The sequence below is a fragment of the Pelodiscus sinensis genome, chromosome 19 (genome assembly GCF_049634645.1).
Source record: "Pelodiscus sinensis isolate JC-2024 chromosome 19, ASM4963464v1, whole genome shotgun sequence".
Lineage (NCBI taxonomy): Eukaryota > Metazoa > Chordata > Testudines > Trionychidae > Pelodiscus > Pelodiscus sinensis.
The window spans coordinates 25,839,285-25,978,157 of record NC_134729.1 but is presented as its reverse complement, the minus strand read 5'-3'; the positions used below and the strand labels follow the sequence as shown (position 1 = coordinate 25,978,157).

Sequence of the window (138,873 nt, the reverse complement as noted above, 5' to 3'; positions counted from 1 at the left end):
GTCTGAGACAGAATCACCAGGCAGGTGAAAGGGGCCCAGCCCTGAGCCTCTCACCCACACAGGTGCCCTTTGGTAATGGTGGGGGGGCTGAAGCTCCCCCCTCCCCCGATTCATATGGGGACATTGCTGTCCGTTCCCTTTTGTCAGGGAGCCAGGGGAAAGTGCCCAGATTGCTGCATTCCCCACTCTGGCTGGGGAGCACAGGGAGCAGATGATCCTGGATCTGCCCCAGCCGGGGTGAGTGGCACATGCACCCCTCCCCCGCTGTGCCCACAGCTGCAGCGGCCATGCACAGGCACTTCTCACCTGGCCCTGAGCTGCTGCAGTGAGACAGGGCTGGGGGTGTGAGACGGCGCGTTGGGGTTTCCCCATCTCCTGCACCCCCATAGTGGCACGAACAGACTCCACCAGCCAGTAGAATAGAGGGAGTTGATTGCTTCTCCAGGATACAGCACAGCACAGATGTAATCTGATTACAGGAACTGGGGCTAGGAGGCCTCAGTGCCCCCCCTTGAGATGAGGGGTGGCTGGGCCCTACAATCCCAGCCCCCCTCCCTAGCTCCTTCTCCCCTGCTTCCCAGACTGAAACTACCACTCTCTTCCAGCGCTGCCTCCCAGCCAGCACTCCACTCCGGCATCTTCCCATTGTTCTGCTCCCTGGGAGATCACTGGTCAGACAGGTTGGAAGCCCCCTTGCATAATGACTCATCCCTTGCCCTGCTGGGCCGAGCTGCAGACAGCGGAGGTCACCCACAGCCCAATGCCCAGCATAGCAAACAGCAAGGTACCCCCCACTACGTCACAGGGTATCCTCTCTCCCCAGGGCAGCCTGAGCACTGACCCCCCCCCCCCCCCCCAATGATTTACATGAAGCTTGGACATTTTCATTTTATTTTTCTGAAAAACGAAAACTAATTGAGTTACGGCCCCGAGCAACGCTGGGTAACTCTTCCAGTCGGTTATATCATAGCCTACAAGGGAGGTGCTCATATGGATCCCCATCATAAAGGATTCATTCTGAAACACTCTTACAACAAGATCTTCCATAAGACTGCGAAGTTCCCACTTCTTTTAATACGTGGATGGCCTAAGGTGGAATTTCCCTGTTAGCTTGTCTGCTCTTCTGGAAATCATAGACTCATAGAACTGTAGAGCTGGAAGAGACCTCAGAAGGTCATCAAGTCCAGCCCCCTGCTCTAGGCAGGACCAATCCCAACTAAATCAACCCGTCCAGGGCTTTGTCAAGCCGAGACTTAAACACCTCTAGGGATGGAGACTCCACTACTTCCCTAGGTAACCCATTCCAGTGCTTCCCCACTCTCCTAGTGAAATAGTTTTTCCTAATATCCAACCTGGACCTCTCCCACCACAACTTGAGACCATTGCTCCTTGTTCTGCCATCTGTCACCACTGTGAACAGCCTCTCTCCATCCGCTTTGGAACCTCCCTTCAGGAAGTTGAAGGCTGCTATCAAATCCCCCCTCACTCTTCCTGAGCAGTTGTGTGGCAATTTAAAAATGACGTGCTCCTTGGGTCTTAGTGGACTGGAAAAAGCTCCACCACCCTCGGATAACACAATCACCCCTTCTCCTCTGTCCACATGCCGAACAGAAACACGTATTGCACCTGTTTGCCTTGTGCACACCCTTGCTAGCCAGGTGGGGTGGGCGCTGATGCCATACTCACATCGTGCAGGACCATGAGTCCAGTGCAGAAGGAAACGAGGTAACACAACAAACTCCAGCTAAACGCAAACACAGAACAAAGGAAATTAGAAGGCCGGCAGGCTCAGCTCCTCTGGCCACCCCCCGTGTCAGGCGTTCATGCAACCCTGGATCTGTGCTACCAAGTACCCACAAAGCAGGTAGCCCTCCGACGGTCTCCCTCTGAGAGTGCGGCTGTAAATGCACTTTAATCTCTCAGCCACGAAAAAGGGACGACACGTGCGACTGTCTAGGGGTGTTTCTGTGCACGGTAGCGTGTCGCGGCTCGGTTCCGCCCGCCTCGCAGCCACTGCTCCCAACAAGCCCACCCACCAGTTTCTTGGCCCTACCAGATCCCGTCAAACAGAGGCCCTGCAGATAGGGGACGCCAGGAATGGCTGAGCTCCCCATGGTTTAAATCGGTGGCTCTCCAAGTGCAGCCTGTGGACCACTAGTGGTCCTCAAATGTCTTGCAGGTGGCCGTGGGCTCGCCCCCCTGCCCACGGTGGGGAGCACCCCTGCAAGTATGGAGTGCCAGCACTGGCTTCCCACTGCAGAAGGGGAAGCCCCAAGCCTCGCGGGCCAGATCTGGCTTGGAAGGGGAGGAAACGCCTCTGAGCGCTGCCCTCTCCCCTCCCCCCGGCTGGGGCAATGGCAGTGCAGGGAACCTCTCACCTGATGGCTTCCCAGCTGTTCCCATTGGCCAGAATCTGGGGACTGGTGCCTGGAAGTAGCGGAGGGTGCAGAGCCAGGTAAGCGTCCCCCTGCCTGCTCCTACCCCTCCCTCCCACCCAACCCCCCCAGCCCGCTCCTACCCCCTCCCTCCTGCCCAGACCCCCCACCCCCAGCCCGCTCCTACACCCTCCCTCCTGCCCAGACCCCCCACCCCCAGCCTGCTCCTACACCCTCCCTCCCGCCCAGACCCCCCACCCCCAGCCTGCTCCTACACCCTCCCTCCCGCCCAGACCCCCCACCCCCAGCCTGCTCCTACACCCTCCCTCCCGCCCAGACCCCCCACCCCCAGCCTGCTCCTACACCCTGGGTGGGGTGGGCTGTGGGCCAAAGGGTTTGCAAGCCCCTGGTGCGAATAGAATTGCAGACTGGGACACACCATACTCTGCATTATTCGGCTGCAACTCTCCTGGCAACTCAAGTCATCAATGCGGACGAGGCCTTTGGGGGCAGGGAGGGGCAGGCTGGCAATTGTTTGGTGTCAGAAGCAGCAGGAAGCCGTCTGCTCCCTGGAGGTTGAGGAGGGAGGGACCATCCACTCCCCACACCAGCAGGCAGAGGAAGGAGATCGGACACAGCGGCTCTTGTGGGCGTTTCAAGGAGGTAGCTGGAGGTTCTGTGCCTGACAGCTGCTGCCTCCTGTCAGAGGAGATGGAGCCCAGCAGGGGGAAGGGGGGAGGGTGGGTGCAGCTGGCACAGGCCGGGGTGTCACCAGTGTGCTGCCATTCCAGCGGGCCCCTCTGAGGCACACGCCGTTCGGTGGGGGGGGGGGGGGGGGGCGAGTGCCGTGTGTGCAGCATCCTGGGCTCCTAGTTGTGTGTCAGGCTCAGCATCATGAAAGGGCGGCGGGAAACGGCGGGTTCTTGGGACGACAGGTGGGGGCCCTGCGGAGAGACTCCAGGTGACGGTCAGAGCAGGGCTCCTGGATGAATTAGGGGCGAGGAAGGACAAAGCAGGAGACAGGGCAGTGGTGGGAGGAGACAGGGCCAAGGAGCCAGTCCGGGGCTGACGGGGGAGGGAACAGCGAGACCTGGGGCTGAGGGGAGGGAGGCAGCTCAGAAAGCGGAGACTGGAGGTGTCCAGGAGGCCGTGCACACGCTGCAGAGCCCAGCCCGCGGGCAGGCCATTTCAGCTGGAATGCCCAGGCGAAAAGGGACCGAGAGGCTGCAGCACTGCTGTCGGGCCGTTAAAAGTCCAGTCAGTGGTGCAGGGGGCCCCGGGGCAAGGCAGGCTCTTTACCCACCCGGTTCCACGCGGCTCCCACATCCCAGCGGCCGGTAGGCTCAGGGAGGCTCTGCATGCTGCTCCCCCCCGGAGTGCCAGCTCTGCAGCCCCCATTGGCTGTGAACCATGACCAATGGGAGCCGCACCTGTGCATGAGGGCAGTGCTTGGATCCTCCCTGGCCAGCCATTCTTCCGGGCCCTTGGCAGACACTTCCTGGCAGCGAGGTGCGTGCCACTGAGACCCTTCACCCCAACCCCTGTCCCTCCTGCACCCAAATTCCCTCCTGCAGCCTGCACTCCTGACCCCCAAATGCCCAGTGCCCTGCCCCAGCCTGGATTCTCCTCCTGCACCCAAATTCTCTTCTGGAACCTGCAGCCAGACCCCTCCACCCCAACCTCCCGTCCCCGCCCTGAGTCTCCACCTGCCCCCCAAACTCTCATCCTGGACCCCTCCTACAGCCCATACCCCCAGCCTGAGCCCTCAGCCCCTCCTGCACCCAACCCCCGCCTCTGCCCTGTGCAAGTGAGTGAGGGTGGAGGACAGCAAGTGGCAGAGGGAGGCAGGACGGGGCACACGGGGCGGCCTCAGGGCAGAGGCGTCCGGTTTTGTGGGGTAGAAAGCTGGCAGCCCTCGATGGAAGAGTGAAGTGAGACAAGGCCTCTGGCCAATCACTCACCTCACCAAACAGAATTTCGTAGTCAGGTCGGGCTGGTCCAGGTTCCGCCGGCGTCGGAGCCACCTGGCCAGCGCTGTGCCGGGCAGGTCACACTGCTGGGCCAGCCGAGCAGCTGCCCCTGGAGAGCAGCCACGCAAACAGCATCACACAAGCAGCTTCCTGTTCCGCTGCCCCCAGGGCCTGGGCGCACCAGCAGCCCAGCCCCCTCACTTGCCCCCCTCCCATCTGGGGCAGGGGCAGGAAGCTACAAGCTCAGCTCCCAGGAGGAACCCACGACGAGCCCCATTCTCAGGGCTGCTGACCCTCCTGGACCGCCCGGGGATCTCTGGGAATCACAGACCCTGTCGTGTGAGGAAGCCTCCAGGAACACGTCCAACCCATTGGCCACCCTACCCAGTCTGCCCAGGCCTCCCGCTGGCTCCGGCCGGCGTTCCCCCCCACCCCCGCCCATCGGGGCCGTTCACTCCTCCTCAGGGCCGACCCCAGGAGAGTGGGGGGCTTGGGTCAACCTCCTCCCACACCAGGCTCTGCCTCGCCCCTTCCAGTTAGTGCTCCGCCCCCACTCCACCTCTGGAGCCCCCCCACCTACACAAACCTGCATGCTCCCCCTCCCCCGCCATGCCACATGGAGATTCCCCCCACACCTCCGCTGTGAGGCTCCTAGGGGACTTAGTGGTTTTCCCCTTGCCTCCCCCCACTTCATCCGGAGCGTGGGGATTCCCTCCATCCCCTCCCCCAGCACCTCCTCACGAGGCTTGGGGATTCCCCCCCAACTTCCTTCCCTCCCACAGCTCCTTTCTAGGCCTGGGGGTGCCCTCCGTCCGTCCCGCTCCCCGTTCCTCTCTGGGCCTGGGGGTGCCCTCCGTCCGTCCCGCTCCCCGTTCCTCTCTGGGCCTGGGGGTGCCCTCCGTCCGTCCCGCTCCCCGTTCCTCTCTGGGCCTGGGGGTTTCCTCCATCCGTCCCCCCGCCCCATTCCTCTCTGGTCCTGGGGGTGCCCTCTGTCCGTCCCCCCGCCCCGTTCCTCTCTGGGCCTGAGGGTGCCCTCCGTCCATCCCACTCCCCGTTCCTCTCTGGGCCTGGGGGTACCCTCCGTCCGTCCCACTCCCCGTTCCTCTCTGGTCCTGGGGGTGCCCTCTGTCCGTCCCCCCGCCCCGTTCCTCTCTGGGCCTGGGGGTGCCCTCCGTCCGTCCCGCTCCCCGTTCCTCTCTGGGCCTGGGGGTGCCCTCCTTCCCTCCCCGTTCCTCTCTGGGCCTGGGGGTGCCCTCCGTCCATCCCGCTCCCCGTTCCTCTCTGGGCCTGGGGGTGCCCTCCGTCCGTCCCGCTCCCCGTTCCTCTCTGGGCCTGGGGGTTTCCTCCATCCGTTCCCCCGCCCCATTCCTCTCTGGTCCTGGGGGTGCCCTCTGTCCGTCCCCCCGCCCCGTTCCTCTCTGGGCCTGGGGGTGCCCTCTGTCCGTCCCACTCCCCGTTCCTCTCTGGGCCTGGGGGTGCCCTCCGTCCGTCCCACTCCCCGTTCCTCTCTGGTCCTGGGGGTGCCCTCTGTCCGTCCCCCCCGCCCCGTTCCTCTCTGGGCCTGGGGGTGCCCTCCGTCCGTCCCGCTCCCCGTTCCTCTCTGGGCCTGGGGGTGCCCTCCTTCCCTCCCCGTTCCTCTCTGGGCCTGGGGGTGCCCTCTGTCCGTCCCACTCCCCGTTCCTCTCTGGGCCTGGGGGTGCCCTCCGTCCATCCCGCTCCCCGTTCCTCTCTGGGCCTGGGGGTTTCCTCCATCCGTTCCCCCGCCCCATTCCTCTCTGGTCCTGGGGGTGCCCTCTGTCCGTCCCCCCGCCCCGTTCCTCTCTAGGCCTGAGGGTGCCCTCCGTCCGTCCCACTCCCCGTTCCTCTCTGGGTCTGGGGGTGCCCTCCGTCCGTCCCACTCCCCGTTCTTCTCTGGTCCTGGGGGTGCCCTCTGTCCGTCCCCCCGCCCCGTTCCTCTCTGGGCCTGGGGGTGCCCTCCGTCCGTCCCGCTCCCCGTTCCTCTCTGGGCCTGGGGGTGCCCTCCTTCCCTCCCCGTTCCTCTCTGGGCCTGGGGGTGCCCTCTGTCCGTCCCGCTCCCCGTTCCTCTCTGGGCCTGGGGGTGCCCTCCGTCCGTCCCGCTCCCCGTTCCTCTCTGGGCCTGGGGGGTGCCCTCCTTCCCTCCCCGTTCCTCTCTGGGCCTGGGGGTGCCCTCCTTCCCTCCCCGTTCCTCTCTGGGCCTGGGGGGTGCCCTCCTTCCCTCCCCGTTCCTCTCTGGGCCTGGGGGTGCCCTCCTTCCCTCCCCGTTCCTCTCTGGGCCTGGGGGTGCCCTCCTTCCCTCCCCGTTCCTCTCTGGGCCTGGGGGTGCCCTCCGTCCGTCCCACCACCCTGCTCCGCCCTGCTCCTCCTTTTAGCTCCCAACAAAACCCAACCAGCCATTTCCTGAGTTGCACACCCGAGCCACACCGGGTCCATCTGCTAGTTGTAAATCAGTGGCCGGGGTGCGCTACCGGCATCCCAGCCTGCCGGCTGGCTGTGGCGTGAGAAGGGGCAGGAGCAGGCAGGCCCTGCCACGCTCCCCACCACTTGACAAACAGCACAGCAAGCGCAACATCTAAACGCCCTGGCTACAGCATCAGCCTTGCTGCAGAACGAGCCGAGTCAGCTGGCTGCAATGGTTCTGACAAACATTTTCCTGCTGAAAATGGGATTTCATCAAAAGCCAAACACTGTGCAGAAGAGTCGTTTTACGACCAGTCCCAATTTGAAAATTTCATTTCTTTCAGGTTTGAAAAAAATCAAGAAGCTTCAGACATTTGTTTTTCTTTGACCCTGGTTTTATCATGCCCGCTCCGCTCCTCACTGAATTCAGTAACATGATGTTCTGGGCTGCGTCTAGACTGGCAAGTTTTTGCGGAAAAACGTGCCAGCTGTCTACACGGGCCGCTTTGAATTTGCGCAAGAACACTGACGATCTCATGTAAGATTGTCAGTGTTCTTCCGCAAATACTATGATGCTCCTGTTTGGAAAAAGCCCTCTTGTGCAGATGTATTTGTGCAAGAGGGCCAGTGTAGACAGCTCAGGACTGTTTTGTGCAAAAAAAGCCCCGATGGCTAAAATGGCGATCGGGGCTTTCTTGCGCAAAAGCGCATCTAGATTGGCACGGACGCTTTTCCACAAAAAGTGTTTTTGTGCAATAGTGTCCGTGCCGATCTAGACGCTCTTTTCCACAAATGCTTTTAACGGAAAAACTTTTCTGTTAAAAGAATTTGCGGAAAATCATACCAGTCCAGACGTAGCCCCTGGAGTTTTTCTTTTTTTTAATTCTCTCTCCCCCCTTTTTTCTCATTCTTTAACTATTCAAAGCGTTTCCAACTCTGCGAAAATCACAGTGAGAGCATTTAGGCTGTTTTTTTCCTTTTGTCACTTTGTAAGTTTTCATAAAGTTGGAGAATTTTTGCAGTGAAAGACTAGAAAAAGGAAACACAAAATAAAAAAGGACAAAGTGGAAACACAAAAGAACTTCTGCATCATTGATTTGTTGCAGAAATAGGGCGAACACACACGGGGTAGAAAAAGGAGGGAAAAGCCGAAATTTCTCAATATTTTCATTTGACAAATGTTACAGGTTTTTTTTTTTTTTTTTTTACCAGTTCTGCATGCAGGTGCCACCTGCCGTGAACAATATGCCAATGTGGATTGAGAGCTAGCAGATGGGAGCTCAGTTTAATTAACCTGTAGCTTGAGAGGGATGAGAAGGTGCCCGGGTCCGAGGCCTGGCCCTAGGAGATGGTAGAAGGAACTCGCCTCTTGTGGCTTCTTACTGTGCGTGACGTAGAATCGTTGCAGCACCGGGTTGGGTGGAACAGTCGCTCTCACCGTGTTCCTCACACCCAGCTTTCTGCCTAGGGGCAGGGCCAGGAACCTGCAAGAGATCCCTTCAAAACCAGATTTCCAGTGGTAGCGATTGGAAGTTTCTTGATTCCCTTCTGCGATTTGCAGTTTTCCCAGCATTTCTCTGAGCGCACAGGCTCTAAGCGCTGCCGGAAACGTGGCTGCGGGCGGAGGAGCTGAGGTGTCAGTGAACCCTGGCTCTGCGGTTTTCAGAAAAAGGAGTAAATATCCTGAAACATTTGCTGGCATTGTGCCACTGGGCACGGCTGGTTGTGTCTGGCCTGTGTGGCACCCCTGTCGTCCTATCACACGTCTCCCTTGGATAGGAGCAGCACGGTTGGGTCTGGCAGGCGGGAAAGTAGGCCCAATAGATGGACAAAATCCTTACAGAAAACAACTGAGGGAGAAAACCTGTGCACAAGGACAAGGGCAGAGTCCTGCCCTTGGGACAGAAGAATCCCAGGCACTGTTACAGGCTGGGGACCGACTGGCTGGGTAGCAGTTCTGCAGAAAAGGACCTGGGGGTTACAGAGGATGAGAAGCTGGATCTGAGTCAACAGGGCCCTTGTAGCCAAGAAGGCTAATGGCAGATTAGGCTGCATTAGGAGGAGCATTGCCAGCAGATCCAGAGAAGTGATTATTCCTCTTTATTTGGCTCTAGTGAGGCCGCATCTGGAGTATTGTGTCCAGTTCTGGGGCCCCCACGACAGAAAGGACGTGGATGCACTGGAGAGGGTCCAGCGGAGGGTGATAAAAATGATTAGCACGTCTATGCCCCGGCTCCGGCCCCGGCCCCGGCCCCAGCCCCGGCCCCGGCCCCGGCCTGCCTGACTTTGGCTCTCGTGTCTTGGGGCTCCCCCGCACAGTGGAACACCAGCACATGCTCCTTGATGCTGGGGTGGGGGGGATGTGAGTCTCAGGAGCCAGATCCAGGGAAGCCCTTGGCTGTAGGTGCCCCACTCCTCTGGAAGTGCAGCTCCCAAATATTGGCAGCTGGCACTCCAATTAACCTGTGTCTGTGAGCCCCCTTCACCCCCCCCAGAGCTCCGTGTGTGTGGCTCCCCCCCAATTAATCTGTGTCTGAGCCCCCTTCACACCCCCCAGAGCTCCGTGTGTGCAGCTCCCCTTTCCCTGGCCTCAGTTTCCCTTTTCTGTTTTTATATTTAACCCAAAGCAAACAATGTTATTGGCCAACAGTTCAGCCTGCCCCCCATCACCAGACCTCGCCGCCCTCAGATGCTGGTAAATCGACACCTCACGTAACAGGGGCAGAGTTTTCAAAGGTGCCCAGGGCGATGAGGTGCTGAAAGTCACCTTGCAAATCTGGCCTCATTCCTTTCCTGTGGTCGGGCTCAGCATTGCATAAGAGAGGGGGGAACAGGCATTTCACAACTCCTCCGTGTGTAGGAGTTTAATGAAGAACTAAACTGGGGAACGAGGCAGGATACCAGGAGAGTCCCCCTGCGGGGTGGGGAGCCAGGGCCCGTGCCCTGCAAAGTCACCCGATAGCTTCATCTCCGCACAGTATAATTTCTGCACATTTCTACACCTACCCCCCCAGGGGATCCAGCACTTCCCTGGTACAGTCCACACTTTCACAATCATCCCGCAGCAGAAACACTGCCCAGAAAGGTTGACTTCGGAGGATGGTTATTTTATTAATTCCTTCTCACTTCTAACTACAACTACAGGCACCAGCCCGGGCTCTGGGTGCTACCTGAGGAATTAAACTCTCCCAATAAGGGTATGTCTACGCTACAGAGTTTTGTCGGAAAAACAGCCGTTTTCCCCACAAAACTTGAGGAACGTCCACACTGCACTCGTGTCTTCCGCAAGGAAATTGAAAGAACAGAGGGGTTTTCCGGCATTAGTAATCCTCATCCTACGAGGAAGGAGCCTTTTTCCGAAATAGCTCTTTTGGCAAAAAGCGTGTGTGGATGGGGAAGAGGAGTTCTTTCGGAAGAAGAGGGAAGAGGACAAAGCACAGGTGCCCTGGTTGGCCCCTCACCCATAGCAGTCACAGCGCCCATGCGAGAGCCTCCATTCAGTCTGGATGCTCTCTGCCGAAAAGGCAGCTCGCTCTTTCAATGCACTTTTGCAGTGTGGACGCTCTCTGTCGGAAGACGTTTTCTCGGACTTGTGAGGGTTTGAAATTTGTGTCCATTTCAGATGGGGTGGAAACAGAAACCTTTCCGAGGGGCGTTATTTTGTGCCAAGCACAAGAGCCGGAGGAGTCCAGGGCACTGGGGGGGGGGGAGTGGGAGACCCAGAACCAACTCCTGGGGCGGCAGGACTTTGAGGTGTCGACCTCCCTCCTGCGGCATGTCCAGTGTGTAGAGTCTCTCTGGCTCACTCCTGCTGCCGCAGGTTCATTCCAGGTAAGTTGAAGACTCGCTGGGCCAGAGAGAGACGCAGCTGGCAAGCTAGGGCCCTCCCTGGGGCAGAGACAGCCCCTGCTCCCGAACAGTGGGGCACTGAAGCTCACAGGCGAGTCCTGAGCCCCCTGGCTGCACCCTGCCCCCCGCACTTGGAATAGAAATTCCCCCTTGGCCCTTCCCAGCTGAACGTTCTTCCAGACCAGTAACGCACCCACCCAAAGCTCCGGGTCGACAAGGCGGCGTTTTCTGGCCAAAGGTTCCCAACTCTCTCTGCTCGCTCCGCAGCCCCGCAGAAGGAGCAGCGACGCGTCTACGTTACAGTCACATGCGTCACACTCGTGTCGTTTGTGTGTGGGAGCGTGAGCAGCGTGTGCGTGGAAGTCACGTGGTGCACCCCGAGCTGTGCTGTCTCTGGGTCTGGGTCCACGCAGAAGCCTGAGCCTGCGGCCCGGCACACACGGCTCCCTTGGCCAGCACCATCAAGCTGTCCTGGGAGCAGGGAGGGAAAAAGGCGTCTGAGTCATCCCCAGCTGCTGGAGACACAAGACCATGTTTGCAGACACAAGCCGAGATGCGGACGTGACCAAGTGGGGTTGGATTCTGCTGCGTGTGATTTCGACCATCCTGTAGTAACCCCCCGTGTGTGCCTCAGTGTCCCTGGGCACTGCGCCAATAGCAAGATGGGGTGGGAATTTGGGTGTGACAGCCTCCTGCACGTTGCTCTCTGTGACCTGAGCCTGGGGGGGGGGGGTGACCAGGTGACACCCTTTGTCCTGGAAGCTGGACAGAGGCCGGAGGCGGAGCTGGCTGCAGGGGGAGATGGGCTGCTGGGTGTGTGAGTCTGGTTGGCTTGGAGGTGCTGGGAGAGGGGTTGGCGCCCTCCCCTCCCCAAGCTGGGCTGCACTGGCTGCTCCTGGTCTACGCTGAGTCCCAGGGGTCCATCTGTTCTCCCTGCCAGCTGAGGGCCCCGCCAGGCTGCAGGCGGAGAGCCAGGCCTGGGGGCGCCTCGCACCTCGTGGCAGCAGCCCTGAGCTAGCGGAGCAGCCTGCGCCCACCACACACATTAGACGATGAGACGAGCCAACCTTTCCGCCTCTGCCTGCCCGGCGCTGCCGCCATGACAGCGAGAGCTTGAGTTATATGTCGGCTGCCGTCCTCTCGGCCGTCTTCTCCCAAGCAGCGCCAGGCCGGCGTGGGGGGGAATCTGGTACCTGCGCTGGGATCCTGAGGACCAAGGCGCGTTCAGGCGCTGCTGGAAAGTGTCAGCTGCCTGGTGAAACCCGTCAGCTCGCTCTAGTGACGGGAATGTGGCTGGCCGGGGTGGCTCAGCAGAAGGGCCAGACACCCTCAGAACCAAAGAAGAAGGGACGTCTGACCAAGGACCCATCCGCCTCCTCCTGGGGCCCCTGGGCCACCCCTTGTCCTTAGTCCCATATGGGTCAGCCCGCTCCAGCAGGTGCCCCAGCTGGAGTTCCCGCGCTGCTCTTGCCAAAAGCCAGCGCTCCATGCAGGCTCCAACCCATTAGCCAAGCGGGCCAATGCCAGCGACTCCCCCTCTGACTCTTGCCCTTGTGTGCACCTGGGGCGTGGCACCATGTGGCTAGTGGAGCAGCCACCCCCCCTCACAAATGCTAGTGCAGGTGAGGGGCCCCGTGAAGACCTTCTCCTCCGCCATCTCCCAGGAGAGTTCACACGCTAGGGCTTGATCCCAGAGTTTGGCTGCTCACCTTGGGGCCCTTAACTAGGCCCGAATGTCAGAATGGTCCAAGAACCCGCCCTGGCGACAGGCTGCGCCCCTGCGCCCGCCCCTCGCGTCGCTCACCCTGGCATAGCAGCCTTGGCACAGCAAATGCCTCGGTCAGTAGCATCTGAAAACTCACCCCTTGTTGGCCAATAGTGTCCTCATCAAACATGTGTGGGAACATCGTCTGTAACACCCCAAGATCCCCCCCACACATTCCAAAGCGCAGCCCTGCCCAGAGAGCAGCTGGCCAACAGGTCTGCTGCAAACAAGAATGTGTGTGCTGCTTCCTTGGCAGGGACGCGAAACAGAGACGCTTCCCGCAGGAAGGAGTTCCAGCCGGTGGGAAAGCCAGCGGGAGACAGCCTCAGCTGCCATTTCAGCGGGAAATGTTTTCTAAGTGGGAGACCGACACTCGGAAAAGGAGGGACCAACGTTCCCAACGAGCCCCGCCCCTCGGCTTCCTCCCTCACGCTCCATCGACTCACCGCACCAGATGGAACAAAGGAAGAGCCGGGGTCCTGACCTGGGTTCCCTATAAGGACTTGGGCCGCCACCCAGGAGAGATTCAAATGCCACCCAGCTGATTAGCTGGCGGCATGTGTTTCTCCTGGGGGTGCACATCCACACATGCCTTAGTGCCCAGAACAAAACTTATTCTACACCTGGATGGACAAAATTAGAGGGAACACTGGTCTGACCTAGACGTTTGGCCAGTAGGGCTATCGAGAGCATTTGGCGAGAGAGACTTTGCCTGGAATTTGACCTTGTTTCAGGGAGGCACTGGTCACGTCTGGTAGGTGCTCCTGAGACGCATGCCTCGTTACTTCTAGTCACTTCAAATCTCCGGCTTCGTAGTTAAGGAGCCGGTTTTGTTTGAGCTGGTCCAGGATGTTTGAACTGACGTGTTTGGGAAACTCCACCTGGGGGATCCGGGTTCGTGCCGATTGTTTCTGTTAATCCTGGGCTTGTGAGAGGAGCGGCCCGTCCGAGAGGCGTCCCTGGTAGCCAGGTCCCTCCCACTCCCCAGCCAGAGCATGAGTGGGTCTATCTCCAGCCCGCCAGGAGCCTTTATTCATACAGCCCTCATTGGCTCATGCCGGCCACAGCTGCTGGCTCCACAGCTCCACTGCGCCAGCTCTCCCCCAGGGCTGGGCCTCAACCCTTAAATGGCCAGATGCCCAGTCGGGGGTGGGTGGGAAGCAAGTACAGGGTGTCCCTGCTATAAGTCACCCTGGGGTACATCCGTCCCACACGACAGTCGTTGATGCTCGGAGGAACTGATGCGTTATAAGTCCCCCCAGTTCCCCGCTCTTAAGTCATGCAAGAAAAATGGTGCAAATAGAAGTCAGCCGCAGGAAAAAAAATTCCCGCTGTAAGTTGTTTCACTGTAAGTCCACGTTTTTTGGAACGTCTCTTGGACTTAGAGCGAGGACGGCCTGTCGCCGAGTACTCCCCTAAACCGTGCGCAAACATCCCTACTGGGGCAGCGTGGGCAGAGATCTCGCTGTGGTCTTGCAAACCCAGGACTCCCTGCATTTTAGTGTCTTGGCTGCAGAGCGTAGTGATGATGCAATCCACTGGTGGCAGCTCAGCTTCAGGTACGAATTTCAACACCCGCGTGTTTTACGACTCCTGGCGTCTGACTGACAGGGAGTTGGGAAATTCAGGGCTGGTCTTCACAACAAAATTAGATCCCAGGAGGACACTCGGCATTGGGGAACTTGTGCAATTTTGCTCCTCACTTGGCGTCTCACCGAGATCAGCTTCCTGCTCCTATGGAGCTGTAAAACCAGTGTGGAGCCAGAGCTGCCTCGCTGACGCCAACGCAGTGAGTGACACCGCGTACCCGAACAGTCCTCCAGCTCCTGGCCCATGGTGCAACATGCCACGCAGCAGTGGCCGCCCGGGTCACTTTAAGACTCCAGTGCCCAGGGATCACAGACAGGAAGCCACCCCCACGTGGTTTTGAAATGCCGTGGCCTGACTGCCCACCATGGCGCAGACCGAGCAGCTCCATCATGCTAGTTCCATGCACAGACTCTCCTGCCAGGGGGAGACAGGAGCTTTTGGGGCCCAAGGGCTGGAGGGGTGAAGAGTCTGGGCAAGCCTGGCTACCCCCCACTGCAGAAAGGAGACCAGCTCTCGGCAGGGGGCAGAGAAACAGGCACAGCAGGGACCAGCAGGCGCAAGGACGTCGCCAGGGCCACAGCGCTGGAGCTGGTGCCATGTCTTCCGCTGTGCCCGGCGGAGATCCCCCCTGAATTCTGCGGGAGCCTTGGAGAAGGGAGAGGAGGGAAGAGGAAAGGGCGGGAGGAGGAGGGAAGAGGGCACATATATTGGCCCTTGCAGCGTTTACATGTCACGATGGTGCCTGGCCCGCGCCTCCGTTAACAAGACAGCAGCCCATTGCGTCCCGGTACTGCCCCTCCTCTCCGCCGAGCTAGGCTACGTGACGCTGCCCGGCCCTATGTCTGCCCGTGAAGAGCGACCGACTTTCCGTCCAGTTTTACCGTTTCGCCCATGCCCTTAAGACTCTACGTGACGCTGTCATGGGCTTGTTGCACCGTGAAGTTCTGGAAAGACAGTTGTCGCTTGTGGTTCCTAGCACACACTGCAGACTGCGCGCCAACGGTGCTTCTGAATGCCGCCAGGTCCCGCAGCCGTCAGGCCGCCAGGGAAAACGCCCAGTCGGACTGATAGCTGGGAAGCAAGCACAGAACCGACAGGCACAGCCTCAAAGTGGCACACCCCGGGAACGCACCAGCAGCGAGTCCTGCCGTGCGCTTTCAAAGCCTCCGTCCGCACACAGCCCCCCGGTGGGGCTGGGCCTAGTCCTTGCATCTGGTCCGTGCTCTACCTCCCCCTGGTGGGGCTGGGCCTAGCCCTTGCATCTGGTCCGTGCTCTACCTCCCCCTGGTGGGGCTGGGCCTAGCCCTTGCGTCTGGTCGGTGCTCTACCTTCCCCTGGTGGGGCTGGGCCTAGCCCTTGCGTCTGGTCCGTGCTCTACCTCCCCCCTGGTGGGGCTGGGCCTAGCCCTTGTGTCTGCTCCGTGTTCTACCCCGCGCCGCCCAGACACACAGGTGCGTGTTGCCGGAAAAGGGTCCAACATTACGGGCCGTTGGGTGACACTAAGGGTACGTTTCTGCCAACAGAGCCACGTAGATTAGTTACTCGACAAAGGGAATTGAAGCGGTAATTTAAATAATCGCTGCTTCATTTAAATAAAAATGGCCGCCGCGCTGTGCTGATCAGCTGTTTGTCGGCACAGCACAGCAGTCTAGATGGGGATCTGCTGACAAAGGGTTCTGGGGTCGGCAGATCCCCGTCTAGACTGCCGTGCTGTGCTGACAATCAGCTGATCGGCACAGCGCGGCGGCCATTTTGATGTAAATGAAGCGGCGATTATTTAAATCGCTGCTTCATTTCCCTTTGTCGTCCTGCCTCATCGACATGGCTCCGTGATGGAGCCGTGTAGTCTAGACACACCCTAAGGGCGGAGAAAGGGGCAAGCGGGGATGCTGACCCCTCGCTCCCAGGGCTCTCTGGGCAAGCCGCGGTGTGGGGCAGGCAGACATGCTGGCCTCTGGGTGAGCAGCTTTCTCCTCCCCACAGAACCAGGGCAGGGGCAGCTGCACCTTCAGGAAGAGCCGGGCCAGTGAGGAGCTTGCCAGAAGCAGCAGGCTAATGAGAGCACCCTGCTGGGGGAGGCGGCAGGCCGAGGACTGGGAGGGAAGAGGTGCTGGGAAGAGCGGAAGGAGGCACCAGGAGGAAGGGGCTGGGAGGGGAAGTGAACCCCGGGAAAAGCTGCAGCTCTGGTGGTGGAGGAAGCACAGCCGTTGCCTGCTGCCATCAGGGCCCCCAGGCTGGGACCTGGAGCAGAGAGCGGGCCGGGTCCCCCCAGGCCTCCCTGCGCCGCTACAGAGCCCAGCCTGGAAGGGGAGCTGGGGTGGAAGAGGGGCTCACCCCAATCTGTGCGACTGGCCTGTGGGGAGGGCGGCTCAGCGGGCTGACAGGCTACGCGAGGGTCACAGCGAGCCTGTGAGGCAAACACCATCCTGGAAGCGCAGGGCCCCGGAGCAAGGCAGGGGCTCTGCCCCACGTCCCAGAGGACACTGCAGCCGTATCCCCCACAGCGTGGGGCTGGGCCGTGGCGCCCTGCGATTCCCACAGCACAAGCGCTGCTTGTTCCCCGGCCTGGGCGGATCCACAGGGCACCGACCCAAGCAGCCAGAGGCACAAGCGACAGGCGCGCGTTCGTGCCTTGTGCTGACCACGCCATGCTGGAGACACGGCCTGAGACCTGCCTCTGGGTGAGCAATCCACTTCTGCCCCCAGGAACAGGTGCGGGCCTCTCCCCACCCTCGCCAGTCACCCCTGCTAGCCCAGCGAGGGCGAGGAAACAGGACCCTGAGCCAGGTTCCCATCCTGGCCCAGCCCCGCGGGAGGTGGGGAACGGGCACCCTGGGGGGGAGCGGAAGCCTGAATCCCATGGCCAGGAGAGGGCTTGCGTCTCAACGGCTCGGCCTCGATCTTCCCGAAGGCCCTTTGTCAGGGTCTCCACCATCTCCCACCGGCCTGGTCAACCTGGTGAGGCTCTAGGAGGAAGGCAGCGGGTTTCAGAGCGGGGAGTTAATGGGGTGAACCTGGCGCCTCCCCATTCCGTGTGGGGCATTCCAGGGGCAGGTCAACGCAAGAGGGAAGGGAGGGGTCACTCTCCAGGCCTCGGGTCCCCTTCTGCAGAGTCAGGTTGGGGGAGGCTCCGTCTCCCGTGATCACATGGGAACCAGCCAGGCCGAACGGAGAACCGGGAGGCCGAGAAAGTGAGCTGAGCGAGTGTTTCAAAGCCAGCGCTGGCAAGCCAGACGGTGGCCCAGGCCTGCTGCAGTCGCGGGGTCCAGAGGGCTGGCGATGGAAGGAAAGCGTCAGGCTGCCGGGCCATCGCCCGCAGAAGGGAAGCAGCGCAGTGGTCCCGATAAGTCACGTTGTTTATCGCGCCAGGAGCGCTGGAACGAGCCACTCATTCGGACAGGAGCACCCAGCCACAGGCAGAGCACCCAGAGCCGCGGTGCGGAGCTAACCGCACCCCCAACATCAGCCAGTGCAAAATCGTTCTCTTTCGGAATTCGGTCGGGGCGGTGGGGAGACGGGCGGTTCTGCCCAGAGGAGCCTTTGGCGCCCACCCGCACCAAGGCCTGGCCAAGGCAAAGCTGCACGCGGTAAGGGGTGACCCTGAAACCTGGATGGGGCCAGGTTGCAGAGGAAGGTTGAAAAATCCTGGGAGCTTTGCTAATGCTCAGGGCTTCCTACGCCAGAATCCCGACACGAGGCCTGAGGCAGAGCCCGAGAGGGTCTGGCTGAGGTACCAGCCCGACACGAGGCCTGAGGCAGAGCCCGAGAGGGTCTGGCCTAGGTACCAGCCCGACACGAGGCCTGAGGCAGAGCCCGAGAGGGTCTGGCTGAGGTACCAGCCCATCGCAAACCAGAAGCCGCTAACGCCGGCTGAGATTTGGCTGAGCACCACAGGGAAGACACCGGGTCTGAGGCGACACCCGCCTCTTCTCGGCCACGCAGAGGAGCCCATTAAACATATTAACAAAAAAGAAGAGAGTCTGTGGTCACGGGAGACATATGGGGAGGGGCATGTGGCAATACCTCGATTTGCTGCTTGTTTGCACTGAGCATGCTCAGATGGACGGGGCATAAACACCGCTAAAGCCAGCTGCCCTCGTTCTGCCCCCCCCCCCCCCCCACTATCTGCAGGCACCGGTTGTCTTGGGTTTTGCACCTGTGTCGTGGACTCCACGCACCCCCCGCCGCCGTCTCAGCCCCGCGCAATAGACGCGCGAGCGGCACGCCCTGCAGGAAAACGCCTTCAGCATGTGAAGAAATGCTCGAGGAATCCACTGGCACGTGGCCTAATCCAGCTGCTGCCTCGCCCTGGCCTGTGGCCGCCTGCCGCTCCGACCTGGACGCTATTTTGTTTGTCTGTGAGCCGCAGAAAAAGGTTCTTCAAAGCCCGGGATTTGGGGCACAAGACACAGATGTTCTAGAGCTCTCTGGGAGCTGGTACCTAAGGCTGCTTGGGATCAGAATGTCTGGCGTGGCTGTCACACCTAGGGGGTGGAGCAGGAATTGGGGCAAATCAGGAACTGGGATGTCAGCGGCCGAGAGGGGCCCATGTGAAGACGCTGGCAGGACCAGGTCACCAGGAGACTGGGGTCAGGGGATAAACCAGTTTCAGAAGCTGGAGTCTGTGGCAAGCAGGGGCTGGTCTGTGCCATCACGGCTTCCTGGGTCGTAGGCTGGCGTCTGCCCCTCGGGGCTGGGACGGACCGTCACACCGGTCCTGCCGAGCCGAGCGTGACAGGTGCTTCCAGGGCCGCCCATGGTCCCATCCCTGAAGGGTCTAACCACAGCCCCCAGCACGTGTCCCGCCGCGAGGATCACTCCGCGCCGCTGTGCTGCCAAGTCCCACGCCCCGGCCGAGACGCTCTCGGAAAAGCCGGTTGCAAGAACGTAAGGAGGGGCCTGGCTCTGCTGAGCCAGAGCAGGGGTCTCTGCAGCCCAGAGCCCGGCCGTGCCTGGCGCCTCGGAGGAATGACCGGACGTGGGTAATTACCAAGTGATGCAGTCCGGGGTGTCTGTGTGCTCGTTCCTGACCCTTTGGGCTCTCAGCCATTGCTGGACCTAGCCACCATGAACTCATCCCGTCCTTTTTAACGCAGTTTGGCTTTCACAGCCTCCGAAGCCCAACGCCTGTGGGCCGAGTGCGCTGTGTGAAGAACTGCTGCCTTGTGTTTAAGCCCCCTGGTTCCCGTGTTATGCGAAGGGGCCCACAGCACTTCCCTCTGCCCTCCCTTCCCCCAGCGAAACAGCTCTGGGCGCTACCCTCGCCTCAGAGGGAAGCTCTTCCGGCCCCTAATCCAGGGCTGGGCAAACTTTTTGGCCTGAGGGCCACATCTTGGTATGGAAATTGTGGGGTGGGCCCTGAATGCTCCCAACATGGGGGGATGTGGGGCTGGAGAGGGGAGGGCTCTGGCTGGGGGTGTGGGGCTCCAGGGTAGGGCCAGAAATGAGGCATTCAGAGTGCGGGGGGGGGGGGGGGGCATGTCAGGGACAGGGGAAGGGGGCACAGGGAGAGTGAAGGCTTGGGCTGGCCGAGGAGGCTGTGGGGTTGGATGGGTGATGAGTTTGGGGGCAGAGCGAGGGCTCCACAGAACGCACTAGCTCAAAATGGCCCATGCAGTCTGTCCAATGGCACTTGTAGGCAGAGCACTTCCCGGGGGGCAGGGCCTATGTCCCCTAGTGCTAGTGGGGGAGCGGGACCCCAGGAGCCTCATGCCAGAGACTCAACTCTGCGCTTGGTTTTTCAAACGCACGCTGGCCTGCTGGAGAATCAGTCTGCACGGGGTTAGCTCTTTGTCAATGACTTTATTGTATCCAGCCTCTGGGAACACACAGCACATGCAAAGAGGCTCACGTGAAGTATAAAAACAAACAGAAACTAGAGCTGCACCATCACGGCCCAGCCTGGTGCTCCGGGCTCGCAGATCATCGAGGAGCCTAGCAGAGTCCTCAGCTACTATTCTGGGTTAAAACACCTGGCCATGGGGTTGAGCAGCTTCCCTCTGGGTCCCTTTCCCTAGAGGGAGAAAGCAGGAGGGAAATTCCCTTTGTACCAAACCCCGAGCCTGCAGCGATCGCCCTGCACCCCTCACCGGGAGCTGGAATTACAGAGATGTTCCGTGTGGCTCGTCTCTGGCCCTTTAAACGGCCAGCTCCCGAGAGAAACTGGCATCAGGGATAAACATGGACAGCCAGTGAACAGCTGCATGGATCGTCCGACTCTTCCAACCTGAGAGCTAGGCAGGAACGATCCAAAACCCAATCCAAACCCTGAACCCCCCTCTCCGCCCCAGTCTTCCAGCAACCGAGCACGGCCGAGAACCTCAGGCAGAGCAGGAGGACTGAGCTCTGTCCCCGCCGCAACAAACTGTGTTGGATACACCCCCGTTTCTTCATCGGCGCGGAGGAAATCTCCCTGACTTTCATTGATTCTCGGCTGGGGAGGGGGGAAAAACCCTTACACTGTCATGTAAACTAGAGCCAGGAGCTTGACTAGCCTTAATCCCAGTCCAACGCCGCGAGGCGGGTGAGTGGGAGTTACAGTCGCTACATTTCTCAGCTGCTTAGCGCTCAAGCGCGTTGCCAAGGCCGACAGCATCGTTAAACCCACGCCGGCTGGGTCCTTCTCTCTTTGGTCCCCTCCAGGCTACACCCTGCGCGAAGCTTTTATTGCACAAAAAAGCAGAACCCTCTCTCCCCTCCCCCCACACACGGCTCTTGTCAGAAGCAGGAATTCAGCTATGAAAATAAAAGTGCTTCCCCCCAAGTCTCCGCAGGCAGCAGGACCGGTGCTACGGCTGCTGGGCCATGCTCAGCACGGACGGGTCCGTCAGCCGGCCTGGCCCGGGCTAGCTGCCCTTGGCGTGGCCGTTGGCGAGATGGGCCGTGCTGCCCGGCGGCTGCCCCCCGCGAGTCTGGAGGCAACCGTTGTTGGTGATGTTGCGGCGATGCAGGGCCCCGTTTCTCTCCTTCGCCCTGGCGGGTTCTCCCCCCTCCTCAGCTGTGTCGCTTTCCTCGGTGTCGCTTCTCAAGTCCCGTTCCATCTGCAGGAGAGAGACGTTAAACGTAGCGCGCAGGATGCAGCAGGGAGGGGCGCGTCTGCGTCCTGCAGTGGGAGGGGGAGGAGAGGGAGCTCGGGCAGGCAGCCCCAGCTGGGAAGAAGGGTTCTGGGCATTTCTACCTGCTGCTGGGCCCCTCCCAGCCCCTTGGATCTCCCTGCCTGCTCTGTTCCAAGACCCTGTGGCAGCTGCTCCAACTCTCCTGGGTCCCGCTCACGCCCTGGGGGTGCAGCCAAGCCACCGTTCCCACTGTGGGCGTGCTGGCCCCCTGCCCCCCTATTCCAGCAGCCGGGTCTGTGCTTGGGCTTGAGCAAAGACTTTCCCGTGTGCTCCCCGGCTGCCCTCTGGAGCACCGCGCCCTGGAACGGGCTCCAGCCCTGTCCAACTCGAGGGCCGGCCCAGGGACCGCCCCCGTGGATGCTGACGTCGCCTGTCTGAGGCTCCGCCCTGGCAGCTCCCAGTGGCCACGGTTCTCTGCTCCCGGCCAATGGGAGCGGCGGGAAGCAGCCACCAACGTGGCCCTGCTGATCAGGAACAGGCAGCGTGGATCCACCTGACCCACCCGGCTGCCTTCTGTGCTGAGATAACTGGCCTGGTCCCTGGGCCGGCAGAGTGAGAGACAGAGGCCGAGACGATGGACCGGAGAACAGCGAGCAGCTCGGAGAGCAGTTAGCGATGCTCAGACACTACACTGGCCTCCCTGCCATTGCTAATGGGCCTGCCCCGATGCTCCTCGCTCCAGTCCTGGCGATCGAGCCTTGCTAAGGCTGTGCCTTTGGGAGAACGTTTCCTTCCCCCACAGTGGCCAGGCTGCGTCAGACCCAAGGTCCGTCCAGGCCAGGGTCCTGTCTGCCCACAGCGGCCAATGCCAAGGGCCCAGAGGGAGGGAACAGAACAGGGAACCATGAAGTGATCCCTCCCCTCTCACCCATTCCCAGCCTAGGCACATCCTAGCTAACAGCCATCGATGGACCTAATCTCCATGGATTTATCTAGCTCTCTTTTGAACCATGTTATAGTCTTTGCCTTCACCCCTTCCTCCGGCAAGGAGTTCCACAGGTTGATGCTGCGTTTTGTGAAGAAATACTGCCTTTGGTTTGTTCTAAACCTGCTCCCTATTAGTTTCAGTTGGTGACCCCTAGTTCTTAGGTGATGGGAACAAGTAAATAACTTTTCCTCATTCACTTTCTGCACACCGGCCATGACCGTACAGACAGCTCTCATATCCCCTCAGTCTCCTCTTTCCGAAGCTGAAAAGTCCAGGCTTTTCATCTCTCCCTGCGGCAGCCCCCTGGGCCAGGCCTGGTGAGGAGTTGCAGGGTAGCAGTAGCACGTGGGAAGAGGCAGGGTGGGGGACGATGCTGCAAAGGGCTGTCCGTGATGGGACAGGCTTCCCCTTCTCCCATTCCTGGGAGACCCGTGCGGATCTCCGGGGCCCGGTCTCCACCTGGGTGCCAGTTTTGCTCAGGGACAGCTCCCTGGGGCTCTGCAGCTGGCCCCTGGACTGGACGTGGACGGGGAGCGGAGCCCTACCGTGCCAGACAGGATGAACCGATAGATCATGTGACCAATCAGGCAGGACCAGAAGACGTGCAGCAGCTGCAGCACCAGCAGGAGGCCGTTCATGAAGTAGTAGCCGAAGAAGGGCTGGTAGAGCTCCATGGAGTAGTAGTAGGTGTTGTAGAGCACCCTGCAGGCGAGAGCCCCCATCAGCCTCCGCGGGAAGGGCAGGCTGCCCCGCCCTGCCCCCAGGCCTTCGTGCTGCACCTCTCGCTGCTGGGCCTGCTGCTCACGCCCGGGCTGTCCTCATGGGCTTGTCCGCGAAGCCCTGGGCACGGGGCAGCTGCTCTGGGTGCGGATCCTCGGCTTTGCACCCAGCGGGTGGCCCGGCGCAGCCACAGGCCCGCTGGAGCCAGGGAGCCGGGTGGGAACCAGCGGGGCTGGCTCTGGTGCCACTGCTCCCTTGCAGCGCTCGGCACCGGGCTCCCCCGGGGCGAGCCGAGCACGGCCAGCGAGGGGAGCCCTGCCTCTCTGAAAAACAGGCCGCTCACGTGGGCATCCCAAGCAAGAGGCCCGGTTTGAAAATGCGCAGAGTCCCCGGAGGTGGGAATGGCTGGTGCGCCCGGGACAGTCACAGCCTGCCGGACCCTCAGCAGGGAGACCCAGCCACTGCAGCGCGGACAGCCTGGTGAGCAGTAACAGGCAGGCCTCAGGGCTGCTCCGAAGGAACATGGGCCTTGAAATCTACCCTGTGCTCTCTCCCCACATTGGCCAGACACCCCCCCCCCCCCCCCCGTGGGGCTTTGGGCTTTCCCCTCAGGTCTCTCCGGGCTAGACACAGGACCTGCTGCTCCCTCACTCACATGCCCCCCGCCTGCTAAAATCCAGGCCCCACGCCAACGTTCCCGCTCATCTTTTCCATGCACATGCAGAATACGTTTGCTATGTGCACCGAGGCACGTGCACCACCAGGAGAAACACAAAACCAAGCTTGGGCTCTGCTAATCAACCGGGCGGCACGGGGGACTTCTCCTGAGCGGCCACACAGGCACGTGGCTCCCAGGGGACGCTGAGCCACACCCTTCCCCTCACGCCTGGTTCTCTCCCCGCCCATCCTCCCCTTCTTTCCTCCAAGACCAAACTACAGGGGCCGGCCAGCTGGGTCCCTCTGATCTACAGACAACTGCTCCCCCATCCCGACTCCTGCTGTGCGGCCCAGCCGGGCTGGAGGGGCTGGGAGCTACGTGTGGCTTCACTGAGGGGTCAGGACCGACCGGTCTACATGGGAAAGTAGCCAGCTGCTCTCTGAGCCCCCTGCCTTGCCTGGACCTTCCCTCCTCTCCTCCGCCCTCCTGCTGGGCCGGCGCCTCTCCGCACTCGCCACTCCTTTCTAGGGCGCCTCGCGCGGTCTGGCCCTGCTGAAAGCGAACCGGGGAGACTGGCCGTTCTGCAGCAACTCCGGGTCCTACTGTCACGTTCGTCTCTCCTGGGGGAAGCGCCCCCACATCCCCTCCCGCCTTTTCCCAGGCTCGCCCCGCCGCCCTGTCTGCATGGCCCCCTCCCACCCCCAGCCCTGCAGGCGTCTCTCCCGCCCGCTTCCCTCCGCCGGGATGGTGAGCGAGGTGGCAGCGTCTCTCGCGGGAGGGAGGGGGCAGGTGGCATCACAGCTCTGCCCCTGGGGCGCGTCTGGCCACGCGGGGACGAGACAGGGAGCGCGAGGGAGCTGCCCGCAGGAGGCCTGTGTGGAGACAGCAGCTCCCGGACACACCCCGGGCCAGGGCGGCGCGTTCGCCTGTCGGCCGCCCAGACCCCGGGAGCAAGGCTGGCTCCAGATGCTCGTGCTGCACCCCATCAGGGAGGGGCCGATGCTGGGGCGGGGGGAGCAGGGCCATGCCGGGGATTCGGGCCGGGCCGGCTGCTCCAGACCCCCCCGGAGGCTGGGCGAGGAGCCGCGTTCCGGCGCAGACTCACTTGTAGGGGAAGAGGAGCAGGCGGGTGGAGAGGAAAACGGCCGAGAAGACGATGAAGAGCCCGTCGCACGTTCGGCGCCACTTCATGTAATTGAATATCTTGGTGGGCTGCGCAGAGAAGCCAAGTGAGAGCGAGGGGGGCAGGAGAGGGCCCCGCCGCGGCCGCACGGCAGGAGCCGCAGGGACAGGACAGCGGGGGTGGGAAGGCCGCACGGGGGAGGCAGGATGTGCACCCCCTGCACAGGCCCGTCCTGCGGAGCAGCAGCCAGGTCAGGGCCACCCCGCTCGCCCCTCCAGGCTGACTCGCCCTGCCCCCGGCCTCCCACAGGGTGCAGGAGGGAGACAGGGGAAGCTCATTTCCCATGTGGAGGTTGCCAGGGTCCTGCCCACGTCTCCACAGCTGCTCCCCGGCCCTGCCCCGGGCTCCCACCAAAGCGCACGGGCCGCCCAGGCTTTACCCCGCGGCGCTCACCTCGAGGATCCAGTCGGAGGCGTCATGGATCAGCATGACCAGCGTGCCGATGCGCAGGTAGTTGGCGCAGTAGGAGAAGCTGATCAGGAAGATGGTAACTGCGTGGTGCACAACCTGCTGACGAAGGTCCTGGTGGGGAAGGGATCAGAGTGTGCGGCGGCGATCACAGCGCAAGAGCTACCTCTCCCCCCGGGCACGGCGAGGCGAGACGCAGCTCCCAGCCGGCCACGACCACGGCCCGGCAGCCGAGAACTCCCTGATGGCGGCGAGAGGGAGGATAACCCCCCACGAGAGACGGGCGAGCGATGCAGACACAGAGCTCCTGTCCCACCCGCAGGACTATGAGAGCGCCCGGGGCCCGAATCACACGTAGCCAGGCCAGGCGCCAGGGTCAGGGCCTGGCAGAGGGCGGACGCTCACAGGCTCGCTGTCTGGCACATGACCTTGGCAAAGGGCTGGCGAGGAGACAGGCTCCTAAATCCCACTAGCCCTGCTATCGCGCTCCTGGGAACGTGCCAACCGGAGTCAGGCCGGGGGGGAAGGAGTAATCGGGGGGTCGAGGCAGCAGGTCCCGGACACAGGGCTGGTAATTGCCTGCATCGGGTTGGGACACGTAACTCGTCTGCAGCCGCATACACGGCACGAGGCCTGTGCCACATGGACACAGACCTGGCCGAGCCTGTGGCCTTTCTGGGCCGTGCTGTTGAGGTGTCTCTCTCTCTGCTAGGCAGCGCCCCGGCACGCACGGCTCTAGCCCCCCCCATGGCACGTGGGGGCGCAGGGACGCCCAAGGAAGGAGATGGTGCCCAGAGCAACGGTGTGGCAAGAGCTGCCCCCACTGCAGGGTCAGGAGGCCAAGAAGGGAGGAGGTTGCATTTCAAAGCGTTGCTCCCTCTGAGTCAGGAAGGGCAGGGCAGTTCTCCTGCTGAGTCCGCTCGGGGAGATCTCTGGCCACATCCCAGACGGTAATGAACGCCCGGGGCCTGGGACCCGCCCTCCTTTCGCAGGCCAGGCACAGAGCGAGCGGCGCCACCACTGGCAGCAGCCACTTGGGCAGACGACACTTGCCCCTTCCAAGCCAAACCTCTGCAGCTGCAGGGCCCACGCGCTTGGAAGGGTCAGAGACACGTCCCCCCGGCTCCGTGGACGCCCACTGCGGGGCGCTAGACGCACTCGGATTAAAACTGAGCGTCGTACGTGAATGGAGCAAGCAGCTCGGTGGCGTGACCGTGCCCTGGCTCGGCGCCAGCACCCGCATTGGCAACTGCTTGCAAGACTCGCATTCAGTCCGGGGACGTGCAAACGGTTAGCGGGCGAGGCCGGAGCAGCGGCAGCAGCGTGGAGCAGGCGGGAGCTGGTGCTTGGAGGGAACCAGCTTTTCAGCAGGCTCCCTGCACATACCAGCTCCCACAGAGCCACCTGCCTCCTCCCCTCCTCCCACGCAGAGTGTGGGGGGGGAAACCAGCTCCTGCCTACCCCTCCCTCCGCTGCTGCCTCTGATATGGAGGCAGCAGCACCAGGGGCAGGGGCTCTGCTGGAGCTGTCTCCCCACCCCCATGTGTAACACGTTTACCAACCCCCCTCCCCAATTTAGCGTCCCCCATTCGGTACGTGCCTCGACCGCTGCTTGTGTCTGCCCCGACGGACGACGCCTGACTCTGGGGGCAGGAGACCGGGGGCCTGGCTTGGCTACAAATAACCCAGCGTCCTGGTTTCAGAAGTGCCGTTCCAAGTCAAGCAGACACATGCAGCAAGTGAGCTACTGGTCCCGCTCAGACTCCGGGGAAAGGGCCATTCTCACCCCGGCTGCAGCGCCTGGACGCGGGGCAGCTCGAACCGGCCACTTTCGAATCTCCGTGGCGCATTGGCACAGCCAGCGAACTGACCCTTTTCCCGCGTCGTGCCCCGGGCCGGGCCACTCACCTTGCGCTTCACGTCGAAGGGCAGCGTGCAGACCAGGGAGGAGTAGAAGGAGAGCTCCAGCATGTAGTACCAGAACACCGAGGGCAGTAAGGGCTGCAACACCAAAGGGCCGGGCTGGGTCACACGCACGTGCCAGGGACCGAGGGCGCGGGGAAAGGTCTCCCACAGATGCTGTGGGAGGAGGCAGGTTGCCCTGGGGCTCCCTGGTTTTGGAGCCAGGTCTGGTCTAACCCGGCGACTGGTTTGAATTCTGGGTGCCTGCGGGTCTGGGACTGTCAGCCAGGCCCGTAGCACACGGGAAGGGGCGTCCCTGCATGTCACCACCTGCGACAGACTCACCTGCTGTGGATACCCGGCCCAGCATTCTCGATGGTCCCAGAACCAGGGCTTCTGTAAAGAAACACAGCACAGGGCCTGAGAATGCCAGCGGCCCCGTGGCCTGGAGGGACGCGAAGCCACCCGGGGTATTCGCACCGACGCTCGGTGGGAACGAGCTTCCTACAGAACAGCCCCTGGGAGGCGTCGTTTGGAAACTAGTAGCTTGCTCCTGGTTGGTCTCAGGGTGCCACGTACCACCCGCCAGCCAAGTCCTCCTCGACTGTGCGCTGCACTATGGAAATGGGGCAGAACCCCCAGTTCTCTCTCTCACCCAGGATGGCAAAGGAACCAGCACCTGTGGGCGCCAGGGAGGGATCCTGACCAAGGATCTTCATGTTGGACGGCTGTGGGTGAGACACGACCAAGCCAGGGCCCAAACCTTGCCAGATAAAGTTCAAGTTTCCACTTGTATTTGCTTGTCACCTTTTCTTCGACTTGAATTCACCTAGAACCCCCTCACCTTCCATTACTAAACGTGTTCTATTTTATATCTAGCCCAAAGCAGTGCATGTCACCCAGGGATACGGACTGGCACTGGAGGGGCGGTGGGTGGGGTGGGGACACAGGACATAGGAACGGGGAAAGCACTCTCTACGCACCAGAGAACTGAAATCTGACCCTGAAAATGAAGCCAGGCTCTCTGAGCCTCGCCCTGCTCAGCTGACAGTAGATACTCCTGATCACACTGGCCCAGGATGAGTCTCATTTCCCTCGAGTGAGTCCAACTAGAGGACAACAACCTACTACTGCTAGCCATTAGCTCAAGTGGCAAAGGTACATCCACCCTGCTGAGACCCACATGGGTCCACAGGATGAAATTTGTATTTTTGCAACCAGCTGTTTTTAGAAACGTGTGGCATCTTGTTGACTAAAAACACAAGAAAAGAACGTTAAGTGCAAAGCCAGGCACTCCGAAGTCAGGACGTGCTCACGGGGAGGCCGTCTGCGCGCGCAGAGGGGACCGAGAGCTTTGGGCATTGACGATCTGCTTGAAACCCTTCACATCCAGACTGGAACGGGAGCTCAAGCCAAGCCCGAACGTGGTTCCAGCTGGTGGCTGACGTGCACTGCAGAAGGTGTGAGCGCTCCAGGCCAATCTACCATTTCAGCTGATGCGAACGGGCACCGCCTAGATACTCACATCCAGCAGGACAGCCAGTCCAGTGAAGAAAGAGACGAAGTAAAACGCAAACCTCCAGCTACAAACAAACAGAATGAAGCATGTTAGGATGCCGCCCGAGGCCAGGCTGCAGCTCCGGTGCCCGTCAGAGGTTCATTCCAACAGTGACATTCTCAAAGGCACGTGGGCGGGGCCGGTACCAAACACCCATCCAGCTGGCAGTACACACTACTTGTACTTTGCATGGCTCAAGGCTCTCAATGCTCACAGCAAACAGCAGTTGCTCAGCCTCATGGAGGATAGGAAAGTATCATCTCCACTCTACAGATGGGGAAACTGAGGCACAGTGTGGAAGAGACGGCCCAGGATCACTTCGAGACTAAGGGCTGGGAATACACCCCATCTCCCCTGAGTCCCAATCCCAGGCAGAAATCCGGCTCCAGGAATCCATGGCAAAGCTCCCATTGACTTTAATAGAACCAGGACTTCGCCAGGACATTTAATTCCCTCATTGTAACTCTCCAGGTGCAAAGTGTCCCTCAAGCTACCTCCAACCCAATCCCTCCTCACGTGTCCGCCCCCCTGCGCCCAGTCTGGGACTGGTGGAGGGGACGGGTATGGGGGAAGTGGCATCAGCTGCAAACCCAGGCTCCTTCTCCTCTCCCACCCTGACACACACAAGGGCCCGGCTCGTGGGCCACGGCAGCCACGCATCAGCATGCGACCCTGGCACACCAGGCAACGGGAGCAGCAGAGACTAAGGATGTTACTGGATCTGTTCCTTTGTTTTTCTCTTCCTCCGACGTATGGAAACCGCCGCTCGCTCGCTCACAGGCCTGGCTGGCGGCAGAGATCCACCATGTTACATATAAGAGCTTCAGCTCCCGGCCCTGCCCACAAGAGATGGGCACCCAGAGCAGGAAGGTGGCACAGAGCCAGAGGGGGGGGGGGGGAGGAGGGGGGTCGCAGGCTGGGCTCTTGGTGCCCTGGCCGGTGTGGCTGGGAACTGGACAGGATCTGGGATCCTGTAGCCTGGGATTCGAGAATGGGTGAGCGGGGAGGCTGTGCCGGCCCCGTAGGAGACATGGGGCTCAGTGCTTGGCTAGTAGGCGATAAAAGGGAGGAACTCGGAGCCACCCGAGGGAGCTTTGCTCCAGTCAGGGGGCTGACCTCCACTCCCCACCAGCTGGGCCCAGGGGAAGCGGGCCCCTGGGAGCCCAGCTGGCGATTAACTAAAACCCTCTCAGACTGGGGTTCACTAGGGCACGTCTCCACGGACACTCGACTGTGCTGCAGCTTTCCAGCTCAGGGTGCGACCCCCCCCCCGGGTGCGGCAAGCGACAGCGCTGGAAAGCGCCCGTGTCACCCGGCTGCCGGGCTGGGAGCTGCGCTCCTGCGAGCTCCTCCTCGGGGGGGGGGGGGGGGGGGAGTGTGGTTCGTGGGTCCTGGTGCCGCGGCCGCGCTTTCATTTCCACCCGGGACAGCCTCACCCTGCTGCCCACCCGCACGGGCTCCCTGACAAGCTGAGCGCGCCGGCGTGTCCTGGCCCGCTCGCCGCTGCCGTATCCCTGCTTGGGGCTGTGAGGAGCCCAGGCCGGAGGGAGCCAGTCCAGGGGCTAAAGGGGAGGGAACAGCGAGGCCTGGGGCTGAGGGGAAGGAGGCAGCTCAGAAAGCGGGTGGCGAAGCAGAGAGGGGGAGGACACGTTCCAGCAGGGACTGGAGGTGTCCGGGGGGCCGGGCGCACGTGCAGAGCCCAGCCCCCAGTCCCCAGCACTCACCTGGCCTCGCAGAATTTCTTAGACAAGCAGGGCCTGTCCTGGTTGCACCGGACCCGGAACCACCTGGCCACCCTCCTGGGAGGCAGGTCGCACTGCTGGGCCAGGCTGAGCAGCTGCCCCTGGGAAGCAGCCAAGGAATCTGGAGTCAGACGCCTGGTGGACAGAGGGCTCCTGGGAGCAGCTAGTCGGAGGTTTCCAACCTGTCTCCGCACTCGGGCTCAGAGGCCCCGTTCCACGGCTCGCGCTGGAACCACGGATCTCGTCGCAGCGCCCGCGCTGGCTCCTGTAACTTCCCCTCAAGCCCCGAGCTTCCGCGCTACCGCGGCCAAGACAGATCCCCAGGCGGGGCTGGGATGCCTCAGGCAACAGAGAACGCAGCGCACCCTGGCCCCCCGCGACACGCGCCCTCCCTGTGGAAAATCGCAGCCTCGTGTGTCTAGCTTCGGTTTCCAGCCATGTTGCACCTTTCTCTCGTGGCTTCCTGATTCGCACCTTTCTTCCAGCACCCCCACCCAGCAGCACCTGACAAGCCTGCTTCCACGCTCCTTGGCGGGCAGGCGGGTGGCCCTCTCGCTGGGGAGCCCCTGGGCAGGGGGCGGCTGCTGCTCCTTTCTGCCAGGCAGGGGCAGGGAAGCTGACCAGAGAGATCAGAACGGCTCGCCTGGACTACCCGGGCCCTCCAGCCCTTTCCTCGGCCAGCAACCCCTTCTTCCAGCCGCAGGGCGCTGGGAGCCGAGTCTGGCCTGTCAGCGGGCCACCCTGCCTGGGCCGCACGCCCATCGCCAAGCCTCACGGACGCGCCAGGCTGGGGCCGCGGGGAGCTCTCCTGGCAGACAAGGCCCCGGCGACCCCATCGGATCACCTGCCGGCTTCTGCGCCTGAAAACCCTCGTGGACGCTGGGTTCACACCTTTACCTGCTGGCTCTGGAAGTTCCCTCAGCCCCCTGCTCTGCCCAGCCCTTTCACTGGCATTTCCCTCGGCTGGACTCCCTTAGCGGGCCCAGGTAACTGGAGTCCTGCAATTTACACACCCGAGGGGGGTCCAAGCCAGGACGGCACCCCCATTCACCTTTTGCCTTCCTGATTCTTTTCTTGTGGGGGTGGGGGGCTCCCCAGGCTGGGAGGGTCTCCTCTAGCCCCCTCCCCCGTTTCAACGGGCCTCTGCACGGGGAATGAAACCCGGGCGCCTGCCATTGCTGGCCGGGGCGCGGGGCCAGGACCCTGCGCCCTGCTTCGGGCCTGTGCTAGTGGCAGGGGGCGAAACATTGGCAACTCTCAGACCCCGGCTCCATCTAGCGTGGGATCCTGCACCCGAGAGCGGCTGGACGCCGGAGGAAGGAGCCCACGAGAGGCAGGTCTCACGCCGAGCCCTCGTGGAGCGATTCGAACACCAGCGCACGAGGCGTCTTCTCCCTGCCGATGCTCCCCGTGGGGGCCGGATGCTGCTGCCAGGCGCTCAGGTGTTGGCACAGGCGAGATCCCTCCAAGGCCACCAGAAATTGCCCAGCTGGGGCACCGTCTCCTCCTCTCCCGCAGGGCCCCCCTGCTCCCTAGGGGGAGGATGCTCAGGACACTGGCCCATGGCCCTGCCAGTGAGACCGAGTCCGAACTCGCTGGCTTCCTACAGCGCGCGGCACCGAGCGGCGTCTGCTGGCGGAACAGCTGGGTGCCCAAGAGACCCGGGTTTGTCACGGGGCCTCCGCCAAGCAAGGCAGAGGCCACGTTCCAACGCAGCAGAACAAGGAGTCGGGGCCTTTGCTTTCGGGGGTCACAGCGCCCTGGCCCCTGGAGCTTTGGCGAGTCTGGAATCCCCTCGTAGCTCCCGCTATCGGACGGACCAGAGCAGCGTCTCCTGCCTGCAAGCTGCTTCTGATGACACTTTGGGAGGGGCTGGGTGCCCCCCGCTCCCCGGGGACCCCCTGCACCACTGGGGACCCGGCTGAGGCTTTCCCCACTGTCAGGGGGCCCTCTGCACCCCTGGGGACCCGGCTGAGGCTCCCCCTGCTCTCAGGGGGCCCCCTGTGCCCCTGGCTGAGGCTCCCCTCGCTGTCAGGGGGCCCCCTGCGCCCCTGGGGACTCGGCTGAGGCTCCCCCCGCTGTCGGGGGCCCCCTGCGCTGAGGCTCTACAGGACGTGCCTGAACCGAACAGGTGACCTCTGGCCAGGACGCTCAGTCCCACGAAGCTCCAGCCAGCCAGCGGCAAGAGGAGCCCCGGCCAAGGGGCTGGCGGGGGCGAGGGACTCACCTCCTCCGGCTCCTTGCCGTGAGCAGCGTAGAACGTCTCCAGCACCGGGTTTGGTGGGATCTTCAGTCTCACCTTGTCCCTCAAGCCCAGCCTCCGGCCCAGGGGCAGGGCGAGGAACCTGCAAGAGACCACGGCGGGGTGAGCCCAGCGCGGGCGGCTGCCTCTCGGCTCCCCAGCACGGTGCCGGCTGCACCCGCCAGCGACAGCGCACGGCCCCCGACAGGAGCCAGCCCGCAGGCCCAGCCGACCCGATGGGCCCTGTCCTTCCCCCCTGCGCCGCTCTTTTGACACTCGGGGGGGGGGGGGGGCAATATCCCAGCCCGGGAGACCCTGGGCAGGTCTCGCACTGAAAGATGTGGGAGAGAAACAGGCAGGTGTGCTTATGGCTGTCGCTTGGGGGGGGGGGGGGGGGCAGTCCCCGGACACCCCCCCCCCCCCCCCCAGCCAGACGTGGCTCTCAGCCGGCAGGCGAGCGGAAGGTTATTAGTTCCAGGGACCCAGCGGAGCACAGTCTGGTCCGCACAGGAACCAGGAGCAGCCAGTGCAGCCCAGCTTGGGGGGGGGGGGAGCGTGTCCAGAGCCAGGCCCTGCCCCCCACCCGCGTCCTAAGCCAGCTGAGACTCACCCCCACCCCCAGCCTGCAGGCAGCCCCACCCCCTCCTCTGTGCAGCTTCCCGGGCAGAAGGGGCCACCTGGTCACCCCCCAGGCTCAGGCCAATGTGCACATTCTGGGACTGGGGCAGCCTCCCGCAGTGAGTCACTCCGAAATTCCCACCCGCATCTCCAGCTATTGGTGCAGTGCCCAGGGAAACTGAGTCACACCCACACGGTTACCACAGGACAGTCGACGTCGCATGCAACAGAGCAGAGCGGACAGACCCCCCATTCCACCACCCTGGCGCCGGGGGCAGGGGCTGGCAATTCTGTGCCCCCGGTTTTAACCCTCTCTCCGGAGGGGCTTGCCAGCTGCGAAAGAAGCACGCGCAAGAGGGGGCACCAGGTACCGGGCGGACACGATGCACCGGGCTCTGCAAGCCCCCCCGGGCGGGAAGGGAACGGCCCCGCCCTCCCAGAGGCGGCTGTGGGGCCAGGACTTAGCGCTGCCCGCGACCGGCAGGGGACGGAGGCAGAGCCCTGCGAGGGATTTCCCACCAAGGCGGCGCGAGCAGGCCTGCTGGAGAGCTCTCTGCGCGTGCGGCAGCAGCAGCTCGTGCCCAGCGGGATGGCAGCTCCTCCAGCCCGCCCGCCTGCCGGAGGCTGCAATCAGCCGTAAGCAGCCAGTCACCACCCAGGGCAGGGGCAGGATGGTGGGTAGAGCCAAGCCCAGCAGGGCTCTCGTGCTGGGTCTAGACAGGGCCAGCGTCTTGCTCCTCTGCGGAGGGATCTTTGCATCAGGTTTCCAGACATGAGACAGACCCGGGACTGGGCCCTTGCTTCTGCCCACCCCAGGGAGAGGCTCGGAGGCACGGCTCCCCCGTCAGGGGTCTCAACTCCCCTGGACCGCGCAGCGCTCTGCAGCTCTGCCCGCAGCAGGGGTCGGGCCATGGGGGAGGAGAGACCCATCAGGGCTGGGCAATAATTTTTGGCCAGGGCCTAAACTGGAAGAGGAGGGGCCAGGGTGCTTCTGGGCTACCCCACCCCCAGACCACTCCTGGGAGCCCCTTTGCCCCCACTTCCCATTAGGCAGCCATGCCCCTGGCAGGGCGGGAAGAGGCTTCGCATGCTCCCCCCCGGCCAATCAGGGCTTTGGGGCAGGGAGCGCGTGACGTCTCCTCTCGCCCCGCGTGGAGCAGGGTTGCCAGATACTTTCCCAAAAATACCAAATGTGGCAGGGAAAAAATTGGTTGAGAAAAACAAAAACCAACCAACCAAAACTGAGGAACCGAAGCTTTAGAGCGCTTGACTTTGAGACTCCACAGAGGGAGAACCCGCCATATCCCCCGGGCCTGGCACCGCAGCCCCGGCTGGCCCAGGGTGCAGCCAGCAGCAGGCCCGGCTCCGCTCGCTGCCGGGAGTCAAGCACAGGGAGCGTGGAGCCAGTGGTAGGGTGGGGGCAGCGCACAGGGCCCCGTGCCCCGCCTGCCCCCGCTGAGGAGCCAAACCCGCTGCGGCCCGCAGTGCCAGGCCAGGCAGCAAGCTGCCTTCCTCACCAGATCCCCCTGGAGCAAGGCCTGGCAGCATGCGCCCCACGTTGTTTGAAAAGCTCTGGGCTAGGGGACCTGCGCCAATGGCTAGTTACCCTCCTTGCTCCAACGTGCCCGATTTCACCTCCGCCTTCCAGCCGGACGGGGCAGCCAGCTGGTCGGAGCCACCGTGGCGGAGAACTTCTCGGGAAGTTCGGTGCGACATGAAAGTGCTGCCCACGGAGACAGCTGCCGATAAACCCCCCAAAACTGGTCTGCATCCCAGCCCGCAAGCTGGTGCCCGGCTGGGGGTGGGAACCTTGGGCCAAGCCCTAGAGTCCGAGGGAATAAACGTGTCCCAAAGACAAGCCCGTCTCCCATGCTTTGCTCTAGCTCTGCTGGCCTGGGAGCGCAGGGCTTGGCCGTTCGCCCCGGCAGACCTGGCCCTAGTAACGCGATCCGGTGGTCGGCGAGCACTGTTTGAATGCAGGACGCAGTCCAGTTCTCTCGGCGTATTAAAATAGCCCAGCAGGAGGCACAGAGGCCCCGAGGAGAGCGAACGTGCCGCAGCCTGCTGCCAAGACGCGCTGGCCAAGCAGGTCTGGGCGGAGAGCGAGAACACCGCCCCGCCCAGAACGCCTCCCCCAGCAGCGCCCTGAGCCCGTCATGTAGTGAGACACGAACGGCTGCACACGCTGCCCAGACGTTGCACAACCCGAAACGTTTCACACACAACACAATGGGTGAGCCCAGGGGCTTGCGAATATTTTTCTTGTGACCCCCTGAAGACAATCGATGTCGCGGTCCAATGTGTGACGGGAATGTGGGCTGCGGGGGTGGGGCTGGGGAGGAGCTCTGGGGTGCAGGAGGGGAGCTCTGGCTTTGGGGGGCAGGAGGGGCTGACCAGGCAGCAGTGGAGCGGGGGGGGGGGGGGCGCTAAGGCAGCTTCCTGCCTCTCCTGGCACTGCAGACCCTGCTGCCCCCAGAAGCAGCCGGCAGCAGGTTCCCAGCCAGTGGGAGGGCGGGGCTAGTGTTCGGGGCAGGGGCAGCAGCGGGGCCCTGTGCGCCCCCCCCCCCCACTAGGAGCCAGGCCTGCTGCCAGCCGCTTCTGGGGCGCAGCGCAGTCTGCGGTGCCAGGACCAGCAGGGAGCTGCCTCAGCCCCCCCACTGCTCACCTGACCCCCCCGCAGCCACGAGCCCCGGCGCCCGACATTCCCGGCCCAGTGCTGGGGCGCGACCCGCCGCGTGAAAACCCCGTTAGGGCAAGAAGTGGAGCAGTCACCCCCCAGCTAAGCTGCAGGGGCATTTCCACAGTGGCTGGCCCCTGGCTGTGCAGCCTCCTCGCCCTGCGCCGGGCAGCCGCCCTCCCGCCACCTGCGGGGCTGCTCCCGAGCGTCCTTTGGCCGGCGGCCAGCTCTCCGGGGGAGCCGTGCCCAGCATTCCCCTGCTGGGTTGGGGGGCACATGGGAGCCACGCAGGCAGGGTGGGGGGCACTTTCCAGGGAGCGGGCCCTGGCACGGACCGCAGGTGGCAGCTCAGGTAAGAGCCCCCAGCGCAGAACCTCCCCATCCCCCATCACAGCCGCCGTGCTGCTTTCGCCAAAAATCTCCTAGGATGCAGAGCCACGCTAGGCACCCCCCCCCCACCGGCGCCATCGTCCCCCCACTGCACTTCCCACCAGGCCACAGCCGAGGGGAGGCAGCGGGGCCCTGCCGGTGTAACCAGGGGAGGGGCATGAGCGTGTTGGTCCAGGGCCCAGCACAGAACTGCAGCCCAGCTCGGAGGGGGCCCAGAGCCCCCAGCCAGCGGGTTGCAGGGGGAGGGGGACACAAAGGACGGAGGAGAGGGGAGGGGAGAAGAGAGGGGCCCGGGCGACCCTGTTACTGGGACAGACGACAACGACCGGGGCGGGGCTGCTGGGGGGCCGGCAGATGGGGCTGCAGGATGGGGCGGGGGCACAGGCAGAGCCCTCCCGGCTGCAGGCGACTCAGACGGGCTGGGCTGAGGCCGACAGGCTGGGTTCAGCGCTCAAACCCTCGTGCGTGGAGCTGGTCTGGAGCGCAGGCCTGGCTCTTCCCCCGGGAGTGCAGAGCGCGGCGATGCCCCGAGGGGCCCACGGCCGTCAGGTGGGGTGGGGGCTCAGAGGCAGGGGGCAGACCCCCGGGAGAGAGCGGACCCCCCGGAGGGTGTTCTGCCCGGGCAGAGTGTGGGCGCCGCCTGTGAGACTGACACGAGCGGAGGGCGGGCGGAGGCTCAGCGCTCCCCTCAGCTCCGCAGTCTCCTGCCCCGCAGGGCTCCCAGCCACGTGGCGCGAGATCCTGCACCGGGCCCCGGGAAACGGGCCCTCCAGCGACAGGAACTTCCCCCTGGCCTGCTGGGCCTGGTCTGGTGCGGGGGGGCATTACAGGCAGGACCCAAGGGCGTAGCCGTGCAGGCTGCACCACCGCCGGGCTGAGCCAGACAGCGGGGGAAGGAATCCGCAGCGCGGCCCGACAGCCCAGCAGCCCTGGGTCACGCGGCTTCGCCGGCTGTTGCACGGGGCGTGGGATGCAGAGTCACCCTCCTGCTCCCCGGCATAGTTTGCACCAGCTGCTAGGACGGCAGCGGCCCCGTCTCCAGGGCCAGCGGGCGGGCGGGCAAAAGCTGCCACCCAGCTGCCAGGCGGCCGGTTTCAGTCAGTCCCATGTGTGCTGCCACGGGCTGGGAACAGGGGCCCGATCGCCAGCGGGGCCAGTGCATTGGAGAGGAGGGGCAAGCGGGCGGGCAGGGAAAAGCACCACTTGCCAGCCTGCTCCGTGCCACCGCCCAGCGTCATGGTTTTCACTAGGGTTTAACCCTGGGGAACCTCAGGCCCGGGGGCCGGATGCTTGTCTGGATCTGGCCCCTGAGGCTCGAGGCTCCCCCCCCAGCACTGGGGAGCAGCCCAGGTTCTCCAGCCCTCCGCCATCTCCCCATGGGGCTGGAGCACACACAATAATAATACTATGGAGCTAGACTCTCTCAGAACTGGAAGGGACCTTGAGATCGAGTCCAGGCCCCGGCCCTCCCGGCAGGACCAAGCACCGTCCCTGACAGGTCTGCCCCAGATCCCTAAATGGCCCCTCAAGGATTGAGCTCACAACCAGGGGTTTAGCAGGCCAGTGCTCTAACCACTGAGCTATCCCTCCCCCATCTACTAGCCTGCCCCCCCCAGGCTCTGTGTGCATGGGGAAGGTGGGGAGGGTCTTTTTCCGCCCCCCCGGGGGCCACACGTCACTTGTGTGCAGCCCCCGATGGATTTTCCTGCGGGTCAGTGGCCCTGACTCAAAGAAGGTTCCTCAGCCCCAGCAGATCAATCTGTCGCCACAAACAGTGCAGGGTGATGGATCCCGCTCAGGGGAGCGGCCGTGGGGATCAGAGATCAGATTATAAAGGGGGCGTAGAGTTCCTTGCTGGGAAGAGCCTCAGCACAGCTCAGGACGGGCTCCCTCGCTCGTTCCTGACCCGCAGGCTGCGGAACCAGAGAACGTGGTCACAGCACGGCACAAGAGCAAAGGGCAGCTTCCTCCCTCCACGCAGCCTCCACGGGGGCTCTGGGGTGGTGCAGCCAGGCCCCAGCAGCACAGACAGCGGGCGCCTTGCTTTCTGCACCCTAACCTCCTGCACGGCGAGGCCCTTAGCTAGTCACTGTGGCACCAACTCGGGAAAAGCAATTCTTAACACTGATGTAGGGAGCTCATCTCATTGCCAATTAGCAACCCGCTCCAGCGACGTGCCCATTTCCGCGTGCCCACACGGGGGTCGGGGCACGTCGAGTAACCTGACTTGGATGGGGTGTAACTGGAAACAGACAGGGCCCGAGTCTCTCTCAGATCTGGTCCCAACCACAATCCCAAAGCTGCCCCGACATACCCCCCTTGCCAACGTCTCCCCTTCACAGCCGCTCCAGCTCAGCACAGGAGGAGGCTGGGTCTCACACTCATGGCCGGGCAGCTCCCCTCTGAGGTCCAGGCAGGGCTATCAGCCCTGCAGCCCGAGGGGGCTGGCTGGATCCTTCCCCCAAGTCCAGCCCCTACTCCGCCCTCTCCCTCCCACCTCACCCCTTCCCCGAGGGATGCGGCCTCAGGGATTCCCGGGGCCGTGGCGCGGGGCAGAGGGGCCGGTTCCCCCCACACGCTGTGGGGAAGCGGAGCAAGGCAGGTGTCGCCCGCTCCCCGGTCGCGGGAAGAGCAGCGCCCCAGCCCCACGCTGGCTTGGGAGATGTGGCAGAGCGGAGCAGGCTGCAGCGGAGCGCCGCTTCCCGTGGCTCCTGCTGCCACGATGAGTGCAGGGGGCCCAACCCCTGTGGCCAGCCCCAGCAGGCTGAGTCTGGGGACTGCCCCGTCTATAGGACGTGGGGGGGCTGCTGCATCGAACCAACCTAAGGCCATGGTGGCTCTGCACACACCTGGGGGAGTTTAAATCACCTGGGGGCAGCAGGCAGGGCCAGGGACACACAGGAGGGGGCACGTGGGCTGGCAGGCAGGGCTGGGAGACGTGCGCTGTGTGTGTGTGTGTGGAGACCCCCCCCCCCCAGAGCCTTGCCAGAGGGGGGTGCGGAGCTGGGGACTGGCACTGGCCCTAAGGGAAACGGAGTTTGAGGCCCCTGTTTTAAACTCTCAGACTAAGGCACTGACCTCTCGCACTTTGCAAGCCACAGAATCCCCCTTCTGCCACGGGCCTAGACTGCTACGTGACCACTGTGCCCTATTCACACAGCCCCAGCGCGTGGCTGGTGCTTCTGCAACGTGTCCGGGACCGGGCGGGCGAGGGGATGGCGCAGGGCGAGCGGCTGAGGCCTCCGAGGAGGAATGGCGCCGAGAGTTGAGGTTGCGTAACAGTATCCATCCCCTCACGACTCTCGGAAGAATTTAACTGGCTGAAACTTTTCAGCACTGATCTGTGCCGGAAGGAGGGTTGCTAGATAGTTTCACAAAAAATACTGAACACCTTGAAATCCGCACACTCCTCCCATCCCCCCCAGACACGGCAGGGGAAGAATGTCCCAAGCGGCCTTCCGTCCGAGACAAACAGAAAATACCGAACCTTTTACATGTCCCGTATTTTCTGGGTTTTTTTTAAGCCAGTCAGAACCCACAAATACCAGACTGTCCGGGCCAATACCGGACACCTGGCAACCCCAGCTGGAAGACGGATTCTTCCGCAGAGCATGAGCAGAAACAGTTCTGCCCGCACTGCGTAGGAGAAAGAAAAAGCTTCCTAAAATACAAAAAAAAAAAAAAAAAAAAAAAGAGAGAGATCTTGCAATCTTTTCGGAGCAGCAATTCCATCACCTCGTGAGGGCGGAGGTAGAATTTGGCCTGGGGCAGACGCCTCCCCAGAGTGGGGCCCTGTGAGAGCTTGCTTTGATTTCACAAGCCGCGCGTTTACACGGGCGTGCAGAAGAGAGCAGCCGAGATGCGCGTCGCGTGGCTGGGGCACGGCGCACTCTGCTCCTGGGCGCTGGCCTCAGAGGGCAGCGACCCACGGCAGGGTCCTGCACGTGGGTGCATGGGAGGCAGGAGGGGGAGGCACTGAGCTGTGGCTGCAGGAGGAGCGACCGAGGGGTGGTGTGTCCACAGGGGAGCTCTCTCAGGCCAGCCCCCTTGAAGGGGGTCGCTCTTGGAACAGGCTCACCCCTGACGCCGACGTCACTGGACGCAGCCAGGCGCGCGAGAGAGCGAGCCATGCTGGGCAGAGGAGGGGCAGGTCCGGGCTCCCGCCAGGGCGGAGATCTCACCGCAGCTCACGGATGGCGTCAAGCAGAGGGCAGGGTGGCCCCACTGGGGGGATTTCTGCAGTCGAGCTAACTCCCCGCACTCAAACATCCACCCCCAGCCCGTGATACTGCGCCATAACACAGGTGGGTTCTGCTCATTCCCTCTAGGTCACCATTTCCAGTCGTTCTTCACACCGGCAACAGCGCCACCAGGAGCAGGCAAAATACGGTCCACAGGCTGCATCCGGCCAGCCCACGGCCCGTGGCCCAGTGGGACCCTTGGGCAGTTCCCTGCCTGGCCCGCCCCCGCACGCCCTCAAGGCGGCCGTCCTTAGGGTGCACGGCCCTGCACAGAACTACTAAACTGACACCCCTGTGCTCAATGGCAACTGGAGCGGGCGGAGCTTCCCAGAGATGTGATTTTATAATCTTCAGCAACACTGGGACACAAAGTTTAAATTCAGGCCCCGTCGACCAAGGCTGTAAATTCAGGAACCGACAGCGTCTACCTGGTAGGTCGGCAGGTCTGGCAAACGGCTTCGTTCCCACGAGAACGGCTCGTTCACAGGTTCAGCAGCCGCTAACAGCTCTGAGAGGCTGTGTCACGTGTACGTTCACTAGCTCCTCTCCAGAGGAAGCTGCACCCCAGACCAGGGACAGGAGGCGGCAGGGGGTGGACATCAAGACCCAGGGGTGCCCCAAATTTGTGGGTGCCGTACACAGCTGTGTACTGTGCGTGTGGGTAAGGACAGTGCCTTGCGCTGGGAAGTTGCACGTGATTGGCTCAGACGGCAGCGAGGATGCTTGGAGATGCAGAATCACAGCCACTGGACACAAGCCGTCCAGTCCTTACGGAGGGTGTGAGACAGGCGGGAGAAGCGAAACGCACGGGAGATACACGATTCTCCCCACAGACGGCCCCTCGCAGCAGGCACCAGGCAGCCCCCCCCCCCCCGAGCTTTTCTGGTCCCGGGACTTCAAAGGTGGGGGGAGAGAAATGAGTGGGGGTGGGGAAGAGGCAGAGAGGGGGGCAGGTCATGAATGGAGGGGGTGGAACAGGACTGGGGGAGGGGGCATGGAAGGGGCTCTAGGCTGTACCTCCAGCCAAGGCGGAAAGCTCTACTGAGGTGCTGGCCAAGACTGAGTCCCTCTAAAAGCAGCGAGTGGGGGTGTGGCCTCCCCGGAAGAGGCGAGGCAGGGGGCTGGTCTCCCCTGGGGAAGCTGCACCTCCCGCCTAGGCCTTCTCCCGAGTCTATCGCACGGCGTTCCCCAGGGACAGGGTGCCATTTGGCCCAGAACCCTGAGAAATGTTCTTACTGATGGTCTCAGATAAGCATGATGGTCCATATCAGCGACGGGTGGCGTGGCGAGCGAGCAGGCAGGCGGGCGGTGTGGCGAGCAAGCGGGCCTTCAACTCAGGGGTCACAAGATCATCGTTTCAAGGCGCTCTCCCGGGATAAGGCAGTTTTGCTTCCTGCGCCTGCCCACCCACAATTTGCAGGATGTGACAGTGGAACTGTGGCAGCGCTGTGATTGGCTCTCCCTGTCAGTGCTGCATGCAATTTGCAGGCATTTCCCCTCGCATGCCCTTGCTTTACAAGCATTTCACTTTAGTAATATCAGTAGGAAAAAAATCTACAAATGACAGAAACCAGGGAATCTGGCAACCCTGCTCCTGGGCAATGGTAAATAACGTTTCCTGGGCCACACACAGAACCCCAATGGATCACATGCAGCCTACAAGTTGCTCACCACTGATCAATAGCTTTATGGTCACCACTTAAAATACTACGATACATTTTGTACAAAGTATCCCTTGCAAGGTATCACTTGAAACTTCATAATCTGCTGAACATCACCGTCCTGGCGAAATACGTATCTCAACCCTGTATGTAAAGCTATATCCTTCTACTCTGTAATATTGTATAACAGGTTCCAAAGCTACAAAGGCACACTCAAACCACTTTTTTAGCATCAAAGATATACTGGTAGTGTTTCTTATAAGCTGAGAATTTGTGCAGCCACTCTTGAGATTTTCCAATGTTGCCCAGCCGATTAGCAGAGAACTCAGAGCAAGGTTTGTATTTCTCCTGGGGCTGAACATTCACACATCCCTCTGTGCACGTAACAAAATTTATTCTGCACACAGAAGGAAAAAAATCCATACATGCATGGAAAGGATTAAAGGGAACATTGCACACTGACACCCCATACAGATATTAAAGGGCCATCCCCAACTTCAGCAGTCTCCTCCACCAGAGCAGGGAAGGTATAAACAAGAAATTTACATTTCATCACAGGCACAATTAAAACCTCACATCCATGTGGGTCATCCTTGCTCAGCAAGGGTGTTTCTGGCACAGAAAGCGAGTTGTAAAGAGGGAAGAAAACACTTCACCTCACCTCTCCTCTCCTCCCATCTCTCTTCTCACGCAATCAATGACTCTCAAAGAGCTGAAAGAAGGGGGAGTGGGCGCAAGATTGAATGAGACCCAGCCTGTGAAATTCACAACAGGGTATGTGAAGCAAAACTTTTGCTTTTCACTTCACTGAGCTCATTAAGTTGAGTACTGGCTTGTGTAATTACTCTTATTCTCCTTTCCAACCAATCCTGACTTCAATGCATCATCGCCTGTAATCACTTACAATCTGTCTTTCTGTAATTAAGACAGGGATCTTATTGCCTTATCCCAGCCAGAGTGTGGGAACCTCCACTTGGGACAACACCGCTAGTAAATACATCACTTTCCTTTGACGAAATGGCAGACTTATCAGCTGGCATCATTCACTACTGTGCTGCACTGTTCAAGGCATCCATTTCTAGAGCATCAGAACGGCCACACTGGGACAGACCAAAGGGTCCTGTCGCCCACAGCGGCCAATGCCAGGGGCCCCAGAGAGAGGGAACAGAACAGAGAATCATCAAGTGATCCCTGCCCTGTCGCCCATTCCCAGCCTCTGACAAACAGGCCGGGGACACCCTCCCTACCCATCCTGGCTAACAGCCATCGATGGACCAAACCTCCATGAATCTATTTAGCTCTTCTTTGAACCCTGTTAAAGTCCTGTCCTTCACAACATCCTCTAGCAAGGAGTTCCACAGGCTGGCTGTGTGCTGAGTAAAGAAAAGCTTCCTTTTGTTTGTTTTAAACCTGCTGCCTATTAATTTCATTTGGTGACCCCTAGTTCGTATGTTAGTGGAGCAAGTAAATCACTTTTCCTTATTCACTTTCTCCACACCAGTCTTGATTTTATAAACCTCTATCATATCCCCCCTTAGTCTCCTCTTTTCTAAGCTGAGAAGTCCCAGTCTTTTAGTTTCTCCTCACATGGCAGCTCTTCTATGCTGCTAACAGTTTCGCAGCCCTTTTCTGAACTTTTTCTAGTGCCAAGATTTTGGGGGGTTTTCGAGATCAGGTGACCACAGCCCCTTGCTCTAGGGGAACGAGGCTGGGACAGTGGCTTTGCGGCTGTTGCCCTGTTCGTAATTCACGTGTGACAGGTCAGAGCGCTCCTATGTTTAGCCAGGAGCGAATCCGCATGCTCAGGCAGCAAAGCAGCGTCAAAAGGCCCCCAAGCGAGAGCTATGGGAGCACAGTCCAGACCGAACCCTGAGCCGCACCATGTTTCATGGGCACATCACTCCAAAGCGCTGTGCACAGACAGGTCATTGTTGTCATGGCGTCCACACGGCTTTGTCACAGGGGCCACGCACTGGGGGTGGCGCCTGCTCCCGGCTGTTCTGGAATTAGCTCTGGCCAAACACTGCGCCCTCCCCTGACTGCGTCTCTCCCACCATCTTCTCGTCCTTAGAGCCCCCCCCCCCTCCCTGGAGCCTTCTCAGCCCTCCAGCCAGGCCGGCCACTGTCCTCTGCTTAGCCAGGGCCACATCGCCGGAGGCCGAGAGAAGAGCCAGGGCAGGGTTTCCAGCATAGGGACCCCCCCAGTCTGCAGCTGCGGCCTGCACTGCCCTACCCTGCGGCCGCCCCCTGGGCCTTTTCTACCTTCTTGGCTTCCCCCAAGCTGAGTTCACCAGCCTCCCTCTCAGGGACTCCCCCCACCCCCACCCCCAAGTGCAGAGCAACCTCCCTCCTGCCAGGGAGCGACTGCTGCCCCGTCGGTAGCCAGCTTCCTGGCTTCTAGGGGCGCCCGCTGCTTCCATCGATTCCCTGCTCCCGGGCTGCGGCCATCTTACCCCCTCCCAGTCCTGTGTGGGACTGACACGCCATCTCAGGCTTCTCGAAACTCCACTCCCCGAGCTGGCTCAGGCTCTCCGGCGACTGACAGTCCCAAGTGGGAGAACAGGGGATGTAAAACCCCATTAAACCAGTCCACTGGCTAACCGAAATGCTTAACTCATTAACCGATTAACGGGAGAGTCGGAGCGGAGCTGACACAGCTCCCTCACCGCAGGCAGGGGGTGCCCTGGCAGGCTCGCAGCAGCCCCTGTCCACGGCAGGCCTTGCGGGGCTGGAGCAGCCCATGGGGGGGGGAGGAAGCTGCGCCAGCCCCCACTGGTTAAGTGGCTAACCTGTCACAATCCTCGTGGGACAGAAGAGGGATCTGTTGAATGCCGTGTGCTATTTACTGACGAGCGTCCCCATGCTTGCGAGGTGGGCAGGAGCTGCTCAGAGCCTGCAGGGGAGCCAAGAGGAGAAATTCTCTCCAGCGCGAGATGCGCATGGCTATGCGCACTATGGAAAAGTCCACGAGGGAACGAACCATTCCACAGGAAGTGCAGGGGGTGGATGGTGGGGGGCACACTGGGGGTGATAAGACATCTAGAACAGCTATGTCATTCTCAGAACCCGTGCATGGAATAAAGTGGGGTTATATGGAAATCATCATCCCAAAGTACACGCACGAGGAGGTAGCGTTAAGGTTACACGGGCGACCTTAATTTTGGCCTTCCCTAACTTCCGAGTGCTTGACTTTGCTTTCATGTCATTTTTTCCTCCCCACATACGTAACCAGCACCTCTTCCACCTTGTTCTAGGTAGACCTACCCCAGAACCTTCCCTGCTCAGCGCAGCTCTCTGCTTCGCCAAACTCCAGGAAGCATCTGATCAATAATGAATCACGTTGCAGAGCTTTTCTGGGGCTGTACAGGCGTTGTACATTATTTCTCATCGCCCCGCGAGGAGTTCATGTCTCCATTAATTGTTATTTGTACACACACAAGGCAGTACCTGCTATTTTATCACTAGGGCAAATGGAAAAAGTATTTGGTTTGCCAAGTTTACACAGCCAGGTCTGAACCAAGGTGTCCTTTCAGGGAGCATCTAGCAATTCCTTCAATAAAGGGTTCTCGAATGATCCCGCAGCATGGAGCAACTGGCTTTCAGGTATATCCCCTCTCCTGCTCATGCTCACATACCAACCCCCCCCCCCCCCCCGAATCAACTGCAAACACCCTGGCAGCAATCCCAGCAATGTTTACATGGAAAAGCAACACTGGGAAAACATCTACTCTTCTTTCAATTGGATTTAGCAGCCGGAAACCAGGAGGAGCAGCCAGAATGACACGATCAGCTGGTTCCCCCTGGACCTCCACCAAATGCCTCACAGCTCAGTTTGGGAACAGGGCACAGCGCCTGCTAGACAAGATCCTGGTGCCCCATGTGGTGCCGTTTTCCCAACGGGGACACAGGGTGAATCACAGACGCACTTTACACCGACAGCACATGGAGTGATCGGCGGGGGGCTGAGCCTGCCCAGTGAACAGCCTGGGCTAACGCTAACGCTCCCCCCGGGGGCTAGAACAGCTGATGCTCTGCAGCTTGGCAAGCAACATTCGCTGTGCAGTTACAGCTGCATTTCTCCAGCTGGTTCAACACCGCTAAGCCCATGCCAAGGGCCAGCTACGGGCCTGCCACGCACGGCGGCAAGGAGGCGCAGCCCCATGGAGCGGCACTGGAACACTACTGCATTCACGCTCAGGTTGCACTGTCCAAGTGACTGCACAGGGCTGGGCAGGCCACCAAGACGCAGGGGATTGGTGCTGACTTGCAGTTGGCATGGGGGCACCACGGTGGCGCAAAACCATGGCTCTGGCTGGCTGCAGACACAGATTCTAGTCCTAGGGCTGAAGCCCTGTCTGCCAAATGGAGCTATGCAGAGAATCACAGGAATTAGGGCTGGAGAAGACCTCAGGAGTCATCAAGTCCAGCCTGGGGCTCAAAGCAGGACCAACCCCGACTCAATCAGCCCAGCCAGGGCTGGGCCAAGCCAGGACAAACGCCTCTAGGGATGGAGATTCCACCACCGCCCTGGGGAACCCAGCCCAGCGCTTCCCCACCCTCCCAGGGAAATCGTTTTTCCTAATATCCAACCTAGCCCCCCCCCCACTGCAACTTGAGCCCATTGCTCCTTCTGCCCCCAATGAGAACAGCCTCTCTCCATCCTCTTTGGAACCCCCCTCCAGGGAGTTGAAGGCTGCTTTCAAACTTAACACCTTGCTGAGCACAGTTCAGAATGCTCTACTTCCCATAATATTTTCTGAAACTTGATCACGATCCCTTGGACCTCAGGGACCGTGTTCAGGAATCCTAGAGAGGCATACGGCTTTGAGATTTCTTTCCCAACAATTCTCCAAGAATACCAACTGGTCTTTTTTCTTCTCTAACCTCTTCAAGCTTAAAAAACAGCTGCATGGTTTTTGCTCAAACTAGCTCAAAAGAATGAATTCCTCTCTGCACAGAGACCAGGGATACAAAGTTTCAGCCCAAAGAAAACCGTGTCAAAAAGTTTGGAGTATCAGAAAAGGAGAAACGTTTTACAGCCTGAATAAGCTAGCCCCATTTCTGTAGCGCTCTGGGCCCACACGCAGGTGAGGAAAACATGTGACATTCCATCTGCTTCTAAAGCACGAGCACAAAAACGGATCCAGGACCAACGTGCTCATTCGACACACGCTACGAGGGAAAAAGGCTTTCGGGTGCTTTGGAAGGGGGGGGGGCTAGACGGGGGGCAGAGGTGGTGCTCTCTGTCGGGCACTACCGCAATGTGCCACGCGCTCCTGAGCGGAGAATGACACAACTGTCTCAGCACATGCTCAAAGCCAAACTCTCTGGGGGCCACCTCTCAGCCACACAGGACATCTGCAGGCCACACGTGGCTCCCGGGGCTAGCACAGTGGCAGAGCCCCAATTGCCAACTGCCTCCCTACAAGGGCCCAGGGGGAACAGACTGACCTTTCGAAGAGGCGCCGGACAAGGACCAAAAGCAGGGCGCAGGGGATGCTGAGCAGCAGGTCCCGAGGCTGGGGGTACTGGACGTCCTCAGATTCCTTCATGTCTTCCCAGGTGATGCCCGGGGGGAGCCAGTACTCGTGCTGCCATAGCCATGCGTTCACAGCGTGCATCATCGTGCCGGGGCCGGAGGAGGGAGGGAGCGTGAGGAGACTCCAGCAGCCAGCCCGGGAAGCAGGCAGGGGCCACAGCAGAGCTGAGCACACACCTGGCTGTGAAAGAGGAAGGGGCGGAGGCACATGAGACAGGCCATTTGTAATCCACTGGTACATTTTCAATCAGACATTTTGCAACCGCTGGTTACTGGCACGGGGCCCAGCAGGCTGACAGGAAATCAAATGCCATGAAGCGCCGCAGAACACGGGCTGCCAGAATCCCCAGCACGAAGCACCAGGCACTTTCTAGCTTAACCTGGCGGCTCTTCCTCGGCATCAAACAGGCTCGGAGGGGATTCCCCTCCTGCGGGTGCAGTGAGGTGCCCCTGCCGAGCCTGCCAAGGGAGCTCCTTTCATCCGTACACCTCCTCCCTCCCGGGCCTTTGGCTCGCCAACCCCATTTGTGTTTCATTCGCACTCTCACTTTATGCATATGCACACGCGCACACACACACACGTGCACTCATTCACGAACGTGCACGTGCACTTACACATACATGCACATGCGCACTCACACTCATGCATACATACACGCACGTGAACTCACACATACATACACATGCGCAGGGGCGGCCCTAGACTAGCTGCCAGCAACTGGCGCCCTAGGCATGTAGATAAATCTATGTATATATTACTTCATATGACTTGACATTGTGCCTCTCCATATAACCTTGTAACTTTGTATTAGAACCCTATATAGAAAACTTGTAGAAAACTGAGTGTAACCCCCAAGGAGATTGCTTGGATTCCCGGGGCTTTGTCTGCTGGCAGCTCAGGGAGAGGCTCTGAGTTTGCCTTGGCTCCCCCTCCCTACCAGGGCCAGAGTCTGCCCGGCAACCCACAGGGAGTGAGATGCCCCTTCCAGGGGGAAGGGGAGACCATTGTTGAGGGGAGTCTGGAGCCAGCCAGGAAAAGGGGAGGACTGAGTGTGAGGGAGCTAGTAAGCCCCAGGCCTGCATGCAGGGTTCCCCCTGAGAGCTAGCCTCTAGGGACCTGAAGGCAGGATCCCTCAGCTGGGTTTATGTCTCCACTGTTGATTCCCAGTTGTGGAATTTGCTGGGAGGCTTCCCCAGCCAGGCTGAGTTGGCTCCAGCTCCCTGGGTGAGAGAGTCACCGCATGGTCAGCTGGGCTCTAGCAGCAAGTTCAGGGCTGCTGCCTGCTGTGTGGGTCTGGAGGCTGGGCTGGGAGGCTATAGTTTGAATTTTGGTGCAGTTGTGTGGTCTGCATCTTGAGCCCTGCACCCCTTCACGGTGAGGGGAAATCCTGGGACCGAAGCAGCCTGGTTCCTGCTTGGAGAGGACCCCTGTGAGAAGAGAGCAGCCCTTTGCAGAGACTGAGTCATCTCTCAACCTGAGGTCATCCATGGAGTCTGTGAGTGCACCAGTTTTTAGTCAGTCAGGCAGGGAATTTGTTTGGGGATTTTATTACCTGCAGCATATTAAACTGTGGAGGGATTTACTGCCTTCTCCCATGTGTGAGTCCTTTGGGCTGTACTGGACCTAGTCAGCTCCACTGCTAAACCACTGCAGAGAAGGATTGTGTGGTCAACAGTCATCAAGGGCCCCAACAAAGTCCGCGTACCAACGGGACACTAACCTCACAGTTGCTGGGCACCGGTGACCCTAAAAATAGTGTTTTATCCTGTTCTAATTGTCTCTTGTTTAATATAATTGTGTTTATTATAGTGTATGTGTTTGTGTTATTTTCTGGGAGTCTCCAACTATCTGGCAAATACGTGGGGATTATCCTGGGCTAGAATTTTCCTCCCAAGCTGCCCTGGTGACCCTGCTAGGAAGCGGTGAGGGGGGTGGAGGCACCGCCAAGTACATCAATCAGAAAGAATAAAATTGAGTAGGTGGCGGGATCCAGAAGAACCCAGACCTATCCATCCGAACCTGAAAGGAGATTGGCTTTAAAAGAAGGTAACCAGGTGGAGAGGGGGCGCTACATGAGTATATGGTTAAAGTGGTAAAGGTGTCTTTTGCTAGGAGTAGAATAAGATCTTCCCCTCACTCTGTAATCAATTGCCCTGTTAAATGAATGAGGTGTGAATGAGTAAGACTTGGGAGCCAAGCACCTCCAGACAGCTACACCAGTTGAAGAGGGGGTGGAAGCCAGACCCAAGGTGTCAAGTGGGCTCAAGAAGAGCAGACATAATTGACGGCCTTGGGGATTAGAAGCAAGCACCTTCTTTGGAAAACACCCTCTCTGGACAGACAACACCCAGAGAGAAGCAGCATAAAGGGACCAAGGGACACAGACCCAGATTTTGAATCTGGGATAGATTTGCATATGAGAGGGATGCTATAAAAGTGAGGTGTCTTGCAGAGGACCCCGGGTTTCGTCTTGTCACCATCGGAGCATCGATCCGGATCGGCAGAAGCCCGGCTCCATCCCTCCCCCATCTAACTCACCTGGCCAGTGAAGTTAAGGGGAGCAACTAGTTGGTAACAACAGCAAGACGGAGTGTGCTTGTGCGAGCATGTGTGAGTGACATTATATATATCTCATATGCATATGAGAAGTATTGATTATTCTATGTGTGATCAATAAATGTGGCGTGTTGCCTTATCCCCTGAAAAAGATCCTGAGTACTTCTTTTAAGTACAACAGGCAAACCATGAAAACGGTGCTCCCCCCCCCCCCCAACCCCAAGGGCAGATATCAACTGAGGATTTTGGCTCTGTGCTGGAGAGAGAGGGGCTGGAGACCGGGGAGAGGGAACAGGGTGCCAGTCGGGGGAAGGGATTCCCCTGCACCCGCCTCCTCCCAAGATCCCAGCCCCCCCCAGAGAGAAGCCGGCATGCGCCTCTCCCGGGGCAACCCCCCCTCCCGCGGTGCAGGGGAAACCCCCCCATGTTCCTCCTTCCCCGGGGCCAACCCCCGCAGCACAGGGGAACCCTCCCCATGTTCCCCCCCCCCCCCAGCGCGCTGCCTCTCCCAGGACTCACCCGCCTCCTGGCCGCAGGGAAGCCGTGCTCCAGGTAAGGCACAGGAAATGGAAGGGGCAGGGTTTGGAATTTGGCGCCCCATGCAACTTGGCGCCCTAGGTTGCTGCCTAGTTTGCCTATAGGCACAGGCCACCCCTGCACATGCGCATGCACATTCACACATTCTTTCATGCACACGCATACATGCACGCACATGCACTCACATATGCATGCACCCATGTGCCCTTACGCATGCACACACACATGCGCATTTACACATTCACTCACACATACACATGAAGGAGGTAATGGTGTCAAGACTAATTAATGGAAATCAGTTTTATGTTTCTGTGATTAAACTGAACCCCCGGCCTTTGGTCCAGCGATTCTCCCAGGGAAGTCTGGTGACTTTTCACCATGATTTTAAAGAAAACAATTCAGGCTGCTGCTCCATGGCACCAGCACAGGCAGAGCTGCGAACTGTGTCCCCCTCTGCACACATGGCCAAAGCAGAGGCCCTCACCACACAGGCCAACAGGGGAGCAGCAGGGGATGAAGAAACAAGGCACGCTTGCATCACGGGAATTACTGGTCCAGCCTTACAGCCAACACTATCTTGCAGACCACCTGTCCAGGACAGCGATAGTGACTATGAAGTGCTCAGGGAGATTAGAGAGGCTAACAACATAAAAAACTCAATACTAGTGGGGGATTTCAACTATCCCCATATTGACTGGGTATGCGTCACATAGGACGGGATGCAGAGATAAAATATCTTGATACCTTAAATGGCTGCTTCTTGGAGCAGCTGGTCCTGGAACCCACAAGGGGAGAGGCAATTCTTGATTTAGTCCTAAGTGGAGTGCAGAATCCTAACAGGACCGCTTGGAAATAGTGACCATAATGTAATAAAATTTAACATCCCTGTGGTGGGAAAAACACCTCAGCAGCCCAACACGGTGGCATTTCATTTCAGAAAGGGAAACTACACAAAAATGAGGAGGTCAGTTAAATAGAAATTAAAAGGTACAGTGACAAAAGTAAAATCCCTGCAAGCCGTATGGAAACGTTTCAAAGACACCACAATAGAGACCCAACTTAAATGAATACCTCAAATTTAAAAACATAGTAGGAGAACCAAGAGTGCCACCGTGGCTTAACCACCAGGTAAAAGAAGCAGCGGCAGATAGAATCATAGAATACTAGGACTGGAAGGGACCTCGAGAGGTCATCGAGTCCAGTCCCCTGCCCTTATGGCAGGACCAAATACTGTCTAGACCATCACTGATAGACATTTATCTAACCTGCTCTTAGATATCTCCAGAGATGGAGACTCCACAACCTCCCTGGGCAATTTATTCCAGTGTTTGACCACCCTGACAGTTAGGAACTTTTTCCTAATGTCCAACCTAAACCTCCCTTGCTGCAGTTTAAGCCCATTGCTTCTTGTTCTATCCCCAGAGGCCAAGATGAACAAGTTTTCTCCCTCCTCCTTATGACACCCTTTTAGATATCTGCTATCATGTCCCCCCTCAGTCTTCTCTTTTCTAAACTAAACAAACCTAATTCCTTCAGCCTTCCCTCATAGGTCATTTTCTCTAGACCTTTAATCATTCTCGTTGCTCTTCTCTGGATCTTCTCAAATTTCTCCACATCTTTCTTGAAATGCAGTGCCCAGAACTGAACATAATACTCCAACTGAGGCCTAACCAGCGCAGAGTAGAGCGGAAGAATGACTTCTCGTGTCTTGCTCACAACACACCTGTTAATGCATCTCAGAATCATGTTTGCTTTCTTTGCAACAGCATCACACTGCTGACTCATATTCAACTTGTGGTCCACTATAACCCCTCGATCCCTTTCTGCCGTACTCCTACCCAGACAGTCGCTTCCCATTCTGTATGTGTGAAACTGATTGTTCCTTCCTAAGTGGAGCACTTTGCATTTGTCTTTATTAAACTTCATCCTATTTATCTCAGACCATTTCTCCAATTTGTCCAGGTCATTATGAATTACGACCCCTCCCAGCTTGGTATCATCTGAAAACTTAATAAGCGTCCTTTCTATACCAATATCTAAATCGTTGATGAAGATATTGAACAGAGCTGGTCCCAAAACAGACCCCTGCAGAACCCCACTTGTTATACCTTTCCAGCAGGATTGTGAACCATTCATAACTACTCTCTGAGTATGGTTATCAAGCCAGTTATGCACCCACCTTATAGTAGCCCCATCTAAGTTGTGACACCAATATTTAAAAAGGGCTCTAGGGGTGATCCTAGTCATTACAGACTGGTAAATCTAACGTTAGTACCAGGCAAATTAGTTGAAACCATAGTAAAGAATAAAATTGTCAGATACATAGATGAACATAATTGTTGGGGGAAAGTTAACATGGTCCTGAAAAGGGAAATCAGGCCTTACTAATCTGCTAGAGTTCTTTGATGGGGTTAACAAACATGTGGACAAGGGGATCCAGTAGATGTAGTGTACTTAGGTTTCCAGAAAGCCTTTGACAAGATCCCTCACCAAAGGCTCTTAAATAAGTTGTCATGGGATAAGAGGGAAGGTCCTCTTGTGGATCAATAACAGGTTAAAGGACAGGAAACAAAGGGAAGAAATAAATTATACATTTTCCGAGTGGAGAGAGATAACTACTGGAGTCCCAAGCGTCTGTACTGGGACCCATCCTATTCAACGATTTTAAAAATTATCTGGAGAAAGGCTTAAAGCAGACTGTGAAGAGCTTCAAAAAGATCTCACCAAACTAAGTGATTGAGCAAGAAAATGGCAAATGAAATTTAATGTTGATAAATGTAAAGTAATGCACATTGGAAAAAATAATCCCAATTATACAGACAATATGTTGGGGACTAATTTAGCTACAACTACTCAAGAGAAAGATCTTGGAGTCACTGTGGATAGTTCTCTGGAAACATCCACACAATATGCAGCGGCAATCAGAAAAGCAAACAGGATGTTAGGAATCATTAAAAAAGGGATAGAGAATAAGACAGAAAATATCTTACTGCCCTTATATAAGACCATGGTACACCCACATCTGGAATACTGTGTACAGATGTGGTCACCTCATCTCAAAAAAGACCTGTTGGCATTGGAAAAGGTTCCGAAAAGGGCAACAAAAATGCTGAGGGGTTTGGAACCGGTCCCATGTGAAGAGAGATTAAGAAGACTTGGACTTTTCAGCTTAGAAAAGAGAAGACTAAGGGGGTGGGGGTATGTGCTCTTCCTCCAGTGTCACCCTGCTGGCCCATTCTCCTTGATGGCTCTCAAAGCTTTTTCGGAGTCCTGGCTTCCCAGGAGGGAGCTCCCCCGCCTGTACGCATGGCCAACGGTCTTTCACCCCAGGGACACAGCCCCATTTAGCTGTACTGAAATGCACATTGTTTGCTTCTGCCCAGTTGCCCAAGAGATCCAGTCGCCCAGGCCCAGAGACGTGGCCTCTTGAGGATTTATCAGCCCCCAATCTGACGAGTTTGTGTTTCCTCCAGATCACGGATAAACCATTAACGAGCACAGGGCCGGGCCGGATATGTCCATGCTCACCACAGCATGCATGGCGCCCAGGGCTCTAGTGAGCCGCTCCGCAGGGTACCCCCTGGGGAGACTCACGCGTTTCCCGTCCCCAAACTCCCCTGCAAGCTTGAGGCCGCGAGTTCGTGGCCCCATATTCTCGCCCTCACAGACAGCGTGGCTGTGGCAGACACTTCTACACCGACCACGTGGTGTGGAGGTGTATCCGCCCCGGGATGCCTGAGCTCAGCCATACTCACGTACAGGCAGGAGTCATCCTGGGACACATGCCACTGGGACCTCCGAGAACAAAGCTCCCAGCCTTCCTGCCCCTGATTCATGCCGCCTGAGCTCACGGTTTATTTTTAAAACCCAGCTCCCTGGGCAGCTGAGAGACACTTTCTCCTCACGTCAATTTGCCGCAAGCTGAAGCAATTACCGGGGCCATAGAACTTGATGAGAGAATCTTTATCGTGGGCCCAGGTTTATTTTGGGAACTTTGCTTCACGTTTATACTTCACAGGCTGGAGGTGATGCTGCGATTCCAGGCAGACGTTAAACACAACCCCAGACTCCACAGCCTGCGATTCCTGCTGAACGGGCAGGTTCCACATCCATGGAGGAAGGCAGCTGGAGGAGAGAGCTAGAGAATCTACAGGCAGCCCCCGGCGGAAAGGCTTTGCGGTGGCCCCGGCTGGGAGAGACAGTCCTCCCCCTCGCCCCCCGAGTGGAGCCAACACCCCCTCGTTCAGAATTAGTGGTCTCATTTTTTGTTCTGACTGGATGCCCACAAATCACATCATATGCCAAGCACCTGCTGTGCCCGTAGCGCCTCCTTTCTTCACTGCGGAAGTACAGTCAGTGTGCAAGGCCAACGGGGGGAAGAATTCCCTAATGCTTTAGAAGCATCAACACCCCTACAAAAACCCCACACCTCGCTCATGTCAAATCCCTCCAGTTCTTAGAAACAGACTTAAATCACAGCAAATCCCAACACCCGTTTTCTGTTTCTTCCGACTGGAAGAACTCAGGAATAAATCGTAGTAAGGGAAGCAAGGGTGTTAAGTATTGGTTAATTGAATAGTCGAGTCACCTCATGAATTTTTATCGGTTAGTTGACTATTCTATAGTCCCCGGGGGCGGGGCCAGGGTATCAGAGGCAGCAGCGCAGGGTGCCAGACAGTTTAAAAACCAGCTCTCCTTCCGGACCAGCTGCCTGTCGCCAAGTGCTGCTACCTCTGACAAAGAGGCAGCAGCACGAGGTGGCAGCAACTCCTGTCTAAGGGGGAGTCTAAGCTCCTGGACCCGGTGCAAGACAGAACGGAGCCAGGCAGCCTGCCCGCCCACCTCCGAATACACTTCACATGCAGAGCCGCAGCAGGGTAGGTTCTGTACCCAGTGGAAGCCAGAACTGAGTCAGGCTGCTGGCCAAGCTGCAAAAAAATCACTGGCAAGGGTGGGGGGAGGGGAATGCGTGTTGTCTGTAGCATTAACCTAGAAGCTTTTGCGTATCTGTTAATCGACTCCACTGTTACATCCCTAAACTGAAGCTAAAGCTTGTGAGGAGCAGTGTCTCCTAGTGGTTAGAACTGGAGACTCAGGAGGACTCGAGTAGGATGTTGTGACGGGATATACCAACTCTGCACTGGGGTGGCGAGGGTTAACCCTGGCTCACCTGGCTGAGCAGGCCCCGCCCCCACCGCCCTGCTGGGCATGCTCCAATTGGAGGCCAGCTATAAAGGCTGGTGGAGCAGCTCAGTCGGGCTGTCGGGGACGGAGGTGCCGCTGGAGCTCCAGGAGAAGTGCAGGTGCACCCAGACGCTGGCGCCAGCCAGCAGGGAACCGGAGCAGAAGCTCCCAGGCTGGAGGAAAGAACCGGAGAAGACACAGGAGAGATGGGGAGGAAGTAGTCCAGGGTGGGAGCTGTACCCTGGGTGCTTGGCCTGTTGCGGTGGGATTTCCCGCTGAGCTAGTGGTGGCCCATCCACCACTGACAGGGCCCTGGGCTGGGACCTGGTGGAGAGGGAAGGCCCAGATCCACCTACTCTATCCCCATTAGCAGGGCTCGCCAGCCGCGCTGTCCAGTGATCTGCGCGTGCACAGATCGCCCGAACCCGGCTCTTCCGGGTTACGATCTACTTGCCACGGGCCCTTTGTTGAGCCCTGCCCATAAGCCCACAGGGGGCTCTACCCTCCCTGTTGCTATTGACTCTGGCTGCTAGGCCACGCTGCCCTGTGTGAAGAGGGTAGAGTAATTGACTCTGGCCATTGAGCCACAATGCCCTACAACAGGAGAGTGTGATTAATGACTCTGGCCACTAGGCCTGACTACCCTGTGGAAAGGGAGCATCGATGTTGATTCAGACTCTGGCTGCTAGACCCACTGCCTTTTGGGAAGAGGGTGCTGCTAGTGACTCTAGCTGCTAGGTCTTACTGCCTGCCCTATGGGAGAAAGGATGTCATTATTGACTCTGGCCACTAAGCATGACTGCCCTGGTGAGAGAAGGGTGTTGCTATGCGCTCTGGCTGCTAGGCCTGCTGGCCCTAGTGGGAAAGGGCATTGCTATGCGCTCTGGCTGCTAGGCCTGCTGGCCCTAGTGGGAAAGGACATTGCTATGCGCTCTGGCTGCTAGGCCTGCTGGCCCTGGTGAGAATGGGCGTTACTATTGACTCTGGCCACTAGGATGCATGGGGAATAAAGCACCCCTTGAGGGCCTCAGAGGCCTGACCCCCACTCCTGAGGGGATCATCCTGCAACAGATGTTAACGACTCCACAGTTCTCAACCCCGCTATGCCCATCAGGGGCAAACGACATCTGGATTTACCCGTCTGTAAAATGGCTCCATGACCTCCCTCCCTGGCCTATCTAAAGACCACCCCCACCCCCTCTGCCTACTCCTCATAGCTCAGCTTTGCTAAATGCCCCCTCCTGGATGCTCCCCATCTTGCCCAGAGCGTCCCTAAAGCGCAGCGCCCAGGCCTACAGGCAGCACGGAGGAGGAATGGTTCCCTCCCCATTCTCATTACACTCCTTTGGTGAACAGCTTCACGCCAGTCACTCACATGCAATTTATGATCCACTGTAAAACCCAGACCCTCTCGAGCATCCCGCCAGTCAGTCCACAACTTGTATTCGTGCATCTGATTGGTTTCTGCCCACGTGCAATACCGTGCACTTGCCTTTACTGAATTTCATCTGATTCATCTCAGACCTGTTCTCCTAACTAGCCAGGTCATTTGAGTTTTAATTCTGTCCCCTAAAGTGCTTGCAACCAGTGGAGGCCTGTCAACACAGGTGAACTAGGCGGTCGCCTAGGGCACCAGGATAAACGGCCGTTGAGGGCGTTGGAGGCAGGGGCGCTGATCGTGCATTTCGCCTAGGGCGCCAGTTGCCAGCAGCTCGTCTAGGGCCGCTCCTGCTTGCAACCCCTCTCGAATTTTAGACAACCTGGATAAAAGCATGCATTAGTGAAAACACTGACTAGTACTGGACTCAGGACTGGCCCATGGGGGACCCCACTAGACAGGTCCTCCCAATTTGGCAGCAAATCACAGATAACTACTCTCCCAGCACAGTTCTCCAGCCAGATGTCATTTCCCTACTTTGCTTATGAGCAGGCGTGGCCCGTGAGCATAGGCAGACTCAGCAGTCGCCTAGAGCGCTGTCGGCCTGGGGCGCCCGACGATGACATTACGGGGCGCCCGACGATGACATCACAGCCATTGACAGCCGTGCAGGTGGGGGCACCGATCGCGCTTTCCGCCTGGGGCACCAGCTGCTGCAGCCGGCCTCAAGTCATTCCTGCTTATGAGACTATCATGCACACAGTGTCAAAAGCCCTTCTGAAAGAAAGATGAATTACACCTGCTGCTTCCCCCCAGCCACCTGGTCAGCGACCACGTCAGAGTGAAATTCAGGGATTTGTTCGTGACAAATCAGAATCAGCCTTTTACCACCCACCCCCCCCCCGGAGCCTCCCGGTGCTTCCAATTAATAATCCCTTCGCCGGCTCGTGTCCCTTCCCACACTGGGTTTGCTGTCTGTGCTGCACCTCCTGTCCACTCCCTTCCTAGGGAACACGGGAGCAAAATAGCCATCGCACTGCTAAGTCTGGCGACGGTGTCTTTTGTTCCTTTCCTTCCCCGCTGAGGGGCAAGCTCCACCTTCCTTCATCTTGCCCCACATGTATTGACAGAACCTCACTTTGTTGCCGTCTCACATCCCTCGCCAGGGGACTCATTTGGTGCCGCTCTGATTTGGTCCTTCCACAACCCTGCAGGTCTTTTGTGCTTCTCCTTAGCAACGTCCCACGTCTGCCCTTTTGGGAGGACTCCTTTTCCACGCTGAGGTCACAGACCCCTAGAACATTGGAACTGGAAGGGCCCTCCAGAGGCATCGAGTCCAGTCCCCTGCCCTCACGACAGGACCAAGCTCCGTCTAGAGCAGTGTTTCTCAACCTTCTTTTATAAAGTACCCCTTTAAAAAATAAATATAAGTACCCCCAGTACCTAGTTTTCAGACACAACATTTTTTCTACCATTGCAACACATTTGTTTAAGCAACTTAATCATAGCCAGGTGGGCGATGAAATTTTTGGGCGTAAAAAGTACAAAAATAATAAAGCGCTGTAAAACTTAAAACAAAAATTCAGTTTTCTCCAAATTTCTGTTGTGTTGTCGGACCGCCCAGACTTTTCTTGAGTACCCCTAGGAGTACACTGGTCTAGACTGACTGACAGGTGTCTGCCCAACCTGCTCGTCAATATCTGCAGTGATGGAGACTCCACAACCTCCCTGGGCAATTTAGTCCAGTGTTTGACCACCCTGACAGTTAGGAAGTTTTTCCTAATGTCCAACCTAATCCTCCCTTGCTGCAGTTTAAGCCCACTGCTGCTTGTCCAAAACTGCTCCTGATGCAGTCCTCTTCCTGCCGGAGAGTTTGCCGAGTCTCTTTCCCTGCCGCCAGCTCCATGCTCAGACTTGTTCCGCAGGGCAAAGGACTCTCATACCCTTGGCTTGTGTAAAGCTCACTCAGCTGATTCTAGGCCAGACGCTCCACCCCAGCTAGCAAAGTGTCTGCAGCAGACGGGCCTCCCAGGCAATGTGAGTGCTGACAGGAGTCTGGCAACATCGCCCTCTCGCGCTGCTTGTTGCATCTGCACCGCTCCCTCCCTCTTCTCCCCAAGGTGGGGCAGCGTGAGAGCCACCTGGTCCCCTCCCATCTCCAGCAGCCCTGGGCCTACGTGCACGTGGCCTGGACACTGGAAGGTCAGGAGACCAGTCTCAGACCTTCCTGCATCCGCCAACGTCATAGAGAGCGGGGCCCCCAGAAGCAATGGCTGTAAACGTGCAAGAAAAACGTTCGTTTTCTTTCGCATTACAGGTCAAGAGGGAACAGAAACTACAGCCCTCAACGCAGGGGTGGGAGACCTCAGAGCCCCCCAGCACTGGGGAGCCTGCGCTGGTGCTCCACCCCGCTGCTGCCCCACCGCAGGGCTGGAGTTCACAGAAATTTGCTAGGCTGTGCCACCGGTGCCAGAGTCCTACACAACCAGGAAGCAAGCTTCTACCAGCACCGATCCCTGAGAGCCAGGCCTGGGGGCTGCAAACAAACCTTATGGCCCCCCCATGAGAAGTGGACACCCGGCTGACTGAAATCCTGCTGGAGCAGGGATGTTGCTGGACCAGAGCGCGCTGGAGTCGAGCGGTTCCGCCAGTACCACAAGGAGACAGACGCGGCAAACAGCCCCTCTGGCAGGTTTGCTACGAATTCCCTTTTGGACCCAAGAACTTTCAGGATCCAAGGCCCACGTGTGTCTGATTCACAGCGATTCTCCACATGAACGGCTCGTTCCTAAACGCTTCACGGCCCTTCCTAGCGGGACTGAGCCCACTCACCCTGCCTCCCACCAGCGACCACGTACGCGCACACGCGTCTCACTCAGAGACCCTGGGAAATACACAACCGGCCTCGTCCTCATTGCACGCGCCTGGGCGCACGCCACTGCCCTGCGGGCAGCACGGCCCAGCCAGGAGAGCTGGCCGGGAGCCAGGGATGCAGCAGTCGGCCTTGCTTAGCTCTTCGTTGCTCCGAAAATCCGCTTTGCGAACCGCCGTGGCCAGCGTTGGGGCCGCCTACAGGAGGCAGCTGGGCGGCCGTAAAGAGGCTTAAGGGCTTTGCAGTTAGGAGACAGCGTTAGGGGACTGCAAAGAGAGAACCGACCCAGCGCCGGAGCGACCGTCTGGCTCCTAGACCTCCCCCGCTGGCTCGAGCGCCTGGCCGTTGCTGCCTGGAGCGGAGGCGCAGCACGGGCGCCTGACTCAGGCTGCATCCATCTGTCAGAGCGAACAGACACTCTGTCTCCGGGCTCTGGCAGCGAGCCCCTGCAGAAGCCACGCCGCAATCCAACCTGCTCGCACGGCTGTCTCCTGCCTCTCGGCGCGGGGGTGGAGACGGGACACAATGGGGCAGCTGCCCTGGGGCCGGCGATTCAAAGGGGGCCCGTGTTCCTGGCCGCTGCTGCACCAACGGCAGCAGGAGCGCTGGGCTCTTAAATCACTGCCCAAGCATCATCACCCCACCTGCTCTGGGGGCTGCGCTGTGGGTGGTGCTGCTGCCCTGGCCCCGCCCATTCTGCCTGAGGCCCCGCCCCTTTTAGCAGCACAGAGCCACTGCCCCCCTCGCCCAGTGGCCTGCAGAGGCATCGGCTCCCCTGGCCTTGCATTCACACAGGAGCATCCTCCTGCTTGGGCGTGGCCACGCCAGCTGCAGACCTCGAAATGCCCCCGTCTCTGCCCCCGGAGGGCTCTCAACCTGTGCGCTGCATACCGGGAGGAGGCTGCACCCCCATTCACAAGTCGGTAGGGTCCTCAAGTGACACGCCCCCCCGCTCTGGGCCACGCGGCCCCCCCCAGGAAGAGCCCCCAGCTCTCCATGGCAAGGAAGAGACAGAAGCCGACGTCCCGGGAGGGTGTGGGCAGCCTTATCTCCAAACGAGCGGCGCCATTTGAGCGACGCAAAGCGCGCGGCTTATTCCCAGGTAATTTCGAAATAGCTTGTTTCGTAATCTGGCACCGTCTACACAGCGCCACATTTCAAAATAAACCGCTGTCCTGGAATGCCCCTCGGCCTCGTGGGACGCGGCTCACAGGGACGGCGGACGAGCGCGCCCGCATCTCAAACGATTTCTCCGCACACCGGGCGCGCTGCCACGCCGCGGGGCAGCTGGTGGGGGACAGCCGAAGGATCCCGACAGCGCCGCAGGGAGAGGGCAGCTCACGCCCATAATCACACCCACCCGAGCCGGGTGTTTTCCCCTCAGCGGTATCCGGAGCATAAAGAGCACCGCTGCCTCCCCCGCCCTCTTGCTGGGAACTCCCACTGGGGGAAGGAGGTGGGTCACGGAGTGGACACGAGCAACATCTCGAAGGGCCCCAGTTACAGGGCAGTCACTGGCTTGTCGCCTTCACGTGCCGGCTCGCGCCCAGCCCACGCGAGGGGACTCCCGAGCAGTGCCACGCCGACCGACACAGCTCTGCCAAGCCCAGCCTGGCTCCGGCCTGCCGAGGGACGGCACAACGCGCCACGAAGGTGTGTGGAGAGGCTCGACAGGGACATGCACCGAGGACGCCTGAGCGCTGGTCAAACAGGCTCTGGCGAGGTGCACCCCGAATCCCGCTGTCGCCCCAAGGCCTGGGGACCACGATGGGCTCCACTGAGCCTGCCTCGTTACCTCAGGCCGGACACCTTTGGTGGGACGCGCCTCACCAGGGAACGGTGCCACTGAGGCAGGGATGCATGCGGGGGCCCGCGGTGGATTTACCTCCAGGCCGAGGTACCAGAGCCAGTATGGGTGGCACTGGGAACCTCAGGGTCTCCTGAGCTGCCTGTGAGGTCTCAGGTGTTGCCGCCCGGGGACACAGGCCAGGGATGGGCTGGGCTGCACTGCTCGCCTTGGGCTGGAGCCAGACTTCCCACAGCCCTCATTTCCCCGCTAGTCCCCTGGGCCACGCCGCTGGGGGGAGGGGAAATCGGGGGACGAGGTCGGACGTTGACCTGAAGATAACGGTTGGTATCTAAATAGCACCGTTCCGACTCCCCGAGAGACCGGGGGCGAACGAGAGCTCTGATTCAGAGAAGCAGCAAAAAACAAGTCCGGTGGCACTGCACAGGCTAAGCGATTTATTGGGGCATCAGGGACTCACTTCCTCGGGCGCTTGGAGTGGGAGAACGGCCGGGCCCGGAGGCGGGAGGCTGACCCCAGTGTTAATTCTACCCGGGTGCAGGCAGCTGCTGGCCAACAGGGATGAGGAGGCGAGAGTCTGGCCCTCTCATGGCAATAGGGCATTTCCCTGCAGGGGCTCTGGCCCCTGGCGGAGATGGGCCACCTCCACCCGGGTTGAATTAGCACCGATGTGGCACTGCCCTCTGCCCCGGCCGTTCTGCCGCTCCAAGCACCCCAGGAAGCCGGGTCCCTCTCACAGACGCTGATGCCCTAACAACTGTGTCTGCTTTTAAGGTGTCACCGGACAGGTCGTTTTTTCAGGAGCGCTGTGCATCTCAGGAGCTTGTCTCTCTTACTAAAGATGGTCCCACAACAGATATTCACTCCCCCGCCTTGCCTCACGAATATCCAGGGACGGACGACTACAGCACCGCTCAGGCAATCACAACTAAGTCGTGAAAATAACTGACCTGATTTTCCGAGCGTGGCAGACCAAGGTCACCCAGGAAGCCCCCCTCAGAACTGGGAACAGAAGCCAGATGTCCTGACTCAGTCATAAGACTGTCCCTCCTGCCAGGGAACGGCGCCGCCTGCGCAGCGTTAGCCACGGGCCCGGCTAGGACAACGCTAGACAAGAACGCCAGGTCGTTCCAGCCCAGCCCACTCAGCCAGTGCCGGATTCGTTCCTACTCCCTAGTGCCGTCCTGTCCAGCCCCAAATCACTCCAGAAGGGGAGTTTCCATTGGCTGCAGCCCCTGTTTGGGTTTAACTGTCACCGTAACTCTGCATTTCTTGGGTGCATGTTGGATTTTTTTAACCCTGAACTCTTACCAAGTTTTAGAAACGTGCATCTGTCTGTCCGTCTACCCGTGAGTCCATCTGTTCAAGAACTCCCCCTAAATGGTACAAGCAAGGACCCTATTGGCTAGCAGGGCAGGGGTGGAGAAAGGGACAGCTAGCTACCAGATATTTCAGAGAGCTTGTCTGTTTGTCCCCCCCAGGGGAAACGCAGCCCTGTCCCAGCTGCGCCCATTGCACTTGCAGCGGCCATGGCGAGGCGCTTCCCATCTGGCCCCAAGCTGCTGCGGTGAGACAGGGCTGGGGTGGTCCTCTCTCCCCGGGGCCGCCTGCGTACTGACCCCTCCGCCCAACCCCCCCCCCCCCCCCCCCCGAGCCAGGATTTACATGAAGCCAAGGGAGCGATCAGAGCAAGGCCGGGTACCAGCTGACCCACAATCCCGTGGCCTGGGAACGTGCTCACTCTCTGCAAGGCTCTTCCTGAGCTCCCAGCCCATGCGGGTCCTGTCACGGCCGTGCCCGGGCGCCACGTGGGCACTGAGGACAGCCGAGGGGGGGGGGGGGAGTGGCAGAGGCAAGAGCAAGTCCTGGGTTTTCCCACGTAACTAGGGCTGCAGAATCAGCGCAGCCCAGGTCTGGGGACTGTCTTGTGAGTTCTGACATCGCAAAGGAGGGGGCACCGCCTGCCCCAGCAGCACAGCCCTAACCCCAGCCCGGTGGGGCAGGCTTGCCGGCAGGAGGGGCAAAGGAACAAATGCGCCAGGGCCCAGTGCTACAAAGGGGCCCGGAGCCCCAGGTTGCTGTCACTGCTACCGGGCAGCGGCCGGACCTTGGCCACCTGTGGATTACGCTGGGGGGCAGCACTGCGCACCGGGTGGCGTTGCCGTGGGCTGCACATCAACCCTAGAGCTTGGCCTGGCCCCCGCTCCAGCCACTGCAACCTGCCACCCCAGGGCACAAAATCATTCCGGTTTGGCCCATGCCCCCCCCCCCCCACCCTGACTGGGGGCACCTGGGCCAAACCTGAGGCAGAGACGGTGGGGCAAGCCCAGGACCGGAAAAGAAAAGCCAGACGGGAATATCCCAGCATCCACGGCATTTCTCTCGCAGTGGCAGCCCTGAAGCTCTATTTATGCCATCGAGTCCGGCATCCGGTGTATCAGCCCCACCCAGCGACTCCTGCACGGCACGCCGAGCTCCTCAGAGCTCTAGGACAGCTCTTTAGAAAGAGACGTTCGGCCTTCACTTCCGTCTGGCCGGCTCCATCGCCCGGCACTGGCCGTTGCTCTGGTTAAAGTGCCTTCTGCAATCAGCAACCCCGCCCCCGGCCCCGCCCCTTCTACTAGGCCCCGCCTCAGGAGGCGGGGCAGCACACCGCAAACATGCTCCCACCTTCCGACCACAAGGAGGGGACGGGAGCGGGCGGGCGCTCGCCCAGCCCTGGAGGGAGGTGCACTGCGCGGCTGGCCCAGCTGCTCCAGCCCAGGAGCACTGAGGGAGGTAGAAAGGCGCACCACACTGCCCAGCCTCTCCAGCTGCAGGAGGACAGGTGCTGGGGGTGGGGGTGGGGGCGGGGGCGGGGCTATACCTGGCAGTTTGGGAAGGCAGACCCTTCCCCCGCCAGACATACCTGATGCCGATGCCCCCACCCGGATACATCTGTCCAGGCAACGATCCAGGGAATGGAGCACGAGATGCTCCACTTTCTTTGCTCACTGTATCAGTGGCAGCCGAGCCACAGGGGAGGGAGGGGAAGGGTTAAAAGCCAGCTCCCTGTCCGCCACCCCGTGTAAATGTCTAACTGATGAAAATTCCAGCAGTTACACGGCTACCAAAATAAAAATATTTTAACATCCCTAGTTCAAATGCCACCCAGCTGGTAAGCAGAGCACCAGAGTCACCCACAGCCAGGAGCATGTGTTTCTATTGGCGGTGCACATCCACACGTGCCTTGGCCCACACAACAAAATTTATTCCACACACAAAATGGAAAAAAAGTAAAGGGAACCTGCTTCGCCTTCAGGTATTCACAGGAGGGAGAACCACTGGCAGCAGAGAGAGGGAGGGACGGTATTACTAGGAAGTGGTTTCCAGGGTTCAAATTTCGGGAGGCCCAGAGTGAGAACAAGAAGGGCTCAGGCAAGCTGGCTAAGCAGAACTCTACCGGGGATACAACAGGCCACACACAAAGCCCCAGCAAAGTCGGTACAAACTGAAATGCCATACGGGGACAGGTTTATACGTTACACACAAACGCAAGTGCCATCCTCGCGCTGCCATCGACTGGTTTTGTGCTTATGGTACAAGTGGGAAAGTCAGCAAGTCTTCAGCAGCAGGGTGCTGTGGCATTTGCATTTCTGTCTGCTTTGGTCTGAAAGTGGTTCAAGGGGGGGGCGAAGCTGGTGAGTACACAACGGGGCTCAGGGTGGGGGGCGCCACGTGTGGCCAGGGCAGGCCCCCAAAATACAGGCAGAAAAACAGAAACAAGTAAAACTGGAGCTGCAAACAACACGAAGCCCTGAACCATGCGGGGCTGGCAGAACACCACGGGCCAACAGTGCCATCCCCCATGTGCCAGCCCCGTGTGCCCCATCCCATCTCCCCGAGGACCCGCCAGCCCCATTAACGCCTCCCACCCCCGGGCACCGCAAGCCTGGAGCTGTCCCGCCCTGCCCCCATACAGGCGGCCATAAAGGAGCCTCACACCCCATGCTCTGGGCACCACCAGCCCCGAGCCCCCTGCTTGGTCTCAGAGCGACTGCCGCCCCCAGATAAGGCCAAGGAACCTCACGGTCCAAGATGCTGGGGCACAGCCAGCCAGAATACCCTGCCTTTCTCCCCCAGCACTGCCCCGCCCCTCCTACCCTTCCCCTGTTCCCCCAGCACTGCCCCTACCCCCACGCCCTGCTCCCCCAGCACTGCCCCACCCCACCCCTACTCCCCCAGCACTGCCCCACCCCACCCTGCCCCTACTCCCCCAGCATTGCCCCACCCCACCCCGCCCCACCCCTACTCCCTCAGCACTGCCCCACCCCTTCTACCCCCACCCCTGCTCCCCCAGCACTGCCCCACCCCACCCCTACTCCCCCAGCATTGCCCCACCCCTTCTACCCCCACCCCTGCTCCCCCAGCACTGCCCCACCCCACCCCTACTCCCCCAGCATTGCCCCACCCCTTCTACCCCCACCCCTCCTACCCCAGCACTGCCCCACCCCACCCCTACTCCCCCAGCATTGCCCCACCCCTTCTACCCCCACCCCTCCTACCCCAGCACTGCCCCACCCCACCCCTACTCCCCCAGCATTGCCCCACCCCTTCTACCCCCACCCCTCCTACCCCAGCACTGCCCCACCCCACCCCTACTCCCCCAGCATTGCCCCACCCCTTCTACCCCCACCCCTGCTCCCCCAGCACTGCCCCACCCTACCCCTACTCCCCCAGCATTGCCCCACCCCTTCTACCCCCACCCCTGCTCCCCCAGCACTGCCCCACCCCACCCCTACTCCCCCAGCATTGCCCCACCCCTTCTACCCCCACCCCTGCTCCCCCAGCACTGCCCCACCCCACCCCTACTCCCCCAGCATTGCCCCACCCCTTCTACCCCCACCCCTGCTCCCCCAGCACTGCCCCACCCCACCCCTACTCCCCCAGCATTGCCCCACCCCTTCTACCCCCACCCCTGCTCCCCCAGCACTGCCCCACCCCACCCCTACTCCCCCAGCATTGCCCCACCCCTTCTACCCCCACCCCTCCTACCCCAGCACTGCCCCACCCCACCCCTACTCCCCCAGCATTGCCCCACCCCTTCTACCCCCACCCCTCCTACCCCAGCACTGCCCCACCCCACCCCTACTCCCCCAGCATTGCCCCACCCCTTCTACCCCCACCCCTCCTACCCCAGCACTGCCCCACCCCACCCCTACTCCCCCAGCATTGCCCCACCCCTTCTACCCCCACCCCTGCTCCCCCAGCACTGCCCCACCCTACCCCTACTCCCCCAGCATTGCCCCACCCCTTCTACCCCCACCCCTGCTCCCCCAGCACTGCCCCACCCCACCCCTACTCCCCCAGCATTGCCCCACCCCTTCTACCCCCACCCCTGCTCCCCCAGCACTGCCCCACCCCACCCCTACTCCCCCAGCATTGCCCCACCCCTTCTACCCCCACCCCTGCTCCCCCAGCACTGCCCCACCCCTCCTACCCCAGCCCCTCCAAACCTTCCCCCACCAGCGCTGCCCCCTGGTCCCCCAGCCCGGCCGCCTCTCACCTGCTCCCGCGGCTCCGGCTGCCCGGCTCGGCCCCGCAGCGGGGGAGGCTGGAGGCGGCTCCGGGGCGGGGCATCCCTCGGCGAGCGGCCCACGGGCTGCGGGGGGCGGGCGGGTGCGGCAGAGGCCGGGCGGGGGCGGGAAGGGAGCGCGGAGAAAAATGGCTCGAGCTCCGCCCCCCCGTAAGACGCCGCTCGGACGCGCCCTGCTCCTGCCGCGGGCCGAGCCCCCCACCCCCCAGCGCCCCGTCGGGAGCCGGGTCTGCGCGCTGGCCGGGAACCCGCGGGGCGAGTCCCAGCCCGTGTGTGTCCTAGACCCCACTGCGCGGCGGGGAGCCTCTGAGCCCCAAGGGGAGAGCGCAGGGGCCTGGTTCTCTGTGCCGGGCCCGGCCCAGCCCAGCCAGTGCGGGGGGGGCGCAGGTGACAACCAGAGCCGGGGCTGTGTCCGAGCCTCCACCCTGATCTATCTGTCCAGGGTCGGGTTTGAACCCACAGCCCAGTGCGGAGCCTTCTGTTGGGAACCACGTGGGGACAATGGAACCGGCCGGTGTGTTCGGGATGTCCATTGTGATGTCGTGTCAAGTGTGTCCCTATTTGTGTTGAAACCATCTGGCAACCCCAGTGATGTCTCATCCTGCCACTGCCTTCCTGGGGCGGCCTCTGCCCCCCTACTTCTCTGTATCCTAACGCCTGGGAGACAGAGGGCGAGGCCAGTATGTACAAGGGCTCTAGAGGGGATCCTGGCAGTTCCAGAGCCCCAAGTCTAACGTCAGTGCCGGGCAAACGAGCTGACCAGTCAGACACTAAGAGGCGTTCTAGACTGCCAAGGAGATCAGCCAATCTAGAGCCCTTTGGCTGTCCGGCCCCTGTGAGAGGGGGGGTCTCATAATTTCCGGCAGAGAATTCACCTGGCTCCTTCGCCGGTGTGTGTGCTGGAGCAGGGAGGCGGAAGGGAAGGGGCTGATGCCTTCCCCCACCTCACATCTCCAGCGCTGAGATGGCTGCTGCCCATGGGGAACACCAAGGCCACCGCCCGGCCAGTGCGACTGATAGAATCACGCCAAGAGCGTCCATTGCCGTGTTGGTCAGTAGCATGGTCACAAAGTCAGACCCTAGGCCACAAACCCGTTCCTGCCCCCGAAGCCAAATCCTGGCTGTGTAGCCGTTACGTAGGTCCCCAGCGCCGGGCGACCTGCAAAGCCCTCGCAAGTGATGCACAAGGAGACGACAGGCTGTGGTGTGGATGCTACTTCCTCATTTCCAGCACGTCGGGGGAGAGAGGAGGCCGAAGACAGAAAAGCACATGCAGTGGTGCAGGACTGAGGCGTTAACCAGCCCATGAGAGGAAAGACAAGGCAGAACGACAAACTGCCCGTAAAACCTTTCCAAACAGGAAAAACCCACGTCTCACACAACAGCAGCTAACACGCCAATAACACACGCCCTCATGTTCCATTCCCACGACAGAAAACACGCCAATAACACACGCCCTCATGTTCCATTCCCACGACAGAAAACACGCCAATAACACACGCCCTCGTGTTCCATTCCCACGACAGAAAACACGCCAATAACACACGCCCTCATGTTCCATTCCCACGAAAGCTAACACGCCAATAACACGCCCTCATGTTCCATTCTCACGACAGTTAACACACCAATAACACACGCCTTCGTGTTCCAGTCCCACGACAGCTAACACGCCAATAACACACGCCCTCGTGTTCCATTCCCACGACAGCTAACCCGCCAATAACACACGCCCTCGTGTTCCATTCTCACGACAGCTAACACTCCAATAACACACGCCCTCGTGTTCCAGTCCCACGACAGCTAACACGCCAATAACACACGCCCTAGTGTTCCATTCCCATGACAGCTAACCCGCCAATAACACACGCCCTCGTGTTCCAGTCCCACGACAGCTAACACGCCAATAACACACGCCCTAGTGTTCCATTCCCACGACAGCTAACCCGCCAATAACACACGCCCTCGTGTTCCAGTCCCACAACAGCTAACCCGCCAATAACACACGCCCTCGTGTTCCAGTCCCACGACAGCTAACACACCAATAACACACGCCCTAGTGTTCCATTCCCATGACAGCTAACCCGCCAATAACACACGCCCTCGTGTTCCAGTCCCACGACAGCTAACACGCCAATAACACACGCCCTAGTGTTCCATTCCCACGACAGCTAACCCGCCAATAACACACGCCCTCGTGTTCCAGTCCCACAACAGCTAACCCGCCAATAACACACGCCCTCGTGTTCCATTCCCACGACAGCTAACCTGCCATTAACACACGCCCTCGTGTTCCAGTCCCACGACAGCTAACACTCCAATAACACACGCCCTCATGTTCCAGTCGCACGACAGCTAACACTCCAATAACACACGCCCTCGTGTTCCAGTCGCACTACAGCTAACACACCAATAACACACGCCCTCGTGTTCCATTCCCACGACAGCTAACCTGCCATTAACACACGCCCTCGTGTTCCATTCCCACGACAGCTAACCCACCATTAACACACGCCCTCGTGTGCCAGTCCCACAACAGCTAACCCGCCAATAACACACGCCCTCGTGTTCCATTCCCACGACAGCTAACCTGCCATTAACACACGCCCTCGTGTTCCAGTCCCACGACAGCTAACACTCCAATAACACACGCCCTCGTGTTCCAGTCCCACGACAGCTAACCCGCCAATAACACACGCCCTCGTGTTCCAGTCCCACGACAACTAACCTGCCATTAACACACGCCCTCGTCTTCCAGTCCCACGACAGCTAACACTCCAATAACACACACCCTCGTGTTCCATTCCCACGACAGCTAACACTCCAATAACACAAGCCCTCGTGTTCCATGCCCACGACAGCTAACGCTCCAATAACACACGCCCTCGTGTTCCATTCCCACGACAGCTAACACGCCAATAACACACGCCCTCGTGTTCCATTCCAACGACAGCTAACCCGCCAATAACACATGCCCTCGTGTTCCATTCCTATGACAGCTAACGCTCCAATAACACACGCCCTCGTGTGCCGGTCCCACGACAGCTAACAGACCTATAACACACGCCTTCATGTTCCATTCCCACGACAGCTAACACTCCAATAACACACGCCCTCGTGTTCCAGTCCCACGAAAGCTAACACGCCAATAACACACGCCCTCGTGTTCCATTCCCACGACAGCTAACGCGCCAATAACACACGCCCTCGTGTTCCATGCCCACGACAGCTAACACACCAATAACACACGCCCTCGTGTTCCATTCCCACGACAGCTAACGCTCCAATAACACACGCCCTCCTGTTCCATTCCCACGACAGCTAACGCTCCAATAACACACGCCCTCGTGTTCCATTCCCACGACAGCTAACACGCCAACACACACCCTCGTGTTCCATGCCCACGACAGCTAACACAGCAATAACACACGCCCTCGTGTTCCATTCCCACGACAGCTAACGCTCCAATAACACACGCCCTCCTGTTCCATTCCCACGACAGCTAACGCTCCAATAACACACGCCCTCGTGTTCCATTCCCACGACAGCTAACGCTCCAATAACACACGCCCTCGTGTTCCATTCCAACGACAGCTAACCCGCCAATAACACATGCCCTCGTGTTCCATTCCTATGACAGCTAACGCTCCAATAACACACGCCCTCGTGTGCCGGTCCCACGACAGCTAACAGACCTATAACACACGCCTTCATGTTCCATTCCCACGACAGCTAACACTCCAATAACACACGCCCTCGTGTTCCATTCCCACGAAAGCTAACACGCCAATAACACACGCCCTCGTGTTCCATTCCCACGACAGCTAACACGCCAATAACACACGCCCTCGTGTTCCATGCCCACGACAGCTAACACACCAATAACACACGCCCTCGTGTTCCATTCCCACGACAGCTAACGCTCCAATAACACACGCCCTCCTGTTCCATTCCCACGACAGCTAACGCTCCAATAACACACGCCCTCGTGTTCCATTCCCACGACAGCTAACACGCCAACACACACCCTCGTGTTCCATGCCCACGACAGCTAACACACCAATAACACACGCCCTCGTGTTCCATTCCCACGACAGCTAACGCTCCAATAACACACGCCCTCCTGTTCCATTCCCACGACAGCTAACGCTCCAATAACACACGCCCTCGTGTTCCATTCCCACGACAGCTAACGCTCCAATAACACACGCCCTCGTGTTCCATTCCCACGACAGCTAACGCTCCAATAACACACGCCCTCGTGTTCCATTCCCGTGACAGCTAACACTCCAATTACACACGCCCTTGTGTTCCATTCCCACGACAGCTAACGCTCCAATAACACACGCCCTCGTGTTCCATTCCCACGACAGCTAACGCTCCAATAACACACGCCCTCGTGTTCCAGTCCCACGACAGCTAACGCTCCAATAACACACGCCCTCGTGTTCCATTCCCACGACAGCTAACACGCCAATAACACACGCCCTCGTGTTCCAGTCCCACGACAGCATCTGCTGCACCAACCAAATGGAAAAGGGGCATTCCCGGCAATAGGAAAGGGAGCATTGTTCTGTTCGGGGGCCACCCCCAGAACCACTGGGTCAGGGAGCCTTGTTCAGACAAAGGGAACCCGGGCCAGTCTGCACTAGACATTCCGACTAGCCCTCGACCTCCAAGCGAACAGGCCGCTTCTCTTTTCGAAGGAAGGAGCAAACGGACTCAAGTCCCTCCCCTCCCCTCCCCTTCCTGAGGGTGTGAATTTGGGAGCAGGTGATTAGCTTCCTTGGGAACAGGCAGGGAGACCCCCCCTTTGACAGGAAAACAGAACTGAGCCCTTCTGCCAACATCTTCCTATTCGCTTTGGTCCTGAGCACGCCCCTCCCGATGCACTTGACAAAAAGCCTTTCCCAAGCCACAGGCCTTGTTCTTTCTGCATTTTATAGAATAATCAAATCCTAGAACTGGAAGGGCCCTCGAGAGGCATCAGGTCCAGGTCCCGCCCCCGCCCCACGGCAGGAGCAAGCGCCGTCGATGGTGCCTGACGGGTGTCGGGCCAACCCGCTCAGTTAGCACCGACACTAATTGACAATATTTTTTCCCTTCTCTTATGCTGCCCATCCCCTCTCGCGATTTGTTTGTTCCCTGGAGCCCTCACTCCATTCACCTGGAGAAGTGGGTTGTGCCCACGAAAGCTCGTGACACCGTCTACGTGTGTTAGTCTCCAAGGCTCGTTCCAGACTGACGCCTGCCACCCACCGACCACCCGCTCCACCCAGCGCCTGCCCACCCGCGTCAGCCCCCGGGAGGGGAGACTAGTGCGTCACAGGCCTAGCGTAGGAAGGACCCAGGTGCACTACACCTGAGGCCCCCAAGGGCAAGGAGACTCGCAGCTGGCCCTGGCAAATGACCGGCCCTCTCAGGCTGCAGAGGGAGGAGGAACCCCTCCCCCCCCAGGTCACCGCCGGTCTGGCCTGGGGAAAATTCCTCCTAGCCCCACATCAAGTGATCAGCTCGACCCTGAGCATGAGCCCCCCCGAGACAGACTGGCCAGCGCTGCCTCAGAGCCCCAGCCTGCCCCTTGGGTTCCCCCCCAGCTGCGGCCGCCCTGACAGTGCACGGACGGGCCCAGGGCAGGGCTAGAACCCCCGGGGTTCAGACCAGTTTGGTGAAGATGCTGCACGAGGGAAGTTGCCCCCCCCCTGAGCTGCCCTGCTCCTCTGTGGTCTGCAGCCCCCACGCTGCCCCCTGCCTCCCCCCACCATGGGCCAGGCTGCTCGGGACCAGCAGCCCCCTGGTCAGTGCGTGACCCTCCCCCTGCCCATTGTGTCCCTGCCCTAGGGAGCTGCCCCCACTGGGCCAGCTAGGGACTGAGTGGGCAGATGGGCCCATAGCAACAGCACACCCTCCGGCACAGACCCTCCCTACACCTGCCTGACAGCCTGCCCTCACACAGCCCCTAGCTACCCCTCCCTTACCCTGAGCCAACCCTGCCCTCACACAGCCCCTAGCTACCCCTCCCTCACCCTGAGCCACCCCTGCCCTCACACAGCCCCTAGCTACCCCTCCCTCACCCTGAGCCACCCCTGCCCTCACACAGCCCCTAGCTACCCCTCCCTCACCCTGAGCCAACCTTGCCCTCACACAGCCCCTAGCTACCCCTCCCTTACCCTGAGCCAACCTTGCCCTCACACAGCCCCTAGCTACCCCTCCCTTACCCTGAGCCAACCTTGCCCTCACACAGCCCCTAGCTACCCCTCCCTCACCCTGAGCCAACCTTGCCCTCACACAGCCCCTAGCTACCCCTCCCTTACCCTGAGCCAACCTTGCCCTCACACAGCCCCTAGCTACCCCTCCCTCACCCTGAGCCACCCCTGCCCTCACACAGCCCCTAGCTACCCCTCCCTCACCCTGAGCCAACCCTGCCCTCACACAGACCCTTGCTACCCCTCCCTTACCCTGAGCCAACCCTGCCCTCACACAGCCCCTAGCTAACCCTCCCTCACCCTGAGCCACCCCTGCCCTCACACAGTCCCTAGCTACCCTCTCCCTCACCCTGAGCCACCCCTGCCCTCACACAGTCCCTAGCTACCCCTCCCTTACCCTGAGCCATCCCTGCCCTCACACAGTCCCTAGCTACCCCTCCCTTACCCTGAGCCATCCCTGCCCTCACACAGCCCCTAGCTACCCCTCCCTCACCCTGAGCCAACTCTGCCCTCACACAGCCCCTAGCTACCCCTCCCTCACCCTGAGCCAACCCTGCCCTCACACAGCCCCTAGCTACCCCTCCCTCACCCTGAGCCACCCCTGCCCTCACACAGACCCTAGCTACCCCTCCCTTACCCTGAGCCAACCCTGCCCTCACACAGTCCCTAGCTACCCCTCCCTTACCCTGAGCCACCCCTGCCCTCACACAGACCCTAGCTACCCCTCCCTCACCCTGAGCCAACCCTGCCCTCACACAGCCCCTAGCTACCCCTCCCTCACCCTGAGCCACCCCTGCCCTCACACAGACCCTAGCTACCCCTCCCTTACCCTGAGCCACCCCTGCCCTCACACAGCCCCTAGCTACCCCTCCCTCACCCTGAGCCACCCCTCCCTCACACAGTCCCTAGCTACCCTCTCCCTCACCCTGAGCCACCCCTGCCCTCACACAGTCCCTAGCTACCCCCTCCCTCACCCTGAGCCACCCCTGCCCTCACAGCCCCTAGTTACCCCTCCCTCACCTTGAGCCACCCCTGCCCTCACACAGCCCCTAGCTAACCTTCCCTCACCCTGAGCCATCCCTGCCCTCACACAGCCCCTAGCTACCCCTCCCTCACCCTGAGCCACCCCTGCCCTCACACAGCCCCTAGCTAACCTTCCCTCACCCTGAGCCATCCCTGCCCTCACACAGCCCCTAGCTATCCCTCCCTCACCCTGAGCCACCCCTGCCCTCACACAGTCCCTAGCTACCCCCTCCCTCACCCTGAGCCACCCCTGCCCTCACACAGTCCCTAGCTACCCCCTCCCTCACCCTGAGCCACCCCTGCCCTCACACAGCCCCTAGCTACCCCTCCCTCACCCTGAGCCACCCCTGCCCTCACACAGCCCCTAGCTATCCCTCCCTCACCCTGAGCCACCTCTGCCCTCACACAGTCCCTAGCTACCCCTCCCTCACCCTGAGCCAACCCTGCCCTCACACAGCCCCTAGCTACCCCTCCCTCACCCTGAGCCACCCCTGCCCTCACACAGCCCCTAGCTACCCCCTCCCTTACCCTGAGCCACCCCTGCCCTCACACAGCCCCTAGCTACCCCTCCCTCACCCTGAGCCACCCCTGCTCTCACACAGCCCCTAGCTATCCCTCCCTCACCCTGAGCCACCCCTGCCCTCACACAGCCCCTAGCTACCCCTCCCTCACCCTGAGCCAACCCTGCCCTCACACAGACCCTAGCTACCCCTCCCTCACCCTGAGCCATCCCTGCCCTCACACAGCCCGTAGCGACTCCTCCCTCACCGAGCCACCCCTGCCCTCACACAGTCCCTAGCTACCCCTCCCTCACCCTGAGCCACCCCTGCCCTCACACAGCCCCTAGCTAACCTTCCCTCACCCTGAGCCATCCCTGCCCTCACACAGCCCGTAGCGACTCCTCCCTCACCGAGCCACCCCTGCCCTCACACAGCCCCTAGCTACCTCTCCCTCACCCTGAGCCACCCCTGCCCTCACACAGCCCCTAGCTACCCCTCCCTCACCCTGAGCCATCCCTGCCCTCACACAGCCCGTAGCAACTCCTCCCTCACCCTGAGCCACCCCTGCCCTCACACTGCCCCTAGCTACCCCTCCCTTACCCTGAGCCATCCCTGCCCTCACACAGTCCCTAGCTACCCCTCCCTCACCCTGAGCCACCCCTGCCCTCACACAGCCCCTAGCTACCCCTCCCTTACCCTGATCCACCCCTGGCCACACACACGCCCCTCCCCCACCAATGTTCTGCCCTAATGGGAGTTTTGAGATAAAGCCATTTTCATTGCAGCTGCCGCACTTCTCACTCTGGCCACCTTTCCCGGGGGTGGGGGGTGGGGGGTGGGGGGGGTTGAGTCAGCAGCTCAAGTGTTGAGAGCAATCATGTGAGGAGGTAGCACTAACTGCAGCACTTCGGGCTGGCTCTGAAATCCTGTTCCAGCTGCTCGCTGGGGGGCTTCCTGCACGGTGATATTTTTGCGTCAGATGCTGGGTTACTAGATTCGGTCTTTCAGATAAGAGGCCCCCCAGCCCGAGAGGAAGTGTCTGTATCAGGAGCCACCCACTCACACTGTCCATGTGTTAGACTCCACTACAAGGGAGTGGGCCATGCGGATACAGATCCCTCCCTCTCAGGGCGTCCTCGCCTCTGAACATTCAACCCGGAACCCTGCTCGGCTGAGGAAGTCAGGGATTATCCTCGGCCGTGACCGAAAGCTGAGCCAGCACTGGCCTGGGGGGAGGCAGGCGAGCCCCGCAGGTGCCGGGAGGACAATGACTCCATTGCAGCCCACACAAAGCAGCCGGGCCCTGGGGCCAGCCGGAGTTTCAGGAAACAGGAACTGAAAGGGGCTCTTTGTGGCCGGGCAGAGGAGGAGCAATAGCAGCTTGTGGCTGGCTGCGCATTAGCCCCCGGCCCAGGCTGTGTTCACAGCATGGCCTGTACTTGTGGCGGGACACGGGGCGCCCAGGGCAGGGAGAAGGGACTGAGGCCCGGGCTTTTGGGTGCGGAATGGGAGGCCCGTGAGGCGGGTTAATCAGAGAGGCCGAGCACTTGGAGCTGCACTCAGAGCCGAAGGGTCCCACTCGCCCGTCTCCATGTACATCCCAGGGTCCCGCTCGCAAGGCTGGCCTGCAAAGCCTCGGTGTTCAGTTCCCTTGGTCTCCGAGGGGCCAGGCTGTGGGCGTTTCCCAGACTCACAATGTGTTGGTGACAAGGGGGGTGAAATCACACTCCATGTACCAGGAGATACGCACGTTGCAACAGGAGAGTCATGGGCACCCTCCAAGGATACCTCCCACGGCAGCTCCTGGCCCAGAGAGGCCGTAATCCCAGTGGCTGCGAACACAGGAGTACAAGGGGCGACACGGGGTACAGTGTATTGCAATCTGTTAGCTCAGTGGAGCCTGTCCAGATCCCCTCACATCTGGTCCCCGTGGCTTCGGTGAGTTACGCTGTCCCTGAGCCAGTCTGAGTTATTTCAGCGCCCTGAGATGCGGAGAGGTACCGAGCAGGATTTCAAAAGTGTCTAGGTGAATTAGGCACCTAACCTGCAGAGGCACTTCTGCCATGCTCACCAGGCACCCAGCTGTATCTTTAGCTCCCCAAACACCGTTGCAAATCTGGCTCCTCCTCTCAGGTTTTTCCATTCAGATATTTTGACGGATGCTCTCATGTCCTCTTCTGAGCATCTTTTCTGTGGGTTAGTTATTAGGCAGGCAGACGAGAGAGTGCTGATTAACGTTGACATGGTGGTGGAGCATAGAGGTGACCGACTGCCCCGATTACATCCGTACAGAAATGAACGTGCCTGCTCCACAGACCTGCTGATCCGGCATCTCCCTGGTAGCGGGTGAGGTCGAAGACATTAAAGTCATCCCAGGGCAGAGGGTCGGCACAAAGCCCAGCCTCACTTGGGCCCTTTGCACAGGCCTGGAAGAGCACCGTCCACAATTACCTCAGCTAATGGCTTTGCATGAGTCACTAGCCATGCATAATTAGAAAGCTCGGTTTTATTTTGCTTGGTAATCAATGACAATGCTCCGATATTTATAGTTCCAGGCAAACCATTATGATAAGATGTAGTTTTAGATACAAATTGGTCCTTTGAGGATTTAACACATTACAGGGCTATTGACATTATCCTCAAACAATCATTAAAAACCCAGGAAATTCAGAACTGGAGTTAAACTTTGAGGCTATGTCTACACTCGTGGCTTCTTGCGTCAGAAGTATGCAAATGAAGCTAAGCGCGGAATATTGCCGAGACTCATTTGCATACCTAATGAGCCGCCATTTTTGCAGAAGAGGCTCTTGCGCCAGAAAGAGCTGTCTACACTGCCCCTTCTTGCACAAGAAAAATCCTTGTGCGCAATGCGGTTACGCCAATTATTTTCAGGAATAACGGCATTGCACAAGAGGGTTTTTCTTGCACAAGAAGGGGCAGTGTAGACAGTTCCTTCTGGCGCAAGAATCTCTTTTGCAAAAATGGCGATTCATTAGGTATGCAAATGAGGCTCAGCGATATTCCACGCTTAGCCTCATTTGCATATTTCTCGCTCAAGAAGCCATGAGTGTAGACATAGCCTGAAGGTATATAGAACCCAGACACCTTAACAACCTTAACTCTGTCTGCCCTGCAGGGATGCCGTGGATGGGAGGAAAACAGAAAAAAATAGTCTAACCAATGCTCACAGACACTAAAAATGTCTTACGTGTACCTGTATAGTTATTGTATGGTGTTACTGCTACCACAGCAACCTTATGTCTAGACTACATCCCTCTGTCGGCAGAGGGATGCAGATTAGGCAGGTCGACATTGCAAATGAGGCAGGGATTTAAATATCCCGTGCCTAATTTGCATAAAAATGGCCACTGCTTTTTGCCGACTCAGCACTTTGTTGGCAAACAGTGGCAGTCTAGAGGGGGATCTGTCGAGAAGGAAAGCCTTTTTCAACAGATCCCTTATGCCTCCTGCAAGGAGGTTTACAGGATCTGTCGAAAAAGGCTTTCCTTCTCGACAGATCCCCCTCTAGACTGCCACTTTTTGCAGACAAAGTGCTGAGTCAGCAAAATTAGGTGGCTATTTTTATGCAAATTAGGCACGGGATATTTAAATCCCTGCCTCATTTGCAATGTTGACCTGCCTAATCTGCATCCCTCTGCCGACAGAGGGATGTAGTCTAGACACACCCTAGATACAACAGTCCCAGATCATTTATACAATACAACCTAATCTCAGTAACTGCAGCCCATGCCTGAGACTCAATCGCTGTGTCTACACTGGCATGAATTTCCGGAACTGCTTAAAAGGGAATACTATTCCGTTTTCAGTTTTTCCGGAAAAGGAGCGTCTACATTGGCAGGCTGCTTTTCCAGAAAAGCCCTTTTTCCGGAAAAGCGTCTGTGGCCAATGTAGACGCGCTTTTCCGGAAAAGAGCCCCGATCGCCATTTTCACGATCGGGGCTTTTTTCCGGAAAAGACTACTGGGCTGTCTACACTGGCCCTTTTCCGGAACAGTGTTCTGGAATAAGGACTTATGCCCGAGCGGGAGCAGAACAGTTATTCCGGAATAGCGGCTGATTTTGTACAGTAGAGCATCGTTGCTTTTCCGAAAATCCAAGGGCCAGTGTAGACAGCTCGCAGCTTATTCTGGAAAAGCGGCTGATTTTCCGGAATAAGTGGCCCAGTGTAGACACAGCCAATGAGTTTTAACACCCAGGACAGCACGAAGACTCTGGACTATTCCATTCCTGTGCGTGTTTGGGACAATAAAGCTCTGCTGGGGTGTTGAGAAGTTTAACGGACCCATTTTCAGAGGGCTGTCTACTGAGAGCTCGATTCTCCGTGCTCAGAGAAGCCGTGCTCTGCTCGGAGAGGCTGGGCTGTGAGCATGGGGAGCGTGCGCCAAATCCGAGAGACGTGACAGAGGGGATCAGTGCCTGTCTCAAGGTTGGGTTTACCCACAAGGGCGACTTTGTTCACTGCTGGGCCAAACTGCAGCGCTGTCTCGCTGTACGCCCCACTGCCCGCCTGTCAGACGGGAGGTCCGTCCAGTGCACTGCGGGGTTGGTGTCGGAACCAAACGTATTTTCTCACGTTGACATTGGGCAGGACCCCAGGACTCACGTTCCTACTCTTACGAAGATGCCGGGGGTCTTTAAGGTCACGTGGCCAAGACATTGTTGCCCCCTCCCAGGAAAGCCTGCCCCTCCGGCAGCACAATGCCTCCTGATGCCGTGCTGGGCGCTGGCTCGGTACCGTTTCGGGCGGGATGCCAGCCACGCCGTTCATCATGGCTATGACCGAACAGCTTTCCCCCATCCAGGGAGACAGAACTCGGAAGGGGGTAAATGGTAGCACAGAAGCACAGACCACGAGGCTCCATCCGGTTCAGCCTGGGTCCAGTGGCCAGTGACCCGTATTCACACATGCTGAAGAAGTCGGGTGCAGTTAGTGCTTGGCCTCCCCCGCCCTCCATCTGGGAGAGATTCCCCACGCACCACGCGCACCAACGCCTAGTGCCCGCTACAGGCCGTGCCTCCCCACCACAGCGCCTCCTGCTGTTCTCCTCAGGGAATCCGCGCTTCTGCTCAGAGCGTCCTCAGGCCCACGGTGCCCTTTCCTCGCTGTACTGCCCCACAGCAGGGCCCCCCCGCTCTGGGGTCCTCCCCTCCCAGGGAACCCCAACCCCCCACCCCCACCTCAGTGACCCATGGCCAATCATCATCTGGCCCCTGCCTCAGGGGCAGACTGCAGCCTGAAACAGGCCACTCCTCATTGGAGCGGGGAGGACCCGCTGCCTTTGCCTGCCCTAGTGCCCCCAGGCCCTGCAGCCTGGGAGAGAGGGCAGGCCAGAGCCCCCCACCCTGCCCCAGGTATCTCCTCTAGATGTCCAGCCAGAGCAGGAGTGTCTCCTCTCCAGGGGCCCCGTGTCTGCAGCCCCAGTTGGGCCCTCACTGGCTGTCTCTGCCTCAGCTGCGGGCTCCACGGGGCTGGGCTAAGCCTGAGGCAGAGCCAGCCCAAGGCAGCTGCTCCATCCCCCTCCCTATGGTCCCTTCCGCTCCCTGGGATCCTCAAGGCCCGGCTGCTTGGGAGAAACCGCGCCAGCCTCGGAACACGTCAGCGCGCGGCACCGTGCGGCTGGGCCAAGGGACCCCGCGCTCAGGAGCGGCTGCCCTGTGTCCCAGCGTCGGCCCTCACGGCGCCGCTCCAGGCACGTCCGCGGGGCAAGGAGCCCTTTGTGCTCCACAGGTGGGATCCAGGGAACCTGGGTCCCTGCCCCGCTCAGCGCCCAGACCCATGCTGCTTCCGCGCCTCTGCTCCGCCGCCGCCCTGCTGCCCGGCCCCACCGAGGCGGCTCTCTGCTGACATCTGCTGGGCAGCGAGGGAAGCTGGCCGAGCACAGCAGCGCCTCCTTTCCCTGTTGCCCACAGACGGGTTAGGGCAGGGCACGGGGGGCAGTCCAAGGTTTGGGTAAGCAGTCAAGGGCCACACCTTTCGGGGGTGGGGGGAAGCTGTTGCAGAAGGGAGCTCGGGGTAGGGATTGGGGTGCAGGAGGGGGCTGTGAGCTGGGGTAGGGACTTGGGGTGCAGTGAATGGAAAGGTTCCCCTGGCACAGAGCTACTGTCTCCGGCTTGGTCCGTCTCCCTCAGGCCTTCTCGTTCAGCTGAGACCGTCACAGCCCGTCGCCCCTCGGAGCCTCCTGTGCCGCAGACGGACGTGCAGAGCCCTTCCCAGACACTAGGTCAGGGTGCAGGCCTGCCGCCTCCCGCCTCCTGCCCCCACCTCTTCCCTGCGCTCCTCACCCCCCCACCAGCCCTCCGCCCCAGCTCTGGGCCAGGTTCCCCAGGGCATGGAGCAGCCAAGAGGTTCCCTCTGGGTAATCTCAGCCCTCAGCACAAATTCAGCTGCTGTCTCTATGCTGCCGGTTCTCAGCACCACGTCCCTTCTCCAATCCGCCCGCCCTGACGCCTCCACTTCTCTCCAGATCTCCTCGCGGACGCCCAGGCGCCAGCTGTCAGCTCTGGCTCCCCACGGCTACGAGAGACCTAGTCTGTCCCCAGCCCTCCCCGCTCCCCTCTTGCTCCATGACTGGGGACAGCACCACATCCTGCCTGTCCCGCAGGCCCTTCAGCGGGTCCCCATCTTCCCCCCAGACCTTCCTCTGCTCCTCACACAGCGGCTCTGGCTGACCGTGGCTGGTTCTTTCTGCACCACGTCACGAAGCCATGGCTGCGCCTGTCGCTGCTCACAGTGAAAACTCCTCCAGGGGCTCTTCCCCCCAGCTGGGGTCACGCCAGTGTCGCTGCCTTGAGAAATGGGGCCTTGTCTCGCTCTTGTCTGCTCAGGGTGTTGCTGCAACGAGCATCTGCCTGGTCTCTCGTGGGAGCTCTCCACTGGCTTGCCCTTCTCGGCTGCATCCAGCATCAACTCCCGGCCTGCACTTCAGGACCAGTCCTGGTCTGGCCTCCCCCCTCTTGTCCTCTCTCATCCTGTTGTGAGCAATGTTCCCTCTAATTTCTTCCATCCGTGTGTGGAATAAATGTTGTTCTGTGCACCAAGGCAGGTGCAGTTGTGCACCACCAGCAAAAACCCAGGCTGCCGGCTGTGGGCGCTCTGCTAATCAGCTGGGTGGCATTTGAGTCTCTCCTGGGTGGCTGCTGACATGTTCAGCTTGCAGGGGACGCTGGTTGGGAGGCCAATGTCCATCTCCTCCCAGCCTGACGCAGCCCCAGCTTCCTGTGTGTCTGACAGTGTCACTCCCTTGCCACCTGGCGGGCCTGGCCCAGCAGCCAGTAACACACACGAGCCTCCTTCCTTTAGCGGAGCTACAGCGACCCGGGACCCCTAAGGGACAGCGGCAGATTGAGTCTGGCCCATAACGAGATACCGAGTGCTGGCGCCGCTCAGCCTCAGAGCCTGCTACACAAACTGCCCCCGCCTGGAGCAGGCGCCCGCTGCTCCCCTGTGCCCTGAGGGATTCTTCGGAGCTGCCACTTCCATGGGACCTCCGCACACGGCCGATTCTCCTGCCAGATGCCTGACAGTCCCTGCCGCAGGAAGACCCCCTTGTGCACCTCTGCTGACACAAGCCACAACATTCAAGGGGGAAATCCACCCCCCCTGGTACCCAGAGCATCATCCCCCGCCCTGCACCCTGAGCCCTCTCCCACATCCTGCACCCCCCCTGGTACCCAGAGCATCATCCCCCCCCTGCACCCTGAGCCCTCTCCCACAGCCTGCACCCCCCCTGGTACCCAGAGCATCATCCCCCCCCCCCGCCCTGCACCCTGAGCCCTCTCCCACAGCCTGCACCCCCCCTGGTACCCAGAGGATCCCCCCCCCGCCCTGCACCCTGAGCCCTCTCCCACAGCCTGCACCCCCTCTGGTACCCAGAGCATCCCCCCCCCCCCTGCACCCTGAGCCCTCTCCCACAGCCTGCACCCCCTCTGGTACCCAGAGCATCATCCCCCCCCCCCCGCCCTGCACCCTGAGCCCTCTCCCACAGCCTGCACCCCCCCGGTACCCAGAGCATCATCCCCCCCCCCGCCCTGCACCCTGAGCCCTCTCCCACAGCCTGCACCCCCCCTGGTACCCAGAGCATCCCCCCCCCTGCACCCTGAGCCCTCTCCCACAGCCTGCACCCCCCCTGGTACCCAGAGCATCATCCCCCCCCTGCACCCTGAGCCCTCTCCCACAGCCTGCACCCCCCCCGGTACCCAGAGCATCATCCCCCCCCCTGCACCCTGAGCCCTCTCCCATAGCCTGCACCCCCTCTGGTACCCAGAGCATCATCCCCCCCCCCGCCCTGCACCCTGAGCCCTCTCCCACAGCCTGCACCCCCTCTGGTACCCAGAGCATCATCCCCCCCCGCCCTGCACCCTGAGCCCTCTCCCACAGCCTGCACCCCCTCTGGTACCCAGAGCATCATCCCCCCCCCGCGCTGCACCCTGAGCCCTCTCCCACAGCCTGCACCCCCTCTGGTACCCAGAGCATCATCCCCCCCCGCCCTGCACCCTGAGCCCTCTCCCACAGCCTGCACCCCCTCTGGTACCCAGAGCATCATCCCCCCCCCCCCGCCCTGCACCCTGAGCCCTCTCCCACAGCCTGCACCCCCCCTGGTACCCAGAGCATCATCCCCCCCCCCTGCACCCTGAGCCCTCTCCCACAGCCTGCACCCCCTCTGGTACCCAGAGCATCATCCCCCCCCGCCCTGCACCCTGAGCCCTCTCCCACAGCCTGCACCCCCTCTGGTACCCAGGGCATCATCCCCCCCCCCCGCCCTGCACCCTGAGCCCTCTCCCACAGCCTGCACCCCCCTGGTACCCAGAGCATCATCCCCCCCCCCCCTCCGCCCTGCACCCTGAGCCCTCTCCCACAGCCTGCACCCACCCCTGGTACCCAGAGCATCCCCCCCCCCCGCCCTGCACCCTGAGCCCTCTCCCACAGCCTGCACCCCCTCTGGTACCCAGAGCATCATCCCCCCCCCCCCGCCCTGCACCCTGAGCCCTCTCCCACAGCCTGCACCCCCTCTGGTACCCAGAGCATCATCCCCCCCCCCCGCCCTGCACCCTGAGCCCTCTCCCACAGCCTGCACCCCCTCTGGTACCCAGAGCATCATCCCCCCCCCGCCCTGCACCCTGAGCCCTCTCCCACAGCCTGCACCCCCTCTGGTACCCCTGACCCCCCCAGAGCATCATCCCCCCCTGCACCCTGAGCCCTCTCCCACAGCCTGCAACCCCTCTGGTACCCCTGACCCCCCCAGAGCATCATCCCCCCCTGCACCCTGAGCCCTCTCCCACAGCCTGCACCCCACCCCCTCTGGTACCCCTGACCCCCCCAGAGCATCATCCCCCCCCCTGCACCCTGAGCCCTCTCCCACAGCCTGCACCTCGTCTGGTACCCCTGACCCCCCCCCCCCCAGAGCATCATTCCCCCTGCACCCTGAGCCCTCTCCCACAGCCTGCACCCCACCCCCTCTGGTACCCCTGACCCCCCCAAAGCATCATTCCCCCCTGCACCCTGAGCCCTCTCCCACAGCCTGCACCTCCTCTGGTACCCCTGACCCCCCCAGAGCATCATTCCCCCTGCACCCTGAGTCCTCTCCCACAGCCTACACCTCCTCTGGTACCCCTGACCCCCCCAAAGCATCATCCCCCCCTGCACCCTGAGCCCTCTCCCGCAGCCTGCACCCCCTCTGGTACCCCTGACCCCCCCAGAGCATCATTCCCCCTGCACCCTGAGCCCTCTCCCACAGCCTGCACCCCCTCTGGTACCCCTGACCCCCCCAGAGCATCATCCCCCCCCTGCATCCTGAGCCCTCTCCCACAGCCTGCACCCGACCCCCTCTGGTACCCGTGACCCCCCCAGAGCATCATTCCCCCCTCCACCCTGAGCCCTCTCCCACAGCCTGCACCCCCTCTGGTACCCCTGACCCTCCCAGAGCATCATCCCCCCCCGCACCCTGAGCCCTCTCCCACAGCCTGCACCCCCTCTGGTACCCCTGACCCCCCCGAGCATCATCCCCCTCTCCACCGTGAGCCCTCTCCCGCAGCCTGCACCCCACCCTCTCTGGTACCCCTGACCCCCCCGAGCATCATCCCCCTCTCCACCGTGAGCCCTCTCCCGCAGCCTGCATCCTCTCTGGTACCCCTGACCCCCCCAGAGCATCATCCCCCCTGCACCCTGAGCCCTCTCCCGCAGCCTGCACCCCACCCTCTCTGGTACCCGTGACCCCCCGAGCATCATCCCCCCTCCACCGTGAGCCCTCTCCCGCAGCCTGCACCCCCTCTGGTACCCTGACCCCCTCCCAGAGCATCATCCCCCCCTGCACCCTGCTGCACCTCCAACCCCGTCCCAGAGCCAGTACCCTGTACCCCCTCTTGCACACTTGCCCCAGCCTGACACTTCTACCAAAGTCAGCACCCCACACTCCTCCTGCACCTGGAGCCCCAGCTCTGAGCCTCCTCCCAGAGCCAATGCCCCAAAAGCTCCTCCCAACCCTGAGCCCCCCCAGAGCCAGCCCCCAATACCTCCTCTTGCACTACAAGCACCTGCCCCAACCATGAACCATATCTCAGAGCCAGCCCCATGCACCCCCCGCTGCACCCCAAACCCCAGCCCCAACGCCCTCCTGCACCTCAGCCCCCTACCCAACCTCCCCAGGGCCAGCACATACTGTTCCCTGCACCCCAAACGCCCTCCACCAGCTCTAACCCCCCTCTAAGAGCCAGCCCCCCCGCTGCAGCGCAGTCAAGCGAGGGCAGGTCGGGGAGTGTGAGTAACGGACAGGGGAGGGGATGGCGTGAGCAGGGTGGGGCTCTGGGAAGGGCAGAGGAGATCTTGGGCACAAAAAGGTGGAGACCTAGGACATTAGTGTGGGGAGGGGGCGCGGGATCCGGGCATGGACCAGGGGCTCAGGGAGGATGGGCCCAGCCCCAGCACGGAACATTGCCCCAAGCTAGAGACAGTGACGGGCTGTGACCTGTGGGGGACACTGTCCTGGGGCACCGATCCCCCTCGGAAGCTCCATGACCCGGAGTCAGACATTCCCCCGGGCACCCTGTCCCAGCCCCGGGGGAGGGGAGGGCTCATTTGCTCAGCGCCTGCACCTGCCCAGTGACCCTGACCTGTCCCCCTCCCCCACAGCATGTCGGCTCTGGGGTCAGGGCCAGAGCGTCCCAGAGAGAGCCAGGGCCAGGGGGTGCAGCACAGCCCTGTTCTATTCACCGGCGGTCCCCCAATGCGACCTCTGGCCCCAGCTGCCAGGCGGCTGGCTGGGAGGGCGGCAGGGCTGTGGGCTGGGAGTGTCCCCCCGGGGAGGCAGAGTCAGAGCAGGGCAGGAAACAGGCTTGGGCCAAGTTCTTTCCCTGGCTCAGTGGTGAGCCTGGATGTTCCAGGGGACCCAGCTCCTGCTCCAGCCAGGTCTGTGCCTGGCCTGGGCTCCCTTCTCAGTCTGGAGCCGCTGGGGGAGAAAGACCTCCACCAGAACCCACCCTAAACTGACCCCTGCGGAGCTGCACCCCTTCCGCTTGTCCAGCAGGGCTGTGACCCATTGACGATGACTCTCTGACACGTTATCCACCCAGTTCTGCACCCCCCACGTGTTAGTTCCCCAGCTCGTTAATAAGGTGCTGCAAGACTATAAAACACTCCACTAAAGTCTAGGCACAGCACGTCTACTGCTTTCCCCTTATTCACAAGGCTCGTTACCCTGGCAGAGAAAGCTGTCGGGTTGGTCTGACACCCTTGTTCTTTACGAACGCCTGCTGTTCACTCATCACCTCCCGTCCAGCTGTCCGCAGAAGGGAAGGAGGGTCCTGCCACTCAGGGTATGTCTGACTACACGCTTCTTTCGAGACCGCCTGGACTCCCATGCAAAAAGGGCGCCCGGAACCACTTCCGGCAGGGCACGGGGGCGGCATTTCCTTCCAGGTGCTGCTGCATGAGCCTTGCAGAGACGCACGCTTAAAGGGTCCCCCCCCCCCCGGACAGCTGTTTCTCTGCTTCTGCTGCTGGCTTGCCTACCTCTCCGAGGGACAGCAAAGCTTCTGCCGTGCGTGCTCTGGTTGCCCAGCTTTCTTGGACGCCACAGCAGTCTGGTTTCGTGTTGGTTTTTCTGGTTTTGAATCTTTTTTTTTTGCCATGGAGCCGGAGCTGTCCCCGGGCAGGCGATGGCCCCACACTGCCATGCTGCAAATTCTGCTGCACCTCCATGACACCATCACGATGCTCCTGTCCCATCTGGACTCAGAACCCAGCCCTGAGAGCCTTGGACAGTAACCACAGACAGCAGGTTTCTTTGAAAAACAGCCTGTATTGAATAAGAAGCAGTAACAAAAGAACAGTGTGTTCCAAAATAAACTGTGTCTTAAATTTACAAACGTTTCTTTTACTGGGGTGGGGGGGGGCTCTAAACATGGAGGGGGGAGGGAGGCTCAGGGCTGAGGGTGTCATCTTGACCGCAAGGTCCTGCCACCTCGGGTCTGGAGACCTTGATGGAATCGGGGTTGGGTGGGGCGTGGGGCATCAGGAGGCTGGGCAGGAGGGGGGCCTGCAGCTGGGTCTGGGATGGCAGGAGGTGAGGGGGGGCAGGAGCAGGTTGAGCAGGAGGAACGGCAATGAGGACAGACCTGGGAAGGCCACAACCTCCCTCATTGTGGCACAGATTGTTGTGAGCTGCTGGACGAGCTCCTCCAGCAAGCTGTCATGCCACACAGCCGCTGCCCTTGTCCTCTTGGCTGTGGTGGCCTTCGGTTCTTGGAGGACCCCAATGTGCTGGCGTGTGAGGTCGTGGTAGATGCGCCAGTGCCAGCGGCTTCCATTGGGACAGGTGTTGCTCGACCGTCAGGGACGGCTGGCCCGGCTGTGGAGGGCAAGAGGGAGAAGTGGTCAGCCACGCGTGCACACGCTGCCCCTGCTTGTGAGCAGTGACTGTCCTTGGAGCAGGGGGCACCAGTGTTCTGACAGCAAGCCCACGTGTGGCCTCACAGGGGCCCTGAGGTGCCCAGGGCAACATCCTGCCCCCCCATGGCCAAGCAGCCCAGGGAAGTGTCTGGCCACAGTGGGTTCCCAGGTGTTGGAGGGGGGCCTGGAGCAGCCCCCCCGATACGCCTGCACGTGGCAGCACTGTCTGCGGGAGCAGTTGTCTCACACGTGCACACATGGCCGAGTGCTACGTGCATGGTGTCGTCCGTGTGCCTTTGTGCCCAGCCTGCTTCCCGCAGTGCCTGGCGGGGGCAGGACAGCCCTCCCCGGGGTCAGACGTGTGGGGCCCTCCCCAGGCCACGAGCAGCTGCCCGTGTGTGCCCCGGGACTGCATGTGCTTGCACGTGCACTGACAGCTGGAGGCTGTCCAGGCCAAGCATGATGCGGGAAGATCGCGCCCCATCCCGTGCTCCCACCTCCCCTGCCCTGTGTGTGTGGCAACCTCACAGCACTCACCTGATGTTACCTCCCCCGGGTCTGAAAATGCCTGGGAGGCCTCCTGGGTCTGGGGGACCGGCTCCGGGTGAGGGTCACACCACTCCTAGTGTCCTTTTCGTCCTGGAGCTGCTGGTCATCTGGGTTGTCCTCGTGAAGCTCCGGCCAGTGCAGGATGGGACTCTCCATCCCGGACTCCACGAGCACCCGCGGAGACAGGGGTTCCCCACCACCCAGGATCCTGTCCAGCTCCTCCTAATGAGCACAACAGTGGGGGCTTCCCCAGAGATGGAGCTGCGCTCACAGGCCCTGGCGTACCCCTGCCGCAGTTCCTTGATGTTTACACTTACTTGGTCCAGGGTGCGGGGGGGGGGGGGGGGGGGGAGGGAGAGGGGCCTTTCCTGGCCAGCCCATCGGCCATGTGTCAATAAACTTTGGCATCCCTGCGCCAGGATTGCAGGGCCTGCAGGGACTCCTCCTCCGACCACGGCTCTAGGAGTGTTGATCTCTGCCCTGACCACGCTGGGGCCCAACGTTCACTGCCCCTGGGTGGCTCCTGGGATGGGCCAGTGGGGTCTCGGGGGGGTTGTGGCTGTGCCATGGCTGGATCTACCTGTGGCAAGGAAAGCCACGCGGTCGGGGTCCTGCTGTGAGCTGGCTTCCTGCCACAAGGCCTGTCCCGGGTGCCTGTGCCTTTAAGACACGGCTGCAGACAGGAACAATAGAGCTGTTTAGTGTAGATGGAGTGTCCACCAGGGCGTTTTCCTGGAGGCCTTTTTTTGTGTGAAAAAACTGGCTCCCCCGCGTCCACACAGGCCTTTTTTCAAAAGCTCTTCTCCAAAAAAGACGTTCTGCCTCGTGACATGAGGTTTACAGCCGTCGAAAAAACCGCCGCGTTTTCGATTTCACTTCGAAAGAAGGCGACAGCTGTCTCGGTGCAGGTAAACCTGTGGTCTAGACAGCCCTAGAGTCTGAAGGCCTGTGGCCACCACCAGAGCAATGGTCTGATCTGCAGCAGAGCCGAGGGCTGGGAGGGAGGCCCAGGACATGCGAGGAACACACAGATCAGAAGGGTGTTTGTGATTCCCCATGCCACAGCATGCCCCTTCCCAGAGCCCCACCCAGCTCTAGCCGGCGGTGGTGGGTGGAGGAAGAGCAAGCGAGCCAAGGGATAACAGGGGGAGCAGAGGCGGACTAAATTGGTGCCCCCTAGTGTGGCACCCAGGGGCAACCCCCCCACACTCTCTCTTGCTACGCCGCTGTAAATAATCCACTCTTAGGATATTTATCATTTAATTAATTACTTATTTTGCTAACTACAGAAAAATATAAATTATAGTTTTTGTGGTTTACATGTCTGTTAAATATTTTTTTCTCTTTAATTTGTTTGTGTCCTGTTTGCATTAGGTTCATGTCTTTTACATAAAAAATGTCAAATGCTTAAAATATGTAAGTTTTATAAAACACACAAAAAAATAAATGGTATACAACCTAAATATGAATTTCATTACTGTATTTCAATCAAGCATTTAAAAACCACTGTTATGGCAAACGAGTGATTTGTTGCTTTAATGAATAAAAGGTTAAAAAGAATGAGCATATCAAATTTATTGCAAGCAATCTCTAATGATTCCTAACTGCCTAGTTACTTACCTAGTTAACCTAGTTGTTTTCATACTATCGCACAGCGATCAACCACAGAGTTATGAATGTACGAGATTAACTTACCTGTTAAAATAACTCAAAAACTTTTAAATAAAACTAACAGCACAAGAATTGCCCTCACTTTCTTGAAGGCACTTTAAGCAGTAAGTAGCCTAAGGCTGAGGTTACGCTGCAAGCGCGGCTTTCAATCTGCCCCAAGGACTTTTTCCTTCAGGCTGGCGTGAGATTCTATCCTTAAGTAAAGGAGAGAGAGGTCTCTGAGCTGCTCTTCCAAATTTCACACAAGCCATTCAACTGAAGCCATAGAGGTCAAGATTCAAGGCCAGCCTTGCCTTTGGCAGACTGCCTCGCCAGGTATTCACAATCTCAACATCCTGACATATAAGACTTTTAGTTGAGAAAGCCACGTTAATCCCAAGTCTCTGCTAGGACTGGGAGATGTGGGTGACCTACAGAAAACACCAGCACTTTCTTTGGAAAATCCACAACAAAACGTGGGGGGAAAATCGATCTCCTCAGTAATGCCAACTCCTTTAGAATTGAGGCCCCTATTATCCAGCACCAGCTGAGGTAGAGAGGGCACTGTGTGCACATGTCTGATATATTTTTAACAAAACTGCTGCCTGCCCAACTTGCCAAAGGAGAAAGGAAACAGGGAGGCCAAAAGGAATGGTTTAGAGCAGTGTTTCTCAACCTTTTTTTAAATAAAGTATCCCTTTAAAAAAAAAAAGTACCTCCAATGCACCCATCCCTCCCCCAGAGCCAGGCACCCCCAGCCCCTCCCCCTCCTGCAGAGCCAAGGACAGGACATATGGTAACTCCACCTCTGAAGGTTCAAGGTTGAGCCCCCAAAAATCTGTCAGGCAGCTTATCCCTTCACCCTCCCCCTTCCCTGGTCCTTCGCACACGACAGAGAACAGCAATACCTGAAGTCCAGAGAGGCAAACAATGTGATGTTTATTGGGTTAGCTCCCAGCAAGCATGAATTCAATTTCCTTTCCTTTTTTCCCTTGTTCTTCCCACCCACTTCCTGTTGTCCCCAATGTATACAGTAATATTCTCAGCTGTATCTTAACCAATCATTCTACTGAAATTTAATTAGTCAACCCTAACGTGCTGTAACACAATTAGCTAATCAATTATATCCCACCACCTTCATTGGTTTACAGTCCACAAAATTAATTACATAGCAAACAGAAACAATTTAAAAAACAGCCAGAGGCAACAGAGAGAAACAATACAGAGGTGTGAAGCATAGCAACATCATATATATAGTAGCCCAATGTCTGTGACTCTGTAATGCTGAAACTCTGGCTGTTCCCTCTGGGTGGCGCTGTTGCCTCCCGCCACGGCGGGAGGCAACAGCGCCGCCTAGAGGGAACGGCCAGGGGGCGGGGCCTGGACAAGCGTGCGTCTCTGACATCAGGAAAGGGTGCCGGATTCAAAAGGACGAAAGTGGAGTAGATGTGGAGGAGACAGAGAGGAGAATGGAGGAGGCGGAGGACAGCAAGAGAAAGAGCGAGAGAGACGCAGGAGGAGGAGGAGAGAAAGAAAGAGAAGGAGAGAGAGGCAGGAGGTGGACAAGAGCTGAGAGAGAGAGAGAGGGCGAGGCAGTAGGAGGAGGAGACGAGAGAGAGAGGCCTTTTGCGCCACTTGCTCCCACGCGGTGGCCCGGCTGAGAGGCATAGAAGTCATCTGAGTGCCACGGTGGGAGGTGAAGAGTGGTGGGGCGGTGATGTACACGCCCAGAGGGCGGGGCCTGGACAAGTGTGCATCCCCGATGGAGACAGAGGAGAGAGTGAGAGGCAGGAGGGGGAGAACAGAAAGAGAGAGACAGAGTGGAGAGAGAGAAAGAGGCAGGAGGAGGAGGAGAAGAGAAAGGGAGAGTGAGAGGCAGGAGGGGGAGAAGAGAAAGAGAGAGACGGAGAGAAAGGTAGAAGGCAGAGGAGAGCTGAAAGAGAGAGGGGGAGGCAGAAGGAGGAGGAGCGAGAGAGAGAGAGAGAGACCGGACGCTGAGGAGAGAAGACCGATGAGGAGGAGAGTCCTGAAAATCCCGTCTTATGACGGGCTAATTGGCTAGTTGATAAAAAATGAGAATTTCATAACTCCAAGTATTGATAAGTGGATCCTGCCGGACAGAAAGGTATCGGCCTAAGTTCTCTTTAAAATGTTTAGGCCAACCCGTTAGAGACAAAGAGCCAAAATAGCGGTGGGTAGAGTGTGAAGAGCCACATACCGGGGGCGGGGTGTTGTTGAGAAACAAAATAAAGCCACACTCGGGGAAAATAGGTGCCGGTACACCGTTCCAGGGCATACCATCACAAAAAAAGCACTGGGAAGGCATGAGAGGTGCAAGCTCCGGGAGGGAATTTGGGTGCAGGAGGAAGTAGAGAAGAGGATTCTGGTTCAGGGAGGGGGCTCCAGGCTGGAGAGTGCTGGGGTCAGGTAGAGTGTTGGGGTGCTGAGCAAGCTGCAGGCTTGTGGCTGTGAGGGTGCGGGAGTTTGGGCTGGGGTGCGTGAGGGGATCAGGACACAGATTTGTGATGTGTGGATGGTGCAGGAGTGTTGTGGCAGAAGACTGGGGATGTGGGGGTGCAGGAGTTTGGGGATGAGAGAGGCTCAGGACAGGGGGTTCCAGTGCATGACAGGCTCAGGTTTGAGGTCTGGGTGTGTGTGCAGGAGTGTTATGATGCTGCAGCCAGATGGGGGTTTGGCCCCAGTGCTTGTTGGCCAGGATTCATTTTTCAATAAAATATTATGTCAAACACAAAATGTTTCAGTATTGTCTTTAATTACAAGAGGGGGGAACCTGTTTTGAGTCAGGGGTCACGGACCCACAGAAATGTCAGTCGGGGCCTGTGACGAACTGGGCCGGGTCTGGGCACCGCTGAGGGCATCTGCTCAGGGCGAACCGCTCAAAACCAGGGCTCCTTACAGCCCCTCACTAGAGACCGTCCTCAAACAGGCAACAAACCAGTCACACTGAGCAAAACCCCTCAGACACTCCAGCGCTCTCTGTGCCACAATCAGCTCCAGGCCTGACACCCAGCTGAGGGGTTATAGAACCCAATCTCACCTACCCCAAACAGGTCTTTTCGGTCCTAAAGAACCAGTCACAAATCCCCGGTCAATTTACATTCTGGATCTTACCCACAAGATCACGCTGAGCCAATCCTTTAGAATCTAAAATTGTTTTAATAAAAGAAAGAAAACGTGAGAGTAAGACTGTTAAGGAGAATACATTACGTGCATCGAATCACCAAGTTCTCGATGCAGGCTCATAGCAAAGACGTTGTAACTGCTGGCTTAAAAGTCTCTGGTGTACATCCTATGTCAGGATGGGTCCACTGTTCTTCCCGGCTCGCTGTCCCTCACAAGGCTGCATCTGGGATCAGGAGCAGAATTGGAGACAAGATGGAGATTGCCTCATGGCATTTTACATCCATCCCTGGTCTCTTTCAAGCTGGAGCAGGTCACACGGCCCAGTGATCTATCCCTGTGTCCCAAGTCAGCAATCGTGATGCTGGCTGGTTTGCAGGACCCAGACACATTCCTCAGGTGTGTATTCATCTCTCTGAGCGCCTTGCCAATTAGCATACTCACTGACTGAACATTAACACAGAGAGCATATTTATAACACCACATAACATATCACACAAGTACATGAGTAACATACATAAAATCAGTGGCACACAAGCTTCCATTTGACATCTCACAGGGCCCCCTTTGTACAGATTTTTGGGGCAAACCCCCCACCCCCATGGGAGCAGCAATGATCTTTAAAATCCCATAATGTGACAGGGCCACACAAGTGAGATGCAAAAAAACAACCCCTCCAAAAAAAACCCTCAAGCCTCACTAATGTGGCCCCAACTGTGCTAGTGGGGGCAGGGTGCTGGGGCAAGTACCTGGGGATCCTGCAGCAGCGCAACAGGTCTGGGGTCTCAGGAAGCATGTTCGCTGCTTTCCTCTCCCCCAAACAGCTGGTGCGTTTCCTGAACAGCTGGGTCTCTGGCGTACCGGCAACTTCTTTCCCCTGCTGCCTGCCTGTGGGGTTGGGGGGGAGGGGAGTGGGAGTCTTGGGACTGCACCAGCTTGCTCAGGAAGCGCACACCCTGCTCCTCACTCCCTACAACAGTCACATACTTCCTGAGCAGCTGGAGCTGGCATGGTCCCAGAACTCCTACTCCTCTTCCTCCATGCAGGAAGACAGCAGGGGGACGGAAGTTGCTGGCGTTCCACAGACCCAGCTTTTTAGGAGGCGCGCCAGCTGTTTAGGGAAGGGGAAGAGCAGACACAGAACCTAGCTTTTAGCTGCAGGACTTCCCCCCATGCTGCAGAAAGCTGGTGTGCTACCTCCATTTTCGTGGGAGGCAGCATCAGTGTGGGCTTCTTGGGGGTGGGAGGGAATGAAGGGGGGCTGGAACACCTTGCGGTCAGCTGATTATGCCCCCACAATCGACCAGTTGATGGCAATCAACAGGTTGGTGACCATGGCGCTAACCCAATCTCCCACCCCTTCAGGGCATCCTTTATCCCGCCTCTCCCAGGGTGTATGTGGGGGGGGGGGAGGAATTGAACTTGCCACTCTGTCCTCCCCAGGCGAGCGCCCTACCCCCACAACTCTAACCCAATCCCCTCTCCCTTCCGCAGAGCCAGCCCTGGTCTTCCACCCTCTGGACCTAACTGGTTTCAAATGAGGGATTTTTTTTGGACCGTGGAGGTCATTTCAGGCCTCCTGCTGCTGCCCCTTCCCCACTGGGCTTCTTTGCACCTCCCTCCCCTGCAACCCAGCTAAGACTGCCTCCTTCCTTGCACCTCCACAAAAGGCTACCCCCCACAACTCAGAGCCCAGCACCAGTTCCCTGAACCCCCCTTGCAGCCCAGCTAAGCTACCTGTGTGTTGCCTCCCCCCACCCTCCTCAGCCCAGCTGAGCCATTTCCCTGCACCTCCCCACAAACCCTGCAGACCTGCTGAGTCCAGAGTTAGTTCCCTGCTCCTCCCTCTCTCCCTCCCTCCTTCCCCTTGAATCCAGCCCCATGGAAGCCCAGCTGACAACACCCAGTTCCCAGCACCTCCCCCCTCCTGCAGCCCAGCTGAGCCTCGGGCCCAGCACCACCCCCTCCCGCAGCCCAGCTGAGCCTTGCACCTGGCACGTCCCCTCTCCTGCAACCCAGCTGAGCACAGCGCCCAGCATCTTCCCCCTCCCAGAGGCCTGCTGAGCCCCGTGCCTGGGTCCCAGCACTTTCCTGGTCCCACAGTGCAGCTGAGCTCCCTGCCCGCCAGCGTAGCTCTAACCTACTGCCCAGTGCTGGAGGCAGTGCCGCCACTACAGCCACATGCGTCTCCCTCCACGCGCTGCGGCGTGTGTGCTGAGTGGCCAGCTGTGAGCTTGCTGGAATGCGGCACAGAGCCGCCAGCCTGAGTGGTACCAGCAGGAGCTGCATTTTTTTAATCAAAGAGCCGCATGCAACTCGCAAGCCTCGGGTTGGCCACCCATAGTTTAGGCTTGTCCCTTGACCTGGAGGTGACAGATTGGATGGCCTTTCTCACAGCCCCTAATTTCTAAGGGACTGGTTTGGAATCTGTCATTTTTGGGTTTTCCAATGTGAGAGAATGCATGAGCATGGAGTAAAACTTTTTCTGCTTGAACTACATTGGTCACGTTTCGCTCCTGACAGATGTTCAGTGAGGTAGCAGCTGCAACAGAATCTTTGCCCACAGTCAGAGCAGTTATAAGGGTTCAATCTTGTGTGAACTGTACGATAGGCAACAGGGTGTCAGCATTCACTGAAGCTTTCCTCACACTCAGTGCTCTTATACACAGAGTTCCATCTCATTTTTCCTGGATTTTATTAGGGGTATCAATATGATGTGACACACATAATCATAGGGCTGGAAGAGACCTCAGGAGGTCATCAAATCCAGCCCACAGCTACATATCAGTACACAGAACAAGTTCATGTGGCAGAAGTGGCAATCAGGGGCTTGACTGTAGGAAGAGGCTCAGGGCTGGGACAAAGAATTGGGGAGCAGGGGTGTGACAACTGGCTCAGGAGGGGGGTTAGGAGTGGAGAAGCTCTGGGAGGGAATTTGGATGCAGGAGGATGTGGAGAAGGGGATGCTGGCTCAAGGAGGGGGCTCCAGGCTGGGAAGTGTTGGGCTCAGGTGGAGGGTTGGGGTGCTGAGCAAGCCACAGACTTGTGGATGTGAGGGTGCAGGAGTTTGGGGATGTGAGAGGCTCAGGACAGGGGATTCCAGTGTATGATAGGCTCAGATTTCCTGAGGACCAGTACTGGGCTGCGGACCACACTTTGGGAAACACTGTGTTACAGGGTTTCTCTCCCGTGTGGATTCTCCTATGTCTATGCTCTGACTGAATCTTTTCCAGCAGTCAGCTGTCAAAGAGTTTCTCTCCTGTGTGGATTGCATGAGGATTGCTAGGAGTTGAGCACTGACTCAAGCTTTTCCCATGTCAGAGCAGGCAATGGGTTTCTTGCCCATGTGGATTCTCTTATGTCTAACGAGATGTGAACTTCTACTAAAGCTTTTCTCACAGTCAGGGCAGTCAAAGGGTTTCTCTCCTGTGTGGATTCTCCTATGTCTAACAAGATGTGAGCTCCTACTAAAGCTTCTCTCACAGTCAGGGCAGTCAAAGGGTTTCTCTCCTGTGTGGATTCTCCTATGTATAACAAGATTTGACCTCTCACTGAAGTTCTTCCTGCAGTCAGAGCACTCAAAAGTTTTCCCTCTTTTGTGGACTGTACAATGATTGTTACGATTTGAGCACTGACTCAAGCTTTCCCCACAGTCAGAGCAGTCAATGGGTTTCTCCCCAGCGTGGATTCTCTTATGTGCAGCAAGATTTGAGCTCCTACTGAAGCTTTTTTCACAGTCAGGGCAGTCAAAGGGTTTATCTCCTGCGTAGACTGTACGATGATGGTTAAGATCTGAACACTGACTCAAGCTTTTCCCAGTCAGAGCAGTCAATGGGTTTCTCCCCGCTGTGGATTCTCTGATGTCTAACAAGAAGTGAGCGCCTACTGAAGCTTTTTCCACACTCAGAGCAGACAAATGCTCTCTCCCCTGGGTGAATTCTCCTATGTGTAACAAGCTCTGACTTCTCACTGAAGATTTTACTACAGTCAAAGCAGTCGAAGAGTTTCTCCTCTGTGTGGATTCTCTGATGGGTACTAAGACTTGAGTGCTGATGGAAGTTTCTCCCACAGTCAGAGCAGCTGAAGGGTTTCTCTCCTGTGTGGGTTCTTCCTTGTCCACGGACAGTTGCACACTCACTGCAAGTGCAGTGTCCTTGTTGATGCAGGATTGTCTGTTGAAGGGTTTCTGTGTTTCTTTTCATCCCTTTGCTCCTGTGACTGGATTTAACCTGACCTTCCATTGCATGGTCTCCCTGCTGCCTTTCTGGACTACACTGATGCTCACAGGTCTCTCCTTGCTCAGGACTCTGAGAAACATGCCCTTCAGCTCTTCCCAATAACATTCTACAGAGAGCTTCTTCCTCTGCTCCTTTCTGCTGAAGACTCTCCTCATTGTTCTCACTCACCATCCCATCACCTGCTGGGACAGAGACAGAATCCAGACAGGAGTCATTCTCTGTGCTGAGCTGAAAGGGTAACTCTGAAAGTGGGATGGAAAAGGGGGAACACACCCAAAGAATGGCTGGAGAGGTTGAATGATCATGAGCTGAGTTCATCCTCCTTCCTCACAAACCCTTCCCACAGGAGAGAATCCAGCCAGGCACCCTCTCCCGACTGAAGGTGAAGACAGGCTGAAGGGTCAGTTAGACTTGATGAACATGCACAAGTGACACCTGCCATGAGGACACAGAAATTGGTTTCAAGTCAGTTTAGCTGACGGCTCACCTGTGTGTGGGTCAATGATGATCCCCCCTTCCTCACAGCCCTGGAGATCTGGGATCTGCAGCTCCTCCTCTCGCTCCACCCAGGTCACATTGGCTTTGGAGACTGGAAATCCTGTTGAGGAAGCAATTAACTAAGTACTGATCTTGTTCATTAAGGTCCATGCCATTACTACTTCCAGATCCAGGATCTGAATCACCCACCCAGAGAGGCTCCTTCCCCCTTGCAGAGACCGGGCTCTGAATGGCATAAGATCTCATGACACACTCACAGTTAAGGTGCACCCCGCCCACCTCAGGAACGGCCCAGCTAACTCCCTAGGGGAGCTGAGTGCTCTGCTGCACTCTAGGGTACAAGTAAGGCTACGTCTACACTTCAAAGCTTTTCCAGAATACAGGCGGTATCCCGGAAAAGCTATGCCATGTCCAAGGAACGTGTCCACTTTTTTGGAACAGTTTCTGAAAAATCAGACGCATTCTTTTGGCATTGTATGAGGAAGAAGGGATGTTCCGAAAGAGGTTATTCTGAAATGTGACCCAGTGTAGATGGGCCAAATTTCAGAAAAGCCTCTTCTGAAAAGCGGAAAAAGATATGCAAATTGTGGTTTGCAATTTGCCTATCTTTTTCCGACTTTTCTTTTCAGTACAGACATAGCCTACATCTCCCTCATGGCCCATTCTATCCTCCAAGCCCAGGGCAGGACAGGAGCACACTGCTCAAAATGTGAGCTCTAGCCAAGGCTTGCAGGTCTGACACCAAGCAACACAGGCTGCAGCTGCCACATGGCAGGTCAGTAGGACTTGGAGAGAAAGGATCTAGCAGAGCTCTAGGCTCCCAAGGGCTCTATTAATGAAGCTCCTGACTTACAGGAGGGAGGGAGAGAAGAGGAAGCTCAGCTCGCCCTGCTCTTTGGCTTGGATGCTCTACTTGAACCAAGAGACAGAGGAAGTTGTCTGAGCAGCTTGGGGAATTCTTGGCTGGCTGTTTCAGACCCTACCTATGCTCCTGACCTGACTTCTTGTGCCTGGGTGGGCCCTGCCAACTGCCCACAACAGCTGCTGCTCCTGCCACAGTGGTGTTGGGCTGTGCTGCTTCTCCCAGGTGTGCGGCTGTGGCTGCAGGTGAGCTCCCTCTCTGCTGCCAACACCGGCAGCCTCTTTGTCTGGTTTCCCAACCATCCTCTTGTGGCCAACCTGGCCTGCCACTTGCTGCCACACATTCCCTCCTCCCCTACAGCTGTACAGAATCTACACCCTGTGGGTACATTCCTCACACCATCAGCCAGACTCCTTCACGGACCATCATTTAGTGCTTGAAAAAACCCTGTGACGCTATAGGATTAAAATATGGCCATGCAGGTCATTGTTGCTACCACTGTTACACACTTGCAACAAACCTCATGCAAAGTACATCGTGTGTGGTATCAATGGGAAAGTTCAGATGCAGTGACAGTGCTGGGGATCTCATTGTTCTGCTCATTGGGAGCGATGCCCGGAAGAAAGGCGGTGCTTGTAGAGCAGCGGCAGCGGCAGCGGCAGCAGCAGCGGCAGCAGAGCAATCCAGCAAAGGAGGGCTGCCCGGTAAAGCAGCTACTGCAGCAGAGGCCAGGCAGGTTCCAGGGCTGCCCCCGCCAGCAGGAGGCCTCTGCAACAGCTAACCCAGCAACCCAAGGGTCTTCCATCTCTGCCCCACAGAGCAGCCCTGATCTCAGCAGCAGCTTGCCGTGAACGCCCCGAGGGCCCTGTGCTCCCTACACTCCCCAACCCTTCTAGCAACCGACAGAGCAGAAGCCCCATTCAGCTGGTGGGCCAGAAGGATTTCTAGGGAAAGAAAGATGGGCAGTGGCAGAATGGAGAGCGGCAAGTAGCGGAATCCCCCATGGTCACTTTCAGAGTCTTGTGCCCTTACGCCTGCCTCCCCTGCCACCCGCTTTTCTGCTAGCACCAGCAGCGTGCGGCCCCACGTCTCTCAGAGCTGCACAGATCTCCTCAGGGCCTGGAAGCTGAGCTGCAACCAGACCTCTCACATGTCCCGAGAGTGGAGACCTCCTGCCTGACCTCCTCTTGCACAACCCCCTCCCCCTGCCTTGTGGCATGGGGTGGAGGCCCTTTGGGTGCCCCAGGGGCTGGTCTTGGCTGGTGTCACCAAAGCCAGTGACTACAGGGAGAAAGGCTGGCAGGACCCTACCGCTGCTGACTCACCATGTCCTCCACAGTGGGCTCCAGGAGGTAAAGGCTGCTCTGCCCCTGCCTCTGGGGATGTTCTCATGCCCAGCGTTCCCCACCTGCTGTGTCACCTGGTTCACTGAAGCCTGACATCAGGCCCCTGCCTCATCGGCTCCCACCCAACACTCTGAATCTCCCCTTCCAGTGACTCCTGTTGGGTCCCATCGCTGGACAAGCTCTGCACACTCATACTGATGAGCCATTCCCTTGGACTCGTGTCCTGCCCAGATATGCACTGGCTGGACTTGCCGCCTTCCGTCAGGACGATGCGCTCTGGGGGGCCAGCCCATGTTCCACCTCAACTGCACGGCCCAGCAGGGATCTGAGTTGGCTGGGCTCTGCCATGGAGCACAGGCGTGTTGCCGACTCTGTCTTCAGCCTTCCCTGGCACTTGTCTAGTCTGGGCGAGAGGGAGACCCAGGGCCCAGGCCTGTCTGTAGCTGGAGTGTGCCAGAGTTACAGCCCCTCTTCTGTCTCCTCCAGAACCCCTTGCTGAGACTCCTGCTGCACTTCTGCCTTAACATTTGCATTTACTCACTGCCCACGTGGCCCCACGTGCCTCCAGGCCTCCGCGTCGGCGACCTTCTCACTCTGGTAAAGGTCACACACTACTGCAGGGAGAGGCGTAGCAGGAGGTGCATTCTGTGACTTGGATCAGTGCGACTGCATCTTCAGGCACATGGGGTTCCAAACCATCCTGCTCAGTGTCCAGTAACCAACACTCAGTCCTGACAAAGCACTATCGGATAACTGAAAACAACTTGATGGGGGAAAAACCTGTCCACAGGTTGAATGAGACAACATGGAAGCCACTGGACACAGGGGGGCATGAACGTCAGGATAGGCAAAGCAAACTGGCCAAGAAACAGTGGTTAGCCCACTGCATATTTTCAGTTTTCGCTTTTACAGGATGACGAGTAAACACCCTCCTATAAAAAACACAAGCAGGGGAAGGGAGGCCTTGGTGGAGCCCTTGGCATGACTGGGTGAACCAATGCCTGGGACCCAGAATAGGCCGCGTATTGGCAGAAAGGTAGCGCACTAGGTGTCAGCTAACCAGGGATGTTAGAAAGCAGGTAACTGGGTAACCATGTAACTGCTGAAAATTTGGGTGGTTACAGGCTGCAGGTTCTGCAGTATAAAGCTTATGCTACAGGGCCCAGAGCACGGGGAGGCAGCCGCCACCCCGGGAGCAGGCTGGGAACCAGCGTGTAACTTAACAGCAACCAATAAGCCGATACCAGTTAAACTTTTAAGTGGTGATACTATTACATCTTTACACTAACCATGTAAGGGCACTCCAGATGGGCAAAGAGGATACAAAACTTACTGATCTCTGCAGTAACTGCAAACACGCATTCCTAAGCGATGGCTTAGGAACACACTGACCCTCTGTGCAAATCGGAGGGATGAGGGGATAATGGATACGGATGTTTTGTTCAAATGAGCAGGCACAAGGATAGGGGGGTAGCAACGTGCACCTTGTTTCTGTCAATGTACGAAAGGAGAAGTCACAGGCAGGACATGCTCGTGCTGTCGGAGGGGCAGTGTTCTGGTTGCTGACTGAGCCAGTACCGCTGTGGGGGTGGGACACGTCTGTCTCTGTGCCCGGGGAGCCAGGACACTAGTAGGGATGTAAAATTTTGATTTGGCTAATTTGCATCAACTATTCGATTAGTCGATAAGGGTGATGCTGCTTTGAAGTGTAGCAACAGCTGCACTTCAGCGCTTTCATCTTTGCGGAGAGCACAGGGCCAGCGGGGGACTCAAGCAATCATCGGCGGAGTCCCCAGCCGACCCCAGGCTCCATGTGGCGCTGCCGCTTTGAAACACCGGGGGGAGCCCAGCATCAGGCTCTACAAAGCAGCAGCACCATGTGGGACTTCGGACAGGGCTCCATGCAGCGCTGCTGCTTTGAAACACTGCATGCAGCCCGAGCCATTCCCAGCTGGCCCAGGCTGCACGCAGCATTTCAAAGCGGCAACGCCATGTGGAGCCAGGGTCTGGCCCAGGCTCAATGCAGTGCTGCCACTTCGAAGCACCCCCTCGTCTTTCCCCCTCCCTTGCTGATAGAGGCAGCAAGGGGGGGAAAGCAGCTAGTCATTCACGCCCCTAGACACTAGTACTGTTTCTTCGATAATAAATCTGGCCGAGCGCCTCAGTCCTCGAACGCAGGCTGGGTCAGTCTTTAGCAACAACCCTGAGCTGTGCTGCATGGGCAAGCCACACAATCTGCCAGTAAAGCCGGCATCAGAGCTCCAGAAAGAGCTGCCCTGAGCAGCCGTAACAACGCTCTGTGGTGCCAGCAGCAATTCAGATGCGCTGCAGCCACTACAAGAAGCAAAGATTATCAGTCACAGCAGCACCTGGGATCTCCGGTGTCAATCAGGACCTCACCGTGCTATTGGGGCGCTAATATGGAGCAGAAAATCTCCCATATTTAATGTATTTATCCTTCCCCAGTCTTATGAAACAGGGACATCCTAAAATAGCTATTGCAGAGACAGAGGACTGGGGCACAGAGTTTAAGTGACTTGCCCATGGTCTCAGAGGACATCTGTGGCAGGGCAGAGAATTAACCGCAAGTCTCCCAACACCAACTTCAGTGCTTGAAATGCAAGAAGAGCTCACCCCACGTTTATCTGCTAGAGAGCTGCCCCCACAGAATGCTCACTGAGCGTGAACTGCCTCACCAACCCTCGTACCCAGCCCCACTCACTAGCCAGAACCAGCATGTCACAGAGATCAGCCACAGCCAGGAAAGGACTCCAGGAACCGCACCCTGATTCCCCGGGTTGGGCACACTGGCACCCCACAGGCACTAACAGCAGCCAGGCTCAAACCCCAAACTCTGGAATCTGCTGTTCCTGTCTGGGCCCTTCCATTCACACTTCCGCCCAAGGCAGAACAGGGGCAGATTTAGTTGGGATTGGCCCTGCCTAGGGCAGGGGGCTGGTGTTGATGACCTTCTGAGGTCTCTTCCAGCTCGATGGTTCTATGATTCTAGGGGCAAGATGGTAGGGAAGCATATTGAGACCTCGGCTGTGGGAACAGCAGCGCCATTGTTCTGTCCCTGTGTCCGCCTGGGAGGGGGCGGTCTCTCACACAGGAGCCAGGATTATTGGGGCTGATACTCCTGACACTGGTGGGCAAGTGGCAATGAGGGACCCAGCTGCTCCAGAGCCCACCTGGCTTCTGATACCCAAAGGGACAGGAATCCTTACCCAGCCAGCGCACAGCCTCGTAATTCTCCTGCATCACGTCCCAGTAGAGGGCTCTCTGGCCCGGGTCCAGCAGAGCCCATTCCTCCTCAGAGAAATATACAGCCACCTCCTCGAAGCTCACCGGCCCCGCCGCGGCCATTTCCTGTCCCTGGCTCTGCAGGCCCTGGGCGGAGCTGGGGCCAGACATGGGTGTTCTGCAGCCTGTCGGGGGAGAAGGGCAATTAGAGACTCTCCAAAAGGGACTTTAATCCTTTCCACAACCCCACTGCCCCTGACTCTGTCCCTGTTGACACGCAGGCTACACGCTGACATTTTGGGCAAATGCTTGAGTCTAGATCATGGGTGGCCAACCCAAGGCTCGTGAGCTGCATGCGGCTCTGATTAAAAGATGCAGCTCCTGCTGGTACTGCTCAGGCTGGCTGCTCCATGCATGCGCCCCAGTGCAAGCACACAGCCAGGCTGCTGCATGCCACATTCCAGTGCAAGTTCACGGCCAGCTGCTCAGCGCACACACCCCAGCCCCTGGAGGGAGACATGTGTGACTGTAGCGGCGGCGGCTCTGGGACCCGGGCATTAAGTTAGAGCAGGGGGGAAGGGATTGGGTTAGAGCAGGGAGGCGGGAAAGGGAGGGGAGGGGGATTTGGTTAGAGTGGGGAGGGATGTCTGGGGAAAAGGCAAATCCTTCATTCTCACGCCAGAGCCCGCACCTCGTCTCAACCCAGTGAAAGTGGCTCTTGTCCGAAATGTCCTGCAATGTTATTTTTATCACTATGTTTTGTGTATTAGATCTACCTATATAGACAGATATACAAAAATAAATATAGAATACGTGGCTCTTTGCACTCTATCCACCGCTATTTTGACTCTTTGTCTCTAACTGGATTGGCTGCCCCTGCCCTAGATAGTTACAGAAACAGCGCACACACTTACTGGCACCAGCAGCATCCTCCTCAGCCTCTGAGTTCTCAAAACCATCAAAACTCTCGTCACAGTCACTGTCTTTAAAAACATCCATAAAACCCATAGCCAAGGCGAGACTGGCTTCGGTGACATTTGAGGTCTCTGGTGCTGAATCAGAATCACTATCGTACTTGGACTCAGAGCTTGAAAAGTCAGTGTTGGGTAAAATTTCACATTTGCGGAACCTGTTGTGAATAGTAGCCAGTTTTACTCTGTCCCAAGCTGCCAATACCCATTTGCATACTTCCAAGTAAGTAGCGTGCCACTGTTGACCTGTCGGAGTGAATGTGTGCTCACCATTTCTCATCCAATTGTCCCAATCCTCTCTGATGAAGCACTTGAAAGAGTGGTTCACAGCCATGTCAAGTGGCTGCAACTTGCTGGTCAGCCCTCCTGGAATGATGGCAATATGTGCACCCACGGAGTTTAAAAGTTTCTGCACTGAAGATTCTTTGTGGGCGGCCAAGGAATCTAAAACTAGGAGAGATTTAGGATTAAAAAAACCACCTTTTCGTGCTCTAAAGCAGCTGTCTGACCATGTCTTCATTACATCAGTATTCATCCAGCCCTTTCTGTTACAAACAATGCAAACTCCAGCCGGCATTTTCTCTCTTGGCATCATAACCCTCTTGAAAATAACCATAGGTTTTAATTTTTCACCATTTGCCGTGCATGCCAGAACTACAGTAAAACACGTCCGCTCATGGCCGGTAGTTGCCACACATATTCTTTTTGTTCCAGTTTCCGCAACGGATCGCGTAGCTGGAATATCAAAAGACATGGGCACCTCTTCCATGTTAAAAATGTTGTTTGGTTTCAAGCCCAGCTGCTGAATTTCTTTATGTACAAAAATTTTAAAATCATGCATTTTCTTCTCCCATTCATTGGGAAGCCTCTGGCCAGCAGATGTCCGTGCGCGAACTGACAAATTATTTCTCCGCATGAATTTGTAAACCCAATTTGGCGACCCTCCCTTAAAATCATAGATTTTCTGTTCCATGGCCATTACTCTAGCCTTGAGTTGTATGGCAACTGTTGACACCGAATGATTGCTCTCTCTCTGTGTAAGGACCCAACGCAACAAGTTCTCTTCCAGTTTTGGCCACTTAGCTTTCTGTCCGCGTCGTGCTCTTTTCCTCGGGTGTAATTTTTCAAGCTCTGCTTCCTCTTTTCTCCACTCCCGAACAGACTTTTCATTGACTGAATACTTTCTCCCTGCGGCTCTGTTTCCATTGTCCTTTGCAAAAGCCACTACACACAATTTAAAATTGGCAGTGTATGATTTGCGCTTAGGCATTTCTAAAAGCTTTAAAAAGTTTGAAAAGTTTAAAAAGCATAAAGGTTTAAAGTTTAAAAGTCTATACAAGTTAAAACCAACGAAGGAACAAATGAATGGAAAAGCAGTTTTGTTCAAAGGGGTTCTATACCCCTTACTGCTCGGCGTTATTAGCTGTGGCTCATAAACAGCTGTTTTGCATTACCAGCAGCGGCTCATTAACAGGTGATTACTACCCTTATCCACAGAGTCTCTCCTGCGGGCTATACTTGTGCATGGGGTATACAGGTTTTTGGTTGTTTTTTTTTTACTCAAACAGCAAAAACCGCAGGGTATATTCGCTAAAATACGGTAGATCCCAAACCCATGTTCATTTCTATCAACATGTGTCCAGTGTTTCTGATAAACAAGCCACATAACCTGTTGGAATATGGATTTAGGTGTCTAAATTTAGGGTCCTGTAGTTAAAGCAACTGGTCTTCAGGCATTTATTCGCAGCAGACACCTGGGCCCTCAGGACTAAACCAACATATTTCATAAACCTGCTGCAGACCAGAGATAAAGTGAAGTCAAGAGGACCATTCACATGCTTGAAATTAAACACACCTGCCTCAAACCCCCTTCTGTACCCCGCCACCAACCCCTCCCTGCACTCCAACCCCCTGCCCCAAGCGCCCTTCTGCACCCAGCCCCGCCCACCAGACCCCCCATACCCCAACCCCCGCCCCGAGCCCCCTTCTGCACCCAGCCCCGCCCACCAGACCCCCTACACCCCAACCCCCGCCCCGAGCCCCCTTCTGCAGCGAGCGCTGCCCACCAGACCCCCCATACCCCCGCCCCAAGCCCCCTTCTGCACCCAGCCCCGCCCACCAGACCCCCCTACACCCCGCCCCCGCCCCGAGCCCCCTTCTGCACCCAGCCCCGCCCCAGCACCTCGGCTCCTCTGGGCCCCACCCCCGCTGGGCGCTGCAGTGACTCAAACTAACTCCTCTCTCAACGCGCCATTTTGGGCGCCCTGCGCATGCGCATGCGCGAATTGCGCATGCGCAGTGAAAGCAGCGGGACTGCTGGCGCTCTCTCTGCCCCGCCCCCGGGGAGTCAGGCCCTGCTGCGGGCTCGTGCCAGGGGCCAATCGCCACGGAGTGGGCGGGGCTTGACGGGCGGGGCGGGACCCGTCTACGAGTTCGCCTCGCTCGCGCTGGCCAGCAAGCGGGGGAGAGCGATGTCCCTGCAGCCAGCGGCGGGGGGGGGGGGGGTCTCTGCAGCCATGGGGGGGGGTCCCTGTCATGATTATGAGGGTTAGCCAGCAGCCTGGGGATTAAGGGGTTAACTACACCTAGCCCGGTGGAGTGACCAATAAGAATGTAGGTGGGACTTTTCAAACTGGGACAAAGGAATTTGGTTTTGTTTTTTTTCTTTTTATTAAAAAATATATATATATATTCCTTTGTCCCAGTTTGAAAAGTCCCACCTACATTCTTATTGGTCACTCCACCGGGCTAGGTGTAGTTAACCCCTTAATCCCCAGGCTGCTGGCTAACCCTCATAATCATGACAGTCCCTGCAGCCATCGGCGGGGGGGAGGGGTCTCTGCAGCCATCGGGTGGGTCCCTGCAGCCATGGGGGGGCCCCTGCAGCCATCGGCGGGGGGGCCCCTGCAGCCATGGGGGGGGCCCCTGCAGCCATCGGCGGGGGGGTCTCTGTAGCCATCGGCGGGGGTCCCTGCAGCCATGGGGGGGGTCCCTGCAGCCATGGGGGGGGCCCTGCAGCCATCGGCGGGGGGGGTCTCTGCAGCCATCAGCGGGGGCGGGGTCCCTGCAGCCATGGGGAGGGTCCCTGCAGACATCGGCGGGGGGGGGTCTCTGCAGCCATCGGGGGGGGTCCCTGCAGCCGTCGGCAGGGGGGTCCCTGCAGCCATTGGGGGGGTCCCTGCAGCCATCGGGGGAGGTGTCCCTGCAGCCGTCGGCAGGGGGGGTCCCTGCAGCCATGGGGGGGGGTCTCTGCAGCCGTCGGGGAGGGGGGGCTATAGACAGTGCCCAGAGGTGGGAGGTGGCTGCAGTGGGGAATGGTGTTCGGGGCATGAACTCTGCCTTGTGCATGGTACCTGGAGGGAGTTTGCTGCCATCTCTCAGCACTGAAGGTTTGTACCCAGAAAGTGAGTCTCCATCCACCCCCTTCCCCACACTGGCCGTGCCCCCTGCCCCAGGCCCCTCCTGATGCTGTCAGTGGGGTGCTGCGGATGCCCCCCCCAGAGAACTGTTCCCCACTCACAACCTGGGGGCACAGGGCTCCCGCCTGCTGGGCAGGAATCTGGCACCTGGGAGAGGCTGGGGGAGCCGCCGGCAGCTCTGCCCACCTGTGCGGAAGTCCAGCAGGGCTGCAATGTGGCTAGGCTGGGACAGGCAAACGGAGGCGGGCAGCATCTCCCCCGAGCCAAACGCCAGCTCCTGTGCCCCCTCCCCCGCACAGGGGCTGGCAGCGTCTCCTCCTGAGGCAAACCCCAGCTCCTTCCCCACCCTACCCCCTGCAGGGGGGCTGGCAGCGTCCCCCCCAACCTAACCACGGCTCCTGCCGCCCGCCAGTCAATCCCTGCCCCTGCTCAGACTCTGCCCACCTCGTGGCAATTCTGGGCAGGAGCCAGGGTATGTCTACACTACAGAGCTTTTCTGAAAAAACTTCAATTACATCCACACTGCAATCGTATTCTTTCAGAGACTCATAGACTTTAAGGTCAGAAGGGACCATTATGATCATCGAGTCTGACCCCCTGCACAGTGCAGGCCACAGAATCTCACCCATCCACTGCTAGAATAATCCTCTCACCTATATCTCAGATATTGAAGCCTTCAAATAGTTTAAAGACCCCAAGATGCAGAGAATCCTCCAGCTGTGATCTGTGCTCCATGCTACAGAGGAAGGCGAAAAACCTCCAGGGCCTCTGCCAATCTACCCTGGAGGAAAATTCCTTCCCGACCCCAAATATGGCGATCAGCTAAACCCTGAGCATGTGGGCAAGACTCACCAGCCAGACACCCAGAAAAAAGCTCTCTATAGCAACTCCTATCTTCCCACCATTGGCCTATTTACCACTGATAGTGAAAGGTCAATTAGGGTATGTCTACACTACCCCGCTAGTTCGAACTAGCGGGGTAATGTATGCATACCGCACTTGCTAATGAAGCCCGGGATTTGAATTTCCCGGGCTTCATTAGCATAAGCGGGGAGCCGCCATTTTTAAATCCCCGCTGCTTCGAACCCCGTGTAGCGCGGCTACACGGGGCTCGAACTAGGTAGTTCGGACTAGGGTCCTATTCCGAACTACCGGTACTCCTCGTGAAACGAGGAGTACCGGTAGTTCGGAATAGGCACCCTAGTCCGAACTACCTAGTTCGAGCCCCGTGTAGCCGCGCTACACGGGGTTCGAAGCAGCGGGGATTTAAAAATGGCGGCTCCCCGCTTATGCTAATGAAGCCCGGGAAATTCAAATCCCGGGCTTCATTAGCAAGTGCGGTATGCATACATTACCCTCCTAGTTCGAACTAGGAGGGTAGTGTAGACATACCCTTAGTTACCAAGATCATGTTACCTCATCAAACCATCCCCTTCATAAACCCATCGAGCTTTATCTTGAAGCCAGATAGGTCTTTTGCCCCCACTACTTCCCTTGGAAGGCCGTTCCAGAACCTCACTCCTCTGATGGTTAGAAACTTTCATCTAATTTCAAGTCTAAACTTCCTACTAGCCAGCTTATATCCATTTGTTCTTGTGTCCACATTGGTATTGAGCTTAAATAATTCCTCTCCCTCCCTGGTATTTATCCCTCTAAGGGTATGTCTACACTACAGCGCTAATTCGAACTAACTTAGTTCAAATTAGTTAATTCGAACTAAGCTAATTCGAACTAATGCGTCTAGAACTAAAAACTAGTTCGAATTAGCTTTTTGCTAATTCGAACTAGCAAGTCTACATTAAGTGGACCCTGACGCGGGGTTAAGGATGGCCGGAAGCAGTGCCGGCAGGGCATCAGAGGAGGACTTAGAGCGTGGAGCTGCTGTCTCAGGCTAGCCGAGGGCTGCGCTTAAAGGGACCCGACCCCCACCCCGGACAGACAGTTCTCAGGGGTGCCCCGCTTGCAAACCAGTCCTGGTTTGGAGTGCCCGGAGTACCCACACTGGGCACATCACACCACTTGGCCATCAGCCCGGCTGCACTTGCCGCAGGCTGCTATCTGGGGAGAGGGGGCAATTGGGGGGCTGCAGGAGAGCTTCCACCCCCAGAAGCCCACAGAACCAGCCCAGTCCTCCCCATCGGGGGCTCGTACCCCATTCCTCCCTCACCTCCTTCCACTTACCCTTCCCTAGCCCCCCTTCTTATTGATGTACAAAATAAAGATAACGTGTCTTCCAAAATGGAATCTGTCTTTATTGAACAAAACTGGGGGAGACTAGGAAAAGGAGGTGGGAGAGGGGAAGAAAGGCTGGGAGAGGGGAGGGCAACTACAATGATCAGGGGTTGGGAACAGGTCCCATATGAAGAGAGGCTAAAGAGACTGGGACTTTTCAGCTTAGAAAAGAGGAGACAGAGGGGGGACAGGATAGAGGTCTCTAAAAGCAGGAGTGGGGTGGAGAGGGTGCATACAGAAAAGTTCTTCATTAGTTCCCATAAAGAAGGACTAGAGGACACCAAAGGAAAGGAATGGGTAGCAGGCTTCAAACTAGTAACAGAAAGTTATTCTTCCCAAAGCAAAGAGTCAACCTGTGGAACTCCTTGCTGCAGGAGGCTGTGAAGGCTACAACTGGAACAGAGTTTAAAGGGAAGTGAGATCAAGTCATGGAGGTTGGGTCCATGGAGTGGTATTAGCCAGGGGGTAGGAGTGGTGTCCCTGCCCAAGGTTTGTGGAAGGCTTGAGAGGGATGGCACGAGACAAATGGCTTGGTCATTGTCTTCGGTCCATCCCCTCCAGGGTCCCTCTGGTTGGCAGCTGTCGGCAGACAGGCTACTGGGCTAGATGGACCTTTGGTCTGACCCAGGACGGCCATTGTAAGCTCAGGGCTCAGGGTCGGGGGTCTCAGTGGACCCCCTTGATTCTCTTGCACACCTGCTCCTGGGTGGCCAGGCTGGCAGCTCTCCTGCCCTAGACGGCCACTTTCCTGTGCCTAGTGCGGAGATCGTGGACGAGGTCCACGATGTCCGCACTAGCCCAGGCGGGTGCCCGCCTCTTGTGGTCCCGGGCAAGCTCCCGGGAGCCGCCAGCCTGGTCCCAGGAAGAGGGGGAGGGCTGGGGGGCATCGGGTGGCTGGCTCGAGCCGTGCCAGGTGCAGGGTCTGCTGGCTGGGTGCTGGCAGGCTTGCACCTGGCACGGGCACCGTAGCCAGCCTGTGCCCCTTTAAGGGGTCCGGGGCCGGGAGGGGGGCAATAGAGTTTCCCTGGTGTTGGCCAGAGTGGCCACCAGGGAAACCTGGGGAGGGCTAGCCTCCCACTAGTTCGAATTAAGGGGCTACACACTCCTTAATTCGAACTAGCTAGTTCGAACTAGGCTTAATCCTCGTAAAATGAGGATTACCTAGTTCGAACTAAGCGCTCCGCTAGTTCGAATTAAGTTCGAACTAGCGGAGCGCTAGTGTAGCGCCTATGAAAGTTAGTTCGAAATAACGTCCGTTAGTTCGAACTATCTCTGTAGTGTAGACATACCCTAATATATTTAAAGAGAGCAAGTGTGTCTCCCCTCAGCCTTCTTTTGGTTAAGGTAAACAAGGCAAGCTCCTTGAGTCTCCTTTCATAAGACAGGTTTTCCATTCCTCAGATCATCCTAGTGGCCCTTCTTTGTGCCTGTTCCAGTTTGAATTCATCCTTCTTAAACATGGGAGACCAGAACTGCACACAGTATTCCAAATGGGGTCTCACCAATGCCTTGTATAACGGCACTAACACCTCCTTATCCCTACTGGAAATACCTCGCCTAATACAACCCAAGACCATATTAGCCTTTTTCACGGCCCTGTCACAATGGTGGCTCATAGTCATCCTATAATCAACAAGGACTCCGAGGTCCTTCTCCTTCTCCGTTACTTCCAACTGATGTGTCCCCAGCTTATAACTAAAATTCTTGTTATTAATCCCTATATGCATAACCTTACACTTCTCATTATTAAATTTCATCCTATTGCTATCACTCCAATTTACAAGATCATCCAGATCTTCCTGTATGATATCCCGATCCTTTTCTGAATTGGCAATAGCTCCCAACTTTGTGTCATCTGCAAATTTTATCTTTCGAAAGAACAGAGGGTTTTTCCAACATTGGTAAACCTCTTTCTACGAGAAAGGAGCCTTTATCCGAAAGAGCTCTTTCACAAATAGGCGCGTGTGGATGGGGAAGAGGAGTTCTTTCGGAAGAAGAGGAAAGAGGAAAAAGCACAGGTGCCCTGGTGGCCACTCTGCCCATTGTAATCACAGCTCCCATGCAAGAGAGCATCCATTCAGTGTGGACACTATCTTTGGAAAAAGCAATCACTTTCTCCATGCGCGTTGGCAGTGTGGGTGCTCTGTCGGAAGAAGTTTTTTCAGAAGATCTCTTCCAGAAAAGCTTCTTCCAAAAGATGCCTGCAGTCCAGACATTGCCCCAGCGACTCTACTCTGAGAACCAGCCTCTGGCTCTCGTGCTGGGGGGTGGGGGGAGGGTCTCTCTCACCAGGCCAGCCTGGGCCTGTGGCCACTCACTGCCCAACTGAACCAGGCAGAGCTCTGGCCCTGCAGGAGGAAAGGCCCAACCCAAACGCTCCCTGGCTCTTAGCTTCTCCACAGGGACGTCTGTGTCCTGGCTCGAGTAGCCATGGGAAAGGAGAACACTCAAAGGGTATGTGACCCTGAATTCTCTCAGGCCTCAAGGGCAGACATCAAGCAGGAGACGTCCTGCAGCAAAGCCACAGGGATATCTGGGATTGTCCCTGCCCTGCAGCCTGTCCCACCGGGCCATTGTTATGGGCTCTGTGTGAGGTCACCACTTTCCAACCTCCTTTAACCAATAAGCTGAGGCTCTGCAACAGCCCCGTATGATGTCACTGCCACACCCACTTCTGCCCTGCAGGGCTAATGTCCTGCCTCTGGTGGCCCCCTTGCTTGGTTGAGCTGCTCCCCCCGTGCTGCCCCCACTCACTCAGAGTTCGTTCTGGGACCCAGAAGGCTGCACATGGAAACAGCAGATCTAATCTGACCCAGCTGCATAGCACGGGCCTGGTGCATGGCGCAGCAGTGAGTCTGGACCGAAGCACAGACCACAAAGGCATCCGGTCTGCACGGGAAGACACGCGGGGGTGGAAAAGCCCAGTTCCCTGGGGTGTTTGGAGGGAATGATTGCAGTGAGAGGAAGGGATCGAAAAGGGGAAGAGAGTTGGGCTACTGGTAAAGGGGAGGGGACTTGCCTCCCCTCAGGACAAACGACGCTCAGCTACTCGGCCCTCGGGCACCGTGGATATGGGCACCAAATGAAAATCCCAGCTAAACCGCTTCTGTAATCCATGCCGGTGGATGAACGCAGCGCAGAGGGGCCATAGGCTGCCTGTCCCTTTAAGGCAGTGGCCACCAGCCAGTCGATCGGGATCAACTGGTCGATCCTGGAGCCTCTGACGGGGGATCCTGACTGGATTGGCTGGGAGGCTCTCGAGGGCTGGCCCTTCAGCTGCCCCTCCCCCACTGCTGCTCCTGCCCTTTGCCTTGGCGCTCTCCCCTCCCCCAACCCGCAGAGCCTCCTACTGGCTGTGCTGGGTTGGGAGGCAGCGGAGGGGTCCCTGATATCAGGGTGTCCCCCTCCCCTACTTGTGTACCCCAGCTCCACAGAGAGGGGGGACACGGCAGGACGTGGGCTAGAAAGAGCTGGCTGGCAGCTGCTCCAGTGTCCTCCTCTGTTCCCCTCGAGCCAAGAGCCCCTTGTGCAGCCAATGGGTCTGTTACAGAGCCAGAGGGCAGGGCGCAGGCTCTCTGGGGCTCCTCAGCAGCCCCCGCGAAGCCCTGCTGCCGTAGAGACCGAGGGCTCATAGAGCCCAGTTCTGCCCCTGCGCCACAGCAGCGTCAAGGGCGCAGGCTTTGTGCAGGGTAAGGGGCCTCCCTCGGCTGGAGCCGTGTGCCCCCTAAGCTTGCAGATCTGCGCAGCGGTGGAGCCCCAGGCCACTGCCTAACCCCATAGCCCCCCCGCCCCCGAGTGCCAGAGTGAGGGGACTGGTGTGAGTCCCTGTGGCCCGCCCTCCCATCCCAGCGTAACTCAGGCTAGGTCATACACAGGTGACTTTGGTGTAACTTACATCACTCAGGGCAGGGAAGCTGAGAGCTTCCGCGGGCCCCCAGTCAAGGTGTGGAGGGGGGCCGGCCCCCCCGAGCGCTCAGAGCAAGTGGAATGGTTCTCCGGCAGGGACTGAAAGGGCCCAGGCTCTAGCCACTGCGGCTGCTGCCCTAGCCGTCGGGGGAGGTGATAACACGGCTCTATTCAGTGCTACTTTGGCTTCAGCTGGAGTCCTGGGCCCAGTTTTTGTCTCCAGTGTATAGAAAGGAAGTGGAGAAATTGGGAAGGGTCCAGGGGCGAGTGACAAAAGGGGCCAAAGGGACGGAACGCAGCTGTGTGAGCAAGGGGCAAGGACTGGAGTGTACTTGGTTTGGAAAGGGGGGGCTAAGGGGGATACGATACTTCTCCTCAGCAAGCTGAAAGGCTGCCACAAAAAGGATGAAGCAAAGTTGTTCTCTCTTGCCACACAGGGCAGGACAGGAGACAAGGATTCAAGCACCAGCACAGCAGAGTTTGATTAAATCTCAGGAGAAACGTCCTGTTAGAGCAACAGGAGAATGGGACAGATACTGGGGGGCGGCCCGGTTGTGGAATTTTCACTGGAGGTTTCTAAAGCAGGCCGGGCAGCCGCCTGTCTGGGATGGTTTAAAAGCTTCCATAGGGGAGCCGAGTTAGTCTGTAACTGGAAAACCTTAACAAACAACAGAGAGTCCTGCAGTGCCTGAGGGTTTGTCTACACTTGCCCCTAGTTCGACCTAGGGAGGCAAATGAAGCATACCGAAGTTGCTTATGAAGCGCGGGATTTAAATATCGTGCTCTTGATTGGCATATTCGCGGCCGGTCGCCATTTTAAAATGCCGGTTGCCCAATTTATCTTGCTGCGTGTAGACACGGTAATCCGATCCAAAACCCTTCCCTCGAATTAACTGTTACTCCTCATTGCCCGAGGGACGGCTCCAGACCATTTCTCCGTCGAGTTATATTGCAGCACGGCCACGTCATGCTTGGCGTCATTGCTGACTGGGGCCACCGCAGCTGCACATTACCCGCCAGCCACGCCTCTGCCGCTGGTCTTACGTCCAGCATGCTCACGGTGTGCCAGGCGGCTGCGCCAGCTCCCCCGAGCAGCCCACACCAAAACAGACGCTGCAGCCTGCCGGGAAGGGCTGCAGGCTGGGGGTCTCAGGGACTCTTCTGCAGAAGGTGGGCAAGCAGCTTTCTGCCATCGCTGAATGGCCGGAGACTGTCCCCCATTCTTGTGGCTAATGACTGTGGGCCCCACAGGCACCGGCTCGCTCTGGGCCCCAGGGATGCTCAGCCTCCAGCCCCACACCAGGCCCAGTGGGGCTGATCTGAGCACTCAGGCAAGAATCCTTAGGGACACCCACAACGTTTCCTCTAACCCTTTCTCTGCATGTGGGGATTTGCTCCATCCACATGCAGAATACATTGTTGTGTGCACGGAGGCGTGTGCATATGCCCCCCCCCCATTAGAAACGAACCTCGCTGTGGGTGCTGTGCTAATTAGCAGGGCGGCGTTTGACTATCTCCCGAGTGGCTGTGCAAGCGCCCAGCTTGCAGGGAGCACCAGCCATCTGGCTTCCTCCCAGGCTCACGTGTTGACAGACCTTTGGCTGCCCGTGTGTGTTCTCCCTCCGTGCCGTCCCAGCTCTGTGCCAATGGCTCGAGCGAACCGCCCACAGACAGGCTCTGTTATGGTTTATTGGCGACAAAGCAGGGTCCTGGTGCCCCACAAACTCCACCAAGTCATTAATACACATAATAAGGGACAAGCTCGGTGAACGGCAGGACTTTCCACTGCACTCTTGGCTAGACCAAGCTCCTTCCCCAGATACATCCTTGGACCCCAATACAAGGTACGTATTGCCCCTCTGCCATATCTGGGTGATACGCTCTGACGTATCCAGCCGCTGCCCATTACCTTGTGCCTGGTGATTTCAACATCTCTGGCCATCATGCTGCCTTCCTGACCTTAGCTTTAGGGTGGGCCACTTTGTTATCTTTGGGGAATGTGTTTGCTGCCAAGGTGTTTTGGGACACTCACCCCAGGAGCACTGCATGCTGTCGCGCCTGTGTGCAGGCCTTCGCCTGTTGCTGGCACCTCCATCAGGTGTTGACTTGCCTGTGGCTCTTCCATGTGTCAAACCCTCTGGCCAAGCCACACAGCGAAAATGGAGGATCCCCTTCTGAACTAGCAAGAGTCCAGTGAAACGACCTGTGCTCGCCAAGCGAGGCTGGACGTCTGGCTTTGGGCTCTGTGGAGAGCTGATACTCCCACGCCAGGCAGGAGAGTCCCGTGAGTCCAGCCTGTCTGCTTGGCACAGGGCACCTCGGGGCCGGTCGGCCGCTGGGCAGCTGTCAGGGAAGGGCCTTCTCGCAGCGGAGGGCTGGCACCAAGCCCATGGCAGGAAGCGTTTGCCAGGCCGTGCCTGCAGGGTTCAATCAGGCCCCCTGTGGGAGGGGGTGGAGGGCTGACAGTGAGCTCAGCAGGCCCCCTGGCACTGGGCAAGGGAGGAGGGTCTCTAGGATGGCGCCGCCAGTTCCACGTGTTTCTTTCCATGGCGTCATGCCTGGCTTGGCTCCATCGCACAGGCCGCGGGGAGCTGCCCCTGGAACAGAGCAGGCCTTGTTGCCTGCCCAGCACACTCCTTACCTTCCCCCTCGGCTCCCCATCCTGTTCCGTGGATTGACGGGGGCGGCAAAGCAGCAATTCCAGCCACCACGGCCTCACGGGCTGGGGAAAAAGCTGGTGCTCTGGTCTCCGGCGGGAAGGGTGGCCGGGCAGCCCCGTTACCTGTGTTGAGAGCGTGCGGGCGTAACAGCGTCTCTGGCTCCCTACGCGGGGGACAGACGTGGGAGCTGGGAGAGGCTCGGGGCGGCCGCGCCCTCACAAAGCACAAGGAGATGAGGAGTCCCTGGAGACGGCCAGCCCTGTACATCGCCCACCTCTGCCTGTGTGAGTCGACCCGCTGACCCACCACCGCCAGGCGGAGATGGTGGGGCAATTGAAGCTGACTCAAGTTCCTCCCCTCCTCTCTAGCGCACCTCCTGCTGGGCTGTATACAGCCAGACCAAGCCAAAACAACTTACCAGCACTTTGGCCACAGGAGGACACTGTTTTGTGATAGAGCAAAATAGCATTCTCTGCCCGGAGGGACCTCCGATTTGCTGTGCGCGTGGTGCTAGGCTGGCACGGGCTGGCCTCGCTAGTGAGGGTGTTATGCTTGCACTTAACCAACCACTGGTGAGGGAATCGCCTTCAGAAATCCGCTGGGAAAATGGGCCTGTCGCTCTCACACCCTGTCAGACAAGCACTTGGGCATTTGCACAAAACCACAGGCCCAGACGGACTCCATGTGGCACGGCGAGGGCCCTACTGATACTCGCGACTGTTCCGTATTTTCCAGGTGCTCATGCGCTTGTTTACCCTGGTCTGCCACGACCCCTCATCTCTGTCTCAGCTTGATTCTTAACAGTCTGAATAACCCTCTCCACCCGGCGGCTCGCGGGCAGGCGGCAGGGGCCACACATTAAATGTCTGATCCCCTTAGCCCTCAGGAATTTCTCACTAACACTGGGAGACCTCAGGCCTGGGCCGTGCTAGACAAGAAACGAAGCTCCTGTTACGGAGGAGGTAGCTACTCTGACTGGCCATTTGGAACGTGCCTCCGCCACACCAAGGGACACGCCCCACGGAACGGGTCCGCGGAGCTGAGGTGAAATCTGCTCTCAGGCCTTCCTGGCTATTTCCATAGCGACAGGCCAGCTGCTACGGGAGGCAATTTTTCTTGGTGGTCGGCTTGTGGCATAGCCCAGTCCTCGGCCCCCACACATCACTTCTAGCCAGGGTCTCATTTGGGTCATGGAATGGAGAACTGGGAGGGGCCTCGAGAGGCATCGAGTCCAGTCCCCTGCCCTCAGGGCAGGACCCAGCACCAGCTAGAGCAGCCCTGGCTGGCGTCTGTCCAACCTGCTCTGAAACATCTCCAGTGAGGGAGATCCCACAACCCCCTCGGCAATTTATTTCAGTGTTTACCCACCCTGACAGGTGAGAAGTTTGTCCTGGTGCTTCCTTCCTCTCCCTTCATACATGAGCAGGAATTGAAGGGAGCTTGAACAAGGGATTCCCAGGCCACGCAATGGGCCACGCTTGCCATTAGGTGGCACCAGCGATGCGCATATGGTTGGTCCAACCAGCAGCACCATGCGCTCAGGGCGGGATTCCCTGCTGGCGCGATTAGGGTTAGACACCTGAGAACTAGCACCACCCCCGGTGCCACGCTGGAGTGGGCAGCAGCACCACGGGCCTGGCTGAGCTGTGCCAACAGGTTCCTGCTGTTTTCAGGGGGTTGAGACAGGCCCCCATGGCCCGGGCGTCGCTCCACTCGTGCCGCCATTGGGTGTCAGCCTTGGGCCCAGCCCTGCCGGGTAGCCCTGTGGCACAGGCAGCCCAGCCCACGCGGGGAGGGGAAGTCCAGCGCAGTGTTGTCCTTCATTGCCCCCGGGCTCCCGGCCGTTCCCTTGCAGGTTGGATGTGCCCTCCCTCTAGGGCCCCCCACTGCCGCTCCGCAGCTGGGGGCTGCCACGGGCTGTCCCAGGGTGGCCCCTCTCTCCCCTGCCCCCTCGGGCACCAGCAGCCCCTAGTAGAAGAGCTGGGCCAGGGGTACAGCCCTATAGCCGCGGGTGCAGTCCTATAGCCGGGGGCGCAGCCCTACAGCCAGGGGTGCAGCCCTACAGCCGCGGGCGCAGTCCTACAGCCATGGGCGCAGTCCTACAGCCGGGGGTGCCGCCCTACAGCCAGGGGTGCAGTCCTACAGCCATGGGCGCAGTCCTACAGCCGGGGGTGCAGCCCAACAGCCAGGGGTGCAGTCCTACAGCCATGGGCGCAGTCCTACAGCCGGGGGTGCAGCCCTACAGCCAGGGGTGCAGCCCTACAGCCGGGGTCGTGGCCCTACAGCCGGGGGCGCAGTCCTACAGCCGGGGGTGCAGCCCTACAGCCGGGGGTGCAGTCCTACAGCCGGGGGCGCGGCCCTACAGCCAGGGGCGCGGCCCTACAGCCAGGGACACGGCCCTACAGCCGGGGGTGCAGCCCTACAGCCGCGGGCGCAGTCCTACAGCCGGGGGCGCGGCCCTACAGCCGGGGGTGCCGCCCTACAGCCGGGGGCACGGCCCTACAGCCGGGGGCGCGGCCCTACAGCCAGGGACACAGCCCTACAGCCAGGGGCGCGGCCCTACAGCCAGGGACACAGCCCTACAGCCGGGGGTGCAGCCCTACAGCCGAGGGTGCAGCCCTACAGCCAGGGGCGTGGCCCTACAGCCGGGGGTGCAGCCCTACAGCCAGGGACACAGCCCTACAGCCGGGGGTGCAGCCCTACAGCCGGGGGCGCGGCCCTACAGCCGGGGGCACAGTCTGAGCCCAGGGCCCTGAAGGACGCGGGCTGCGAGCTCTGCCGGGCGGGTGCCAGGAGGCCCGGCCGTGCCCTCTGTCCTGCCACAGTTCCACCTCCGGCTGGGGAGCTGGCCGACGGGCAGAGGCACCAACTGGCCAGCCCAGCGGTTCTATCTCTGCCACGGAGTCGCCCATTTCAAGCCGGGGGGCGTCGCGAGCCCAGGGCCGGGGCCACTGGCCCCAGAAACATCGGTCGGGGGCAACACACAAATGAGACACAAAACAAACCACCACCTAGAGTCCCCTCGGGGCTTGCCCAGGCAGGGCGCCGGCGCTGGGTGGGCGGGAGGGCTGCTGACAGACCCGCCAATGGGGGGTGCATGGGGGCAGCTGCCCTGGGGCCCAACGATTCAAAGGGGCCCAGAGCTCCTGGCCACCACCACGGCTACGGCCCTGGGCCCTTTGGAGTGCCGCTGGCTCTGAGGGCTGGGGGCTGGGGGGTGGGGGCGCGGCAGTCCAGGGGGTGCAGAGAGCTGGGGGGGCACCACGGTCCAGGGGGTGCAGAGAGCTGGGGGGGGCACCACGGTCCAGGGGGTGCAGAGGGCTGGGGGGGCACCACGGTCCAGGGGGTGCAGAGAGCTGGGGGGGCACCACGGTCCAGGGGCTGCAGAGGGCTGGGGGGGCACCACGGTCCAGGGGCTGCACAGGGCTGGGGGGGCACCACGGTCCAGGGGCTGCAGAGGGCTGGGGGGCACCACGGTCCAGGGGGTGCAGAGAGCTGGGGGGGCACCACGGTCCAGGGGGTGCAGAGGGCTGGGGGGCACCACGGTCCAGGGGCTGCAGAGGGCTGGGGGGCACCACGGTCGAGGGGCTGCAGAGGGCTGGGGGGGGCACCATGGTCCAGGGGGTGCCGAGGACTGGGGGGCACCACGGTCGAGGGGCTGCAGAGGGCTGGGGGGCACCACGGTCGAGGGGCTGCAGAGGGCTGGGGGGCACCACGGTCCAGGGGCTGCAGAGGGCTGGGGGGCACCACGGTCCAGGGGCTGCAGAGGACTGGGGGGGGCACCACGGTCCAGGGGCTGCAGAGGGCTGGGGGGCACCACGGTCCAGGGGCTGCAGAGGGCTGGGGGGGCACCATGGTCCAGGGGCTGCAGAGGACTGGGGGGGGGCACCACGGTCCAGGGGGTGCAGAGGACTGGGGGGGCACCACGGTCCAGGGGCTGCAGAGGGCTGGGGGGCACCACGGTCCAGGGGCTGCAGAGGGCTGGGGGGCACCACGGTCCAGGGGCTGCAGAGGGCTGGGGGGCACCATGGTCCAGGGGCTGCAGAGGGCTGGGGGGGCACCACGGTCCAGGGGCTGCAGAGGGCTGGGGGGCACCACGGTCCAGGGGCTGCAGAGGGCTGGGGGGGCACCACGGTCCAGGGGCTGCAGAGGGCTGGGGGGCACCACGGTCCAGGGGCTGCAGAGGGCTGGGGGGGCACCACGGTCCAGGGGCTGCAGAGGGCTGGGGGGCACCACGGTCCAGGGGCTGCAGAGGGCTGGGGGGCACCACGGTCCAGGGGCTGCAGAGGGCTGGGGGGGCACCACGGTCCAGGGGCTGCAGAGGGCTGGGGGGGCACCACGGTCCAGGGGCTGCAGAGGGCTGGGGGGCACCATGGTCCAGGGGCTGCAGAGGGCTGGGGGGCACCACGGTCCAGGGGCTGCAGAGGACTGGGGGGGGCACCACGGTCCAGGGGCTGCAGAGGACTGGGGGGGGGCACCACGGTCCAGGGGCTGCAGAGGGCTGGGGGGGCACCACGGTCCAGGGGCTGCAGAGGACTGGGGGGCACCACGGTCCAGGGGCTGCAGAGGACTGGCTGCCCCAGTCCCGCCCCTTCCACCCATGGGCTCCGCCCCGCCAGGAGCATGGCGGCGCGCTCTGGGCAGCAGTAAGAGGTGGCTGGGAGGGAGGTGGCACAGTCTGGGCCGCATTGAGGGCTGGCTGCCTTAGCCCTGCCCCTTCTTCCCAAGGCCCCGCCCCTTCTGGGAGCACAGAACTGCCCCCCCCCCCCCGCCCAGGGGCCCAGCAAGTCTGTCAGCCCCCCGGTGAGCTCACCATGTCCCTGGGGAGTCTGGCGGGGGTTCCGTCCCCCCGTCACACCTGGGCCTCCCCCCCAGCACGAGCCGTGAGCAGGGGCTGATGCGAAGGTGCCTGCTTTCCCGACTGCAAGGACCGGCCGCCATTGCCACATCGGGCCGGAGAGCTGGCAGCCCACGAACGCCGGCCCGTACTGCCCACGCCAGTGCCCCGGGGCCCAGCCAGTGCTTTGGCTCCGTCTCTCTCTGGGCCTCCGGGCAGAGCCATCAGGAAACTGCTGCGATTTCCAGCCCAGAAAGTCCTTCATTCCACCCTGGGCCTCCGTCGTTAGTGCCGGCTTGCAGATTAGAATCGCTGGCGTTCCATGACGGCCATGAGTCCCTCAGCAAAGGGCACGGGCCTAGCGCTAACCCAGTGCCAGCCGCAGCTTGCTCAAAGGGCCAAAGACGGCGCTGGGGGTAATATTGTTTCCCTGGTGTCCTGGGAGCCGCGTGGCGGGGGAGGGCTGTGGGTACTTAGGCACCTACACGGCACACAGCACCAAGGGGTGCTCCAGCTGCAAGACCTCTAATTAGGAATAAAAAGGCACCGGCTTCCCATGGCTTCAGGTTCCAGATTTACACGTGAGGCAGACGAAAACTGTCACAAATTCAGCCTTCTCTGGTTGCCTGAGGATCCTCAGAGATACTTGCCGGGTGCCGGTCGCGCCGTTTGGAAGAACAGTTGTCAGAAAGCCGGTTCCTTGTGAACTGGTCTCCGTGGCTATTTAACTTACACTGTTAGCGATGGGCTGTTGTTCACCCGTGTCGCTTGGTGTCGCCTCTGCTTCCTGAAGGATGACTTGTCCTTCTTTAACCAGGGCAATGGGGGAGGCTAAGGGGTGATTGGCCTCAGCTTGTTTCGTGCACAGCGGTGGCTCGTTCTACGACTCCTGAATCGTCGGGGACTGGCAAACCACCGTTTGATCCGCTGAGTTCTGAGAACTGACACGCAGCCGGGCCTGACTTACAGCAGTGGAGTGGAGGTGGCTGTTTTGTGCACAAATCAATTTGTGAAGCTGCCGATCCTTCTTCCGCTCCTTCTCCTAGAAGTGATCACAGTGCCCCGATCCTGGGGGAACCGGGGTTGTGGATTGGTTCTCTCATTACTGAAAGATGAACAGAAACATCTGACTCGTCCTTCTGACACTATGCCTGTCGCCGGGACAGCTGACGCATTAGTGGCAGGTCTGTACTAAATCAGAAGGTCAGCTAAGATCTGCATAAATAACATAGCTGGAGTCAACTTATCTTAAGCCGAATTTCTCTGGCGCCCTCAGTGTTTGATTTAGTGCAGGGCTAAACATGCAACCCGTTTGTTTGCAGCCTGCGGTGCGGTTCGGGTTTACATGGGGCTCAACAGGCCTGCGGGTGGGATCCTTTGAACATGGCCTCCACTTGGAACATGCTCCCCAACGGCGAGTCAATATCATGGTCTTCTGTTGAGCTGCGTTTTAGTAGTTAGCTTCCTGGACTGTCATTGCTCATTAAAAGTGCTGTCCTATGGGTGGAAATCAGGTAGATATTGCATTTTATTATTATCAGCAGAACTGACTGAAATGGGGCATGTGTGTTGTGTAGTCTTGCCTTAATCTTTGTATTCATGCCATCAGTATGAAAGAATCTATCTGCATATATTTGCATATATATTTGCATGTATATGAAACCACACTTACGTTGCAGCCTTCGGCATGTGCTGTGGGTATCATTGTGGCCTCTGGAGCTTCCAAAGTTGAGTAGCCCTGAGTTAGTGAGGCCTTTCAAGACCTGCCATATTGAATGCTGGAAGATCGACCTTCGCAGCGTCGATCCTCCATAGCCTCAGCAAAGTGCTAACCGCTGGGCGTGGTCCCTTTGCCAGGCCTGTGCCCTGGAGGAACCGGTGCATGCGTGTTTATTCCCCTGCAGTGCAATGTGCTGTTATGGGGCTGGGGGGACAAGAGCCGCCTGCCTTGGGACTAAAGCGCTGAAGTTCCAGGAAGTTCTCAGACCCGGTGGAAGACGGTTTGATCGTTCCTAGGGGGTGCCACATGCCACGGCCTGCAGCAAAATCCCCATTTGAAACGGTTTCCCCAGTGGAAAGGAAGCAGCGTGATTGGCGGGAGGGCCCAGTGTCCATGCCTGGCTGCAGAGGGAACGTTGTCTAACGCTGAGCTCAGGCTGTTCTGAACACAGTAATTCCATCCCTGTCCCCATCCCAAGGCCGCAATCTGCTCCAGTGTGCCCAGGGCCAGCGCCCCTCACGACACAGCCGCAGCGTGTTCTGAGCATTGCTCGGCCGGGACGTGCTCCGTAAGAGGAGACCCGAGCCCCATCGCTCAGGGCGAGACAGAACTTCCTGTTTCCGCCATAGGAAATATTTCCAAATACCCCCCGGGGAGCCCTAATGGCCACAGAGAGACTCTGTCTTCATGGCTTCCAGATGCACTGATGGAAAATTCATCACCAAACCCACGTCTGTCGGAGAAATCGCTGCTGGGAGCCGCTTCCGCCGCCATTCCTTGGCTTCTGAGCCACAGAGCGAGAACCGAGAGTCCTCCCCCTTTTTCCCATCACTCATGTTCTCATGGCAAGTTCTCCGCTTGGATTTCACCTCATTTCCGCATAGCAGAGGGTGACCTCACTGCAGGAAGTGAGCCAAGCTATTTAATGAAAAATAAACCACCGAGGCAAAGCAAACAAGGGAAAGGAAACTCCGGGCGGAGAGTCCAGGGGACAGGCTGGGAGGGTTATTTTTGCAGAGCGGTTTCTGAAGGTTCAGCTGGAGATTGTCCCTGAGCTGGATGATGTCCCTGTTCATCTGAACACTAGAGCTGGTCAAATGGGACAACATGCTGAACCAAACACACGCGGCCACCTTGGGCTGCGAGCTCGCTCACCCGAGCCCTGCGGCCGCGCTTGCTGCGCCAACGTCTTCGCCACGTGGGTTGGAACTATTCTGTGACTGGTCACTGGGGCTGAAAATCTGCCCATCCACAAGGGCAGCTTGACGTCCAGACGCACTTTGATCCCACTCCTGGCCATCTGCACGGGGTGAATTTCACACTCCGGGGCAGTTGGATTGGTCACCTGTTTATTTTCTGTGGCTGGATTGGATGACTGAAACTTTTAAACAGAACATAAGAGCGGCCAGGCCGGGTCAGACCAAAGGCCCCTCCAGCCCAGGGTCCTGGCTGCCGACAGTGGCCAATGCAGGCACCCCAGAGGGAGTGAACAGAACCGGGACCCATCCAGGGGTCCCTCCCCTGTCGCCCATTCCCAGCTTCTGACAAACAGAGACCAGGGACCCCTCCCTGCCCAGCCTGGCTGCTAAGTATTGATGGACCAAACCTCCATGAATTTAGCTAGCTCTTCTTTGAACCTTGTTAAATTCCCGGTCTCACAACATCCCCTGGCAAGGAGTTCCACAGGCTGACTATGCACTGCATGAATAACTAATAGGGGAACTTCTGGCCCAGAACTCATAGCAGACATGGAGTAACGTCTACAGCCCAGAACTCATAGCAGACATGAGTAACGTGTATGTCACATTACTGAATTGGAGGGAAGTAGCCAGATCGCTGCTGCACCCCTAGGTGGGGGTGTTGGCCCCAGAAATTGGTATAAAAAAGGGAGCCATGTGGGGTATTGAATGGGAGCTTATTGTTTGTTGATCCTGTGTACACTGTTTATGTGAGTATATAATGTCTGTGTGTGTAGATAGGAATCTGTGTGGAAGCTGAATATTTCTTGGAATGTGGTTAAGCATTGCTATGGACAGGCTGAGTAGCGAAGCCCTGTGGAACAATGGCACTTGATGGGCCAAAGACACACCTAAAGCATGAGGACGGAGACCTAAGAGCTGCCAGCAGAGAGAGGCTGAGGACCAGGTGACCGGCTGAGACCAGAAGAGGCCAGGAAGAGGGTAAATTGACCAGGGATCTGTGGCTGGTTTCTTGGAACCGGACAGAACTTGTTTGGGGTAGGTGGGATTGGGTGCTAAGACCCCCCACCTGTGTATAGGCCCGGGGCCATCTGGGGCACGGATATTGCTGGGGTGTCGGAGGGGTTTTGCTCGTGAGGCTTCAGGCAGGCAGCTGAAGCGCTCTGTGGGACTGGTTTGTGGCCTGTTTGGAAACGTCACCAGTCGGGGGGCTGTAAGGAGCCCCGGATTTGAGCAATTCACCCTGAGCGGACGCCCTCAGTTGTGCCCAGACATGGCCCGGTCCGTCACAGTGTACGGCCCAGAACTCATAGCAGACATGGAGTAACGTGTATGGCCCAGAACTCATAGCAGACATGGAGTAACGTCTATGGCCCAGAACTCATAGCAGACATGGAGTAACGTCTACGGCCCAGAACTCATAGCAGACATGGAGTAACGTCTACGGCCCAGAACTCATAGCAGACATGGAGTAACGTCTACGGCCCAGAATTCATAGCAGACATGGAGTAACGTCTATGGCCCAGAACTCATAGCAGACATGGAGTAACGTCTATGGCCCAGAACTCATAGCAGACATGGAGTAACGTCTATGGCCCAGAACTCATAGCAGACATGGAGTAACGTCTACGGCCCTTCTATGTACAGAATCCTGGGTCCTCGCTGGACTGTGAGATCATCAGGAACCCCAGTGGTTAAGCACAGTACTGGGGAGTTGGGGGCCCTGCTCACATGCCGTCTCTGAGATCTGAGTTAATTATTTTGCCAGCTGTGCCGAAAGCCTGCAGGGGACATTAACATCTCTAGCAAAATCTCAGGTGTTTCTGTCGACTCAGTGACACCACGTGGAGTGGCAAGGTGCTGCCTGTATGGAGGCTGGGCTCCATGCGGCACGGTGCGGTGCGGCGCGGTGTCCCTCCCTGGAGCAGCACTGGGCTCTGTGCCGCAGCCCGTGGGAGCCGAGCGCACTGTGCCTTTCAGTAGGGAGTGCTATTTGGCTTCCTTCTCAGGGTCACCCCTTGCCCTTTCCTCCTCTCCCCCTTGCAAGGGCCCCCACTCCTCCCCCCACCTCTGGTGTGGTCCTCCTGCCTTGCCCACCCCCTCCTTGCTCCTTCCAGACCCTGCACCTCAGCCTGCTTCTGTACCCTCCCTCCATTGCAGACCCTGTGCCCCAACCCTCAGGTCACTCCTGCACCCAGGCCCCACACCTCACCCCCGCCTTCCCCTGCACCTTTCTTCCCACCCAGCTCCTGCACCCTGTCCCCCAGAACCCGCCCCTCCCCCTGCTCCTGCTCAGATCCTGCTTCCCCACTCTCACCCTGCTCCCCAGCAGCCCCTCCTGCACATTGAACCCCTAATCTTTGGCCCCACCCCAGAGCCTAGGGGGCCCGCACAAATCTACTAGTCCTGGGCCCCCAGAAGAGTTAATCCAGCACATGATCCAGCAGGTGCTCCCATTCCCCCCATACTGCGGGGTGGAGGGAGGCCTGAGCCTCCGTACTGCCCCCACCCCTGTGGGGTTGGGGCTGGAGGGAGAGAGGGGGTTGGCTTTTCCCTGCTCCTCACCTGGGGGCCAGCTCAGTGAAGGCTTTTGTTCTTGATTTTGCTTCCCCCAACTGATTTTTCTGTGGGTCAATGCCCCCCCCCCCCCGTGTCCTAAGGCCCATTGCTTTTCCTAACAGCTCCTTGCCCTGAATAGGTCCTTCCCCACCCCTCTCTCTCCTGGAAGCACCTTGTTCCCCGGGGAGCTACCTCAACACTGACCATCGGCCCCCAGCGTTTCAGACCCAGAAGTGACGCGCGCAGATAGGAGAGTCCTGCCCACCAATCGGATCTTTCCCAACGACACCTCGCGGGACCCGCCCTGTGCTCTGGTCACATCGTAACGACACCCCTGAGAAGAATGCGGGTTCCGTGTCACCGGCCTGTGCCGGGGTTGCTTGTAGTGGCCAGCCCCTCCCGCCTCCCCCCTTTTGGGGGCTCCCTTTCCTCCCCCCCCTTCCCTGCCAGGAGACGCTGCTGCAGGCTACAGTGGCCACCGAGCACTGTCTCCCAGGGGAGCCAGGCGGGAACCGGAGCTACCCGAGGTGCCCAGGGGAGCTGCTTATTTGCGCAGCCGGCTTTTTCTTCATTCCCCGTCCCGACGCTTTCCTTGACAGCGGGCGACGGGGGCAGGGCCCACCTAGCCCCGTGCCTGTTCTGCTGGCAGTGCAGGAGGAACGTTTGACTCCCAGGCTGTTGTCATCCCCTGCTGGCAGCCCGGTGCTGCTCTCCGGAGCCACGCGCCGTCGTGGGCCCTGTCCCAAGCAGTCGGTCCAGCAGCTGCGCTCTGGCTCGGGGCAGCACCGCGCTCGGTGACTGGGCGCTGGCGGGGCGTGGGGGAAGTGCCCTGCAGAAGGTTTCATTTCCCGCTCTCCCGAGCCAGGAAGTGTTTTCTCGCAGTCACACGGGCTGTTCTCCAGGGCTCTGACTTCCATCCGCAGGACAGGGCCCCGCCGGGGAGCCGAGCCCGGCTCATTCAGGGTATGTCTACACTACAGCGCTAGTTCGAACTAACTTAGTTCAAATTAGTTAATTAGAATTAAGCTAATTCGAACTAATGCGTCTAGAACTAAAAACTAGTTCGAATTAGCGTTTTGCTAATTCGAACTAGCATGTCCACATTGAGTGGACCCTGAACAGGGCTTAAGGATGGCCGGAAGCAGTGCCGGCAGGGCATCAGAGGAGGACTTAGAGCGTGGAGATGCTGTCTCAGGCTAGCCGAGGGCTGCGCTTAAAGGGACCCGACCCCCACCCCGGACAGACAGTTCTCAGGGGTGCCCCGCTTGCAAACCAGTCCTGGCTTGGAGTGCCCAGAGTGCCCAAACTGGGCACATCACAGCACTCGGCCACCAGACCGGCTGCACTTGCCGCAGGCTGCCATCTGGGGAGAGGGGGCAATTGGGGGGCTGCAGGAGAGCTTCCACCCCCAGAAGCCCGCAGAGCCAGCCCAGTCCTCCCCATCGGGGGCTCGTACCCCATTCCTCCCTCACCTCCTTCCACTTACCCTTCCCTAGCCCCTTTTCTTGATGTACAAAATAAAGATAACGTGTCTTCCAACATTGACTCTGTCTTTATTGAACAAAACTGAGGGAGACTGGGAAAAGGAGGTGGGAGAGGGGAAGAGAAAGGCTGGGAGAGGGGAGGGCAACTACAATGATCAGGGGTTGGGAACAGGTCCCAGATGAAGAGAGGCTACAGAGACTGGGACTGTTCAGCTTAGAAAAGAGGAGATGGAGTGGGGACAGGATAGAGGTCTCTAAAAGCAGGGGTTGGGTAGAGAGGGTGCATTCAGAAAAGTTCTTCATGAGTTCCCCTAAAGAAGGACTAGAGGACACCAAAGGAAAGGAATGGGTAGCAGGCTTCAAACTAGTAGGAGAAAGTTGTTCTTCCCAAAGCAAATAGTTAACCTGTGGAACTCCTTGATGCAGGAGGCTGTGAAGGCTACAACTAGAACAGAGTTTAAAGGGAAGTGAGATCAAGTCATGGAGGTTGGGTCCATGGAGTGGTATTAGCCAGGGGGTAGGAGTGGTGTCCCTGCCCAAAGTTTGTGGAAGACTGGAGAGGGATGGCACGAGACAAATGGCTTGGTCACTGTCTTCGGTCCATCCCCTCCAGGGTTCCTAGGGCTGGACGCTGTCATCAGACAGGCTACTGGGCTAGATGGACCTTTGGTCTGACCCAGGACGGCCATTGTAAGCTCAGGGCTCAGGGTCAGGGGTCTCAGTGGACCCCCTTGATTTTCATGCACACCTGCTCCTGGGTGGCCAGGCTGGCAGCTCTCCTGCCATAGACGGCCACTTTCCTGTGCCTAGTGCGGAGATCGTGGATGAGGTCCACGATGTCCGCACTAGCCCAGGAAGGTGCCCGCCTCTTGCGGTCCCGGGCAAGCTCCCGGGAGCCGCCAGCCTGGTCCCAGGAAGAGGGTGAGGGCTGGGGGGCATCGGGTGGGTGGCTCTGTGCCGTGCCAGGTGCAGGGTCTGCTGGCTGGGTGCTGGCAGGCTTGCACCTGGCACGGGCACCATAGCCAGCCCGTGCCCCTTTAAGGGGTCCGGGGCCGGGAGGGGGGGCATTGAGTTTCCCTGGTGTTGGCCAGAGTGGCCACCAGGGAAACCTGGGGAGGGCTAGCCTCCCACTAGTTCGAATTAAGGGGCTACACACCCCTTAATTCGAACTAGCTAGTTCAAACTAGGCTTAATCCTCGTAAAATGAGGTTTTCCTAGTTCGAACTAAGCGCTCCGCTAGTTCGATTTAAATTCGAACTAGCGGAGCGCTAGTGTAGCGGCTATGAATGTTAGTTCGAACTAACATTGTAGTGTAGACATACCCTCAGAGAGCTGCTCCTGCTCCCGAGTCCCGGAGGTGCCCTGGCCTCAGGGCTGCCCCTGGCACAGAGCTCTGAGCAGCCCCCTGTGGAGCCCTCCCTGTGCCAGCATTAATTATGCAAATGAAGCTCAGCAATATTCCACGCCGAGCTTCATTTGCATAAGCTTTTCCACAAGAAGGCTCCAGTGTGGCCGTAGCCCCGGTGTTTCACCACCCTGACAGGAAGGTTCCCTCATTTTCAACCTAAACCTCCCTTTGCTGCTTGTCCCATTAGCAGAGGCCAAGGGGAACCATTTTCCTCCCTCCTCCTTGCAACACCCTTTTAGATACTTGAGCCCTCTGTCATGTCATGTCCCTGCTCAGGTGTCTCTCTTCCATCCAAGCACGTCCACGGTCCCCAGCCTACCTCGCGTGCTTTGTGTCCTGGCACGTGCCATGGCGGAAGGCCCCTGCTCTGGACTGCTTATGATGAATCCACCAGTCGGGGCCACTTCCCATTCCTGGGGGGGGGGGCTCTGTCTTATGGCACATACGGGGCTTGGCCAAGGACCCCCCGACCAAGAGCTGGGGCCAAGTGAGCACCTGGCTGAGGCTCAGATGGCCTGGCCCAAGTTCACTCCAAACAGCTAGGAACACTTAGGTCACTCGCTATAAACACAGGCAAGAAAGAGCCCATTCAGGGAGACGGACTCCCAGCAGATGGCCCGGAAATGTTACATTCCCCCTTCTGCCCCCTTTTCTCTTGCTCCGTTTTTCCAGTCTGTGCTGAGAAAGGTCCCAGGTCAGCAGCCTGGGTGTGTCTCGGCGGTTCTCAGCGCCCCCCGGGTTGGAACGCAAATGTCCCTCAACATCCAGCCCCTGCCTGCTGGGGGGTGTAAGTAAGGGGGGTGCAGCCAGGGGTATTTCTAGGGTAAGTGAGGGAAATGGCCTGGGCCAAGCATTTTTGTTCATTGCCTGTGACCTGTCTGTGCCTTACTAGAGATACCTGGACTGATTACAGCCTTATTACAGAGTTCAGCTGTTCCAAAGGGTCAGTGCCAAGCAGAGCTGGTCCCCAGCCATAATCAGCCCCCTGCGCTCACTGGCCCACCAGTGGAATTAGCCCCTCATGGAGGAGAAGTCAGACAGCCATGGCCACAGAGCTAACATGGATGTGAAAGAAAGAAAGAAAGAAAGAAAGAAAGAAAGAAAGAAAGAAAGAAAGAAAGAAAGAAAGAAAGAAAGAAAGAAAGAAAGAAAGAAAGAAAGAAAGAAAGAAAGAAAGAAAGAAAGAAAGAAAGAAAGAATCTGCTCTTTTCAGAGAGGTGGAAGGTTGGGGGGTCAACGTTCCTTGTAATTTTTTCCATCTGTGTGCAGAATAAATTTTGGTCTGTGCACCAAGACAGGTGCAGACGTGCACCACCAGGAGAAACAGCTGCTGCTGGCTGTGGGTGCTCTGCTAATCAGCTAGGCGGCATTTGAATCTCTCCAGGGTGGCTGCCCAAGTGCTCAGTTCATGGGGACAGTGTTTGGGGTTCTCCTTTCCCACTCACCATTCTGACTAATGTCTCCACCTCCTGCTTCCCATCTGGCTGGCCAGGGCTCACACCAGCTGCAGGAGCCCCAGAGGACGAGCGAGGGAGGCGGTGTCATTCTGGGTGCAGGCGGGAGATGCAGCCCCTAGCGCCTCTGTCCCACACTTCACTTTAAGAAACCCCCCGCCTGCAGGGTGAAAGCAGAGACTCAAGCCCAGGGCGGCTGCGGGCTGGCCGGCCTGTGTGGCCAGGGCAGGGCCCGAGGGTCCCCAGGACGTGCAAGAGGCGGAGGGGCCAGGACAAGAGACTGTGGCGTGCCCTGAGTTACCCCTTCTGTCTGTGGCCCCTTCGCCTGGCTCCTGGGCGCGGGGGGAGGGAGGGAGATGGGGGCAGGGTGCTCCCTGTGCCCCGGGGCCGGGAGGCCAAGGCAGTGCGTGTGTGCGGGGCTCTCTGGCTGCTCCCTGTGGGGCCCGCACTGCAGGTGTTAAGCAGACGGGGCTGTTTGCTCTGGGGCCTGGCGGGAATGTGGCTGGAATCCGTTGGAGGAAGGAGGGTCTGTGCTGGGCTCCCTCTAGGAGAGCTCTGGAGACGTTAACCCTCGCACGCCCTGGCTGCACACGTAGCCCACGGGCACCACAGCGCTGGCCACTGACATGGCCACGGGACTCCCCATGCTATTGGCTGGGCTCTGACTGACTGAGCCACCCCTCCCGGGGGACACAGCCACACACACCCCGGCGCAGCCGCTGGCTGAACACCTGGGTCCTCTCGCCCAGGGGCTCTCACACGACGGGGCGCGACCCTGACTGGACCGGGAGTGTTGGACTCTGGGGCTCATTGCTGCGGGGGGGGGGGGTCAGGTGAGCAGTGGGGGTGCTAGGGCAGGGCCCTGCCTGTCCTGCACCACAGACTGCGCCCCTCCGCCCGCAACAGGCCCGACTCCTAGTGAGGGGGGAGAGGTCATCTAGTCCAGCCCCGAGGTAGATAAGGAGCCAGCTGATGGCTTCAAGAGTATGGAGTGCAGTTTGTGGGGGATGTAGGAAGAAAAACACTCACTGGTTTAAGACCTTGACCCACCACCACAGTGGGGAAATTAGTAGCGCGGGTTGGAAGTTTTTTGATAAAACGTTTTTCTGTTGAAAAATGCTGATTTATCAACACGGACGCATTTTGCAGGAAATGTGGGAATCAATACATTTCCAGTGTCAAAAATGTTTTGGGGGAAAACGTCTCCAAATTGTTGAAGTGGCTAGTGAAACAGGTTTTGTCTGAAACAACTTTTCAAGTCAATTTAAATAAATTGACACAAAAAGTTGAAGTGTGGAAACCAAAATGAACCGTTTTCACATTATTGAAGCAACGTGTCTCGATTGACCCGAACTGATTTATTTCTGATTCTTGGTGTGTGAAATTTGCTGAGATTTTGACTTTTTGGCCTGATCTAGGACTGGAAAAATTTTTTAAGACTCAAATGTTTCCTTGGATGGGAAAGGCATTTCCCACCCAGCTCTGGAAATGAGGCTGTTTCACACCCTCGGGGCTTGTCTCCACTGCAGGGTTAGCTTGAATTCTCCGCACTGAGGCTCCGTTTACACCATGTGGCTGCTCCTGGCCGGTGGGAGAGAGATTTCCTGCCACATGATTAAATGACCCTCCGAGTGGTGGTAGCTGTGTCAGAGGAGAGTCGCAGAGCCGTGTCCACACTGGTGCTTTTGGGGGTGAAATGTATGTCCATTGGGGGGTGTTTTTTCACACCTCTGACCAACAAAATTGTTACCAGCAAACATGCTAGTGTGGACAAAGCCACGTTAGCTCCTGTCCAGAGAGCCTTCCCGTCACACTGCAGCAGGCCCCTGAGCGATTGGGTTGGCACGGCAGGGGGACTGGACCAGCAGCATTCCAGCGCCAGTCGATTCCCCCTCCCCCCGACAAACGAGCTAGTCGCTGTTTCAGGCCCCACCTCGCTCTTGCGAGAGGCTTTGGGTGGGCCCAGCAGCCAGGTGGGGGCAGCACGTGGGTCACACCACGACAGGAGTTTCATTGTCCTCCCTGGGGTTTGCTGCCCCCGAGTGCAGCCTGCTGGGTGGTCTCCGGCTCCCGCCTGGCCTCTCCCTGGGCGCGGTTAGTCTCAGCAGCACAGCCCGGAGGTTGGCCGCTTGGGAAGTGCCCCATGTCCCAGGAGGAGGAGAGGGCTCTGCCACGCTCGGGGCAAAGCCCCAGCTTTGTGGGGAAACCCGCTTCCAGCTCCGCATCCGCCGTGGCTTCCGTCGCCTCATGCCTGTCTGATTTCAACAGGCCGGCCGCCCCTCGCCCACTGGGCCCAGACCAGCCGTGTGACCAGCCCTCGGCCCCGCCCTGCCATCTTGTTTCCCACCACGTCTCCCCTCAGGGTCACCGCCACTCAATTACCGAGGGATTAAGCGATTTCTACCAATTAGTCGATTGCATTCGTTCCAGAAATCCATGGCTTTTTGCCAGCCAGGAGCCTCTGCCAGAATCCCACCGAGGGGCCAGAGCTGAGCAGGGACATGGAGTCTGTGCCTGGAGCTTTCCAGTCGACTGGGGCAGTGGGAGAGGGCAGCGCGCTCGTCGGGAGCCGGGACGGCGGCGAGAGGGTCGCTCGGTCCCTGGGGGAAGGACCCAGAGCACACGGGACGAGAGGCAGCGGGTTCCAGCTCCAGCTCTCAGGACAAACTCGCCAGCTGCAAGCACAGCCGGGGGAGGGAACGGTGCCAGGGAGGCTGTGGAAGCGCCGTCGCTGGGGTTTCCCAAAGGAGGCCGGGCAGCCGCCTGCGTTGGGTGAACACCACAAATCCTGCTTCGTGGTAGGGTCAGACTAGCTGCCCCTCGTGGTCCGTTCGTGGCAGAGACTGGATGGTTCTGGGACAAAGGAAGTTTCGGAGCCCCGGGGGCTGGCGTAGTGCCGGCTGGGGCAGGAGGCAGTGCAAGAGGAGAGGCGAGGCCGCACTGTCTGGAGTACGGGCCGCTCCCAGCTCTCACCCTGACCTACGCGCTGGCCTGGGTCCCTTCCTCCTCTGGGCCTCCATTTCCTTTTCTGTCCTGTATTACGCTCTCTGGGGGCAGTTCGAACGGGGGGGGGGGGTAATGTAGTCATACGGAGTTGCAAATGAAGCCTGGGATTTGAATTTCCTGGGATTCATTTGCATAAAGCCGGCCGGCACCATTTTTAAATGCCGGCTAGGTAGGACCCCGTGCCACGCGGCTACACGCGGCACGGACTAGCTAGTTCGGATTAAGCTTCCTAATCCGAACTAGCTGTACACCTCATTCCTAATCCGAACTAGCTAGTCCGTGCCGCATGTAGCCGCATGGCACGGGGTCCGACCTAGCCGGCATTTAAAAATGGCGCCGGCTGGCTTTATGCAAATGAAGCCCGGGAAATTCAAATCCCGGGCTTCATTTGCAACTCCGTATGACTACATTACCCCCCCCTAGTTCGAACTAGGGGGGTAGTGTAGACATACCCACAGAGACAATGGAAGAGGCAGCCAGGTAAACACCAGGGAATGGCGCGTGGGCCCTGGCCGGACAGAAAGCTGCCATCTTACAGACCTAGGCTCTTCCCTTTGTCGGTAGCCTAGGTAATAGCCCCCGTGGCTGCCATGGGCCTTATGGCAAAAGGAATGCCTTGGCCCGGCTTGGAACGTGCCCAAAGCCTCAGCTTAAGAACAAGGCCTCAGACAGAGAGACCTTGTTCGTATACAGGCCTTACAGGTCCTAGCATGGCACCGGGGGCTAGCTGCACTGCCACAGGGCTCCCAGTTCACTACAGACACCCCGAGGGGGGAAAGGCTCTGTGGGACAGGCGGTTGAGCTGCTACGAAGCCTGAGAGGGTAACAGAGACTGTGGGAGTTCTCCATCCACCCCCACCTTGCTGGCTTACGATGAAAGGGTTCAGTAGGTCGTGACCCCTGGCCCTGGGGGGTAGGTTGAGGGTCAGAGCAAGTCCCCGAGGCAAGCGCAATTTACCTGCAAGCCTGGAGCCCACGGAGACAAGGCTGGAGCTTTGCCACGCTGGGAAAGGGGTGGGGAACCGAAGGCTTGTCTGGACCTGGCCCCTCAGGCTCGGGGCTCCCCCTCAGCATTGGGGAGCCCACGCTGGCACTCCAGCCCCCCATCCCCGCTGTTCTCCCCATGGGGCTGGAGCACACAAAATCTACTAGCCTGGGCCCGACTTTTCTGTGTCTCAGTGGCCCCTGACCCCACCTCGCCCTCGGACAGAGCCACACACCCACTAGACCAAGGACAGGGTAGGCCCACTGTCAGTGAGGAGGGAGAAACAGGAAACTTGGAAATGGCAGAGGTGCTCAATGACTTCTTGGTTTCAGGCTTCACCGAGAAGTCTGATGAAGGGATGCCTGACCTAGTGAATGCTAGGGGGAGAGGGGAGGGTTAGAATTTAAAATAAAAAAAGAACAAGTTAAAAATTACTTAGAAACATGAGATGTCTGCAAGTCACCAGGGCCTGATGAAATGCATCCTAGAATACTCAAGGAGCTGAGAGAGGAGGTATCTGAGCCTCTAGCTATCAGCTTTGAAAAATCATGGAAGTCGGGAGAGATTCCAGAAGACTGGAAAAGGGCAAATCTAGTGCCCACCTATAAAAAGGGAAATAAGAACAACCCAGGAAACTACAGACCAGTCAGTTTAACTTCTGTGCCAGGGAAGATAATGGAGCAAGTAATTAAGGAATTTATCTGCAAACACCTGGAAGATAACAACCAGCATGGATTTGTAAACAACCAACCATGTCGAACCAATCTGATAGCTTTCTTTGCTAGGATAACAAGTCCAGTGGACAGGGGAGAAGTGGTGGACGTGGTATACCTAGACTTCAGTAAGGCATTTGATACAGTCTCTCATGATCTTCTCATCAATAAACTAGGCAGATACAACTTAGATGAGGCTACTATAAGGTGGGTGCATAATTGGCTGGATAACCATTCTCAGGGAGTAGTTATTAATGGTTCACATTGGCTTTGTAGTGCATTAACGAGCTATTATCATTATCCAAGCCCAAGTTGATGGTGTCAGACTTTAGGTGGATTGCAGTATCTCCCTGTAATTGGGTGCTAAAATTCCCTTGCAGAAGAATGGCTACTTTCAAATCCATTCTCCTATGTCCATTTTTGGAGAATGTTGGGGATAACTTCTTGGTACAAGTGCTGAAGGATCCGACCAGGGGCCATGCACAGCTTGACCTTCTCCTCACAAACAGGGAGGAACTAATAGGGGACGTAGAGGTGGGTGACAACCTGGGAAGCAGTGATCATGAGATGGTAGATTTCAGGATCCTGACCCAAGGAAGGAAAGAGAGTAGTAAAATACACACCTTGGACTTCAAAAAAGCAGATTTTGACTCCCTCAGAGATCTGATGGAAAGAATCCCCTGGGATGTTAACATGAAGGGGAAAGGAGTCCAGGACAGCTGGCAGTATTTTAAAGAAGCCTTATTGAAGGCACAGAAAGAAACCATCCCGACACGTAGCAAGAGAGGCAAACCTGGTAGGAGACCGGATTGGCTTACAGGGGAAATCCTTGGTGTACTTAAGCACAAAAAGGAAGCTTACAGAAAGTGGAAACTTGGACAAATGACTAGGGAGGAGTTTAAATGTATAGTTCGAGAATGCCGGGGGGTTATCAGGAAGGCGAAAGCGCAAATGGAGTTGCGACTGGCTAAGGATGTGAAGGATAACAAGAAAGGTTTCTACAGGCATGTCAACAAGAAGAAGGTGATCAGAGAGGGTGTGCAGTCCCTAATGGATGAAGGAGGTAACCTAGTGACAGAGGATGTGGGGAAAGCTGAAGTACTCAATGCTTTCTTTGCCTCTGTATTCACGGACAAGGTTGGCTCCTGGACTTCTGGGCTAAGGAACGCAAGATGGGAAGAAGATGGACAGCCCTTGGTGGGTAAAGAACAGGTTAGGAACTATTTAGAAAAACTAAACGTACACAAATCCATGGGTCCAGACTTAATGCACCCAAGGGTACTGAAGGAGTTGGCAAACGTCATTGAGGAGCCTTTGGCCATTATCTTTGAAAAGTCGTGGAGATCGGGCGAAATCCCGGATGATTGGAAAAAGGCAAATGTAGTGCCCATCTTCAAAAAAGGGAAGAAGGACGATCCAGGGAACTATAGGCCGGTCAGTCTTACCTCGGTTCCTGGAAAAATCATGGAAGGGATCCTAAAGGAATCCATTTTGAGACACTTGAATGAGAGGAAAGTGATCAGGAATAGTCAGCATGGATTCACAAAGGGCAAGTCGTGCTTGACCAATCTGATTAGCTTCTATGATGAGGTAACTGGCTCAGTGGACATGGGAAAGTCAGTGGATGTTATATACCTTGACTTTAGCAAGGCTTTTGATACGGTCTCCCACAATATTCTTGCCAGCAAGTTAAGGGAATGCGGATTGGATAAATGGACGGTAAGATGGATAGAAAGATGGCTAGAAGGCCGGGCCCAGCGGGTAGTGATCAACGGTTCGATGTCAGGATGGCGGTCGGTTTCTAGTGGAGTGCCCCAAGGTTCTGTTCTAGGACCGGTTTTGTTCAATATCTTTATTAATGACCTGGATGAGGGGATAGATTGCACCCTCAGCAAGTTTGCAGATGACACTAAGCTAGGGGGAGAGGTAGATACGCTTAAGGGCAGAGATAGGGTCCAGAGTGACTTAGACAAATTGGAGGATTGGGCCACTAGAAATCTCATGAGATTCAACAAAGACAAGTGTAGAGTCCTGCACTTGGGACGGAAGAATCCCAAGCATAGTTACAGGCTGGGGACCAACCTGTTAAGTAGTAGTTCTGCAGAAAAGGACCTGGGGGTTACAGTGGATGAGAAGCTAGATATGAGTCAACAGTGTGCCCTTGTAGCCAAGAAGGCTAATGGCATATTAGGCTGCATTAAGAGGAGCATTGCCAGCAGATCCAGAGATGTCATTATTCCCCTTTATTCGGCTTTGGTGAGGCCACATCTGGAGTACTGTGTCCAGTTCTGGGCCCCCCACTACAAAAAGGATGCGGACGCATTGGAGAGGGTCCAGCGGAGGGCAACCAAAATGATTAGGGGTCTGGAGCATATGACTTATGAGGAGAGGCTGAGGGACTTGGGTCTGTTTAGTCTGCAGAAGCGAAGAGTGAGGGGGGACTTGATAGCAGCCTTCAACTTCCTGAAGGGAGGTTCCAAAGAGGATGGAGAGAGGCTGTTCTCAGTAGTGACAGATGGCAGAACAAGGAGCAATGGTCTCAAGTTGTGGTGGGAGAGGTCCAGATTGGATATTAGGAAAAACTATTTCACTAGGAGGGTGGTGAAGCATTGGAATGGGTTACCTAGGGAAGTAGTGGAGTCTCCATCCCTAGAGGTGTTTAAGTCTCGGCTTGACAAAGCCCTGGCCGGGTTGATTTAGATGGA

The 138,873-nt window shown here is 58.7% G+C and overlaps 1 protein-coding gene across 5 annotated transcripts; it reads right to left on the bottom strand.

Annotated features, from left to right (window-relative positions):
• Window positions 1-19,754: 19,754 nt before the first annotated feature.
• Window positions 19,755-67,612, bottom strand: CERS4 (ceramide synthase 4). 5 transcript variants are annotated; one of them, XM_075903148.1, is made up of 11 exons: window positions 67,430-67,586; window positions 47,462-47,730; window positions 32,409-32,526; window positions 30,164-30,282; window positions 28,407-28,464; window positions 27,227-27,277; window positions 26,888-26,980; window positions 24,965-25,093; window positions 24,494-24,600; window positions 22,556-22,712; window positions 19,755-21,007 (listed from the first exon to the last, which is right to left on the bottom strand). In XM_075903148.1, the coding sequence occupies exons 2-11, from the start codon at window positions 47,632-47,634 to the stop codon at window positions 20,813-20,815; spliced, it is 1,200 nt and encodes a 399-aa protein (XP_075759263.1). In that variant the 5' UTR covers window positions 47,635-47,730; window positions 67,430-67,586; the 3' UTR covers window positions 19,755-20,812. The 5 variants fall into 5 exon arrangements, with proteins under 5 accessions (XP_075759263.1, XP_075759264.1, XP_075759265.1 ...); XM_075903149.1 differs by lacking the exon at window positions 67,430-67,586 and adding an exon at window positions 60,550-60,675; XM_075903150.1 differs by lacking the exon at window positions 67,430-67,586 and adding an exon at window positions 60,363-60,384.
• Between the last annotated feature and the right edge of the window lie 71,261 nt (window positions 67,613-138,873).

Bases quoted from the DNA above. Each gene is read 5' to 3' on its own strand.
- CERS4 (XM_075903148.1), bottom strand. From the start codon at position 47,634: ATGATGCACGCTGTGAACGCATGGCTATGGCAGCACGAGTACTGGCTC. The intron at 27,278-28,406 runs GTGAGTATCTAG...GTTTCTTTACAG, and splicing joins GACTGGCTGTCCTGCTGGAT to AAGCCCTGGTTCTGGGACCA. The intron at 21,008-22,555 runs GTAGGGCTCCGC...TCTCTCCTGCAG, and splicing joins GGTTCATCCTGTCTGGCACG to ATGGAACGGGACTTGAGAAG.